The 130,013-nt window shown below is 30.6% G+C and overlaps 11 protein-coding genes and 2 non-coding genes across 27 annotated transcripts; 5 read left to right on the forward strand and 8 right to left on the reverse strand.

The window, feature by feature from the left end:
- The first annotated feature begins 8,666 nt into the window (after positions 1–8,666).
- Positions 8,667–14,956, forward strand: LOC8269667 (ankyrin repeat-containing protein At5g02620). The gene is made up of 3 exons (XM_002529055.4): positions 8,667–10,097; positions 10,943–11,352; positions 13,534–14,956. Exons 1-3 carry the CDS (start codon positions 9,482–9,484, stop codon positions 14,392–14,394), a joined length of 1,887 nt encoding a protein of 628 aa, XP_002529101.3. The 5' UTR covers positions 8,667–9,481; the 3' UTR covers positions 14,395–14,956.
- A 219-nt stretch (positions 14,957–15,175) lies between these two features.
- Positions 15,176–21,564, reverse strand: LOC8269668 (type I inositol polyphosphate 5-phosphatase 13). Of its 2 annotated transcripts, XM_025159117.2 has the most exons (11): positions 20,410–21,554; positions 19,744–19,996; positions 18,726–19,539; positions 17,919–18,043; positions 17,672–17,756; positions 17,401–17,560; positions 17,258–17,298; positions 16,877–17,144; positions 16,597–16,720; positions 16,160–16,520; positions 15,176–15,956 (listed from the first exon to the last, which is right to left on the reverse strand). In XM_025159117.2, the coding sequence occupies exons 1-11, from the start codon at positions 21,512–21,514 to the stop codon at positions 15,597–15,599; spliced, it is 3,696 nt and encodes a 1,231-aa protein (XP_025014885.2). In that variant the 5' UTR covers positions 21,515–21,554; the 3' UTR covers positions 15,176–15,596. The 2 variants fall into 2 exon arrangements, with proteins under 2 accessions (XP_025014885.2, XP_048230044.1); XM_048374087.1 differs by having other exon boundaries at positions 17,258–17,560; positions 20,410–21,564.
- Positions 21,565–22,456: 892 nt separating this feature from the next.
- LOC8269671 (probable thiol methyltransferase 2) lies at positions 22,457–28,283 on the reverse strand. Of its 3 annotated transcripts, XM_015725340.3 has the most exons (8): positions 27,952–28,283; positions 25,385–25,515; positions 24,668–24,754; positions 23,891–23,991; positions 23,719–23,818; positions 23,435–23,481; positions 23,226–23,304; positions 22,457–22,793 (listed from the first exon to the last, which is right to left on the reverse strand). In XM_015725340.3, exons 1-8 carry the CDS (start codon positions 28,133–28,135, stop codon positions 22,740–22,742), a joined length of 783 nt encoding a protein of 260 aa, XP_015580826.2. In that variant the 5' UTR covers positions 28,136–28,283; the 3' UTR covers positions 22,457–22,739. The 3 variants fall into 3 exon arrangements, with proteins under 3 accessions (XP_015580826.2, XP_015580828.2, XP_015580827.2); XM_015725342.3 differs by lacking the exon at positions 23,226–23,304; XM_015725341.3 differs by lacking the exon at positions 25,385–25,515 and having other exon boundaries at positions 27,952–28,238.
- Positions 28,284–29,381: 1,098 nt separating this feature from the next.
- LOC8269673 (general transcription factor 3C polypeptide 5) lies at positions 29,382–37,954 on the forward strand. Of its 4 annotated transcripts, none has more exons than XM_015725356.3 (15): positions 29,382–29,662; positions 29,744–29,948; positions 30,050–30,145; positions 30,358–30,448; positions 30,884–30,950; positions 31,250–31,292; positions 31,615–31,786; positions 31,912–32,010; positions 32,878–32,946; positions 33,707–33,845; positions 35,546–35,747; positions 36,156–36,271; positions 36,349–36,388; positions 37,075–37,283; positions 37,424–37,954. In XM_015725356.3, exons 1-14 carry the CDS (start codon positions 29,528–29,530, stop codon positions 37,248–37,250), a joined length of 1,650 nt encoding a protein of 549 aa, XP_015580842.2. In that variant the 5' UTR covers positions 29,382–29,527; the 3' UTR covers positions 37,251–37,283; positions 37,424–37,954. The 4 variants fall into 4 exon arrangements, with proteins under 4 accessions (XP_015580842.2, XP_015580841.2, XP_015580843.2 ...); XM_015725355.3 differs by having other exon boundaries at positions 29,385–29,662; positions 37,075–37,289; XM_015725357.3 differs by having other exon boundaries at positions 29,389–29,662; positions 29,747–29,948; positions 37,075–37,289.
- A 1,080-nt stretch (positions 37,955–39,034) lies between these two features.
- LOC8269675 (outer envelope pore protein 37, chloroplastic) lies at positions 39,035–44,928 on the reverse strand. Of its 4 annotated transcripts, none has more exons than XM_015725351.3 (7): positions 44,333–44,928; positions 42,564–42,653; positions 42,135–42,305; positions 41,787–41,881; positions 40,652–40,772; positions 39,793–39,964; positions 39,035–39,188 (listed from the first exon to the last, which is right to left on the reverse strand). In XM_015725351.3, the coding sequence occupies exons 1-6, from the start codon at positions 44,729–44,731 to the stop codon at positions 39,830–39,832; spliced, it is 1,011 nt and encodes a 336-aa protein (XP_015580837.2). In that variant the 5' UTR covers positions 44,732–44,928; the 3' UTR covers positions 39,035–39,188; positions 39,793–39,829. The 4 variants fall into 4 exon arrangements, with proteins under 4 accessions (XP_015580837.2, XP_015580839.2, XP_015580838.2 ...); XM_015725353.3 differs by having other exon boundaries at positions 39,041–39,188; positions 39,830–39,964; XM_015725352.3 differs by lacking the exon at positions 39,035–39,188 and adding an exon at positions 39,306–39,656 and having other exon boundaries at positions 39,830–39,964.
- A 1,970-nt stretch (positions 44,929–46,898) lies between these two features.
- TRNAI-AAU lies at positions 46,899–46,972 on the reverse strand. Its single transcript has one exon. It is a non-coding gene; the product is annotated as a tRNA-Ile (tRNA).
- A 7,289-nt stretch (positions 46,973–54,261) lies between these two features.
- On the reverse strand, positions 54,262–54,335 carry TRNAI-AAU. Its single transcript has one exon. It is a non-coding gene; the product is annotated as a tRNA-Ile (tRNA).
- Positions 54,336–55,203: 868 nt separating this feature from the next.
- LOC8269679 (la-related protein 6B) lies at positions 55,204–63,259 on the reverse strand. Of its 3 annotated transcripts, none has more exons than XM_048372571.1 (10): positions 62,321–63,256; positions 60,149–60,230; positions 59,333–59,427; positions 59,155–59,226; positions 58,890–58,969; positions 58,697–58,796; positions 56,648–56,737; positions 56,489–56,557; positions 56,112–56,261; positions 55,204–55,851 (listed from the first exon to the last, which is right to left on the reverse strand). In XM_048372571.1, exons 1-10 carry the CDS (start codon positions 62,945–62,947, stop codon positions 55,600–55,602), a joined length of 1,617 nt encoding a protein of 538 aa, XP_048228528.1. In that variant the 5' UTR covers positions 62,948–63,256; the 3' UTR covers positions 55,204–55,599. The 3 variants fall into 3 exon arrangements, with proteins under 3 accessions (XP_048228528.1, XP_002529112.2, XP_048228532.1); XM_002529066.4 differs by having other exon boundaries at positions 56,648–56,695; positions 62,321–63,248; XM_048372575.1 differs by lacking the exons at positions 56,489–56,557; positions 56,648–56,737 and having other exon boundaries at positions 62,321–63,259.
- Positions 63,260–78,820: 15,561 nt separating this feature from the next.
- On the reverse strand, positions 78,821–87,149 carry LOC8269681 (inositol 1,3,4-trisphosphate 5/6-kinase 4). Its single transcript, XM_002529067.4, has 12 exons — positions 86,535–87,149; positions 86,423–86,458; positions 86,115–86,307; positions 85,908–86,002; positions 85,352–85,420; positions 84,716–84,918; positions 84,178–84,331; positions 82,701–82,814; positions 81,331–81,393; positions 80,425–80,570; positions 80,197–80,326; positions 78,821–79,339 (listed from the first exon to the last, which is right to left on the reverse strand). Exons 1-12 carry the CDS (start codon positions 86,667–86,669, stop codon positions 79,202–79,204), a joined length of 1,476 nt encoding a protein of 491 aa, XP_002529113.1. The 5' UTR covers positions 86,670–87,149; the 3' UTR covers positions 78,821–79,201.
- A 596-nt stretch (positions 87,150–87,745) lies between these two features.
- On the reverse strand, positions 87,746–92,335 carry LOC8269680 (probable uridine nucleosidase 2). 4 transcript variants are annotated; one of them, XM_048375145.1, is made up of 9 exons: positions 92,153–92,335; positions 91,645–91,760; positions 91,370–91,429; positions 90,180–90,365; positions 89,995–90,099; positions 89,409–89,505; positions 88,766–88,873; positions 88,532–88,667; positions 87,746–88,057 (listed from the first exon to the last, which is right to left on the reverse strand). In XM_048375145.1, exons 1-9 carry the CDS (start codon positions 92,193–92,195, stop codon positions 87,949–87,951), a joined length of 960 nt encoding a protein of 319 aa, XP_048231102.1. In that variant the 5' UTR covers positions 92,196–92,335; the 3' UTR covers positions 87,746–87,948. The 4 variants fall into 4 exon arrangements, with proteins under 4 accessions (XP_048231102.1, XP_048231099.1, XP_048231104.1 ...); XM_048375142.1 differs by having other exon boundaries at positions 92,147–92,334; XM_048375147.1 differs by having other exon boundaries at positions 91,645–91,818; positions 92,147–92,302.
- Positions 92,336–106,229: 13,894 nt separating this feature from the next.
- Positions 106,230–109,063, forward strand: LOC8261700. The gene has a single exon (XM_002533307.4). It carries the CDS (start codon positions 106,828–106,830, stop codon positions 108,913–108,915), a length of 2,088 nt encoding a protein of 695 aa, XP_002533353.2. The 5' UTR covers positions 106,230–106,827; the 3' UTR covers positions 108,916–109,063.
- A 2,389-nt stretch (positions 109,064–111,452) lies between these two features.
- Positions 111,453–112,314, forward strand: LOC8261699. Its single transcript, XM_002533306.4, has one exon. It carries the CDS (start codon positions 111,724–111,726, stop codon positions 112,060–112,062), a length of 339 nt encoding a protein of 112 aa, XP_002533352.1. The 5' UTR covers positions 111,453–111,723; the 3' UTR covers positions 112,063–112,314.
- A 6,963-nt stretch (positions 112,315–119,277) lies between these two features.
- On the forward strand, positions 119,278–121,248 carry LOC112536906. The gene is made up of 2 exons (XM_025159815.2): positions 119,278–119,614; positions 120,763–121,248. Exons 1-2 carry the CDS (start codon positions 119,292–119,294, stop codon positions 121,103–121,105), a joined length of 666 nt encoding a protein of 221 aa, XP_025015583.2. The 5' UTR covers positions 119,278–119,291; the 3' UTR covers positions 121,106–121,248.
- The last annotated feature ends 8,765 nt before the right edge of the window (positions 121,249–130,013 follow it).

The following is a 130,013-nucleotide window of genomic DNA, read 5'->3' on the forward strand; positions in this document are numbered from 1 at the left end:
ATTATATTAACTATTCAACAGTTTTTTAATAAAATAAAATACTAATTTCATTCTAAAAAATAATATACTAATTATATTTTAATATTATATTAACTAATAAATTATTTTTTAATTAAATAATAATTCTAAATTTAAAAATAACATCTTAAATTATATTTTTAATATTATATTTAGTAATGAATTAATATTTTAATTATGTCATAAAATTTTAATTTTTAAAATTTATAATATCATTATAATATTAAATTATATAATATTAAAATTAATTAATTAATATTTATAAAATAATTTTTATATTATTATACCAATAAAATTTTAAAATTTTAAAAATTAAAAATATCTAGAAATATTATTATTTTTTATAAAATAATTTTTATATTATTATACCAATAAAATTTTAAAATTTTAAAAATTAAAAATATCTAGAAATATTATTATTTTTTATAATATTATATATTAATATTAAAAACTAAAATTTTTATTAAATTATATCTATTAATTTAATTTTATAATTAAAATAATAATAACAATTAATTAATATAAAAATAAATAACTAGTTATTAATTTAACAGGCCTCCTTCATTTCTTAATTAAATTGAATTGGTCCGTTTACATAGACCACAAGGAACATGCAATAGTTACTAGCGTGCCGTTAGAATTCCTCTCATCTCATCTCTAGAAGGTTGTGCAAAAGAAAGAATTCTCATCTGTAGGAGTAGATGCCCCAAATAATAAGCCACTTCGGAGCTATTCAAAATTACACTTAATAAAAATTCATTTAAATTTATTTATTAAATTAAATGAGTTGATTTAAATTTAATTTACAAATTCCAATTTATTAATACTTAATTTGTTTGAGTTCACGAGCTGATTATAAATTAATTTATGAAAAACATTCATTTATGTACTATATCGACTTGTTAAGAGCCTGACAAAATAAATTCGTTTATTAAATTTTAGAATTTTTTTTTTATTTTTTTTTTATTTTTATAAAAAAATGATCCGTATTGTAAACATATAATTTAAAAATAACACAATACAATAAAAATATACACATAATAATATAATGATTTCCAACGTGAATAGTTTAATTTAATTAAGTGAATATGTAATAAATAAATTAGAAATTTCTTTTTATTATAGACATGATCCTTAATATATTCTCAGAGTGAAGATGAAAAGAAAGTATGGAATTTCTTGTATTCTAATATGCAATTATTGTTATTGTTTTCTAATTTTTAATTTTTATATATTTTTAATTAATGTTTATTTTATTTAATATTATATCTCAATAAGATCATCTTATTTTAAATATAAAAATTTATAATTTATATTTAATAAATATAAATTTAAATAATTAGCACGAGCCGAACTCAAACTAAAAAAACACAAAGATATTTGAGTTGAGTTCAACTTAAACAAGCCAAACATAAACATTGAAAAGTCCGGGTCCGCTGTATATCAAATAAAAATGGAGGGACTGCGTTTGTTTATCATATTCTTTTTTTTTTCCTGACAAAGAATGATGTTTTCAGTTGGAAGCTTGACGAAGGGTAGATACAGTTAAGGCAACCCAATGAAACGTGTCTCACAATCATTTCATGAAAAATGAAAATCTAGAACAAACAATAAACAAATAAAGAACTTGCAAAAAGACAATGCTACCAAGGCCAGTGATGCCCTCTCAAATATCTTCTACTATTGGCCTATAAAATATTAATATAAGTTTGGCCTTTGCCGCCAAGTTTGACAGGGTGGGTGACATCCACAAGTTTCTTCTGACCATCTTTCCCATGTTTATCAGAAACTGGCTTCTATCACATTTTGAATGTGCTGCTCCTGCTTTTTCAGTGAATGCTTCTTCCACTTTTTATGTCAACTGCCCATGCATGGGACACTCCAAACCAGTCATATACATGATAACAATATAAGGATTAATATTGTTATTTAGTGTTAAAAAGACAGGCTTTAAATCTTTTAGTTTAGTATATTATTTTCCATTTTTATAAACTATTTTTTAAACAATTTATTTTTAATAAAATCATCAATTCATATCTTTTCTGCAGAAGTAATTTTGAAAACTCAGAAGATGAGAAAGGAATAGGAACTAAGGTTGAAATCAGTTGACCAACCATAACTAACTTAACTTACAGGTTCAGAATTGGGTAAATTTAATATTAAAAAATTAAAAACTTTTGCTTCTAGAAAACCCATCACAGCATAAACTGAAAGTGGGTCAAATTATGGATTAGTTTATATTCTGTATATTAATGATGTGGTAAAGCTTAATTAATTAACTTCTTAAGGTGCTTTTATTTGGTTAACTATTGGACCTAATTGTACACTTGACTTCAAAACATTATAATAATTTTAGCCATCAGTTTGATTAACAATGAGCTTACTTTTTTGCAAACAGGTTTGTCAATTTCTCAAGTCTCTGTCCAAAATCATCATCCCTAACAAACTTTAGGTATGTGTCAACTCACTCTGATACTCTATTGCATAAACTACAATTAACAATTGCAAGTGTTAATCCAGCTAGCTCAGTTGACTAATTGAAATTACTGTTGAGTGTTTAAAAGAATAGATTTTGAATTTATTACTTTGGCAAACTATAATTATCCTATTGATTAAAAAAAAAAAATCAGTGTGGCATCAAGTATTTGATTTTAACTTATTATAAATTAAATAAAAATTAGTAATAAATGTTGGATTTTAAAAAATTAAAGACATTCTTCTACATTTTAATAAGGCTTAATTGCTAAAAAAAAATTAAACTTTGCACTTGTTATCAAATCTAGAATGTAATAAAGTTTGAATTTCAAAACTATACTTTTACATTCATTTTAATTTTAGCATTTAATAAAATTATTTGTCAAATCTGTCAGCTTGGTGTAAACTCCGGCAATAAAAAAAAAAACTGAATTAATATTAGAGTTGTTGAACGATAATATTTTAATAGTAAGGCTGCATACTCAATTTCTCTTTTTTATTGTTGTTGTCGAAATTTATATCACGTCAATAAATTTTATTGATAATTTCGTCGGAGATTAAAACTGAAATCAATATTAAAATTTAATGCTAAAATTAAAAATTTAATCAGTAAATAAAATTCTTTTGGCAATTAAACCTTTAAGTAATATAAAGATATATCTTTTAATTTTATATAAGAATTGAAGTAAGAGTAAGGTAACCCAATTCTATTTCCGACCATTATCATAAATATGAATTGTTAGTTAGTATATGGCATTTACAATATGGTATTTTTTTTCTTTTGAAATCTAATAATAAATTTATGAATAAAAATACAAATAAATGTGCAAAAGGTGTCCGGCTTTGACTTGGCCAGCAATTAAGGACAAAGAGGTGGGGTATGGTTAGATATGTCTGCTACTGCTACTCTTGATTAAGCAGATTAGCAATCAATGGATGTCATTATCCCATTTGTACATAAATTTAACATAAGTACCCACTTTGAGGGCCACACATGTGACCCATTTTTATTCTCATTTAATTTAAATACTTAGAATTTAAAAAGAAAATAAAAATTCAAGAACCAATCAATGAGATTTAAATGAATTTGAAATAAATTATTTCAGACACGTAATTTGTATGGAATTTGTGACTCATCTATTCATGTCAGACTTCTAAATATATTATTGTTTAACATATCATTTACCGCCTTTTATAGAAATTATTGATAATATAATGTATTGCTAGTTTAACGGACCAATTGATTTGTATATTAGATTATAAATAGAAAGAAATTATATTATTATATAAAATTTCACAAATAACTTTCAAGAGAGAAGTTATATTGTCCTACAAATGTTGTATTTATATCTGTTTTAAATGTGAATCTTAGTGTTCATCAATATGTCAAATATATATTTGCACATTTGAATTTTATTTATTTAATTATTTTAATTTTTAATATTGATATTATCTAATAAATATTTTTATTTATTTTTATAATATTTTAAATTTATTTGAGATATGATTTCATTTAATACGTCTACGTATATTACTTATAAATATTTAAATATTATTAAAAAATAAAATTAAAATATCTATTAAATTGAATAAAAAATTAAAGATGTTTAAAAGGTTAAAAAAAATAAAATTCAAATAATTACTAGACTAAATTGAAAATTAATATGTTAGAAGTTGTATAAATATGGACGGTGTTAAGATATTATCAATTATATATATATATATATATATTTTATTAAACTAAATAGAAAGTTAATATGTTAGAAGGTGTATAAATATGGACGGTGCTAAGATATTATCAATTACATATTTTCTTTTTTGCCCTTATTGAGTTTTATAAAGATATCTAAAATTTATAATTATTATTTTGGATGGATTCTCTTCATGCCATGTGCGATAATGTGTTTATTATCACTAATATGTCTTCAAATAATGATGGCTTCGTCATGTGTTGGCAAAAATTATATATGCTTATGGAAAATCTTTTGAGAATAATGCTTATGGCAATTAGGGAAGCATTAGTTATCAATAATAGACAAAAATATATACATTTAACGTACTTTAAACTTTTAATTAAGTTAATTTTGAAAAATATAGTGAAATCTTTCTTTATAATAAATCAGGTATTATTTACATTGTTTTAATGTAAGTTTACTTTCGGTTTCAATAAAAGAGAATGTAGGAGTGGCCTGGAGTTCAAATTTTATTTATTTATTAATTATTAATATCAATAAAAATTTATCATTTATTTTGAAAATATATCAAAATTTAATGTTTTATAACAAAACATATGACTTAAACATTATATGATATGGTAAGAAATTCATAAGGGATTATGGAATAAAATATTCATATAGAGGAATTATCGATTAAAATACTAATGTGTCTAAGTTAATGTTTGCAAGTGTATAAACCGTTTTTATAGTAAAATGATAAGAGCACCACGAGATAAATCTCTCACTAAAAACGATAAAAACACCGTGAGGTAAATCTCTCACTGAACTGTGAAGCCGCTTTATTATAAAGACTGGTTATCACATGAGAAAATACTAAAAATAAATATAAATATTCTAAATTAATATTTTAAGAAGTTTTATGATGATCATAAAACTATAAAATAATTATGCAAATGAGACAATTTATAAAAATTATATGATAAAATTTTATTTAGCCTAACTAACTATTTATTAATTTTTTTTATTTTATTCTTAAGCATAGATCTAATGAATGAGATTGTAATATTTTTTTTTTAATTACTCGAGCTAACGATGCAACTAAAATTTCTTCTACTAATATGGATTGAAGCTAAACTAAACACTTATGGAAATTAGCATAATATATTTAACCCAATGATCATGGTATTAAATAAAAAGACATAAAGCAAGATTAAAAATTAAAGCTCTCTCTAGATCCAGAATTTCTTCAAGGTAGGAAGATGATTAGTCCTCATTCTTTACTTCTTGAAAACCTTCTTTAATATTTTCAGAGTAATAAAAACTAAATCTATGTGTTTAATAAACAATAGTAGAAAGAATTGCAAAAACAAGAATGATGGAAAAATGTAGATAAGAGATATAGTAGAGGGCAGACATGAGAGATCTCTTCTCCTTCTCCTTCTCCTTTTAGAATTAAATTTACAGAGATATATATAAAAAAGAATTATCACTAACATAAGTCTCTATAAGAATAAAAATACTAATATAAGTCTATCTAATAGATAAAACTATATAGATATCATTATCTCTACCAAATATTATATAATAAATAATTTTTTATATAAATCCTAATAATAATACAAAATGACTAGATCGCCATATATGAATAGTGATTTTTGGCTAGCCCAGCAAATAGCAATCCATGCATCTTGATCTTGCGTCTCCAACAACATCAATCCTATTTAAGGACCTTTTTTAGTATTTTTTCTATATTTTTCTTTTTAGCTAATATTATCTGAAAATAAACAATGATGAGGTATATACACTTGTTTTCACCATATTATATATAAAAAATATATCATTAAAGGTCTAAAAATATCCTAAAACTATATATAATTTGGACCTATCAAATATTAAGAGCATTTTCAACGAATTTTTAAATTATGTTCATATTTAATTATAAAAAATATATCAAAAAATTAAGGACCTATTTACTTATAGAAAACTATATCTTTTTAGAAAATATTTCAAATGAAAATAGAAAATAGAACTTTATGTTTACTTGTGGTATTTTTTTAAATGAAAATAAAAAACAGTTTTTTTTTTAATTTTTAAAATTATAACTAAAATTTGAAAAGCTTTTAAAAACAAGTTTAAGATAATTTTTATATAAAAGTCATTTATTTTCAAATAAAAATAAAGAGTTTTCACTTTATTTATACTTAAAATATTATCTAAATAGAAAATAAAAATTTTCTATAAAGTAAATATATTTTAAAATTTTTTTACAAATTTCTATGAAAATAAAAAATTATTTTCTTAAAAGTTAAAAAATAAAAATTAAAAAAATTCTCTACAAATAAATATGCCTTAAAGATTCTAAAAAATTCCTTAACTCATTTTCATGTTGCTAAAACTCTTAAAAAGTCATATTATCTTTTTTTTTAATTTAAGGAGAAAGATAATTACTTTTAAAAATATTTTATTATTTTTTTCTCCTACTTTTCTTTCTATTTTTCTTTTAAAGTACATTATTCTTTCTTACTCATTCTCTTTTATTTTTTCTAATAAAAAAATAAATAAAATAAAAATAAAAATATTATTAAACTGCACATACATTTTAAAAGATATTAAAGTAAAAAAATTAATTATTCATAATTCATTTAAAAAATATAAAATAATGTTAACTTGAAAAAAAAGTATAAAAAGTATGTATTTCACAAATGGTACAATTGACAATTAAAATCCAGTGGAGATTTCCTTCCAAGTGTGGTACAGACAAACACCAAAATAAGACACCAGGGGGACGACAGTAATTTTATTAATATTCTTATTTAATTAAAAGCTATAAATATATTAAACTGGAATCCTTTATTCATATTTTATAATAAGAAAATATACTTAAAAAATGATCAAATTAAAAGGTAACTTTTCTAGAAGAAAAGCTTTCAGAAATTAAAAAGTAAATATAAAAATAAAAAAATATTAATATATATTCTGCAGAGTCCACACATGCAATGTGGCGCCCACCATTTTGTAATATCTATCGAGAGTGCGTCTGTATGTTTCTGATATTTGACAATAATGGCGGCTAAATAATTGGACTCTCCCATTATTGTCCAAGGAAATATTTTTATATATATTTTTTAATTTCATGAAATTATTTCTGATTTATTTGGTTGGTGAGATATATAATAAATAAAATAAAAATAATTCACAGGAAAAAAATATGATTCAAGATAAACTAATGAAAAATAAATTAATCTGATATTCATAAAAATATTTATATGAAAAATTAACTAAAATAGAATATAAATCCTTAATAATTTAAGGATTAATTCTGTCAATTGTTTTTTTTTTCATTTAATTTAAATTATAAGTTTAAGGCTTAGTAATGCATTAAATAAATTGATATTTAATAGTTTGATATTTCTTTAGCATATCTAATTTAATTAATCTCCCTCCTCGTACCCTTAAAAGTATGTGGAACCAGAAAAAAATAAATTAAAATTTATTATTTTGATAAGCTTTATTGTAATTACATAAACTTGTCATGATGCAGCAAGTAATTTTATTTTTGACATAAACAATTATTATTACTATAAAACTCCTCTAATCTCATAATAAAAAAAGAAATTAAATATATAGTATGCATCATTAGACAATTTTTTTAAATATATTTTAAGTTTTATGATTTTTTATTATTTTCTAATTTTGATTTGGTATCCAATTAGTTGTTTTTTTAGATATATTAGACTTTGAACTCACATTCAAAAAAGACTTTAATTTCACTTTGCTGGGGTTAATAAATATTTTTAGTTTTCTAATAATAATTATATTCTTATAATAAATTTTATAATTTTTTTTAATTTGTGAGAGATCTAATAATTTCTGTACCACATATTTTGTATTTATCAGCAATGACTCGATTTTAATACAAAAAAAAAAAAAGGATTTGAATATAAGATAATAAAATACATAATTTGAATAATAAATTATATTTTAAATAATTTAACATTTATTTAATTCTCAGAAACTCTTTTAAAAATTATAAAATCTATGTAAGAAAATTAAAGGATAATGACTTTTTCAAAAATTGACAAGATGAGAAATTTATCTCATATCATTTTCTTTTTACTAATTTATTTATTTGTGTTTATCTCTTTTCCCATTCTCCGTTTTACCCAAACAAACAAAAAGGAATATGGAGAAATCTTATTACCTTCTTGGCTGTTTTTTCACCTCGTGTATCTTTCCAAATGGCCAAAGTAGTTGTCCCTACCATTATTGCTTTTTATCATTATTATTATTTTAATTTATTTTCCAAATATTTCAATGGATGAATGATTGTGGGTTGGGTGGTGCTTTTCATTTTTATTTATATATAATTTTGTGCCCTTTTGGATTTTAAGTTCAAAATATAAAGGAGTATTTTAAAAAAATAAATGAACAAAAAAGATTGAAAGATGCCATTTTTAAAGTAAAGCTCACCCATACAATGGCCTTATGCATCAGCATTATCACTTGACAAAAAGCAAGAAATTAGTTAACATTAACTTATTTTCCTAAAAAGAAAATTAAAAAAAAAGTTGCAATAGCTCCTTATTTGTAACTATCACAAAAGTGGATGCTGATATTTGCTAGTGTGTCAGCTTTCTTGTTACCAAATGGAAGTTAGGATTTGAGTTTCCTTGGAAAATTATTTTCTGGGTTTTCAAGTTCCTCGAAAGTGATAGTTTTGGATTAATTTTTCTCATATCAACACCCATGTTTTTGGGCTCAATATTCCCAGGTACTAGACTTTCATTTGTATCTGGTTTAAAAGTCTACTGATTTTATGTAGCTACCCAATTGGGTTTTGTCTTTGATTCATATTTAAGTTCAGTGGTAGAGAGTCTTGATATATGCAGCTGATTCTGTTCAATTTTGCTAAGAAAGAAAATTGAAAACCCAAGTTCGTTTTCTTTTTTTTTTTCTTTTCTGGTGACTGTTTCTTGTAAGTCTGAGAATTGGGTATTGAGTATAGCCATACAAGTAGTATTATTTGTTTATGATATACTTAGATGCCTTTGCTCAATTGCTCATGTCTCGATGATAGAGAAACAGAGATGATATCTTGGCTTTGAAATCCAAGAATCAAGATATTTAGTAATTTCTGGATGTTCTAGTTACTGGTGATATGCTGATTGTTGATGCTTGGTGCATTATAATGGAGAAGCAGAAATGATTTCTGGGATTTCTAGCTGAAAGATTCAGAATTTCATTGTTAGGAAGTGATCACTTTCTGATATATTTTGGTAATATTAAGTTGTTTTGAGGTATTGTGTAAGATCATGGAGAAACAGCAAAGTTTTAAGGGAAGAATAATGGAGAAACAAGTAAGTTTTAAGGGAAGAGCAATGGAGAAACAGGTGAGTTTTAAGGGAAGAACAATGGAGAAACAGGTGAGTTTTAAACAGAAAGTGATGGAAAAACTCCCAAGCTTTCATGGTATAACAGAAAATCCGCCAACTTCTCATGGACTGATGGAAAAACACCCTAGTTTTCGCGGGGCATTGGAGAAACAGAAGAGTTTTCGTGGTTTCGTGGAGAAACAAAAGAGCTTTCGTGTTATAATGGAAAGGCAGCTTAGTTTTATAGGTGGTGGTGAGAGGAAGAAGAACAAGGAATCACCTGGAAAGCGAGGTGACTCGCAAATTCATTTGGCAGCTCGAGCAGGGAATTTGAGTAGGGTTAGAGAGATTCTTCAGAATTGTGATGGTAATGAGGCAAAGGATTTGTTGGCAATTAAGAATCAAGAAGGAGAAACTCCCCTTTATGCAGCAGCAGAGAATGGGCACGTAGGAATAGTGGCAGAGATGTTGGAATACATGAACCTAGAGACTGCGTCAATTCCAGCTAGGAATGGTTATGATCCATTCCATATTGCAGCAAAGCAGGGTCATCTGGGTAAGGCTCAATCTAATTTTGCAGATTTTTACCATTTTCTCTTTTGTATTCTTTGGTGAAGCGCCAAAATTTGACTGTTCCATAGCAATTATGAAACACTTGAAAGGTGGAAATGACTTTATTGTTCGCATGGAAACTTTTCCTATGAGCTCAGATGTCTTCAATCAAGTGGTTTATAAAAACATGATACAAAGGCTATGGGAATTGCTCTTACTTCCTAGCCTGTATTTGATGATGCAAAGGCATGGAATTTTTTTGGCCCTTATGCTCATGAATTTCTCTAGATTCTGGAATCCAAAATGCCTCCTACAGTCTAATTAGGGATATGGCTAGCTTCAAGTTTCTTTCTCTCTCCAGTTATCATTGATTCTCTCAAGTTAATTCTTTTTTCCTATGTTTCTTAAACTCCATTTAGTTATATGTTGAAGATCGCTGGAGTAAATAGTAGTTTTATCTGTCATATCATATTGCTTTAGAGTTCTGTACTCTTGTTTATTGATGAAAGTCGAAGCAACTTTAGGAAAATCCAATAACAGACAGTATTCCCCATTGACACAGTCACCATCATGGTTGACCACATGAATTGTTTTCTTCCATTTCCCCTTTTAATCATCTCTGTAAAATGTCACTATAATCTTATGCCGACTGACAACCTACTGCAACCATGTTCTCTATTGGGGCATGGGTTTCATAATTATTTAATAATTAAGCAACCAATTGGCAGGTTTCATCTCCCTTCCCCTCTTTCTATCTGCAATTCAAGATTAAGTGTGCTACTTCTTGAAAATTTTTATTTGATTTTGGCCATCACTTCTGATTTCATTTTTCAACTTTAAATCTCGCAGAGGTGTTGAATGCACTTTTGCATGTGTTCCCCAACTTGGCCATGACCACGGATTTATCCTGTACAACTGCCTTGCATACAGCAGCCACACAAGGTCATATTGACGTGGTGAACCTCCTTCTGGAAACTGATTCAAATCTAGCTAAAATTGCCCGAAATAATGGTAAGACTGCTCTCCATTCAGCTGCAAGAATGGGGCATGTGGAAGTTGTGAGGTCCCTATTAAGCAAGGATCCAAGCACTGGCCTAAGGACAGATAAAAAAGGACAAACTGCACTACACATGGCTGTTAAAGGGCAAAATGAGGAAATTGTACTGGAATTGCTAAAGCCTGACCCTGCTTTTATGAGTTTGGAAGACAATAAAGGAAACACAGCATTGCATATTGCCACAAAGAAGGGTCGCACTCAGGTGCATATTCATTTCTTTAGCCTTCACTCTTATAATTTACTTAACAGCATGTCCAAGGCTTTACAACTGCTAATAATTTATTCCAGTAAAATTTGTCTGATGCATTCTGTGTAGTAGAATATCCCTTGGTAATCCATGAACTTGAATGAAGGTAAAACTTAAGAAGGATGCCAATACTTGCCATTGATTATGCCCTAAACCATATGGTTGGATTTGATGTATAGTTCAAATTTCTGCCAAAGGTTTATGCTTTTCCTTGTTGTTTTATTTAATATTTTAAAATGTCTTAATATTTCCTTCTGTGGTTAAAACTCTGTGGTCCAATCTCCTTCACTTGAAATTTTGAATTGAAATTGTAATTTGAAAGCACTCACATCTTTTTGTGACTAGGGTTCGGTTCATGTTTATTGTTTAGCTTTAAGTATTTTAAAACTTAAGATTTTATAATTCTATCAAGAAAGTTTTAATTGATGGAACCTGAAATTATCATTTAGTATAACATTGAGAACTCCCTTCTGTTATACTTTCCTTTTCTGGCATGTGGAAAATTGGGGATAAGAAATCTTTATTTGCCAGATATGCAATGAAGAGCAGTTTGGTTCTTCAACTGTTTGAAGGCTCTCTCTTAAGCGGCTAGATTCCTTATACTCAAGAAGATTTACAGTTGTCCGGCTATTGATCTTCCATTCCCTTATTGAGCTTTGCTCGGTGACAGTATCTCCGGTTCTCATAAGACACTTGTAGGACCAGCAGTACACTCCAGCTCGGCTTGTATTTTATTAGATCCAAATACAGTTTAAACGCTTGCAGTTAGAACTTCTTTTACTAATGGAACTATGGAATTAAGTTATCCATATAGCTGACCTCAACTGGACTAGGATCAGGACATATTAATTATTAATGTGTTGGAGGAAAAAACTAATTAGTTCTGATTGTTCCTCTACTACGTGCAATAGTATAGCTAGGAGGAATGTTAGTAGGCGTGCTAGATATGTGCAAACTTAGCACCAAATACATCAGATCAAGGGATTCGGCTGGTTTGAATCATCTGGGTGGTAATTTTACAATGTTGTGAGAATTAATGTCTAAGCTAAACCAAACTCGCACTTACAAAGAGAGCAATTTAGCATATACAGGAAAGCAACTCCTGCATAAGAAAGAGAAAAGTGTTACTGCATGAGCTTCTGCACTGCTTATCTGCAAGGAGGACGAAAGTATGCAACTTTTTCCTTAAATTGTAAGAAGTCAGATTTTGTCATTTGAATCAATTGCCTCCAACTGAAATAATCATACTACTCACTAATGCTCATGAGGGAGAAATAGATCAAAGAGCGATAATGTATGTACTGTAGAAAGGACAAGGAATCTAGGGCTAGAACTATAGTATGATTTTATTCTTTTCCAAAAGAAAAAGGAAAAAGAAGGCGCTAATGCATTCGAAGGTGGCTCAGGGTGATGAGGACTAGCAGCAGCCTTAATAGGGGAAAGAGAGAAAGAGAGAGAGACACAACTATGGTATCAGCTTTCATGAAAGGATTTTTCAAGTGAAAGAATAAAGAAAATGGCAAGAATATTGGTGAATGAATAGCCCACATTGTCATTATTTGGTAACCATGGTGTTTTGGGTTTTATATTTGGTGCCATATTGCTTATTATATGGCAGTATCTTCTGGCTTTGGAACTAATGGCGGTTTTATATTTTCAAACATGGATGTCCTGTAAACCTCATCTATGCACACGAATTGAAAATCTTTTTCACGATTGCAGGAGCTACTGTGTCAACATCTTGCCTTCATGCTGAAAGGTTCTTTTTATTTTGGAATAGACTATTCGATGGTATTTCTTGATGCAATCGTAAGGCTGTTCCACAGTGACCTGGAGGTCACAGCTCCAAATCACAGTGCATTCATTTGTCCCTCTTCTGAGTCTTCAATGCATCAGACCTAGTGTATGGCTACACCCTTTTACTGATCGAGAGTCATAAGGAAAAAATGCAGGAAGTAACTGTAGGATAGCTACTCTGAGACACAAATTTAACAACGGCAATTTTATTAGATGATTTTATTTTGAGAGAGCCAGTTTATATCTTTTTCCTTATCTTTTTTATAGGATATTTGCATCTCTATTTTTTCTTTCCTTTACAACTTTATTGAGATTAAACTTCATTTGATGTGATTGCAGAATGTACGTTGCTTATTATCAGTTGAAGGTATAAATGTCAATGCAATTAACAAGGCTGGAGAGACATCTCTTGACATTGCAGAAAAACTTGGTTCTCCAGAACTTGTATCCATTTTAAAGGAAGCAAGGGCTCTCAATTCTAAAGATCTTGGAAAACCACAAAATCCAGCAAAGCAACTTAAGCAGACTGTCAGTGACATAAAACATGACGTCCAGTCCCAGCTTCAACAGACCCGTCAAACTGGTTTCAAAGTGCAGAAGATTGCTAAGAGATTGCAGAAGCTTCACATTAGCGGTCTCAACAATGCTATAAACTCTGCAACTGTTGTTGCTGTGCTTATAGCGACTGTTGCTTTCGCAGCCATTTTCACCGTGCCTGGCCAATATATAGAGGATAAAGAAAAAGGAACATCCCTCGGGCAAGCCCATATAGCTGACAATCCAGCTTTCTTAATATTCTTTGTTTTTGACAGCCTAGCATTATTCATCTCTCTGGCTGTCGTAGTGGTCCAAACATCTGTTGTTGTGATTGAACAGAAGGCGAAGAAGCAGCTTGTGTTTTTTATTAACAAACTCATGTGGCTGGCTTGCCTCTTCATTTCAATTGCATTTATATCTCTGACTTATGTAGTGGTGGGTGAGAAGTACAGGTGGCTTGCTATTTATGCCACAGTCATTGGTGGCTCAATCATGCTCACTACAATTGGGTCCATGTGCTATTGTGTGATTTTGCATAGAATGGAGGAATCAAGATTGAGGAGCATAAGGAGAGAGAGTCGATCCCGTTCGTACTCTATGTCAATGGTATCAGAACAGGAGATTTTTGATAGTGAATATAACAAGAGGATGTATGCATTATAAGGGATTCAGAAATGGGTATAAATGGAAGAAGCAGGAACTGCTGGCTTATTATTCTATCTATGTCCTGGAATTGCTTTTATGATGCTCATGCTCATATACTTGCAAAATTTGCATGTAAAAAGTTGAGCCTAGGTGTTGCTTTACTGATATAATATGAAGTGATGAATGGAGTATTCTGCAGCTTTTAAAAGCGGTTGTTCATCTTCCCATCATTGGGTTTATTGGAATTCCGCCCTCTGGGCGGGGTAGTGCCAGTATCATATCGTTGGTTGATTCAGACGTCAACACTCGGATGAATTTGTCTCACTGTCTGAATCTGGTTTAGAACTAGTGCAAGTTTGAACGAGGCTCAAAAGAAGGCAAAAGGTGTCATTATTGGATGTACTTTCTAGGTTCTACTTGAGTTATAAGCTTAAGAAAATTTTAGTATTGAGAATATCCTTATAATTGATAGAGAGAAGTTCAGTTTCTCTGTCTTGTTTGTATATTTGATGCTAATCTGACCATTAAGTGAAGAATGCATGTACTTGAGTAATGCAAGTAGAAAGATTATTGTATTTAACCAGAAGGATGATTGGACATCTGCACATTTGCAGCAATTGCTGCTGCTGTTGGTGGATGCATGACAGGAGAAAAACCAATGATTTTCAGTTCGAGTGATGAGGGAAAAGCAAAGGTTCTTGATCTGCATAATGATTTCAATTCAATGGAGTGCATAATGATTTTCAATTTTCTTCAATTGAATGGTATGCCAAAGTGAAAAGATTTCAGGAAAAGAAAATTAAGAATAGTAAAATAGCTTCAACTTTACAAGAGAAAGGAACAGTTCTAATTTAGTTCTGTAGAAAGCTCAAGTGTTTGATTGAATACAAGTTAGTGAGGGGAAAAGGAAAATTGGAATTTGAAGAACTGAACTGCAATCTTTCCAAAAACCATTTGGCCAAGAATCATACAATTAACTTCAGCTACAGATCTTGAGTGGGAAAACAAAAAAAAAAATGGAAAAGAAGTCAAGTCTAAGAATTTGTGGGTGGTGATAAATACATATGAACCATGGTGAACAAGATGAACCTATCCAGAAGCAAATGGAAGGGAGATCATGCACCATGAATATTTACATCAAGACTGTAGCACCAGATTGAGTTTCCTAAGTACTGCCTCTAGTGATGATGCATCTGTATCAGCTTTCTACTTATAATCCTTCAGGATTTACGTGAATTTCGAAATTCATCAGCAGTTTCAGATGAGCTGCTTAATTGCTGCCTAAGTTCAGAACGGTTACCTGAACCTGCTTGGTTTTTCCTGGAAGTGTTCAGTTTCGACTCGATGCGCACTGCCTTAGCTGAGAAGCAATGGCGGACGCGGATTTTGTGACTTTTCATTTCTGTTGAGCTACTGCCTTGCACAATCACAACTAATATTACTTCCTTATCACGTGTGTCTTCACACCACCAGTTCTGTGGGATGCCATCAACAAAATCTTCTAAGGTGTGGAATTCTTCATGGTGTACTGATACTTCTGCAAATTGATCTGGTTTAATTATGCCAGCAGCTGGTGTCACCTATTTTGTGAAAAAGACACAATATATAGAAGAAGTCACTTTCAGAATGGATGGCACAATTCAGTCCAAAAATGGGGAACAGTTCTGTGAATTCTCCCTTGATAACACCCTGATATGAACTTCTGTAAATGTGTAGAAGTTACATTTATAGTTATGTTAGTCGTGAAAGTGGAAATACTAGTGAAAGCGAGTGTAGAAGCTACCTCAAGCCATCGTGGAAAGCCATGGCAACCTCTTGGACGATAATCAGCACTTTCTCCATCATCTTTGACAGTGGATTGACCTTCACAGATAACTTGAAATATAGCTTTCTCCTTCATGCACCTGTTGGTAATGCGCACTATGGATGTGTCCTGGTTCTGTAGGACAATGTTGTTGGTGCTTACAATGGTTTCTGGAACATAATGTGATTCTTCAAGTAAAGACTTCACTTTCTCATTGGTCCTGATAATTTCACCAAACTCTTCTCTCCTCACTGATCTGTCGACATGGGCAATCTGGATATTGAATTTACAACGAACAGGTTTGTGATCACTCTCTATAACATCCATACATGCCTCATACCTGGTACACATGGAAGCAAATGTTAGAATAACTAAGGATGAAATAAGGCTTCAGGAAATGTTACTGAGAAACATACTGTACAATTGATGAGACTATAGGGCATTCTAAGCTGCAATCGGACACTAAAGCCACCCGATTGTCACGATATATTATTCTATCGCACCAAGCAGGAATACGCTTCTTCTCCCCAGAATCATATCCTGTGAAGAATATGTATTATGGAAGTTCCAAACTGAATGATATTATATGTAAATAAGTAAAATATTGAAAACTCTTTCATAAATTTAAGAAAAAAAAAGAAGGGTCCTGTCATAGAGGCCAAGACGCATAAACCAATGGCCTAAAAACAATTTTACCTCCTAAACCTGGTTGGTTTCTTTCAAACTTGTAAGTAGGAGGGAATCTAATAAGAGCCTCACGCATTCCTTGGAAAACTTTTCCTGCTTTCATTTCTGCTCTGAGCTGATCCTTTTCTCTAAGCCAATCAAAGCTTCTTTGTGAAACAAAGTCCCTTGCTTCATCATAAGATATGCCAAAAAGCCGGTAGTTAAAATCACCAAGAAACACTACCATATCTGCCTCCGATAATTCAGGCTTCGAGTCCTCAGTGTTGGCACTCACAGCCTGCAATAATTAGCCCGAAGACCTAGCCAGTCAATTGGTCATAGCCAGTAATGGAACTATAACGAGACAGACCATTGCTAATGCTGACGGTGATGATGAGAATAAAAACATACATTTGTGCCCTTAAGCGTTTGGTTGGCTGTTGAGACTCCAGCTGCAATAGATAGGACCAATGGCAAGCCAGAAATATAAAGCAGCCAAAATAAATATGTTGAGAAGGCAAGAGAGCAACACAAAAACAAGAGTCGCACCATACCAGCTGCTGTAATATGTGATGACCGGCTGAAGACCATTGATTTGAAAATGTGATCAAAGTCAGCATTCCGGCGATTGACTGCTTCCAAATGTGCAGCCAAGTGACAGTTCACAAAGCAAATTATCCTGTCAAGTACCCTAATCCTCAAGCCTACACCTCCCTGACCAATTGTACGCAAGAGTTTACCATTAAAAACAATATTGAAAATCTTCAAAAGAACCAAGTGATTCTGGCCTCTATTCAAGAGCACTATGAAGGCAACAAAACTCACCTTATTACCAATTGCACGTCCAAAACCACATGGAACTGCTCCAGCATCAACATCCCCAACATGTGCTCTAAGATTCTTCCTTACCCTATTTAGGAACTCACAATTTAAGTTCAACAAAAAATAAATAAATAAATAAGAATGTTGGAATCATTCAGGCATTTCACCAAAGAAATGAAGATGACAAGCATCTTCATTACACTGAATAAGGGGTTAAACCTGCAACTTTTTCTTAATTGTAATTACTTACCAAAGAGATATAAGCAAGCCTGCCAGCTGCCTAGAACCCATCCGTTCAAAAGTTGTTCCTTCATCTAATGCCTTCCCTATATTGTCCAGCCACCACTGCCCAACAGAGCTTCCTTCAAGTCCTACCTACAGTTGGAACATAAACCGGAAATAAGAAGACTTATGCATGCAATATAGAACTCAGACACAAGCATGCATACACACACTGGGGATCAAAAAAGATTAAAGAGTAAAGAAAAGGGTAGAATGGGAGTGGAAGCGCAAGGTAGTTGCCAGTATTGATAACCTTTATTCTGACTTCAAATTAGTTGTGAATCCAAATCTTGCACTCCACTGATATATTCAGTTCAAATTAAAAGGTAGTGAAGAAAGACCTTCAGTAACGGGAACAATTAAGCTTTGGAAATAGATGAAACATTAGTCAATTAATCTCTCAAATTTATTGAAACATTAGGCTTCCAGTAAAATGATTAAAGATGAGAGGGACACAGAAATTGGAGAGTGTTAAATAATGCATGCAAGAGAAAGAAGCATAATATTAAAGAGATGCATGCATCAATTAGATGATTTTAAAGATGACAAGTGGGAATTTGAAAAGAAAATCTCAGAGGAAATAATCATATGCAAGCTTTTGCACAAATTATGAGGTTTTTCCTACATAATTGTGACTTTACAGAAGTTCACTTTTAAATATGCATGATATGCTAGCTTGTCAGGATATTATAATCAAGTTGAAACAGTAAGAAGTAATTTAAATAAAAGTGACAAAATCATTAATGCCAGTTTTATTAAATCAAGTTAGTCTTACAGTTTCTTTGGCAGCAGACATTGCAAGAAAACCAGCACCCATCTCTACCTCTTGCAACCCAACAACAACAATGCCAACATCTGAAGCAGTAGAGCCTAACCATGACATAAGTGCATCCTGAGATGCTCTTCCTTGACCAACATTCCATGTGCCAACTAAAATCCTGAAACAGTCTCGCCTTGTATATGCTAGTTCCTTATCTGCCAATTCTGATCGTATTATACTGTCAATAGGTCCTGGAGATGTGAGATTCCATCCACGTATACCCCCATGAGTAGCCAAGCTAAAAATATAACCATTTCCAACTGCCAATTTCAGCACAGGATTACTGTGAGAAACCCATACTGCAACAAGATTTCCTTCAAGATCCAATACCTGGACAATCCCACTCACATATCCTACATATATTCGTGTCCCAAAAGTACAGAAACATTGAACGGTAGAAGAATGGTGCGTTAAATCTTGTAAACGATTTCCATTCCCATCCCATTGTATCAGGAGGCCGTTTGAACATCCACTCCATATCATTCCATCCACAGTTAGCACCAATGCTTCCGTTCTCTTTGTCTCTTCTACAAAAGCCCCTGCACCTCTAGTGGCAACTCGACGAACAGCATCTGCAGCACCCAATATTGCATTTCGCGAACGTTGTAAAAAGCCCTGTGATTTCTCCTTCTTAGACGTTGAAACAAATTTTACCTTCATTTCATCTTCAACTGGCTGTTCTTGTGATTGTGCCGATGACAGATCAACTCGATTTTCGGTTTGACCATCAATATTGAATACTCTCAGGAGCTCCTTTGTATGAGCATCCCTGGGGAAAGCGTAGTGTTTATATAAGTGCAAGAATTCAGTTCAACTCTATTCTATATACAGTTTAATTAACTCTCATGTTTGAAAAGGTTATACACTTGCCAGAATCCAATGGACCCTTGGAGATTAATGGTGATAAATTATATCATACTGTCAACGAAATTAGTGAACAATGCTGCAAGTAATGCAGAGGGTGAAAACATACCATAGGGAGAAGAAAAAAGACTGAGCACACCAAACTTTAGCTCTGACTTTATCAGATAACAAGCACTTGATATCTGAAGAGGAAATACTACAGGCACCATTTACAGTGACTTGACTCCTGAGGTCAATGTGTGATCTCTCTACCAATAGAGCAGCCATGTGTTTTTCCTCTGGCGAAAGGGAGAGAGATTTTTCAATGGTCTCCCATGGCCAGATCTTAATGGTACCTCCCTCACCACCAGACCAGAGATCACCTGAATCATTGCACAAATAATTAGAAATAGAAACTGAGAAGAGCAAAAATGTACTAACTGGGTAAAAGATTTCATATTAGCAATGCCTTCTTCTCTAGCACCAGCTGCCGGATTGTCTGAATTTTACCATCTAAAATCTCAAGGTCTTTCCATAGACACAGAAATTAAGAAAAGGAAGAAGTATACATATTTTGTAATTAGTTCTTTTTAATTTTCATACCATTCTCCTAAGTAACAAAAGTGCTCAAACACAATGTTCTCTTTAGGCCATGCATTGGCCTGTGTTGCTACTTCATTACATAAAATGGATCTTTTCTTTGTCAAAATTGTTTCTGAAGACCAAATTATCAATTACAACCAAAGCAAAAAAAAAAAAATTTGAAAGAAAGAAAGAAAAAGAACAGAATCCTTACCATAAGAACTCATTACAATAGAAAGAACAGGACCTTTATGAGCCTGCCAAGATAAGCCTTCCTTAAAAGGAGAATTAAAATCATCCAAAGAATGATCCATTTTCCAAGACTTAATCTTTCCATCCTTATGTCCACTCCAAACCAACCTATTCCCACTATCAACCATCAAGCACATAGTAGGAGAAGTATTTACAGACTCATAAAAAGGAGCAGCATCCTCATCACCCCTCCTCACTCTTCCTCCTAAACCATACCCTGCCCCATAGGCATCATCAAACTTCCAAAACCTGATACCACATTCCTGACCAGCCCACAACTGTGTCTCAGTACAAGCAATGTTTCTCAAGAATTTACCAACCTGAGTTTCTCTAAGAGGATGTGGTCTAAGCTCCAAACAAGGCGGCCTCCCAGGATGAACAGCTGCACGGATTGGAGCTTTGAAAATTCCTGTTCCCCCACTTGCAACGAATTCTGGCAATGGTTGGATGTGCGGGACGTCCTCGCGATCAGGGGGACCCTCCACGCTGAGGCTCATGTCGAGCCTCGGCTGGAGATGCTCTTCAACATCACCACCACCACCCCCACCACCACCAGAAGAAGAAGAGTTAATGGAGGTGCATGAATATGGGAAAAAATCATCGTCGGAAGAGTCAACATAACGCTCAGAAGCAGTGGTTGCAGGAGGTGAGATATTATCAAGGCTGTGTTTTCTTATCTGATTGTGTCTTTTTTGGCCACCACCTCCAGAGCTGGAACGGAGCTGGTGGCTGTAAGATACTTTACGGTTAGGTGGTGGGACAGTAGTTAGTCCTGCCAATGCTTCTCTGTCTTCTTCTTCAATCCTGTCATCCTCCATTGATGTAGGAATCTTGAAAGTCTGTTGTTTGTAGTTCAAGAATCTTGAATGACTTTTTTTGGTTCTTGAAAGAAAGAAAGAAAGTGAGAAAGAGAAAAAGAAAAAAAGAAAAAGAAAGAAAGATAGAAATGGAAAGGAAAGGAATAAGAGAGTGTTAGTTTTTCTTTTCTTTTTTTCTTCTCTTGTGAAAAGAAAGAATGAGTCTAATGGATAGATCCGAAAGAGGAGGAAGAGAAGAAAGGAGGACATGTTGTGTTGTTGCAGAGAGGAGGAATTAGCGCCAACTAAGAGTAAGAGGCGGGTGATCTTTGAATAGTTTATGGTGAAGAATTTTCACTCTAAGAGATGGTTGGTTGGTCTTTACTATGGCTTCTAAGTCTTTTCATTTTTTCTTCACTTCGATTTGGTAGCTTCTATTGTTAATTTTATTTTTATTTTAAGTAATAATAAAATTGATGAAATTTTGAAAATATATATTTTGCACGAGAAATTTTTATCTAGGATAGACAAATATCCTACTTATACGTCAAACCGACATATATTTATTTATTAAATAATTAATTTTAAAATATAAAATTTTTTTCTATTCGTTAAGATGTATTCATATATTTATTTATTAAATAATTAATTTTAGAATATAAAACTTTTTTCTATTCGTTACGATGTATAATTACACTGTATACTTTCGGCGCAAGTAAAAACATCATACTTGTATTATTAAATATTACATATTAAAACTTACGTTACAAAAATAATATTTAAATTTCTTTTTAACCAAGTTCCACTAGAAAGGATCGAAATTATAATGAGAAAATGTAGTTTTGCGATTTAAACATACCTTACTTAATTACCCTTGTTTACTCAATAGTTCAACTAGTCACAGAACCTTTTTAGTCTTTCACATTTTTTGTAAATTCTATATTTAAAAATCAGTTATATAGTCTGGTTAAATGCCAATTTGACCATATATCTTATTTTAGATCTTTATCAGACCAAACCGGTGATTGAAACGGTTCAACTAGCCAGTCTCATCCAATTTTGGGAACACTGGAAATTACTTTTCCAAGTCAGTGGAAAAAATTATGATTTTTTATAGGGTTTTCAGATTACGTACGGCAGGTATAGTTGCAGTATACTTTGATAACTATAATACATTACATGAGAAGAGTTTTTGCGGAAACAGACAAGAAAGCAGGGAAAGACCATACTCTCAAAGAGCTGGAAGGGAAATATATACAGCCAGAGATACAAAAAGAAGTCATCCATGCATGTTCCACAGGACAGCTTGAGCACCATGAATCATGCACAGAGGTGCATCACTAATGTCCTTGGTGCTCCTTGGAAACATGAGAAATAACAAACAGAACGAAATGTGTAACCAAGAGACAAAAAGCTAATGGTAATTGTTCAAACAGGATCAGTATCTATTAGTTTTCAGATTGTTCTTCAATGAAAGATGCAGATCTTCGGGTTATTATAGCAAACATTGTGTCAAAGGTCTCTTCCATCTTCCAAGCTTCTCTCTTCCCTGTTGATATTACGCAATACCAGTTCTTAGAGATCTCAAACAAATAATCACAGCAAGGAAAATTTAATTTACAAGATTTCTTGTGCAAAGTCTTCTTTTATTTTCAAAGACATCAGGATATAAAACAGTGTAAAAGCAATATGTATTAAACAAAATTAAAAGTACATAGTTCTCTATCCCTCCATTTTATCTACCCACATTTTTCTCTTCTTCCCTTCCCCAACCCTCAATAATTGTTTTACCAAACAAAGGGTTAACGGAACAGAAAAGAATAGCATTAAAAGAGCAGTTGGGTCAATTTCAACATCTGAACGTCCTATAAGTCCAAGAAGTCTAGAATATTTAGGCCTTATACAATCCCTGGAAGGAAACATTGCTCTTACAAGCAAAAAGTAGCAAAATCAACTTAACCAGAAAACCTTCTCAACATACCAGTCGAACTTTAATAGCCAATTCATTATCAACAATGGATACTGCCTTGAAACCGATGGGACACAATACCTCTTCATAACTAAAAAGATGAAGAATGTCATTCAATTTTGTAAAAATGGTAATAAGATTAGAATTCAGATAGCATAAGATAGGCTGTGGCAAAAATATAAATTTAACAAGTAGAAGCAGAGTAGAAAAAAGGAAATTACTCGGACACTGATACTTTGTATGGAGGTCCACCAAGATGATCATCGATCTGCCAGATTTGAGATTTAAGAATGTATATTAGGCACTAGCTATACATATATTATTGCTAGAACAATGTATAAGTCGATTTACTAAGAAAATGCATGATAGATAACAATATGAAGAACATTAGTGTCCCGCTCTTACTCTAGATTACAATATCTCTGAAACTCAGATAAAGTTATAGTTTCCTCATCAAAGGGAAAAGAAATTCACAAGATATATCTAGTTATAGAGAGATAATCACAGGGAAAATCAGTGTTATGAGCTCCCCATCAGGTTTTAAGAGATCCTGAATTCGAATTGCCCATTGTGATCTCATCTCTGGTTCAATGGCACAAAAGAACCTGAAAATTTTGTAAAACCATGTTATTTAACTTTCTCACAGAGTAAACAACCATGCTGTTGAGTTCACTTACGTATAATCAAAAATGAGATCAAATAACTCAGTTGGTTGCCAAGAGAAGAAGTCGGCCTTTAGGAGTGTACAGTAATTTGCATTCGGTAACGAGGAAGATAACTGCATTAAAATTTAGAGAGACTTGAAATAAATAATTTTGGGGAAATATTTCAATCTAACTGCCAACATAGATTCCATAAGCACATATAATTAATATCTCTGCATTTCATGTGATTTTGTTCGTAATGTCACTAAATGTCTCTTGCCATTTGCTAATCAACTTCTTTGAATACTCAATTAAGCAACATGACCTTTTAGAAAAACGAAAAGGTACTATGTTAATCAGAACAATTAAAATGTATTTTAACATACCTGTCAAACTAGGAAAAGGGAAAAGATAAAGATAAGAAGAGGTTACGATTCAAGAAACAAGATCATGTGGAAATGAAGAAATTAACTTGATTTTACAAATATATTAGTTCAAATTACTTTATTAAGTCTACAGAAACTAATAAATGGATCTACCAATAGATATTTCACACTCAAATCCTTTTCAAACATAAAATCTTCATAATCAACTAATTTTATGTCATATAGGACATATAAAGACGGGCATTTGGCTGACTAACATTGGTAACCAAGCACATACTGCAAATTAAATGTCATTAATAATTTTTGCTCTCACGTATACCAGAGGGAACAGAAGGTTAAAAGGTAAAGATTCACATTTCCTTAGTACCTCTTCATTTCAAACTGCAATTTGTTCAAGTAAAATGTGCCTGTAGAATACCCTTACCTCTTCTGCTTTCTTAACGGCTTTTTCAGCTATGTCTAACCCAACAACATAGCGTTCTGGGCAGGCAATTGCTATCACATCATGGCCCTGCCACATTTGAACAAATAGTATTATACACATGGAAATTCTTACGACATAACAGCTTAAATACTCAACTAAGCCAACTACCAAGTTAATTGGAGTCATGCAGCCATGAATAAGGAACAATTTCCCAATAATAGGAAGAAAGAAAAAAGATTCACTTCTTTTAAAACAAACCTCAATCAAGTGACAAAATTACAATGTCGCATTGGGCAAAACAGGGCATGAAGCCATAGCAACTGAATCACTCACTTCTATTAAGTACAATAGGAATACAAGAAAATGTGAACTCTACGGGTGTTATTATTAGAGTTCGTACTAAATTAGTCATTCACCTTCCTGCAGAGGTGAACTAATCTTATCATAATCATGTAACTTAGTTCAATAAGCTTAAATCAATCAATACCTTTCACCTTACGTGCATAAATAATTTACACTTGTAATTTCCCTCATTGTACAATCAGTGGGTATATGCTCTATAACATATCTCACTGATATTGATAAACTCTTACACAGAAACGGAGCAGAAGAAAATTGAGAACTCAAGGGAGCATTCTGAAAGCTCAAGTAGAAGTATTCAGATCTATCAGCAATATCTTGCAACTTAGTGAAAAAATAAGAGATGAATAAATTTACACTGCCACATCCAGGGATTAAAGCCCTGCCCTTTGGAAGGGATCCTGTATGATGAAGATGCAACAGAATGGGTGTTGGTTGTCCTAAATCCCATGGGGTCACTCCTTGCTCCCAGCATTTCTCCCAACCACCTAATAAGTTAATTACACTGAACCATTCAGACACCAGAATTATACTAAAGAATCCATTTTCCACACAGAAGACATCAATATATTTCATGCATCTCAAAAGGCTAACACGAATGCCATCCCCATTTCTTGTGAATTATGACGGATCTATTATATACTGACCGACTGACTACATCTCTGCATGTATGCAGCAACAATAAGATAAGGGCCATATACATGCACACACAAGTCTGACTGAAATCAAAACATAATAAAACAGTAAACAGAGTCCAGGAGAGGCCAAACGTTGAAAAAAATAAATTCCAAACAAAGCATAGTTCATTGGGACTTATTAATGACCTGCAGATCACTTCGTACACATTGTAAGATAGATCATTTGATCCCCATCAGTGTCAACAAATTAATACAAAAACAGTTGCAAGAGAAAAGCCTCTCAGCACATTGGCCTGCTAACAGATAGCTATGGAAATTCTCTGTTTTCTTAACCATTTTCTTCCATAGAAGTTTAAGTTCTTTTACTCCGAGTAAGTCTTTCAGTATTCTCTTCAAACTCGCAGATTTCCTTTATTTTATTGATTTGATCAAACTGACTAATCTGCAATCTTCTTCTCTGCTTGCCATTAGACGCTGTACCTTTCAATTCTCCATTTTCTATCTCCAATTTTGGATAAGAAATAGCGGGTGGCGTTAAGGCCAAAATGCACAATTATCAATGAGTACTCTTAAAATGTTAGATTTTGATCCTTTAACTTTTAACTTTTTAATCATTTTTGATAAATCATAAATTAATTTTTTTTAAAAGAATTTAGTAGAAAGAAGACAAATGATCACAAATTTAAAAATAAACCATTTAATCTTTTTTTCCATGATCAGTTCCTTTTAAAAATAATATTTCACAAATTTCTAATTAACATTACCTCCATTACGACCAGATTATATAAACTTTACAGTATATATTTAAGCAATACATATATACAGACACTCTTAAAATATATAGTAAACAAAATATATTAATGCAAAATATTTCAAAGAAACAAATCATTCATAACAGTTAGTTATGTAGTTATTGTCTCAGAAATTTTTCTAGATGACTTTTTAAATTAAAAATCATGTGTATTAGAGAAATTTCAACATTCAGCAATTTTTAGGTAAGGTGATTGTTATACAATTTTTACTATAAATATCATTATTAGCATGTCTTCTACTAATCTAACACGGTGTTATTAAATTAGTAAATGAATTTTTTTTTTCTTAAAAGGGATAGATTAAGAAAAAAGAATAATTTCTTTGAAAAAATAACTCGTAATTTATCAAAAAAAAAGTAGAAGTAAATTAAAGATTAAAGGACCAAAATAATACATCTTGAAAATAAAAGTACTAAATTAATAATTATGCAATCTGGCCTAATAAAATTCTAGTGTGGCCTTAATGCCACCTAGAAATAGCAGGCTCTTCATCCTATGAAAATAAGGACTGTGGAAACATGATATAAACTGTTAAATTCTTCAGTCTTCAAATTGTTAAGTTTAAAAAATATGAGGTGGTGGAAGAGACAACCTAAGGTATAATATAGGTCTATATATCTGTTGACCTACGACATATTTAATTAAACAATTGATATCTTTGTAGATTTGATATTTCTAAAATACTTCTATTTAAAGTCAAAACTCAAAACTTTGCAGGGTGCCGATTATTTTCTCTTGGATGATGAAACGCATAGATAGTGCGGACATAAAGTGAATCATACCATTTATTAAAGATGAAAAAGTATAACAATTTACGAAACAGAAAACAATTCAGAAGAGTTGGGATGTAGACCTATAAAACAGGATGTTCATGTTCCAGAAGTGCAATGATACAGAGAAAGCATTATTTAACTAAAACAATTTTTAGATTTAAGTCTTGTGGTCCGAATATGAAACTCCTGCACAAGGAGATGAATCCAAAAAGAATGAGTATCCATATACGAATGACCACAAGTGATGATGTTTCTTGAGTAAGAATCTCACCATAAGTTGGTACCTAGTAGGGAAGCTAACAAGATTTCAGTGGGACATAATAATGATTTCTATAAAGGTTCATTAACTGACGAACTTAGACTTTGGAAAAAATGGGATTGTTGACAATAATTCAGAACTCAATCCCAAGTAATCTCCACAATTCAATCCCTTAATTGGGATTCAAGCTTTAGTGTCTGCATTTGTATTTTAATCATTACATGCAAAAAAAATTTCAAAACAAGAACAATAGTACAAAACAGAAACTAATTAAAACACAGTCATCAACCATAAACAGCAACTGAGGTGGTAAACCCATGTAAGAAATCATCTTCAGAATCCAAAAACTAAACAAATTCTAAATAATTTGATTAAGCATATCAGAAGAAACTTTATTAGAAAACAGAAGTGACCATAAGAAATCCAAACTTTTCTAACTCACCAGAGGAATCAGTCTCAATGAGTCGTTGCAATTTGTAAACTTGAGGCTTGAATTTAACTCCACTCTCCTTTTCACTTGCTTCTCTTTTCTTATCCATTCTCCGACTGGCGGCGCTAATCCAGAAACTTCTGACTGGAAAGTCTCTGTTTGTGGAGAAGACCCAACGCAAGTACAACGACCGCATGACTTCGCCTTTTTGTTTTCGGTGAACCAAACGCGCTCTTCTACGAACAAGAAATGGGGAACTCGGGGCGGGTTTTGCATTTACTGTCCTGCCCCGCAAGATAAAGACCGGGTTAACAGTACTCGGGTTGGCGAATGTATTTCCAACTTTTTACTTTTGCTATTTGCTTGAGTTTTGACCTTAATTATTTGTTCCTTTTTTAAGAATCCCTAAAATTCTATACTTTTATTTATTAATCCCAGATTTTTTATTCTTTAGAATTTGAGTTGTGGATTTTTTTTTAATTTCATATATTTTATTTATTAATTCTTATTTGATTATATTCAAAAATTATGTTATGTTAATATTTTCTTTATTTCTTTAAATGGTAATTCAAAACTCTAATGTTAGTCAATATAGTCAATTTTTTGATGATTTACTTGTATTAAAAAAGCTTAAGATAGTAGCTAAATTGAATAAACAAGGTAGATTAATACAAACTAATATAAGTGATCTCTTAACACAAGAGAAGAGTGTGTTTATTATATTAGTATATTAATAGGGTTTTATTTAAAATAATGTAGATGAGATGATAAGGTTTTCTATAGCTTAATTAAAGTTTTAAGTTTGAGTTTTGGATATGCAGTTGCATTAAAATTATTGAGATAATACTTTACCAACCATAAAAGTCCTATCTGACATACACTATAAATTAAATTTAGATATATTTATATTAAAAATGATAAATTTTTTTCTAAATTAGAATTCAGATCAATGTTTACTTTTTATAATATTCATATGTCAAATTATTATTTAATTCTTTGAGAGTTTTCAAATGACTTTTTATATATATTTATTTTAGAAAAAATTGACTATTTATTTAAGTTGAGTTATTTATTAAAAAAATAATTTAATAAAATAAAACTCTAACACATTATTTATTTTTAAATATATAATAAATGGTAAATTTGACTGTATGCTAAAAGCTATATTTTACTCTTTATTTTTATTGTAATTAATACACTATAAATTTTTATATATATCTTATCAATTGATATTTACTATTTTAGCTTTGTTTATTTAGAAAGAATTTCTTTTTGAAAAAAAAAAACTAAAATAAATATATTTATTGAATAAAGAAATAAAGAGACTATTACCCTCAAATAGATTTTCTTTATTTTTATATTTAAATATAAGTAAATGATACTTTTATTAAATTTAAAATAAAAAAATCACCTTTTAGGAATTGAAGTAGTAGGCAAAAATCCCGCTTGATGTGGCGTATGGTTTTTATAAATACTCGGAACCGACCAACCCGGACCGAGTTTCTCTTAACATCAGAACACCAGTACTAACCCACTTCACTGTTTGCTCATGATTCCCGCTTTCCGTACCTCCTAAAGATAGTAAATAATGGGAGTGATCAAAGAAGGAGAAGCATCAGGAATTATACCAAGCAATGAAGCATTCGCAGTGCACTATCCTGGATACCCTTCTTCAATCTCACGCGCCATCCAAACTCTCGGTGGCACCGACGCAATTCTTAAGGTTATTCTTATTCTTCTTGTTATAATTTCTCCTTTAATTTATTTCTTAAGTGTTGTGAAAAAAAAAAAAAAACAAATTAAGCAGGCTCGTACCTCGCAATCCAATAAATTGGAGCTGTATTTCCGGCCTGAGGATCCATATTCACATCCCGCTTTTGGAGAGCTTCGTGCCTGTAACAATCTCCTCTTGAAAATTTCTAAAAAGAAGAAGAATACTAATTCGCAATGCCAAACGGAGCTTTCTGCTGATGTTGTTGCTCGGATTCCTGAGGCTTATCATTTTGACGGTTAGATTTCCATTTAGAGAAAAAAGAATATGTTTTTGTTATTTTAGCCCGTCTTCTTTTGAAGCAGTGAATTAAAGTAAATAACATCTGAATGTAAAAAGGAATGGTGGACTATCAGCATGTGGTTGCAGTTCATGCGGATGCTGCAGCTCAAAAGAGAAAGAGGAACTGGACGCAAATGGAAGAGCCGCATTTTGGTATTACCCTTTTCTTTAGGAAAAAAAAAAAGAAGAATTCTATTAGACATTCTTTGGAATAAATCATGTTTAAGAATTGATTGAATTGAATTCCTGCAAAATCATTCAAGTTTTGAGCAATTTCATTTTCTTTCAAATTGCCTTGTTTTTCTTAAAGAAATATGAAATTGGTTTTATTGGTATTCAAGTGTTTATTTGTATTGTTTTTGTAGATAAAGCTGGACTAATGGATTTGGATCAAGAGGATGTGATGATTCTAGTGCCCCCACATTTTACATCTAAAGATATGCCAGTCAATTTAGCGTAAGAAGCTTTACATATAGCATTTTATGCTGCCTCTGTGTTTTATGTTGTCTAGTCTAATTTCTTATTTTAGTTCTGTGATTGTGTTTTTCTTGCAAGATTTTTAGTTTCAGTGCTTTCTGTTTAGCTATCAACTTTTCATGTAAATACGGTAGCACTATTGTCTAAAGAACACAAATATTTATAGTTCTATTAGGGTTCAATTTTATGAAAAATTTATTAATAATTAGTATAGCAAGAGAGCAACTGTAGCAAATGGTGATGCAGCTTAATTTGTGAGTATAGTAGATATTGAATGATTCTCCATAAACTTAGTGTACAACGAACAAGGACAAATTGTTTGGCTAAGAGCTCTCTAATGTTATATTGTTTGATAACAATGAGTTTGATCGTTTCATTTGTTTTACTGATTATAGATACTGTTATGCTTCTCAGGTTGAAAGCAACATCAATTCCAAGTTCAAAAAAGATACAAGAAGAAGCTGTAGAAAACCATATTGAGGTATTGACTACACAGATTAATGTTAATGCACTACCACCTTTTAGTATATTGTGGAAGCTAATGCTAAGGTTGCAGCGTATGAATCCAATTGAATTTTAACTGCAGAGAAGAAAGAGAACTCAGTGAACTTTTCATTGAAATTCGTTTTATATTTGAGCTGTGATTTGTACAGATCACTAGATTAATATAAAACCTTTCCTGATACTAATTTTAGTGTATTTCATTCTCTTTCTATTACATCTTTGAAGATCTTCTAGCAACACATTCTATTCAAACTAACAGCTTTTTTTCTTTTGCAGATGAATCTAGAGCCAGCCCTTGCTATTGATTTTAATATTAAGGATATCCTGATTGTTTCATTTGTTCTTTCACATTTTCTTCTTGATGTTTGAAATGGTTTTTGTTTCATAAGTAGATGTTATCTGCTTTCAGATGTTTCTGGGTTGATCCCAACGTTTAGAGTTGTTTCTCTCAATTTGCTCCATCCTCTTAATGTCTTAGGAGAGCTCTGGTATTTATTAATACCATTGACAGCAAAGAGAACTATGAAATATTGCCAAGAAGACGATTACTAATACTGCAAAAAGTGAAAATTACTTGAGAAGTACCATATGAATCTTACAAAGTTATGTCCTTCGCATCCAGTTGCACTTAACTTTCGTACAGATTCCTAAAGAAATAAATTGGAAGTTATTCATAGCACAGGGCACAGAGCTGTGGGGGTGGCAGATAGCTGTATCTGAACTTTTTGATGAGCGACCTATATGGCCCAAAGATGCATTGACTGGACGTTTACTTGTTAAAAACTTGAAATTTACCCATCAGACTCTTAGAAGGTGTTCTTGCTGTTAGTCCTCACTTATACTTTATTGGGTTTTCATATTTCCTGTGCTTTTGATAGGCTTGGGTTTTTGTGACCTTATATATTGTGTAATTGCATTATATTTGGCTGGACTTGCAGACTTCTCCTTGCAGTTGCTTACTATTTTTCAGGAGGGCCATTTCTCAGATTCTGGATCAGGAAAGGATACGATCCTCGCAAAGATCCTGATTCTCGCATGTGAGAAATCTACCCTAACATTTGTTAAAAATCTAACTCTCTTTTAATTTGTTTTTGCATGATTATCCATTGATCCTGAACTGTGAACAAACAATTCAGTGGTCCACTTATTTCTTATATACATATATTAACCTCTTGGGAGGTGGGCATCACAAAATTTGCTAGAGTAACACTGTTTAAATGCATGGATGGAGCATATGCAGGCAGCTTTGATGCATGATTTTGAGATTCCTCATTGATGTTTTACTTATCCATCACATCATTAACTCATATTTTTACGACGCCTTTCCAACTCAATGAGACGAGTTGATGAAGCCAAAAATTAACTTTTCTTAGAGCAAACAATTTTCCTCTGCTATTATTCTCTCTGAGATGTTACCACTACAAATGCTTTTAGATATTGTATGGGACATCAGAATTCGTAGTGATTAAAGGTTTTGAACTAATTCCATCTTGATGCTTTTGTTATTCACTTAAAGATGGCTTATCTAATACTTTCTTATCCCTCATCACTATTGCACAAAGTGATTCATTCAGAGATTGGCTGGGGGTGGTCAAAAGAGCTGCCTGCTGGTAGTACTTCAATAGTTCTTACCTTTGGTTTTAGAAAAAATGAAACTGTTGGACTATCAGATAATTAAGGATGAGGAGATAAATCATCCCCATAGGCCATAGAGCATGTGGTTGTTATATTATGTGGATTTAAACTGTCTATAGCATGCCATTTCTAAGATACTTCATGCTTGCTGCTATTATCTGCATATTTATTTAGTTCCTCTGTAGCCTTTTTATAATCGCTTCTCTGAAATAGAGTAACATGAATTGTATGTCGTCTTGGTGCTTAATCTATACTATTTCCTTTGGCAGATATCAGAGGATCGATTTTCGAGTACCACCTCCATTAAGAAGTTTTTCTGATGCTAATGCTGCTAAAGGGTTAGTCTTTTTGAAGCTTACTTATCATTGTGGCCAAGGTTAAGCATTTTTGTATGTAGTTATTACAACATTTCACCTTGCCTCAGATTTTCCCCAACTTTAAAATATTTTGTTTTACCATATTTCTGGGTTAGATGAATATGTGAATCTTATTTCTTTTAGAGATACCCTTTATTATTGGTTATTATTCTTTTTTTCTCAAACATTTACTAATAGTACCAAAGTTTAAATTAAACATATTACCCTTAATGATAATGTATTTATAGCAGGTAATATATATAATTATGAAAGATAAAACTATGTGCTTTCACGATTCATTTCCATTTCTGAAAATGTAGTTTCATAAGAATTGTCAATATTGGGAAGGGAGTTTGTTATCTATTTTGAGAACATCTTTAACAGCCTAACATAATCTTAGCAGTCAATAGTCTGAGTCATGCATGCAAAGCTGAACTGCATAAAGGTTGAAACATCACTTAGTTCCAGCTGTGATCAAGAATAAGTCTTCATCTAGTGATGGCGCCATTGTTTCCTCAACAATGTCACTTAGGCTGTTGTTGCACCTATACCAAGGTCATTGGGGGCTGATTCCTACTTAGGGATATGAGAACACTCATTGACTTGCTATCTTCTGAGAATGTTACTGTTCCATTAGCTTTCTGTAGCCAGATTTATAACTATTTGACACTTGTAGACTGTCTCTTGTGCAAGTTTCAACTTAGCCTGAATACTAACGTCTGAACGCATGTGAATTCTGCAGCTTGAAACATAAATGGGAGGATTTATGCAAATTTCAAGTTTTTCCTTATAAATTTCAGACATCATTGCAGCTGTGCGAACTTGATGATGATTACATACAACAAGAGATAAAAAAGCCTCCAAAGCAGACAACTTGCACTGTGAGTGTTGTGCTGGCCTTGTTGCCTTCTATATACTAATTGTTTGATATGTGCTATATGTTGGTAGACAAGCATGTGTACTTTGCACGCAGACAATCACAACCCCAAGGTAGTTTTATGCAGACTAAACCAAAAATTTATGATAATTAGTTTTCTATATGAATCTTTGATATCTAACTTGAATCTCATGATACTATGCATGTTATTCTTCTTAATACTAGGAATAATTTTCTAGATCTCATGTATCATTTTAATTTTGTTTTGGGTGTTGCACCTTTTATTTATGGGATTAAATAACAGTTAAACTTATTGGAAAAATGACTATTGCGCCTCCCAACTTAAGATCCTTAGAGCTTTTGTTCTTTTGGTTTTCTAATTCATTCCAGTTTGCCAGATTTGTACTTAGGTGTCATGATTTATCCTTAGATATTTTTAAAAGAAAAGTTACTGGATTGGCAATCCATATCAGAACAACAGTTCTTTTTTCTTCTTGTTTGAATTGAAGATATTTGAAAGGAAAGGTGGTAAAATTTGTTTTTGTAGAATACCTTCTTTACTCAAGCCACTGATTTGGTTGGTCGAGAATTGGAGAATTCTGAGCATTTGATTCTCTCAAAACCATAATTGTTAATTATTAATTCTTTGCCAAACAGCGATATATGGTTTCCAGATCTTATTAAACCATCATTTACCTCAAGAAACTTTTATTCAAACACAGTAATGATGGTTCATCCCTTATTTTGGGTAAAGGGAAAAAAGAGAATAAAAGAAATGACGGGGTTGCGCCTGGGGTAAAATTACAATTAATTACTAAACTTGGTCTTAACTTTTCCTTTTCAATTTTGATTTGCTGACTAAAACTAGAACCAATTTACTAAATCATGCTAAGACATCAAAGTTAAAGGCTTTTGATCAACTTGAAAAATTCTGCAAATGTTTGGATATTATTTTGGTCATCAAGTCTTTCTTTCTCTTATAGATTCTTCTGCTGTTAGAGAAAGAAAATGGAACCATGCATGGTGAGTAATGATGTATTGCCATAAACACTCTCTATCTCATTGTCGCATGATGTATGTTTTGGTATATTTCTAGTCGAGGCTTGTATCTTGCACCCGCGAGGAGGAAAAAGGGTGGCAAATATGCTTGGAAGTTCCTTACCGATCTTAATGATGTGGTTCAACATATTGCTTTAGTGAAATGAAATCGGTGGTCTTGTTTAAGTGGAAATCGAGTGTGGATAGCCACCACTAAATTGTGCTGATAAAATAACCATCTAAAGGTATGAGTGGGTGTAGAGATGAGCTAGTTGGATTTAGGGACAATCAAGTTATATGCCTTGAGGCATAGCAGAGCAAGATCTGCAAAGTTAACCAGAATATCAATAGATGACAAGTATCTAGACCAGCTTTTGGTTGCTTTCCTTCTCATTAATACAGCTTTATAAAAAGTAGGGAACCGACATTTTCTACTGACAGTTTTCCATTTTAGATTCCTCACGTCTACATGCTTTAAATTTCTGGCCTTTCTATAGAGCAAGAACTGCAATTGATATTATCTAATGAAACTGAATTTTGAGTATCTACATACTTGTATAATGTGTACTCATGACTGCCAATTGCAACTAGTTAGTTGAGTAGTAGTGTAGCTATGACTATATGTTTGATTTAAAAATCAAGTGTTAAACGCCATTTATTTAACAGTATGGAACAGGATGGTTCTTACAGCAAGTGCATGATAGCTTCAGACATCGTGTTATGGTGAGATTTTTATCAGTATACCCGAAATCTGGTGCAGCAAAATTACTAAAAGCTGCTTCTGAAGATTTTGAAAAGTCAAAGAGGGCATGTATTTACAAAGAAGTCTTAAAATCTGATCAGGTGGAGCGCCAGAAAATTAATAAAGGTTCTAACAGCTGCACTCATTAATTTTTCTAGTTGATATGTAATATGTCTTTGTATCAAGTGTATTTGTACTATTCATTCTTCCATTCTAACTTTTAAAGGGTAGTCTAAAATCTAGCAAGTGTCAAAATTTATGCATCTTTCAAAATATTCTTTTATGCACTTACATCACATAGGCTACTTTTCCATTTAAACTTTTCCTCCGCACCACGCTTTTCCATCTTTCAAAATATTCTTTTGGTAAAATTAGAATCTAGTTAAATTTTATATAAAAGCTGGTTCAGTCTTTTCATATTACAGGAACAGTTGCTCATGTGAAACTGCTGTTGGATTATAAACCAAACCTTACTTTTAGATTTCTTTGCTGCTTGCTTTCTCATCTTGAAACAAACAAGAAATTTTGATGCAGGGATTTTAAGTGACAAGGCAAATGAGAATCAAACCAATGTTGATGAAGGTGAGGCGGATGATATTGAAGCTGATGACCCTGAAGAGGAATTGGATGCAGATGAAGCACTGGATCTGGTACTCAAAATGATTGGTACATTAATTTCGTCTTTATTCATTTCTCTATATAGTCATTTTCTTTTTTGTGTTTGTAGGCTGGTGAGGATGATGAAACCTCTCTGCAATCACATTCATGTATCCTTGCTCCATGCCAACCCTTTATTTTGTTTGAAAACTGCATTGTACAAGTAAGGAATTAATTATTGCTGGCAGCACTTTGATAAGATACTTTGAGTTGTCAATTTGTTTTGGTGATTTCTTATTTAAAGAGCTCATGCAGCAGACTGTTCTGTTACGTCGAATCAGACACGACCAGATCAGAAGTCTGAGGAGACTGAAGCAATAAAACCAATTGACTTTAATACTTGAATCCAAGCAAAAAAGAACTAAAATAATACAATTTTTTTAAGTCATTGCTGTAAATCTAATTTTTTCGAACTTGATATTTGTTTTCCATTATTTAGTGTAAGAGGGAACTCATTTCTTCTGAAATCATAGACTTGAGAAACTTGAAAAGAGTGATAAAGAAGATCACAGATTTCTTTAATGGGAATTGACTCTCCAATTTGGCACTTTATTTTTGGGTTAGTCATGGAAGTCCATAGAAATAAAGCTGAATGTTGGAAAATAGAATTAAGTTTTTGCATAGTCCTAAGAGTATGCCAGCGCATAGTTATAAAAGTATCTCGTGTGCATGAGTCCATGATCTTGCCATTTAGTAGAAGGTTCAGGAGTTCTATCTCAGCCGGGATTATCTTTCTATTTTCTTCCCTTCAAATCTGTTCATATCTGGATGTCTTTCCTATATTAACTGAATCTAGATCTGGAAAACAACTCAAAAAACTATTTGCAAGAACTCTTTGATAGCTTTCCATCAGCTGATCCTACCATTGGTGATAGAATACAAGATGCAGATATTAGTGATGAAGAATATCAGATTTTTGAGCAAGATGATGATGAAGATTACCTTGATGATGATGATGAAGATGATGATTGACAAAAACAATTCATGATGCTGTATACAGAAGATGTGAAGGTTTCTTTCTTTCTTTCTTTTTCTTTATTTAATCCCAGATCTTCCATCCTTATGGATATCTTTTAAAAAAATTTAGAGTTCGTAATTTTAAACCCAGATGTCGAGAATGATTCAAAAGCTTTCTGCATACACAGGTGCACAAATCTATTCCCATCATCCAGCTAGCCAGGTTACTGGCATTGCAATGCTCTCACCAAAGGAATCTCTTGGATGAAAGTTCATGTGATGGATTTTATCCTTGGCATTGGAAGTGATGAGTCGGTTCATTGATGTGCGGTTATCGTTGTTGGACTATACCAGAAGATAGCATCATCCAATTCTAATCAGGTCATGCACTTTTACCTCAGGTCTTGAGGCATAAAAGATGAATATATACGTACTGGGTAATTAATCTCCTATCTAAAGAAGTAGTGTTAGGTTCCGAATGACTCTCTTGACGATTATCTATACGGCTGTTAATGTCTGAGACTCATCCAGTGAATACTAAATTCATTGATGCCTTGTAATATCTCTAATTTCCGTTCACTTAGATGAGCTAGAGCGACAAGTCCTTGTGCATTGAAGCACGGTTGTAACATTTAGTTTGGCAGCTTTTCTTTATGTATGTACAGACTAAAGCCTCGGCAAATGGAATAATGCATTTACCATAATTCATCATGATGTAATGCCAGTGAGCAATACAGGAACTCCATAGAAAGACAATATTTTTCTCTTTTATACGTTCTATCTAGTTTTGATTGACTGTTTTATTATTCTAAGTATCATGATTGGAGAACAAACTATTCACATGTGAATTTGTCATATGAGTAGTTGCAGGCGTCTTAGGATTCTTGCACATATTTCTGAATTGCTAACTCTGAATAAAAGTGATGTTTTGGTTAGTGAAACTATCTGATTGGAAAATTCAGGTGTAAATCATTCTCAACTCTTCCATGCAATTTGTCGTTTTAGCCCATATTCATCTTGGAAGATGAGAAATGTTCACATTTAATCTTTTGCTGTGCCATTTTTACCTAATTGGCACCAAAGTATGCCTTCTCATTATTAGTGGATCAGCGGCTTCCCGTAGGGGGAAGCAATTTCCCTTCTGGTGTTGGAGGCTTTTGTCTGTCAGTTACCATTTTAATGCATGATATCATTTGGAGATTTTCCTCTTAATTAACAGCATTTCTCTTCGGTACTTGAGGAACTTGCTCTTTCTGCTCACAGCAGTAACCCCTTCTCCTTTTATCCTCTTTAGCTTTATTGCCCTTTTCTTCCTCTTGTTTTGCTACCCTTTTGCAGGTCTCACTTGAGGATTTGTAGATGTGCAAATTGCACCTTTAGGGGTTTCACTTGGTTCTGAATATTTGGCGTATGACGTTAGTGGTGGCAGAGAAAAGAGTGCAATGTTCCCCTTGTATAAAACTTGTCGAACTGAATGAAAGAAATATCACTTATTATGTTAGTTTTTTGGAAAAAATTTTAAATAACTTTATCTCTTTATACTATTTTCCTAAAATGAAAATAGAAGACAGTTTTTTAATGTTTTTAAAATTATAATTAAATTTTAAACAAAGTTTAATATGTTTTTTATATTTATTTTATATAAAAAAATCACTTGTTTTCAAATAAAAATTAAGAGTTTTTACTTCAAGCCTATCTTTTATACTTAAAAAATATTATTTAAATAGAAAAATAAAAAAATATTACAAAGTAAATATATTCTAATAATTTTTTATTCTTTTAAAAAATTAAAAAATAAAAGTAGAAAAAATTCTCTCGGACGCCAACTTTTAAATGTCTGTCCACATGAATCTCACGGTTGACCTAGGTGGAATCTTGGCAACATTTGGGTGGTGAAGGTGTTGGTTGATTATGGCAGTCATGATGGCGACCAGGGCAAGCATTTGGATGATTCTGTTGAAAATTTGCATCAGAAAGATGGGAAATATCAAAAAACCAGAAGACAGTAATGTCTCACTTGCACATAAAAACTTTTCTGCCCATGCATATATTAAAATCACACATGGAAAATGTACAACCTGCTGAAAGTATCAAATTCTTTATTGTAAAAAATTCTACAAAAGTAATCGACTATTTGAGAACATTCAAAACTCATGTTAGTTGAATATAGTACTTTGAAATCAACCTAAAAACTTATTTTGATACTCCAGGCTTAATTTATGAACCAAACATCACAAGATATCAAGCACCCACAAGCTAGATGGGTCCACCAGTTACCATGCTCAAATTGATGCAGGCAACAGATTTAGTCCCAAATCTGACTGGATAGTTATATAATTGTGATCACTAAGCGCAACCTCCTGCAGTCTACCTCTCTGGGATTAGCTGATTCTGTCAAATGATTGATACTCTACCTTCTCCCTATTTGATCAGACATTAATGGTTTTCATTATTCACAAACAAGAAACTTTGTCAAAGTAATTGGATGTCATTATGTAGCAGTATGCATCGTTACATTATGACATTTCACAGAACTACTCTCAATATGGAAACTCACGTTTAATTCATGAGAAGAGCAGCTCATAGTAACAGACCTACAATATATCCCATCTCTTCTTAACACGGAACATTAACGCCGAGGATTTGATGTCATCTTGTGGCACTTGGAGCATAAATTGGACTTTCATCTTCATCGGAGCAGTCTTTGCCCCTCCACCTTCATCCCCAACCTAAAACATTGTGCATTATAAAGTCACAACTCCATTAACCAACAATTACAGTGACAGGCAAATGCTTAGTTGCAGAAAAAGTTCCAGTTTTCATCTTGATATGTCAATTTCCTTCTCCAAGTATATCATTATATCCTAGAAAGTTTACTTGACACATTGCCACAATACCCTACCTAGTGTTCGTCTTGAAATTCCATTGAAGAGGAAATGATGAAAAAAAAAACTGCACAACATTAACATGAGTATCACAGTAGCCAGTGACTTAAAAGTCTGAAAATTTGAATTTTCCAAGCCATTAATTAAAATTCTTGACTATTGATGTTGAGAAAAAAGCAAAGATGGAAAAAATTGTGGGAATTCCTGGCAATCACAATTTAGTGTTACGCTTAGCATTGAGACTGAACCAAGTTTGATCATGGGTTATATATAGTTGTTGCATTTTATCCTTGCAGTGTTTATAAAGTGGTCCTTCATCTAGAAGCAGTTGACTGCACTGTAATTTCCTCCCACTTAACTTTAACTTTCATGTTTCATGCCATCACATCTTTACAGCGAAGGTAAGAGACATGAACTTAAAGGGGTTTGTTCAAACAAATTAAACTCATTGTTTGATAAATGAAAATGACGAGCACGGACAATGGAAAAGTTCAAACCAGTAACAAGTTTTGAGGAAACAGTAACACTTACCCATAGTGATGCCCAACCAAGACGCACCTCTGAATCATAACCAGCTTTAAATTTGTAATCCTTGCCATATGTCTGCTTGTACACAGCACTCCAGTTGTTGGAATCAAAATTGTACCAGTAACTGGAGGGAAAAAAAGAAAAAGCAAAACCAAATAATGAGATGAGTACTGAATTAATGATTATATTTAATAGTTTAAACTCTAACAAATAAGTTTTGAGATCACCAATCTGGGTAGCAAGTCAGAAACTTTTAGTAAGTTACAGAGGCTAAATTTGTCTTTCTCTAGATCTGGTCTTCAAGAGATGTTTGAGATATTTGATTTTTAGCAAATATCAAATAGAGAATAGGGCTAGGATGATTGCAGTCAAAATTGAGTCTGCTTGTAAACATAGGTTTCACATGGTCCTTTATGGGGTCAGAGTCCATCTTAAATCTTGCTTGAGAAGTATACTATGCCCACCCATTGAAACTTGAAAGTGACAATGATTAAGATCCTCCTGGGTTCTCTTATCATAATTTATCTATGTCAAACACATCAAAATGCCCACAATATGGGGGTACTTAGATACTGACTACCAGATGCAAGGAGAGAAAATTGAGAATTGAGTATGCTCACATTTAATTCCAACTAACATCACTTAGCATTAAGATGAGAAATCTGGATATATAGCAATTTAGAGCAGCTCAATATAGTCAAAGTACTGTCTACTACTACATATTTATAGCCTACTATTAGCATTTGTGTCTCCAGCTATGCTAGCACCCTTATGTTTGTGAGAATATCTATAGATTTCTTCACATACTAGTCGCAACATATTGCAATTCCAGGATAGAAGAGTTAACAAGCTGCAATATTTCAATAGATATTGCTCGAAGTTATGGTCCATTGTGATTCTAAAGTCACCTTTTCCTTCTTCAGTTATCTCCCTCACCGCTGGTGATGACGCTTTCCTACTGCTTCTATCCGAAGTCAATATTATTACTAATATACTCCTTGGTCACATGCCAATGTACCTTAATTACAGTTAAAAATTATTGATTCCACCTTGCCAGCCATAAGGTATCGTGATTCAACCTGTGAATCATAAGCCTAGAAAAATTCCAGTCGTATAGAGAACATTTTAAGTTTCTAACCTCAACTTATTATTAGGACTGAACCGGCGCTTGAACGCAAAAGATAAAGCATTTGAAGGCAGAGAGATGCTAGGGATAAATGAGAGCGCTTCATCCTGCAAAATACTCAGAATTCTCATCAGCATATCTTTTACATTTACATTATCCCGTCCATTTTCTTAAAATTAAGTCTACTGTAACATAATGTATGATGGTGATCGAGATGACATTTAACAATCAAGAGGAGAATGCAAATAAAATTGAATACGATGGCAGGCCCTTGTTCGATTAAACCCCTAAACTTAATGGAAAAATTAAAAAGAAAAAGAAAGAAGATTATGATTATGTATTGTACGTAGAAGAAAGCACCTTATATAGGTATCTTAGTTTCAAATCTTCATCACTGAACTGAGCAGTGCATAGCCCATTCAGTATCTGGCCTTTGACAATTCCACTTACTGACAATGTTCTCTTCACTTCCTCTTCTTCTTTCTCCTCCAGTGAAACTTCACCGAGAGGAAATTTTAAAGTAGCTCTTGGCTGCAAATAGGATAGTCATAAAGGTGAACAAAACCAGAAGGGTGTTCTGGAAACTGAAAATAAATTATCAAGTTTCATCCTCTTCTCAATCAATGTCTCAAAAAGAAAACTAGCATTTTGCAGCAATAGAAACATAAGCAAAGGCTAGTAATGAATATCTGTATTCTGATTTGAGGTGGTAGTCTAAATGTGACCCCACATCAGGCTCACAAGTCTTAATTACTGTACTGCTGAATACCAGGCAGGAGTTATAATTACCAAACCAATTGTCGGAACAGGAGATGACAATTCAAGTGCATAGCCAGGATCAGCAAGCTTTGCAACCATTGCCACCTCTCCTTGTTTTGCCTAAAGAAAAAATACAGCACATGTCAAAGATATGAACCAATATGCACCAAAAAACTTGCCTTAGATAAAAATGTGAATCCCAACTACAACAGAAACAAAAGTTCCTCCATAATATGAAAAACTAAAAGAATGAACATTTATACAAATTGAATCATCTCCTCCACTCAAAATTAAATGTATGACATGGACATGTGCTCGTCTGATCAATCAAATATCAATGCCAATTAAATTAAGCTTGTGTAGGTTCAAACCATGTGACAGCAGCAGTTCTGAATAAATTTATGGCTCATCTGTTCTCACCATATAGGCAGCATCATGGGTGGTGATAATTAGATACAACTCATACAATGGCATGCAACCCAAGTGTAAAAACTAAGAAATTTCTCGTAAATGATTACATAATGTGGTGTTTAATGTTCATCTGCATCGAAATGGATAGAAATGCTAGAAAGCACTAATTTGATTGGCATGAGCTTTACTTGTATCAAACCAATCCCCACTTCCTCTTTTCTGTGCTGTTTCTCATCAGATGAATAAAGTTGGGGTTTTTATTAGGATATTCACTTGTCAACTACATCAACACGGAAAAGAAACAGGTGCAGTACTTCTACATAAGAAAAGGCAAACCACAAACTTAAAATAAAGAGTTTAATGTGAATTTAATTAAGGTTAAAGCCATTAAATGAAAAATAAAAAAAAAATGAATATGATAGTAAGAACATTAAATCATAAGATAGTTATTAAGTTAATTTAGCAATACTGCTGCTTTTCCTTACTGTTGACAGACCCGTATGTGGATAACAAGATCCTCTATAAACAATCCACAAAGGTGAAATGAAAACTCCAGGTGTCAATTCTATGAACAAACCCACCATAAAACATTTCCAGCTAACAAGACAGAAGAACAAGCACCTTATACATGGCCTACTAATCCAACTTGAAGAAAACAAAACCAAGGATAAACACTGTTTACTTCTAGAATATGATGAACCACAAAACTCAACTCCTGGAACTCCACCAGGACACTACAATAAGCAAAAAGCATTTCCAAATACAGAAGCCTAATCTTCTAGTTCTTAATTTTTTTTCTAACAGACAATGCACCATATGGAAGTTTAACAAATAACTAATTTATTAATTATATTTCTTTAGTTGGTGTTTCATTCACTTGTGCTTAGTATAGTGCTGTCACTGGCTGTACTTTTTCTAATTCAATTAGCTCATATTAGTTTATTAATAGATGAGAATCTTCTATTTTCCCAATTTGCTTTCTATTGTAACTTTTTCTCTTTCAGAAACAAATATTAACTACTGTATATACAGAAATATCTAGAAACACACACCACATGTGTATATACTATACATGAACATGCATAATTATTTCAAAATTAAAAAAAAAAATGAAATTCCGAAACTTTACTAAATTATTTAAAGAGCTACAGTTAAAATAATAAAACCCACATCTCAGAATTCCATCAAAACACCTTAAAAACACATATGCCCACCTAGAAAAATACACGCATTCATAATCACAAGTACAGCTATGTTTCAATTATTTCAAATGTCACCAAAAAAGAAAAATGCAACAATTAACCCTATGCTTCAATTCTTTCAAACTGCATTATGTAACTTGCATAAGTAGCAAACGGAGAGATATAAATAGAGAAAATAGAAGAGACCTTGACATCATGGGCAGCCTTGAAATGCAAAGTGGGACCAACATCAAAGTGAGCTTTGACAAGGGCATTTTGCTCTTCAAGATCATAGTGAATAGAGAGCAATTTAGAAGTGAAATAAATATTGGGTTCAGAGATTTCTCCTTTATTGTTATTCTGGAAACGAAGTTTTAGTTTTGCCAAGCTATCAAACACCTTACATGAGACCTTGTGCAAGAATATAGAGCTGTCACTGTCGAACTCTGATGTCACTCTGAGTGAGGGTTTCTTCAAAGTTACTGACGGCGGTTGAGGCGGCGGAGGAGGAGATGGAAGGAGTGGTGGAGGTGGATCTGCAGGTGGGATTGGTGGGACCATGTGATTAGGTTGGAGAGGTAGAGAAAGAGAGAGTGATTCAGACATTGGCCTTTGTGGTGCGAGTGTTCCGAAATTGAAGATGAAAGCTCTGTTCTGTGTAATTTGATTTTGTTTTTGAGTGTGTTTGAAAGAGAAAGAGACAGATGGATGATTTAATTTTGAATGGTGGCGGAAATTTAGATGAAATGGATTTTCAGTATTTGTTTATTGATATTTTCGGTTGTTGTGTTGTTTCTTTTATTCTTTCTTTGTTCACCAAATATTCAAAGTTGATGATTTTCTTTTTGGAAAAAAGAACTAAGTTAAAAAGAATTTAGAATCTGAAACTTCTGAAATTACAAGAAAACAATGTTGAAAAAGACGTACAATTATTTAAGAATATACTAAAATTAATAAAAAATACTATTTTTATTAATATAATTTTTAATTTTAAGATATTATATTTTAGATTTATGATATTGTTAATTTTCAATTACCTTTTAATTTTTTGTAACTATTTTATAAAAATAATCAACAAAAATTATAAATTTGTACAAATAAAAAATATGTTCTTAATAATTTAATACAGTAAAAATTTAAAATACAAAACTATAGATTTGATAAAAAAATTAGAAAAACATAAATACTTGTGATGTTTTTTCAAAAAGATATATATTTTTACTTTAAAGAAAAATACAATAATATATAGTTCACTTCTAAATTTACTAAATTAACTTTTGACCGCCATTCAACTATTATTTAAACTGTGACATGGGTCAATTATTATTTTTTACTATTTTAATATTTAAATAATTATAAAAATAGTGTGTAAATTTGTTAGAATTTAATAATTGTGTATTTTAAATTTTAAAAGTTATAATTTAGTATATAAAATTAAAAATTATTAATATTTAAGTATATAACTGATAATTAAGTAAACTTTTAAAAATTATAATTCGGTGTGTGAATTTAGTAAATGCTTACAATTGAGTGTATATAATAAGTTAACAACAATTACAAACTTGTAATCTTAAAACATATATTATCGATTTAGTAGATTAAAAAAAAATATATCAAATATTTTTTTAAGAAGTATACCTTTCTTGCCACCACCGTCGTTATACTGTTTTTACTATATTTTTATCAATTTTTTTAAAATAAATCATTATCCAACTTTGAGTAACAATTTATTTTTTTCAACCCATTACTATAAACAAAATCCATCATTATTGTGAATGATAATCTTAACTATGATGTTAATCACTAATACATCTTCTTATGATAATTATAATATTTATTTATATATTTTTATTTATTTTTATAATTTATATTGTTTACATGAAAGATTTATCCTCTTTCATATAAATATTATCGTTCACTGTAAAAATATAATAGAATATTATTTGTCTATATTAGATTATTGATTTTACATAAATTATAATTTTTAAAAATTTAAACACTTAATTATTAAACTTTAACAAGCTAACACACTATTTTGTAATAAGCTGATATGGATAACTGATAATATGCTATTGGTCTGCTATATACACTTAATCACAATTATTTACTAGGTTTATACATTAAATTTCTCAAAGGTGATAAATATTAAAACATAAATTAATAGATGTCATAAGTTAAAAAAAAAAAATTAAAGAATGTCACAAGTTAAATTGATAAAATTTATGAAAAAATTTACATATTAAACCTAAAAAAGTGAATTGCAATTCTTTTTGTATTTTAGATAATATAATAATTCATGTTAAAAGAATCTTAAACGTCAAATTTAAAGTCAACAATTACGATTTTATTATTCAATAAAATAAATCATGCAGTATAAATTTAATTATTTGATTAAAATTTAAAATAAAAGTATCATGGTAAGTCTATTTCAACATAAACATAAAAGAATTTCCATCCAAAAAAATATATTAGAGGAAAAATAGTTTGTTTTCTATTTTTAGTAAAATCTCAATATTTGAAATTTAAGAATAAAAATATCACAATAAAATAGGTCAGAGTTTAACAAGAGCATAAAAGAATCTTCATCCAAAGAAAATAGAGCTAAAGTTTTTAACAAGGAAATCTAAATTAAATAATTGAGATTTGAAATTTTATTAATAATCATCTACTACGTGGTATTTCAATTTTATTTGGTTACTGATAACTAACTTAAAAAATTTGAAGGTAAAAAGAAAAAAAAAATGATAATTAACTTAAAAAAATTTGAGAAAAGTGGCCCATGCAGGTCTCGAACCTGCGACCTTCGCGTTATTAGCACGACGCTCTAACCAACTGAGCTAATAGGCCAATTGCCCATATTATCATATCTTATCCTTTTCTAATGCAAATCTCGATAAATCGCGTCGAATTGAAACATATCATATTTAAGATAATCGAAAATTCAGCCAAAGTATTAGTAATAATTAAGTTCTTATTTTAAGTTGACCTATAGGAGAAGCGAGGTCGAATTTGATTTTAAATTTTCTTATCTTAATATATTAAAATAAATCTATTAGTCAAAAAAATTTTATAGTGTGATATTTTTTATTATTTTACTAAAATAATTAAAAAATTAAAAATCAACTAAAATCATAAATTTTAGAAAATAAATAAATTGAAACAATCGTGTTTTTAATATTTTAACACAATAAAAAAATTAAAAAAAAACCATAAGTTTAATATACGAAAAATGTAGGCATTTATCTTTTTTACATCACTTGTCATTTTGTCAAACACTTTATTTATTTATTTATTTATTTTTCATTAAAACAAATACTTGATATACTCTTAACATATAAAAGAAACTTGGTAGTTTGTGGCGACATGCTGAAGCTCAATACCTCGGGTGGCAGTAGGTATTGGGATGGGTAGAAGCTAGACAGTGATTGTCCGTAGATTTGAAGATTGATGTACCCAAAACCAAAGCACAAGAATTATATACCCAAAAGGATTTGTTAGTACAAAGGGAATATGAAGAAGATGGGATTGTTATATCATGTATGTATTCAGCAACATTAAAAATTATGTACCCAAAATTACATCACACTTGTATTATTAAAAGACTTAATTACCAACAAATCCTAACTTTTCGCATTTTTAACAAATTTAGTTAAGTGTTATAAAACTTCTAAAATCAGACTATTTTGTTTTTAATTTCTTAACAAATATACTATTCGGAGAGTTTTTTTTTTAAATTTCACGATGAGGCTGCTAACGTGGAATGCTGACTGTGTATATTTAAAAAAATAGATTTGAGTTAGCAAATGAAGCTACTGATTCAGCTACTTGATGAAACAATGTTATTTCTTTACAACAAAAGGAAATAAAAAAATGTTAAACTTTTCTCTCAAATCCTCAAATCCTAAACTAAGATTAAAACCCTAACTTTTATAGAGAAAAAGACAAGAAAAGCTGTTGAGTCCACTCATTTTAAAGCTAGGATTTGTGATCCCCCATGTTGTTGAACCTCGTTCGTTGGATTTAGTAAAGCTGAATTTACAATTGGTTGATCGATTTGAAGTGATTGGACCCCATTGAAGCATTAAGGATAACATTTGCACAAGTACCATTATAATGTTGTCATATGGCATATTCATTAGGTATAGTTGTTGCATTTTAGGGTTTCAACTTTATAGTTAGAATATCCCATTATAATAAGTTAAATAATTGTCAAACTTAAAAATTAGTGAACGTGCATGCAGTGTCCAATAAATATTGTCAATAACTTGCAGGATGGATGTTTTTAGCATAGAAGTGCACCATGGTAGGGTATTTATTGAAACTAATCAGTGTACAAAATATATTATGGGGGAGATTGGATTTTGTGAGAATTGTGACCCTGATAAGTTTGGATTTTTTAACATGGAGGGCATTGTAAAAGACTTAGGGTACTCTAATGTTTTGAAAATAGCTTACATGAGACTTGAAGGTGGTGGTTTCTATTTTTTTGAAGAGGATAAAAGATGCATGGAAATGTTGAACTTCATCAAGGATTGGTTAGTTTCAATGTATTGTGAAAGGGAGGCCATAGTGGAGCTGATTGATGAGAATCAAGAAGTGATGGATAAAGGTGCTGAAGTAAATGAGAATGCAGAAGAGGCTGGTAATTAAGAAGTTGGTGATATTGAAGTTTCTATAATTTTTGGTGGTCAAACAAATGATATGGCTAGACAAGAAGACATTTTAAGTGAAAACAAAGATAGTGACTACAAGCCTGTAGAAGTAAGTGAGACAGATAATGGCATGGAAGATTCTGATTTTAGCTCAAAAGATGAAGAGCACCTCGAAGCTAGGAGAAAACTTAGATGAGCTAGGATACATGAAGTTGGGTCTTTTGATGATGATAATAAAGCAACAAGTGGCTAGAGAAGGATGATTTTAGCAACGGAAAGAAAAAAAAAAGGCAGAAATAAAGGCTGCTTAGTTAATACAAAATGAAGTGGCAAAGGCTACTAAGGTTAACAATAAAAAAGATAATGTTAATACAATCGAGGTGAATATGGAAGTTCTACACTAAAATTAGAAGATGATAATGAGAAAGAGGAGAGTGGCTATAACACTAGTTATGCTTCACCAGATGACTCTATGCTGACTCCAGTGTCAAGTGATGAAGATGACTTATCCCCAATAAAAAAGAGGAGTGTAAGGCCAAAAGTGTATGATATTAATTGTGATCATAAAAGTTTGGAGCTTTGTATTGGGTTAAGGTTCAAAGATACGGCTGAATGCAAAAGTGCAGTTCAAACATGTGTAATCTTGAATGCTTATAATATTTGATAGAAGGGGAGTGGTGGGAGTAAGCTGGATGCTAGATGTGCAATTGATTATCTATGGAGGATGTATGGCAGTAAACTTTAAGATGAGGAAACTTTTATGATCAACACATATATTGGTGAGCACAACTGTTCTAGGGATCCAATTAACAGGCAAGCTAACTATGAATAACTTGCAAATGAGTTTTTAATGCTTTAAGAAGAAATTCTAACTACACAACTAAGAAAAATGGTGGAGGATATCAAGTTAACATATGACATTGATGTAACATTGATGACATGTTATAAAGAAAAATGGAAAGCATTAAATAACCTGAAAGGATCTTTTGTAGAACACTATGTCAAGTTAAGATCTTATGAAGCTGAAATGAAAAAGATGGACAAGGATGACAAATTTGAACTGAAGACAAAGATTGATGGTAATGGAAATTATGTTTTCTAAACATTCTATATAGGATTTAGTTCATTAGTTATGGATTTTCTAGGTGGATGTAGGTATGTCCTAGGCTTTGATGTATGCTTTTAAAAATAGTATTAGAGGGAACTTTAGTTGCAGCAGTAGTCAAGGATGCAAATAATAAATGTATCATATGGCATGGGCGGTGGTAGAGCGCGAAAATGAAGACACATGGATTTAGTTTCTACAAATTTTATTTGAGGAGCTTTGTGTAGTTGATGGTCTTGGCTGGTCATTCATCAATGATCAACAAAAGGTAAGTATATTTAAATTTCAATAACTTTTTGAGCTATATTAGTATTCATTATTAATTGCCTATATGTATAACCAAAAATCAAGGACTAATAAATGCAGTAAAGAGGTTGGCCCCGAATGGGGAACATAGAAATTGTGCACGACATATTTATGCCAATTGGAAGAAGGTATTCAATGGTCCAAAGTACAAAAAATTATTCTGGGATGCAGCAAATAGGACTTGTGAATCCCAATTTCATAGTAGGCTGAAGTATATGGAAGATGAATCTGTGGAGGCTTATGAAACTTTTGTAAGTAGAAATCCACATTTGTTCTCTAAGTCTTTAATCTCAAGCTTGAATAAATCTGATATAATAGACAATAACATATGTGAAACCTTTAACAGTTATATAGTTAAGTCTAGGACAAAGGTAATCATTGACATGCTTGAGGATATTATGGTACACTTGATGGTAAGGATACATGATATTGTTAAGAAGATTAGTAAATGCAAAGATGTGATATGCCCTAGGATCAGAAGAAACTAGAAAAAATCAAAAGATTAGTGAAGTATTACAATTTAAAGCCAGCTGTGGGCAATAAATATGAAGTGAGATTTTTTGAAGAAATTAATATTGAGGATTTGGTTGGGAAGAGTTGTTCATGCAGGGATTAGGAGTTAACGGGCCTCCCTTGTTATCATGCAATTTCTTATATAAATTACAAGAGAGAAGACTCTGTGAAATATGTAGATGGCTTTTATTAAAAAGATACCTATATGTTGGCATATCAGCATGTTTTAACCCTATTAAATGGGCCTAAGGATTGGCCACAAGTCAATGAAGCACCGATTCTGTCTCTAGTGTTCGTCAAACAACCTAGTAAGCCTTAAAGAAATAGAAAAAAAGGGCCTGAGGAAGAAAAGAGAAATCCACACAAATTTTCAAGGACATAAATCAAAATGAAATGCTAAAAATACTTTTAATTTGGACATAATGAAAGAAGCTATGAAGCACATATTGCTGAGTCAAGTAATGTTGCAGAAGCACCAAAGGTTAGTATGTTACAACTTCAAACTACTTCCATTTTTTTCTGTATTGAATTAAACATTAAACTATTTTAATTGTTGGCATGGATATAAGGGTAAGCGTGGGAAGCCAAGAGAGGAAGGACCAATTCAAGTACCCAAGACCAAGAGAGCAAATCCAAGGAACGCCCAACCAAGACTTAGAAAATCAGGAAGGCAAGTTGATCCTGAAGTGGCAGCAGAGTTTAGAGAAAGGAATCTGGTATTTTATTTTTAGTGGTGCTTTTGATTTAAAAGAAATGAAATATTTGTGTGACCTTGTATAATGACTTAAATGTATTTTTTCTCCATGCAGACTAGGCAAGGTTATGGTGTGAGAATTTTTTTTGACTTTGGGAATGTATTCATAAAAGTAAGTACAGGATTTGTTATTCTTATTACACTGTTACTTGACATTGTATGTGGTTGATCTAGTTATGGTTTTATTTGACTTTGTGTGTAGATGCCTAGTGAAATAAGGGTGAGTACTGTTAGTGGTGCTAAAGTAGCTGCAGCTTCCACATCAGTCCAACCACCTCTATAACAACATGTATCAGCATAGTCTATAGGTCAATCAACCCACCTAGAGACAAGACCACTAGCTAGACAATTGTTCTCAAGCAACAATAATACTGGAAAATCAAGTCAACATGTAGTAGATAACTTTATCAATAATTAACTATCAGCGGTGACTAAAGATGCAGAGCAAGGACAACAAGCAGTCAATGATCAATAGATAAATATGGTGTTCAATGCATGAACACTTAGTATTGATGTTATTTTATGGCATGTTTACCAAGTATACTGAACAATTATTACAAAGCTAATTAAGGTGGAAATGTTTTTTGTGGCATGTTTGCCAATGATATTTGCAATATAGTAGAAAGTTGAATTAGATTTTTATAGCAACTTTGCCAATTTATTTTTCTATCCAACAACAGAGATATTTATTTGCCTCCCTTTTGTGACAGTTTTTATGGTTTATTATGCAACTAAGTTAATAGTTCATATCTTTACCAGTTTTACATGGTAATGATTTTTATAGTACAACATATTGCTAACAATACAGAAATTGATTTCATTAATCAAACTTTAGTAAATTACACTTTCAAGAGTAAATTTATGGCAGTAACAATATATTAAGGTGACACTATCTTGCCTACTAATTAATACAACAAATAATATCATCATTAACCCAACTATCAATATTTTACAAACCCTAAAATCCTCTTCTGTTTATCCATCTGATACCCTAGGTTAATATTTTCCATCACCAACTGATTTCTCTTAATCTCTATCGTAGCATTCGATTCATTTGCAGCATACATATTGCACATTATTACTCGTCTCTCAACCTCAATCTTTTAAAGATTTTCTTCTAGTACTTTGTTCTTCACTTCTTCAAACTTCAATTTCTCATCTAAGACTACTTTCTTACTAACCAACTCAAGTAGAGCTTCCTCGCCCTCCCAGTTAAGTTGTTTTCGACCCATTCAAAGAAATGACAGTCTCTGAGCTAAAGATCCAAAACAACCACCTCAAATCAATTAAAAATTTTAAATAATCCAACTTAAAACTGTAACTAACAAACTCACTTGCTACCAACATGGACATCGGAAAAACATATGACCTCGGTTTTCAACTATCCACGATGTAAGGAACACGCAAGGCCCATGTTTGCATACAACCATAGAAAATGATGAAATCGAAGAGAAACTATGGCTTCTGTTGCTTCCTTTCAACATTTAGTTCCTATCAAGATTCGAACTTTGATAGCTTTACAAAATCCTAAAAACAAAGCTTACAAGATGAAGAGTTTTAATCCTTTCACAAAGGTTTTGTTTTTTCTTTTCTTTTCTTGGAAAGAAACTACACTATTTCATCAAGTGGTTGAGTCAGCTCAAGTATGTTTTTTTAATATACACAGTCAGCATTCTGCATCAGCAGCCTCGCCGTGAAATTTTTAAAAAAACTCGCCGGATAGTATATTTGTTAAGAAATTAAAAGAATTTGTGTGGTTTTGGAAATTTTGAAACAATTAGCTAAATTTGTTAAAAACACGAAAGTTCGGGATTTGTTTGGTAATTAAGCCTTGTTAAAAATAAAATTATGTATATATTTTGATAAATTATGAAGTTAGGGCTTGTTTGGTTAGACATTAATTGATATTTTATTATCATTAAATGGCTAATAGACCAAACAATAAAAATAAATGAACACTACAAATTTATATCTACTATAAAATAGATGAACCAATATATTATAAATATTTTTTTATTATGTCTTATCCCTTAATTGTATATTTGTATTATATTATTATTAAAAAAATTATTAAATTTTTTATAACTATTTTTATAATTTACTGTACGACAACACTAAATTTATCTTTTAAGAATATGTTAATATTTTTATAAAAAAATGCTATATATTAAAATAATAAAACTTTTAATCAACATAATTAAGAGTAAATATAAGAAAAAATAATTTGATGTTTCCAAAAGAATGAAAATAATTTTAACATTTTTTTTCTCCAAACATCATTATTATGATTTAAATTTATAAAATAATTTATAGGTTCATATGTTGTAAATTGTATATTCATTACACGTATATACGAGGTTTATAAGTTATAGCCTAAAAAATTATAAATTAAAAAACAGATTTATAAGTCAAGAACAAGTTCACTAATAAAAATTAATGAATAAACGTTTCATATTTAATGAATCTTATATTAATAATCTATGAATATATAATTTAAAAATAATAAATCTTATATTTGTATTTAATAGACCTAATAATATATGAATATATAATTTATAAGTAATAAATCTAAAGTTTATGTTTAACGAATTTGACACTAATAACAAATGAATATACACTTTATAAATAACAAATAACAGATTCACGTGTTATAAAAGTACAAAAAATAATTTTTTAATGTGAAACACTAGCTTTTTCTTTTCGACAAAAGCAAATTCTTGAATTTTTGTTGACAGTGTTTCTTTAGTAGTCTTTTACAAAATTTGCAACCCACAAACAAAAACAAGAAATAAAGGTTTTGAAAGAATGGCCCATGCAGGTCTCGAACCTGCGACCTTCGCGTTATTAGCACGACGCTCTAACCAACTGAGCTAATAGGCCAATTGCCCATATTATCATATCTTATCCTTTTCAATAAATTCATAATGCAAATCTCGATAAATCGCATCGAATTGAAACATATCATATTTAAGATAATCGAAAATTCAGCCAAAGTATTAGTAATAATTAAGTTCTTATTTTAAGTTGACCTATAGGAGAAGCGAGGTCGAATTTGATTTTAAATTTTCTTATCTTAATATATTAAAATAAATCTATTAGTCAAAATCGAAATTGAATAAATAAATTATATTAGATATATTTTATAAAAATACTTTATTAAATTAAATTAGTAAGTTTTATCTTGTAAAACTCAATCCTGCCAATTTGTTCAACACAAGTAAAAGTTCAATAATTAGAAAGTAAAATCTTAAAATATACACATTCCTAGTTAGACATAATTCATGTCATATAGAAAAAGAATAAAAATTTCTAGAAGATAGAAACATAAAATGTATAATGAAAAGCTTTTCACTTCATATTGTTGGTTAAGTTTGAGTTTAATATCAAGTTCAATAACTTTACTAAGTTAAACTCAAAAGATTGATAAAATTACTTGTTAACTTTGAGTTTAATTTTATTGAGTCAAACTCAAAAATGATAAATATTGACTTGTGTGGTGCTCCTCCTTATTTATTGGCTCACAATTAAACTCATGAGCTTAAACTTAACTAGTTTATGAAAATTGCGACCATCCCTAGCAAACTTATATATATATATAACAAACATTAAAACATATTTAACGAGCTTTAACTCATTTAATATAATTTATTTAAAAATCGAGTTCGACCAACTCGCAAATTCAATAATATTAAAAGAAAGCTACTCTGTTTCATCAATAAAAGCTTCACTTGAATATGAGAGAGAGAGAGAGATGCAATTGACTAAAGTTTTTATTTGTGATGTCAATAGTCTGGCTCACATTTAACTATAAGTATTGCTGACTTCCCCCTCCAAAGGGTTTTAATCCTTCTGGTTTCTACATCATACAGCTAAAACAAAGTAATTAAAAATAAGAAAACCATTTGTGCTTCATCATCCTTACAAAAATACCAAGACATAAAATACTTGACCCTCACGCCTAATTTGACCCGACCCGACCCGACCCTCATAATAACTACTTCAGATTGACAGCCCTTTGTAAAACCTGCCATCAATACCATTTGACACAAGAATTCATTCTCCCGCCCCACTTGTGAGAATAAAATCTTTTATCTTAGAAAGCATAAAATCATGCATATTAACAGCAACTGTCTGACAACATAAATCATGCAATATTAACAGCAACTGGCTTCCCCCTACCCATAGCAAATCCTTTAGTGCCATCCGGCATTCGAGGCCCTGGAGGTTGCTTTGCCATGGATGGCTGCTCGTTAATAATCAGATTATTTGAAGGGGGAGTTCCCACATGGTTCCCACGGTTATTATGGTGGTACTGACCCCGCCCACGTCCCTTGCCCCGACCTCTGTTACGCCCTTTTCTCTGTGCGCCATCCTTTTCGTTTACGTGATCCTCTCCCTGCCCAATCAAAGGCTGACAATTGAGACCAAAATATCGTTCAACGGGACAAACACAGAGGGGTTGCGTCACCTTATAAAGCACACAACACAAAACAATCTGTTCTTCTTGATTCAATGTAGTTATACTTACTTTCCCATTGGACAAAACAGTGTAAAACCAAAGAATATGTAAACTGTGATAGACTAGCAGCCTATATTGTGGAAAGAAGTCACATTTCAAGAGGATTGAACTTTTACTAGAGATCTGCCTGCACTTACAGAATGCTCATGCGAATGACCATCATATTGTTGGGAAGGATCTTCAATCTGTTTTTCATTCGGTGGTTGCTCAGAAGTAGAAACCTCTTCTTCCTCAGAATGCCCTTGGCCATCATGCCCCTTCTTTCCTCGTGCTTGAGTTGGTTTCGACTAAAAGTGGAAGAAGTGAACCCAATCAGGGAACTAATCTAACTCCAAGAATTAGATAAACTTGCAGCACAATAATTTGATTCAAATACAATTGAGAACACTGAATGCCTTTCACATCCAAATATGCATGCTGCAATTTGCAAACCATCATCCAAAAAGACACTAGGCATGTATGCATGCATTAAGCAAAGAGGAAGATGAAGAATTAATTTCGATTAGGTATATACCGCACGTTTTAGCATTAACCTAACCCTAAGACCACTCCTCCAATTCTGCTCATCATTTAGCTCGGCTACCTGCAAAGTATAATGTATATTTAACTTCTCAGATAAGCACCAAAAGTTGGGAGGGAGTTTCCACTCAATTGCAGAAAAAATAACACTTACTGCTTTCTCAGCTATTTCAACAGACTCGTATTCCACAAATGCATGCAACTGCATAGTATAAACGAAGAACTTTAGATGTGCATCACAATACTGGAAAAACAAATACACCAGTCTCAAGAGACTAACAATATATGCGAGCTTCTGGAAAAGGAAAAGAGGAGTGGACCCCATAATGAAAATATTGAACACAGCCAAAAGCATTTACAAATTAGCATTTTTCCTGGCAGCGCGAGAACAAAATCATCTATGAAAGGAGATAACTACATGTCATACCAACTCCAATGCTTTTATTTTTTCTTTCTTTTTAATAAGAAAGGAAATTTAATTTAGGAAGAATAAAATAATAAGCACAACATGGAGGACAAAAGATCCTCCTGAAGACCTCAATAGATTACTACCAAAAGCGAACATTAAAAACAAGCTAAAGTCTGCTAAACAAGTAGATTTTCCAATCAAAAAGAATATCATGAAAGAAAGACCCCTAGTTCTGGATGTACAATCCCCAAGACCTTAAAAACCACCTTGTTGCACAATAAACTAAAGGGTAAATACTTTGATGATGGCATAACACAAGTATCTTTCAAGGCATAGAAATCACTGTCTCAATGTGGTATGTTGAGACTTTGTATACTCATATTGACTAGATCACTATCTTATATTTACAAATGCCGAGCCTCCCAACCCATGACTCCAAAAGTAGAAACAAAATAAGCCTCCCTGCCCTCCCCATCCTCTTGACATGCTAATCTCTTTCCCTATGAACGAGATTCAAAATCATTTAAATTACCATCCACATCTTTTAAACACACTAACTCTTTATTTTTCTCTTTCATATTTCCTAACTTCCAACTCAAGTGAACCATTGGTATCACCCAAGAAGCAATTTGCCACCCGAACTCTGGCCCATGCTGCAATTTACTCCAAAATCAGCTCTCTAGGAAAATTAAACCAACTTCAATAAAGAAAAGGTTAATTTGCCCTAAATTTGATCTGATAAGTGTGCATCCTATATATGCAGCAGATTATCAATAGAAGAAATATTTTTTTGTTTGATAATTTATTTAAAAAATGAAAAAATTGAAACAAGAAATGTGTTGTCCTCTTTCCCCAAAAAACCTACAAAAACCTAGAGATCTCAAATTCTTTCTCACCTTTACCATTATTCCACAATTTGTAGGAACCACACTACCACCACCACCACCGGTTTTGCCTTTCCTCAATTTTCACCTCACACTATTTCCTTCTAACCATTCCATTCCTCCACCTCACGGAAACCCCATCCATTCTCCTGCCCACTATGATGTCAACAGCAACACCGATGAGAAAGACAATGACAATACACTACCTCCGATGAGCAAGACCCATTCAGCGATTTCTGTCATTGCTGTCACTTCCCCAACATGAATGGTGAGGTAGAGTGGCAGTGGTGGGGTAGAGGGAGTGCTTATGGGTCTTGAACTCGAATTTGCATAATAGAGATGGTGGGTTTGATCATTCGAGGATTTTGAATGTTTAGATCAGATATGAAAAAACTTGAGACTTGCATTTGGGGATTTGTTTTATTAGAAGGAAATGGGTACTTGTGATTTTGGTGAGATTGCCTTTAAAGCTTTCCAGGACATTGGTTTAGTGAAGTTTGTGAGGTTGATTTAACATATTAATAGAACCAATTTCTTGGTTTAACGGAATTTATGAAGGTGATGGCAATCTAAAATCTTTGCATGACCAAGTGCTTCCTTGTTGTTCAATTGCCAAGGTGATAACAAGAGAAAGAAAAGAATAAAAAGAAAAGATAGAAGAAAATGAAAACAAATAAAGATAAGATTTCACCATTTTTTAATCTTGTCTGCAAATGTGTGTAACCCATGCTCTCAAATATGGGGCAAAATAATCTTTTTCATCAAAGCTCTGGTATAATTTTCCCAGAAAGCTTATTTTGGGGTATATTGCCCCGTCAGCTAGTGTTTACGAGGCAAATTGCCCCTTTAGCCCCATTTTGCCAATGTTTAGTCATTGCCCAAGTGTGGATAAGCATCCACAGGAATGTACCTTGTTACTGAAATGCATTCCCTCGCCTTTTGCTGATCTGGATGCTGAAGAGGCTCCACCACCAGAAGTTTGAGGGGGACACGTACGAATTGTCTTCACACTGGGAAACAAGAAATCAGCAGGATAAATACATATTATATTATTCAAGAAAAAACTTAATTATTAAAAATCTGACATGGAATCGTCTTGATACCTTCCAACTGCTGAAAAAATCTTCATAAGGTTTTGATGACAATGATCTTCAGGTAAATTTTCAGCCACAACTATGCGAGACTAAGATTATAAAAAAATAACAAAATCAATATATAATGTCTCTAAACTAAGAAAAGTGGGCAAAAAATGGATAAAGAACTGTACCCCCATGTCGATAGGCAGACTTAAAGGATGTCAAGTTACAGTATTGACAAGCTACACTTAATATAAAAGGGAAATAAAACTAACTGACAGGAAAAACCTACTTGCAACTCTTCAACATCCAACTCAGTTAAGGGATTTTGCCGTCTGACCTTCTTTCCATCTTCACTAACTACCTGTATCATCAAAAGTATGATTGCCAAGTAAACATTTGGAAGTATAATAATTGATGCATTAAGGAAAGAAATTTACTTCAAGCAGCAGATTATTGCATAAACTTACAAGCTTTGCAGAGTTCCGCAGAATGGAAGCAAGATGAGAATTACTGTTTATGGCAGCTTTGACCTTCTTAAAGGAAGCAACAACAGATATTGGAACTGGAACAAAAAAAGATAATGAATTGTTTCAAAAAAATCTGATATAAGAACAATTCACAAAACAATTCGAAAATGAAAATTGTGCAGAACTCCTTTTATGTGGTTAGACAACTAATTCTTATAGAAGACCACAGTTCTTATGGCATGAAACAAAGACGTATTACAACAATATAACATAGGTCAACTTGATACAAAAGGCAAAATAATTTACCAAAACTATTCTATCTACGAAACATAGCTTCTATCAAGACTGCGCAACAAAGATTAGAGTTCTTTAGAAAAAGAAAATTCCAGAAAACAGAAATGTAGCACAGAATGTCGGGGAAGGAGGTCTTATATCACTCATGAAATGGAAGCTCAATCAATAGCGGCATGTAAATTTTATCACAGCATCTTGATAACAAAATTTATTTTTCTTCCGCAATACCGACTGTTTTAAAAGTTCAAATTTAAAGCCAAAGATTGACCAAGCCACTGTGGGAGGCACCCATGCATGAAAAAATCCAATACCTGCTAAAACAATGCATACCTCAAGATATAATATAACTAATTACAAAGCAAAGTAAAAATTAAAATTTGTATCCCACAGTCCTTTTACCAAAGACAACCAAATTACTGTAGTAGTAATAGAATAAAAAACATCTTGTAAAAAATTAAAAGACTATACAACAAACAGTGCTAAAATTAAAAGTAGAAACCCAATGAAAGCAGACAATCTTACCATATCCATCAGGATCCTTGTTAATAAACCTCATCAAATGATCAGTAGTCGCCAAATTTAAATCACTGAAATAATACTCCACCTGCAGATAGCATTTCAAATTTCCGAATAAGAAAAAAAAATCAACATCATGTAATTTGCTACAGCAAAAAGGCATTATTTGAACACTGAAACAATTATACCAGAAAAAATGCAGGGAAAATAGGCACTACTTGGTTTTCTTGCATTTAACATAAAAATAAAATATATAGCTGTATATTAGTTAATAATCTATAATATTCAACTAACCAATGATCTACAATTAAAAAAGAAAAAAAGAAACAAGGATTTACAAATAGCGAGTTACAAAAATAGGAACATAACCAAAATATTGGCTAAAGCACCACTTCCTTGTCCTTCCACCAACCAGAATCTATCTAGCCACGTCACAAACCTTTCGCAAAAATACATTACATGGAAGTACACAAGCATCCACAATCCCCCACCCACCTTCCCGATCGGAAAAATTTTATTATATTTTTTAAAACAAAAAGGAAACCAGAAAGAAAATCTAGAAGATATTTTTTCCTTCAATGCAACAAAGCCACCTCCCTCCAATTTGTAAAATGTGTAGTTCCCAAAAAATTTAAAGGAAGTGCATTCACTAGGGCACAAAAAGTTTGCATGCAATAGATTACACTATGAAACCAAAGTATCCTAATATTCAATATAATATCAAACCAAAAGAACGAAAACGCATTGCACCCTTTATTTTCAAAAAGATATCTGATCATACTGAGCTTCAGAAACAGCAATGCTTTTACTTAACTATCCGTTATTTTCAAAATTGACGGGGTGGGCAAAACACAGAGCCCATTTTATATTATTCTCTCTAAAGCGAACTACAAAAGGTCTAGGCCAGGCAAAATCACTGTTCCAATGAAGTGAGTTAACTCTTACTTTTTCTATGAAATTGCAAGTTATAAGCACTGAAGCAGGTTAACTCGTATGTAAAATCTAATTTTGATATCAAGTGAAATCTTGATTAAAATCGAGAGATCGGTAAAAAAGCAATTGTATCACCGAGTTTACGAGTTTACATTTTCTCTTGTTTGCTGTGCCTTAACCTAAAATTTGGCCTCATATAAGTTTGGAAAACCCAAAAGAAGAAATTTGAAAAATTAACCCCTTTTCTTTAGTAAAATAATGAGTTTTGACCTTTCGTATATGGTATATTAAAATTCTAGCAGTAATCTAAAAAGACACTTTTTTTTTTTTTTTTCAAATGTATAGTCTTTTAAATGTAATAGCATCCAAATTGAAATGTTTGGTGCATGTGAAGGTTTAGAATTATTTTTTTTCAAATCAATGCACGTCTTTTCCCTTCTTTATTTAATTTTAGAACATTTATTTTTAACATCATCAAATGTTATAACAAAAATTTTACATAAGAATATATATTATAAGTTGAATGTTCGAGTAATTCATTTTCCCTCTGCTCATCTCTATGTTTTATAGGCTTAGCCAAATTTAAGGAATAAAAATAGTTATTAGGTAATACATCACATTATTCTTAAGGATATTTCCAAACATATTTTGCATAGTTACATAAACTCTTACAATTTTAGGCTTCGATCTTATGATACAAGTTTATATACCATTTGTTGATCTTTAATATAGAAAAGTGAGTTTAACTGCCCTTTCCTCGACCAAACCCCCAAACACACACAAACATAAAATGCCCAAAGAGAAAAATTGAGAAACCAATGATTTTAATCAGTTATCAATTGAAAAAGGGTGATTAATTGTACCACATTCTACTTCATCCCCGCTCTACCACATTACTAGTTTATGCACAATCATACAATGTCAATATTGAAAACGAAAACTGAATTTCTAAACATAAAAAGCTTGAATACTCTCACTCTCATGCTTGCAAGTCAATATAGTCATTAACCAGTCCAATCTACCTTATCCAAAACCATACTAATATGCACAAAATTTTCAATATTTCGTATTCTTGGATGCCTACTCTGCTAAAGATGCAATAAAGAAAAAAATAGAGAAAAATCATCATAACAGCTATCAGATAACTCCCTACTCCAGTAGTAAAAAATAATTTTATGAATCAATCAATCAGACTCTTTATATTAAATAGAATTTACTTCAATAGTAAATTTGGAAATCACTCACTTGATTCAAAAGCTTCTGCATAGGCTCATCGTTTCCGTTTCTATCATTTTTAGACATATGATCTGACGATGCTACTTCCTTCTTCTCTACCTCTTCCTCTAATTGCCCTTTCTTCACATAATGATGGTTCTGATTCCCATGATACTGAAGCGGCACATATTGACTACTATTCTGATTATGATTCCGAACAGGAACGTACTGCTGATTATGATGCTGGTGGTGGTGGTGGTTGTGGTTAGGATTATTGCTATGCTGATGGGGATGATGTGGATGGTGATTGTGGACCGGGATCACGTGAGATACGGGTACAGGACTATGAATCGGAACATGGAAAGGCGACGGAGGAGGATAGATATGCATCATCGCCGGAGGAGGAGGCGGAGGAGGGATCACGGTGAGGCGATTAAGACTAGCAGTAGGAGGAGGAGGTTGTTGCTGTTGCTGTTGCTGTTGATGACTAGAGGGGCGCGTGGGGACAAACTCAGGCGCCTGCGCGTTGAGTTTACTAAAAGACACATTTCGAGAAAGCGATGGATCTGACGAAGAAGAAGTAGAAGAAGACGAAGATTGAGATTGATCTAGGGTTTCCGATGATGGAGATTCCACTTCTTGTTCTTGAGCTGCCATAATTTTTTTTTTTTTTTAACTTTACTATAATTATAACCACTTTGATAACAATCAAATATTTTTGGATAAATTTATTTCTGTTGTTTTCTTTACAGATTATATGATATTTGGGATCTAGGGTTTTGCAAGTAGCAGGGTAAAGATTGAGGCTTGAGCAAGTGAGGGCCCTGGAGAGGGCGAAGAGACAAATGGAGAGGATTTCTCGGTTTCAGAAGAGGATCACACCCTCCTATTTATACTTATTACCTTTCTCAATTACTGTATTTACTCCTTACACTGGGCTCAGCTCATTTGTTTGTGGCGGTGCTGGTCTGGTCTGGTCTGGTCTGGTCTGCTACTGCTGCTCCAGATACTCAAAGTGAAAGTGGGTTGCTCTTTTCTTTTACGTTTTGTTTGTTTGTTACTAATTATTATCCTTAAATTAATGGATTAACAAGGATTACCATTTGATGGCGGCCTATGTTTTGTGCCTAATTTATGTGTCTACTGCACTCCACATCATCTTAATTATTATAATTATTATGTATTTAGCATTATAAATTTTATAATTATATTTACTTGTGGGGTGGAGTCTGTCTATGTGGATAATGATTTGAGTGGCCTGTTGCAGTGTTTTTATAATTATTTATAAAATTGAGCAAATCACATCCATTGCTCTCCTAATATAATTTTATAATAGTTTATATTTTCATTTTTTATTTTCTTTATTCTTTTATTCTCTTAAAATTAAATATTTATTTTTTAAATTTAGAATTCGGCCGCATACAATTTAAATTGGAGAGTGAATTTTGCATACATTATATAATAAAGGAATTTTGAAAAATATACAAAAATATAAAAAGTAAAATATTTTATTTAAGTCCAATAGATTTTTTTATATTTTATTCTTTAACATATTTTTATTTTTATAAGTATTAATAATTTTAGTTTTTTTTCTAGTCCTTTTAATTTTCTCTCATTGAAAAAATAAATATCAAATGCATAGAAATTTGTGGTGTATTTATTAAATATAAAATAAATAGTGCAGTTTAGTTCTCTGTATTTAAAGAGTCAAATTGACTCTTTACTTTATATTTAAATAATAAATTTGAGTGATATTTTATGATATAATTTTTTAAAATAAAGAATTTGACACATCTGTAATACACTTTTTTATATGTTAAATTTTTTATTTTAAAGAGTCCTACTATAAAATAACACGTTAATGTAGTTTTTATTTTTGAAATATAAAACAGAGTCAATTTAATTCTTTATATAGAATGAGTAAAATATACTACAAATTCATATACATCTGATTTAATTAATATTTATAATTTTTATTTTCCTATTAAACTCAAGGCAAGATAAATCCTCGAGCTAAGACCGAATAGAGGCAGCTTTGCCATGAGAAGTCTTTGTGCTATTTTGGATTCTTATAGCCGAGTTAGTCCTTTTGAATCATAGAAGAACAGATCGTGCAAGCTAATAGCTCATAGCCAAAGGATCGAGAGGAAGAGATGAAGAGTTTAGAAAGTCATAAAGAGAATTTTATTTCTTGATAGATAAAAGAAAACTGCTTAAACTGCTTGTCTTTACAATATCCAAGAACTCTCTTTATATAGAGGAGCCTTACTATAATAAGACAGTAAAGATAAGATGGGAATTTTATCTTTTTACACGTGTACACCTAAGAAGAAAAGATAAGATTACATGCTTTACATAAAGATAGATAAGATAGGGAATCTTATCACATGCACAAAAGGATAGAAAAAAATATACACATATTAAGAGTCCTATTCTTTCCTTAATTATTTCATGAATTATGGAGGAAAGAGATTAGGTGTTGTCTTTATTACCAGCAAAAAAGGTTGGATACCATGGACTACTATCATCGTCTAGGGGTTGAGAATCCTGCATAATAGCATCTTGTTGTTTTGTGGTCAGACTTGGATCATCTAGTGGTGATGGCAGCATTAGTGAAGTAGAGTGTTCAATCCATTGATTATCAGGTCCATTGTAAGTGCAGACAAGTGGTGTAGAGACATTGGTCCTTCCCAAATCATTTCTTAATTGTAGAGTGAGCTTTAATTCTCTAGTTATTGGCGGAGGAGCAAGATGTAAGGGCATTTCAATTGTTTTCCAATATTGACAGATGTTTTGGGTGGCATAGATATCTTCTGAGAGCTTAAAGTAAGGCCTGTGAAGAATATAGATGGCATGATATCCTGAAGCCTTGCATGTGAACAGTTTATTTTCATGAATGATTTTGAGGAGATCCTTTTTTCCATTGATATGGGGTTTTGAACCAAGTGAGATATTTCCATGGATATGTCCCTGCATTTGTATCAATATTGAAGAAGTATAGGAGGTCCATGACTGGCACTTCTATAGCATGATAACAAACTGTGGAAAGACACCATAGAAACCATAATTCACTTTCAATTTGTGAATGGGTAGGAGAAAGGTAATAGATTAAGCACCAAGGGTAATCTAAATAAAAAAATTTGAGCTGGATAGATAGTAAGAAAGTCTGCTGGATGATTGTCAAATAATGGAACATCATATTTTTGACAAAATTGTTGACCTGTTTGGTTATGAGACTTGTAGGAAGGTATGGTGGTGAGGGAGGTTGCAGAGGTTTTTCTGAAGACGAAGAGGCCATGAAGATTATCGGAAGATTAATTGTTGAGGTGAGGAGGACAATAGGTTGGGGTTTTGGTTGTGGCTTTGATAATCTGGATAAGAAATCTGGGATGAGGTTTCTTGTTCCTTTTATATGCTGGACTTCAAAATTATACCTGCTAAACCATGATTTTAATCTCAATAATTGCGGTTCTAGTAAGGTCTTTTGATTGGACTCAAAGATCTTTGGAAATGAAGAGTTATCCATTCAGACCAAGAAGTGTTGACCGATCAGGAAAAACTCAAATTTTTTTATCCCATATTTGACTGCCAGAATCTCTTTATATGTTGAATGGTAATGCCTTTCTGATGGAGAAAATTGTCATGATGCATATCCACACAAGTTGTTCCTTGTTATTGAGATTTTCAAGAAGAATTGCCCCCATGCATGATCTGATACGTCAGTCTGTAGGATAAGATGTCCTGTAGACGGAATGGTAAGGGGTGGAGGATTGTGAGCCAATTTCTTTCAGTCTCTTGACAACTGTTGTCTATTCTGTTCCCCAAGGGGAATGGTTCTTTTTGAGCATTTTGGAAAGATGACATGTGTAACTGGATAGATGTGGTATGGCTTCCCTGACATAGTTGAGTATCCCAAGAAATTGTTGGATCTGCTTTATAGAGAGATTCTCATCTGGAAAGTAATCAAGCTCTTTTGTCAAGTGTGGACCATACGTATATTGGCCAATAATACTATTTTTCTCTAAAAGTATTATTCCGCACTTTTGGATGATAGCAAGGAATTGTTTCAGGAGTTGATAATGTTCCTCAGCCGTTTCTGAGAATAAGAGAATGTCATCAATGTAGATTAGGGAAGAATAGAGGATAGGCCCAAAGATTTTTATCATTATTTTTTGAAACTGAGAAGGGACTATTTTGAGCCCAAAAGGCATGATTGTCCATTGATATTGGGCGTTTGGGATACAAAAGGTTGTTTTGTATCTTTCTGAGAGATGGATACCCAATTGCCAAAATCCAGCTTTGAGATTAAATTTTGAATAGAATTGGGCCTTCTGAATGTGGACTTTTAGGTTCGAAATGCGAGGAAGAGGAAACTTGTTGTCTTGCAAAAAATGATTCAAAGGCTTGTAATCAATAACAAGTCTCTTTTTCCTTCTTAGTTTTTCAGATCTTTTTTCCACGTAAAAGGCTTGACAGGCCCATTGTGAGATTGTGGGCTCGATGAGGCCTTGTTGTAGAAGAGTCAGGCATTCTGATCTGGCAAGAGCTAGATCTATAGGAGACATTCCTAAATGGGTGGCTTTAGTAGGATTGATATCTTCGTTAAGCTTGAAAGGAAGGTTGATATAGAACTAGAGATTTTTCCACAAGGGTAGTGGATGTTGAAAATGTGAATGGGATTTTGGACAAAAAGGAAGGAATTTTTCCTTGTATTGGAGGAATGGTGGTTCTTTGTCTGCTATGGTGAACAGATTAGAAGTATCTGTGTATGGACAGAATTGCCTCTTGAACTTTATTCCATTGGAAAGAATTTGAAGCCTTTGAGCTTGATGATAAACATCAAAACCTATTAAGAGATCTTTATTTGGGAAATCTGAGCCAATGATATGCATCCATACCACACAATCAGGAAAGAACTGTATCCCGATTTTTTGTTTTGTGATCAATGTAGTCTTGAAAGTTTGGCCATTTGCCGCTCTGAAAAACTGAATATGAGATTTCCAGTGTTCAGATAGGAGAACTTCAGGATTTATCATGCTTCTCTGAGCTCCAGTGTCAAAGAAAGCTATGTCTGGGACATGTTTTGAGTATTTTGAAGGTAAGACTTGTGTAGGAACATAAGGTACTAGAGGAATCTTAATAGCAAGTTGAGATAACTCGGGAACTGGAAATGGAGAAAAAGGGTACTGCATCACATTTGCTAGTATGTCATTTTCTTCTTTTGAGGAAAGACTGATCATCAAGATTGAAATTTCATTATCATCATAATCTGAGGAGGACTCTTCTGAGGAATCAGTAGAGTCTAAATGTTCTTCTTCTATTCCAAAGATACTTTCTGGAGTGAGATCGTCTTGTTCTGATAAGAGAGACTCTATATCTTCTTCAAATAAATCTGGTAGAGACATGGACATGCTAACTTGCTGGATCATTCTTGCTGCCTTTTCCGGACTTTGAAGGCAATTCTTAACATAATGTCCCTTCTTTCGGCAGATGTAGCATCTATCTGATTTGTTGCCTTGATTCCTCTTTTTCCAGAAGTACCTGAATTTCTTTCTATGTAGCCTTTTTCCTCTGAATTCTTTGCTTCTGTTACGAGGGTATTTTTAGAAATGGTGTCTGATTTTTTTCTTGTGACTGGAACAGACACAATTGGAGGATCTGCATTTAATCTGGAGGTGGCTTTTGTTACAGGCCTTTTGAACAATCAAATCTCTTTGAGACAATCTCTTGAATAATTCTTGTTGGTCACATAATCTCTTGATAGAGGAGAGAGTAAACTGATAGATTTCTCCAAGAGTAATGGAGGTAAATGGTTTTTTGTTGCGGCGATCATGTTATTGACTTCTGGTTGTATCTCATCTGGTAATAAGGTGATAAAAGTATACTTTAACGTATCATCGCCGTTGTGCCCTCCAATGACATAATACAATTTGGACATTGCAGAATAATGTATTTTCAAGTCCTTGATCTTCAACGAACAACATTTTCGATCAAAGTATTCTTATTTCTATTGTCGAATAATGAGATCATAGCTTCCAAGGAACTGATTATGGAGAACTGTGACCGCAACTGATGGAGTTGGCAAAGTCACAAATTGGAGCCTGGTGTATTCAGGCTGTGACTGGAACCAATCCCTTAAACTGCCTGTGAATCTTGTTACAAACTCAGCAAGAACCTTTTTGAGTGTGGCACCATCAAAAGTCATTTGAAGATCAATCCATGCCAAAAATTCAGAAAGTTTATTTCCCCATTTTGATGGAGGCAAATCATCAAAAGTGAACCAAGGTCCCGTTCTAGTTGTGGATTTTAACCTTGGATGTGAAGCTCCAGTAGGAACAAAATATGACTGTGCATCCTCTGTGCCACCTTCAGGCTCTACTACTTCCGAGTTGGGTTCAGTAGTGGAGGTGTTCATGAGTATTTCTGTTATATCGGCCATTTCAGAGGTATTTGAAGAACAATCAGAATCATGAGGGCTGATTAGTGATTGATCTGGAAATTTATTTTCCTTTGAGACTGGAGGATATGAAGTTTTCTTTTGTTGGGTTGTGGAGCCTTTTGGATAGAGGTGTGAGAAAGTAATAAAGGGTTGGTAAGGAGTTTCTTCTTGTTCTAGCTGTGGAAGGAAAGGAAATGCAGAGTGGTATGAGGGAGTAATCGCAGAAGATGTAGAGGCTGCTGATGTAAATGAAGAAACTATAGAAGACTGATCTTTTCTAAGGTCATGTTCAATTTGATCAATCTGCCTTTTGAGCCTTGTAATTTCTTTTTCCTTCAGGATAAAAGCTGGTGTAATCGGTTGGGGAACTCGAAGCTCTCTATCCAAGACTTGATATTTGGCGGTTAAAGAGGAATATAGTTGAAGTACTTCTTGAGAGAAGGTATCCAACTTCTGGTCCAACTTGTGAGCCAAATGGAGAGCCTGATCTAATTTTCCATCAATCTTTTTTAAATAAGAGTTCTGGACTACGGAATTAGAAGTCTGCCAATTCAGTATTTCTTCTGGTGGAGTGAGAGGCTCTATGGATCCTGATGGAGTAACCCTTTAGGGGAGGATCTCTGATCTCTTATTTTCTGACTTCTCTAGAGGAGAGAAATCTTCAGGCTGAAACATGAAATAGTTTTGGATTGTCTGGGGTGTTTGGACTGCTGGCAAACCAGAGTAAATCTCATGTCTGCAAGTAATAGAAGGCTTCTGTCGAAAAATAATTCCCTTTTGAGCCAAAAGTATTTTCATCTCATCAAAGGTAATGTTAAGGATAGTCTTTCCTTCTTTTGCAAGAAGCTCCAAAGTTTCCTTATACATAGGAAGAGGAGATTTATCCTGCTTTTCTTTTTATTTTTTGTGGATGGCAATCCAAGGACCATCTGGATCTCGGTCATCTTGCCTTAGTTCCGTGACTGAACATGGAGTTTCTGGAGACATGACTCTTTGAGTTTTCTTAGGGTGTTGAAAACATGGTTCAGCAAAATCAAGGTCATCTCTGCAGGTGCATCCCTATTTACACATTTCTAGGTCAATATCCCAGATGAAGTGTCCCTTAATCTTGGCAGTGTAGATATGATGTCCACGGGATTGAAAAGAATAAATGGGGATCTTCTTTCTAGATCTGGACACAGGTTGAATCATCGAAACCTGGAAATAGAGGGAGCAGAAGAAGATTCTTCCATTTTTGTGAAAATTGTTTTCACAGTACCATCCTTTTGTGTGACAAAAAGAGGATCAGTAGCCTGAACAGGCTTGGCTTGAGATGCTTGGAGTTTCTCATAATTTGTCACCCATTCAGTTGGAATTAACTTCTGCAGATCTTCTCTTTCCAGCTGCCTTGGGGCTTAGACTATTGTAGGGACTTGGCCAGAGTGTGCCATGATAAACAAAACATTAGAGGTGGCTTGGAAGCCTGGGATTTGTAAATTGAAGGCATGGTCTTGGAGTCTGTAAATAATTTGGTGGTGCAGAGAGCATCAATCACTTGGTTTGCTCCAGTGATATGAACTTGGACTTTGAGTGCAGTGGACAAATAAGGATCATTAAGAGATAAATTAAAATTTGGGAAGAAAGTCAGAATAACACTTCCAATGTTAAGTGTTGTGACAATAGTCACGATCACTGCATTTTCGTATCTGAGATACCTGGTGTCCAAGAGAAACATTCGAAACCATAACAGGTAAACTCATCCTGCCATGATAAGAGAGTACGAGCCTGACAGCTCCAAGATGGAGATGAGTGTATCCCTGTTTCTTCCATTGTTCTATAAAGGAAGTGGGAATCTCCAAAGTAACATACTGCTCCTGAGTGGTAGAAGTAAGGGAACATTGTGAAAGAGAGGAAGATTGAACATACTCCTTAACAGATAATGGTTGTTTGTGAATGATCTAGTTGAAAGTTTTTCAAACAAAGTTTTGCTTCTTGAAAATGTTATATGGATTGATAATGGGTACAAGGGTATTTTTTATTTGGATATTTTCAGGAATATAAAAAATTTCCATAAGATGGTCTATCTTGTTGGATACAGTTTTTCTGCAGGAAGGAGAGAGTTGTAAAGTGGAGGTATGAGTAGTGATTTCTGAAGTCATAATAGCAAGATTCTTTTCTCTGTCACCTAGGCTCTGATACCAATTGAAGCCGAGAGCTGTTCATTCTAATGATTCTCATACTGTAAACTCAAGGTAAGATAAATCCTTAAGCTAAGATCGAGTAGAGGCAGCTTTGCCATGAGAGGTTTTTGTGCTCTTTTGGATTCTTATAGCCGAGTTAGTCCTTTTGAATCATAGAAGAACAGATCGTGCAAGCTAATAGCTCATAGCCGAAGGATCGAGAGGAAGAGATGAAGAGTTTAGAAAGCCATAAAATAAAAAATAAAATATAAAGAGTCTATTGAACTTAAATAAAATAAATATTTTTTATATATAAATATTTCTTAAAATACTTTTTTATTATAAAAATTATAATTTTTAAAATAAAAAAAAATACTATTAGAATACTCTAATCTCAATTTTATTTTAAAATAAAAATTATAAATAATAAAACTTAAAAAATTATAATTTACTAAAAAATAAAATAATACGCATCAATCTGGATATGAAAATAAACTTTTTTCTTCCTCCTCATCACTCTCTTTTTCCTCATCAGCATTTCTCCGACTGTCATCAATGCTAAAGCTTTATCCCCTACCTTTCCATCATCACTCTTCTATTTTGAGGAGCTAACCATTGCAATAATGGCCTAAAACACTTTCTTAGCTAACCTGTGGAGTTAATTCCTAAGAGTACAAAGAAAATAGCCACTTCGGTGATAACTAACACATGCCATTTTTCATTATTTTCTATTTTTACGGTGAGTCTAAAAAAATGGCCATTCTCCGTCGCCGTCCATTAAATTTTTTATATTTTCTATTAATTTGCTGACTTTTTTATTTAAATTAAAAAAATTTCAATCAATTAATTAAAATTAACTTTGATTGATGGGCTTAGCCCATAAAAGAAAAAGGCTTGCACAAAAATCTGAATGGGTTGGGCCAAAATAATTATAGTGCAAATAGGTTGCTCATACTTTGATTGATAAATGGGTTTAGACAGAATAAAGAAGAAATTTGACGGCTTTTGTTTCTCTTTTATGTTTATACAGTTAATTTCGGTAGTTTATATTTATTTATATTTTACGGTTTCTTAACTTAATTTTTTTTTTTTACTGATTTTTTTGTCTTAAGATTCTCATTTTCTGTTTTGCTTATTTACTCCCGTGATTTTAGGATTTTAGTTTTTCTTGGATGATTCTTTCTTCAAACTGTGGCTCTATGACTATAACATGTCAGGTCTTTCATCAATGAACCTCGTGAGATTTAAAGTAGTATCTATTTTGAAACAACTGCAATTAAAGAAAATGTTTCTTCATACTTATTGGATTTTCTCTCAATTACAGTTTCTATTCACTTATTTTCTATAATTTTATCATCATCATGAATTTTTATTCTACAGTTCCACTTTCCACTTTTTTATTTATTTATAATTTCAGCAAGAAAGTAGAGCAAAATTGAAGATTTGGTACAGGAGAAGTGGATAGCACTTGCAGGTAATATGTTAAAGATTAATATAGATGTATCCTTTGTTTTGCAATCTAAGCTAACCAGACTTGGCTTAGTGATTCAAAATGGACAATTAAGTTATGACTACGGCTGGTAAACACTTATATAAGTGTGTGGATGTTAAATTGTTTGAGTTTTGACAATTTTATATCGTATTTATGTGTTGCTTGATGATCTTATGACTATAATCATTACCATTAATCTTAGAAATTTATCTGGATTTTGTAATTAGTTGAGAGTTCTTTTATTAAGAAAGAAGATAATGCAGTTCAAGTGTTTGATAAAATATCAACAGTTATTGGTTTTGCTAAATAGAGAGCTGTAAAATGTTGAAGTTTTAGTGGTGGAAAAGACATTTTAGCACATTTGTACCCAACAGTCAAATACATGCATGTTTAATTTAAGTCACAATTACAATATATATTTAAAGATAACAAAAATATGCCCTTAATATATCAGAAAATTAAAATACTTAAAGATAATAAAAGAATGCTCTTAATATACCAGAAAATTACAGTATATATTTAAAAAATAACAAAAGTATACTCTTAATCTACCAGAAAATTAAATACTTCTAATCCTACTTTGTCTGATTACATATCTAACAGTAATCTTAAATTTATTGATGATGAAAAATAAATAAGGGTAATTAAATAAAGAATGAGTCAATTGAGCCATGGAGGTTTTTTTGTTATTATACCAAATTAAGTTAATTGAATGAAGAACAAGGAAAAGGAATAAGTTCTCAACTTTTTCATTATTCGTATCATTTATGTATAATGAATAAGGAATTCCACCAGTTCTCTTTTATTATAGTTATATCGATTATATGATACTCTTAAAATATCAATACGATACTTTTAGTATATATTTTTATTCTGTTTATTAATATTTTGTTATATTAAAGTAAATTTATTTTTTTAATTTTTTATAATAAAATATCCAAAAGATACTTTTGATATACATATGAAGAATATCACATAATATAACAGTGTATGTGTGATTTAAAAAAATCAACAACAATATACAAATAAGATATTGTTAATAAATTTTTAGTTGTATTTTTATGAATATTTTAATTAAAATTGTAATATTTAAGTCATTACTCAGTTGTATAAAATAATACTAAAAATATATTAAGTATTTACTAAATTACAATATATACTTAAAGATAACAAAAGTATGCTCTTAATATACTAGAAAGTTAAAGTACTTCCGATCCGATTTTGTCTAGTTACATATCAAACACTAATCTTAAATTTACTGATGATAAAAATTAGAAAATGAATGAAAGTGATTAAGTGAAGAATGCACTAATTGAGCCAAAGAGTTTTATTTGTTATTATATACCAAGTTAAGTTAATAGAATAAAGAAAGAAAAAAAAAGAAATTCTTAGCTTTTTCATTAATATAATCATTTATGTACAATGAATAAGGAATTCTATCAGTTCTTTTTTATTATAGTTAAATCTATTATAAGATACTCTTAATATATCAAAATATTTTTAATATACCTTTTTTCTTTGTTATTAATATTGTATCATATATTAAAATTAATTTATTTTTTAATATTCTGTAACAATATATCTAAAAAATATTTTTGATATACATGAAATATATCATATAATATAACAACATATATGCGATTTAAGAAAAATTAGAAAAATCTAACAGTATACAAATAAGATATTATTAATATACTTTAAATTTTATATTTATGAATGTTTAATTAAAGTTGTAATATATAAATCATTACTTAGTTGTATAAAATGATATTATAATTTTAAAATATATTTCTCACTGCATCTTTCAAATATTTTATATTATAATTTAATAATTGAGAATCATTTGTTAATACATATTCTGATGTGAAAAGGTTATTCTTAATATACTTTATGCTTTTTATTAGAAATATGCTTCTTATTTTATTTTTAAAATTTTGAATTATTTTAATTATATATAAATATACTAAAAATACTATATTGTTGTAGTAATATTTTTTATTATTTTAAAAGAATATATTTTAGATTATATTTTTACTAAAGTTACTAATAGGAAAGTTAAAATATACTTTTTGCTATATATTTTATCTTTTAATTAAAATTATTTTATTTAAGGTTAATCATTAGATTGACTAAACGATATTAAAAAGATATTCGAAAGATATTGTTGATATCCCTTATAATGTTAGAAAATTTTAAAAATATAAATTGATTCATAATTTTTTTTAAATTAAATAAAAGATCAAGCTAAAATAGTACGACATGGAATTTCTTCAATATTTTATTATAATATTACGCTTAGCTTTTTGTGATTTTTTGGTAAAAATATAAAGCATATATTTATTTTTTTCAAATATAATAGACTGTAATTATAGTGTCTTTTGTGTTTACTTTGAATTTTTGATATATTCTGCTAAAAATTCTTTTGATCTACTATCTATGCATTATTACTGAATTATGAATATTAATTTAATTTGAATATTTGGAACTAAATTTCAGCTTCGATATTATTTGAAATTGAATTAAATGAAAGTTAAAAATTAATTATTTTAATTCTTCTTTGATTTTTTGTTTTCGTTTTAATTTTACAATACCAATGAAGTTTTGTTGGATCTGAATACATCTTTTTTTCTTTTTTATGGCAGATTTAATGTTTTTATTTCTTGTTTTGTAAGAATAAAGTTTTTGGAAAAAATAGAGCTATTTTTGGTAGGAAGAATGTGAAAATTTGAAAATTGTAGAAACTTCATCATCGTATAAATAAACATGAAGATTTTAAACCGTAATAACATAATCTCATAGCCTAAATCTCGTATATATGTAATTTTCCTTAAAATAAATTTTTAAAAATTAGCTCAAAGAAAGAAAATGCTCAATCGACCTACATACATCATAACAATCAAGTAATTTAGTGATGTAAGATAAATACAACTTCTAACATCTTTTCTAAAATAACTTTCAAAGAAGAGAGTGTTCAATCCAATATATACATGACTCAATAACTTAATGATGTGGAATAAATACAACTTTTAACATAATTTCTTATGCTTAGCATGACATATAAATAAGCCAATGTTCAAATTTATCACCAAAGGTAAAAGTCTAACTTTAATACCATGATAAATGAGCTTGGATAGAACTAGTATATAAAGTTAGACCTTAATACCACGATAAAATGAGCTTAAATAAAACTCATTTTCAAAAACTAATTAAAAAAATATATATCCAATTCATATATATATACATTATAACAGTCTAGTAGAGTAAAATGAAGATGCATGATAAGTACAATTACTAATAGTAATTTGCTGGATAGAAAAGCTGGGTGAAAATGAGGAAGCAACAATATTGAAGGATTATCATTAATTGATTAAAAAAATAAAATTTTGTTGTTGCTAATAATATACAAGATTAGTAATATTGTAAGAGAAGTTATTAAATAGTCTCGATTTATCATGTGATTATATCATGTCATTAAAGAATTATCCAATGAAATGATAATATTTAATTTAATTTTTATATGTCAATTTTTTCTCTAAGATTAATGAGACAGTTGAAAAGTTAACAAAATAGATAATTTTTTGAGATCGAGATAATATGAAAAAAAGAAATAAAATATCATTCTTTCACTAGATAAATCTTTTAACGACATGATTCACTAGATGAATTTTTTGATGATATAGTGGATAAATCCATATCGTATTTTAGGAACATAAAGAATTTTTTTGGCTAAAATGTTAATTTGTCCCTTGAACTTATGGGCAATTAGCTCAAATTTTATTTTTCTAGTCAATTTACCTAGAAATTTGGCAAAAATGATCAATTCAATCAAAATCAAAAGATTTATCAACATGAAAAGTTCAATTTGGTTAATTTACTTCATACTAAATGCCGAATTTTATAATAATTAATTTTATTGAGTTAATATAAAATTATTTAATTTTAACGAGATTTATTCATATTATTTTATAAAAATAATTAATTAGTATGTGACTCGGTCTCGGATCTTCACTCGATGATAATTAAATAATTTAAAAAATAAAAAATATTTCGAATAAATTTTGGTAATATTAAATTAAATAATTTTATAAATATTTGATATTTCTTCGAATTAAGATCCAAGTCGATTTTGAGATTGAAAAATGATTAAGTTATTATTTTTTATTAGAAATTAGGATTAAATGTTGCTAAAATATAAGATTTTGTTCTAAATTTATAATATGAGTTTGGTAATATTATTTAATTTAAGTTTTTAATTAAAAATATTATTTAATTATTTTTATTAGATAATTAGAGTAAATTACGTTAAAAATAAATAATTTTATTTTAACTCAACTAAAATTTATAAAATTACATTTAATAGTAAATTCAAGTATTGAATTGAATTTTTTGTATTGACTAATTTGATTGGAGTGAATTGACCACTTTTGTCAAGTTGCTGAATAAATTGGTCAAATAATTAAAATATGAGTTAATTGTCCAAATTCATGGGATAAATTGTCACTTTAACCAATTTTTTTTAGTACATAGAGAGACACAATAGTCTTAGGGAACTAGACAACCGCCAACTGTGGGTAACAAACCCTAATTATATCCCGACGAAGAACATCAAGCAGGTCATCCAGGGCAATTTCCAGCTCATGAAATCCAATTGAAAATTTACGAGCCATAGAAGCTAGTTTATCTGCTGCAAAATTTGACTCCCTATAATCATGAGTAATTGACACCTCCCTCTCCCGATGAAGCCTACGGATATTGGGAATTAAAGGGCTATACACAATCTTGTCAGGGTGAAGCAACTAAACGACACATAAAGCTATCTATCTTCATCTTCAACTTGTGAACCTTGTCAGGGTGGAGCATATTGTTCATACTGTTTTTGTTCATATTATTTTGTATTTATTTCAGACACAATTTATTTGTACAAGTTTCCAGCAAGTTAAATACAAATACTCCAACTTATTTACTTACAATTACCTATTGTTCTTTTGCAATTAATTCTTGTGGTGTTACTGAGAATCTAAACAACTTGTCAATAGAGCTTAGAAATTTACAGAATCTGATTAGAAAATACTTTAAGACGTAATAATTACAACGGTTCGTGTGTACACACATGGCACGCTCAACATATTATTTTTCTCCGCACAATCTTTTAAGGTTTTATATTCTAAATCTTTCAAAATCAGGTACAATCTATAAATTTCATTTAAAATAATTTCTTAAAAAAACATAATGTATTATATGCTCTCAGTTTTAAGTTAATTACAAAAGCACTCTTCCCAAATTAATGAATATTATGTCTACAAATGATGAATATTTATATCAATTATAAAAATATTTCAATATGCATCACAAAAACAATAAATATGAATTTTTTAAATAATTTACATAATTTTCATCTCAAAATGAATATTTTATAGTGATTTGAGAAATATATATAAAATTAGAATTACTAAATTGACAAGAACAAATTATTAAATATTTAAATCATAAATGATAAATATTCTTCACCAAAATAATGAGCATTTAAAAATTGCTGAAATAGAAAATGAATATCATTACAGTAAATAATGAACATTATCCTATAAATGATGAATATCGATATTCATTATAAAAATGTCACTTTTAGTTATGAAATTATCAATTATATATTGATAAAATTCTTAAATTGTCAGTGTATAAAAAATTAATTTCATTCACTAATAATATAATTTTTAGTATATGAAAATTTTCTTAAGATTATATTATATTAGTTTGAATAAATAATTTATTTTATCATTTAGTGAAAGTATATTGAGTTTTAATTCGCCGGAGTATGAGTAGTTGAAAAAAAAAAAGTGTTATTAATTATGTTAATTTTTAAATTTTATTCATCTATAACATATATATATATATATATATATATATATATATATATATATTAAATTTTAAAATATAAAATTCTTGTGATATGTGATACTATATTTTAATATATTTTGACATGTCTACTTATTTTTAACTCATAAAATTTAAATTTATATATAAAAAATTAAAAGATATTAAAAATATTTAATTTATTATTATTATAAAAAATATAAATATTTATAAAATATTAAAAACTTAATTTATTTTTATCTATATATTCAGTTTACATTAATTTTAATCAAAATTTACACATATTCTGTACATTGTATTTCTAGAAAATAGGGACTGCTTCGAATAAATAAAATTAAATAATTGCTTTGACATATCATAAATATATAATAAACATTATAAATGGATATCATTTTTTAAGCATTTGAAAGAAAAAACAAATTTGTTATCTGATTTAATTTATAGAAATTATTTCAATGTAGATGACACCTGAAAAACATAAATTAAATATATATCAAAATCAAGAGGATACAAGTTCAATTTGCTACAGAAAAATTCATACCACAAAAGTTTTAAAACAGATACCAAAATTAATAATAACAGATACTATTTTTTGGGTTTCTGTAAAATAAAAATAAAAATCAACAGAAAGATTGAAACTTTGATAACTGTTAATATTCATAATATGAGCGTCATGTGAATTGCTGCTTTATGTTTAAACATAGAGCTTGTTGAAAATTTTCGGACAGGGGAAATAGAGGAAACCCAGAAAAAGAAAGAAAGAATTCTCTCCTTGAAACTGCCCGAGTATGCATTCCTTGGATATAAAATTCAAGTTTTGCAAATGCTCCTCCCAGGAAATGGATTAGTTAGAAACATAAGATCATTTATCTTTAATAGTTTTCCAATTCTTGTCTTGGTCGATGACCAATGCAATCAAAGAAAAATCTACTTGACAGATTCATACCATTTTATATCTTCTCTCTTGATTCCAATTTCTTTTTAATAGCATCCCAGAAGGCAGGGATGCACACGTCGTTCGGCACTTCCTTGAATGATGGGAGATAATTTACATCCACAATCACATGGTCATGAGTGTCTTCTTGGATCTGAGATTTTGACAGGAATCACATTAGTGTCTAATCATCTAATACCATGAATTTATGGTTAATTTCTTACCACACAAGCAAATGAAAACATGATAGAAAAGATTAATCAGCAAAATTGGTGGCCATGAAAATGTCTATGCTAGCAGGTTGATGGCAAATACGGATTAAATAGGAACAGATGAGCAATTCACAATGATAATCTCTAGTCTTCAGAAGAATATATATCATGATTCCATGTTTCCAATTTGTAAGACTAAAAAGAGTATCCCGTAATTTGCATCACTTCAATACCCTCGAATTGTTCGTATTTCATTTCAGTATCACTTAACCCTATGCCAGGAATTCTTGCTTCAAGACACTTACATGCCCCCACAGATCTTATAAAATAATAAAGAGTTCAAAATTAAGTATCACCCATATGACACCTGAATGGCCATGTGGGAATCTGTCATCTTCATTTTCATTTAATGTTTTTTTATTCCTTTACTTGTTTTTTAGAGTTTGAACTTCTTTCTTCAGTGTCCTTTTATTTGTATCTCTTGTTCAGATTCTCTAGTCTCATATTTGTCAAGCAGACAAGAACTTCCAGAACAAAGGATCTCCATGAATCATTATAATCATCAGAAAAACAGAGTACAAAGGCTGCAATGAATTAATTACCGCACTTATGTGTACCATGCATGATTTAACAGCATAAGGCAACTGATAAATGATGGAAAAGAATCTAAGATATGAAAGTGGCCAAACCACAAATTTGTGAATCACTTCTCAATAATAAACAAGGAGACTAATTCAAAATTAGTCAAGACACTGAATGCAGAATGCCCTAAAGATGAAGTCAAGAAAGAACAACTTACAACAACATCGAAACCAAAGATTGTAAGATCAAGTTTTCTTGCAAGCCAATTTGCAGCATCAGTGACTAGACCAATATCAAAATGACTCTCTGTACAAGAATCCTCGCTGCCAGTAGGAAGAGATTTTAAGCTGTAGGCATTGACATAATGTTATGGAAATGTACATGTAAGAAATCTAATTTAAATCAAACAAAGAGAAAAATTAGAAACAAGGGAAACACATGCTACCTGTCAAAGATTAAAGGTCCAAGTCCATTTTTTTCAGATAATTTCATTAAGATATCAACATTTGGTGTAGATTTCTTAACAGCATAGAAAACTTTCTCACCCAGGACATAGATCTTGAACAAAGTGGAAGAATGGTCTACATATTCCTGCAATGCCATATTATATCCAATCCTGAGTTGTAAGAAGACAGGTATTGAGAAAAATTATCATATTCAAGGCATAGATCAATCATATCGACTCATTTGACCAACTTGGATTTTAAAATTTTTTTGAGAGCTCAAGTCATAATATTTTCAGATTCTTGAATTCACCACATTCTATTGTTTCTGTACTGTGGCCAGACTAGTATTTTCCGGACACTGTTAAGTAGGTTGAACTCCCAGTCAAACATATACAGGTTAGTATGCTGTATATTGAATGTATTTTCATTATCTTGGTCATTAAGAAAATTATTAAAAAAAAATGCATAAGACTTTTCCAGCATACAATCACATTCCTTAGCATGGGAAGCAAGTCTGAATTTTCGCTTACATCAAGCTGTATCTTTACCAAACCTTAAAAAGAAAATTTATTGAAATTTAACCAAGACATTTTAATTGCAATAAGAAGGGTATTATGCTGCACAAAAAATGTAGCCCTTTAAACATCAAGCAACCTCTCAAAAGCAATAAAAAAACAACTGGATACAAGAATCCACACCAAAAACAACACAAGACAGAAATACCTAAGATTCAGATGCAACAGCTCAAATTAATTCAAAGACATTTTCCCTTTGAGAATCAGTTTTAAACTAAGATCAAATGTAAGCCAAGTAAATTTAAAGAAGGATGAATTATTCTGTATATATTAATAAAGCCAGAATAGTATCAAACCAAAGGCATCAAAGATTAAAGTTTTTGTGCTTACCTGAACAACTGCCGGAAGAGGAACACTTAAATCCTTAAAATCTTCAACTTTAAAGACAATTGCCTGCATTACGCAGATTATCTCTTCAAAACAAAAGATAGAAGTACGTTAAGGTACTACAATTATTATTAGCTATCTCATATTAAACTGACTGTATCCAACAAGTCAGCATTGTAATTTGGTGCTTGGGATAAATGGGCTTGGGTAGAACTCATTCCCAAAAGCTAGCTCAAAGGAAGAGGATGCCCAATCCACTTATATACACTATAACAACCCAGTAACCAAGCAATGTGGGATAAATACAACTTCTAACACCCTCCATCATCGCAGACAAGAGGCCGGCACTGATATATGATAAATGGGCTTGGGTAGAACTCATTCCCAAAAGCTAGCTCAAAAGAAGAGGGTGCCCAATCCACTTATATACACTATAACAACTCAGTAACCAAGCGATGTGGGATGAATACAACTTCTAACAGGTAGATCCAAAAGATGGAGTATTCAATGGATAAGCTTCTTACCCAGAAAACAAGGTGATATATGCTATCTGATTTACACCGAAAAGTGGCAGCATTTATAAACTAATTGCTTTTTTCTGAAAGACATCAAGCATATTAAGCATCTTCTTTGGCATTATCGAAGAACAACAATGACATACCAACATTCAATAATTACCATCCAAGCAAATAGAGGACAATCATCTCTTATTAGAAAACAACTGGCTATCAGGCTCATTAATGTAACACCCAAAGAATGAGCTATAAAATTATCACTTTTAAGATGATCAACCATGCAAACTTTAGCTTAGGGACAAAGAGAACAAGGCAATGGTATTTCCTATTTTACTACATTTCTTAACTAGCACAACATTATGCCATGTATTATGCATATTGAACATCTGGACTAGGAACTATGAAAGCACCTTAAAAGTTAAAAAGGGTACAAACATCTTTCTTATCAAAGTCTCAAGTCTCCAAGAATTCTTTTTCTTTCTTCTTTTCAAAAAAGAAAAAGTTAGGAAGCTATTGATACTCCATAACACTAACTCCAACAAATGAATGGTTTTAAAAAAGGCATGATAACAGGTTTCCAAAGCAAAATCATATTTTGGATCATAACAAAAGGCCATCAGAAAAAATAACCCGATATGAACATGCTCTAGATGTTGGTAAAGAAATCATTTCCAGCACCATTAAGAATCAGTGAATTACATGCAACACTAAAGTTTATCAAAAAGAAATTAGTATTAGTTAAGTGCAAAGTAATATTGAAAGTAGAAGAGTAGTTTCTTAGGGGAAAGTATAGCATTTATGTAAAGAAAGATCCAGCCACTATTTGTAGTTTCCTTGGCAAGCCAAACAATTTCTTACCATGCTGTGAGCATCAGCTACCCCACAGGCAATCTGAGGCTTGACTATACTTGGAAGAGATAGTTTAGCTTCTGACAACCTCTGTGCTAAATCAGGCTCATTAAAATCATTAACCTGCATTTTAGAACTCCAGATGTAACTAAATTTGATGAAAGAGTACAATGCTAGGAAACAACATTTTGCTTGAACTTAATCTTCATTGTCAAAATGCATAGAAAAGGTTGGTTTCCTGTACCATTAGTTAATTCAGTGATGTGCCATGATAAATATCTCATAAAGGCATCAATAAGATATTACAAAAAACAAGCCTATATAGAATTATATTGGTTCTTTCAGCCTCTTAGGTACCCTAACAATTGAAAGACCAAATATAATAATATTCCTGAAACCCATTTTCTTTGATTAGAGGATCATCCAGCACTCTTTGGTTTGTTCTACTTTGATGCTTATCGCAAATGGTTATCTTTTGATGAAATTTGGTCCCTATGCTAAGTTTCATAAACATCTCCATGCATATTGATGAGCCTCTTGATGGTGATATGGACAAGAAAACTCCAAACCTTATTGGAACTATTAGAAGAAGCCAAAAGAAGACAAGGCAGCATATTTTACTTCCCAAAAACTCTCAGTTGAAATTAAAGATGCACGTATCCCTGTATATCTCATCCAAAGTCCCAATATCACAATGCTCCTTCCCTCCATTACAAGTCTACTACAAAACTTTACTTGTTAAGACAAAAACCCCATCATAATTTCTCTTCCAATACCAGAGCAAAAAGCTCGACAAACATATCTTCCAGAACTTACTACCAAGTTGGTCAACTGGCAATATTATCTCACTGAAAATCCACCAAAATCAAATACACATCTACTCAGTTCATGATAAACCATTCCAGTCCATAATACAATTTTTCTCCGTTCAACATCCTGTCTTGTACAAGTTTATGTTCTTCTAATTTGTAAGCAAATATATAATTCTGGGAGCAACATGCTCAAATAAGTATAGAACTACAAAGCTTCCTTGTCTGCAATGATACTGTTATACCAATATTTGCGAAACAAGATCATGTCAATATTAGCAGCCTTGAAAATTTTATGGTTTCAGTAATATGCAACTATAAAATCTAGCTTCTATGAGAACATCAGTTGCACATCAGTAGAGACATATCAATAAAAAGTAATTACATTTGGACATTTTCACTTAACAACATGTTCACAAATATCATGTCATCAAATAGATCAGAGTTCCAAGGGGTTGACTGAATTGTAAACCCTCTCATATATGATCTCTTGAGACCTCTGACCTAGGCTCAAACTCTAGCAGATAGTCATCCCCATGGGTTTTTTCTCAGCATTTCCTAGAGTCTAGAGGATGCCTGGAAAAGGGAAGAAGTGGTAAAAAAAAAAAAAGCAAAACATTTCAGGCTATGTGCATTGCATTCTACTTAATAAATAGATACTATTTTGACCAAAAGACCTTTAGGAAATGGGGTCCTCTGATTGTGTGACGGCCTTCTGTATTGAGATTCTCCAGCCCAAGAAGAATTTGTTGGATTTTTAACCGATCCAAGACAGGATATATTTTATCAAGCGGGTCAATCACAAAGCAACCAGAGTGATGTTCCATATATCTGTTTAAGAATCAATATTCATGAGAGAAGACCCTAGATGATGTAAACTGATCTAAAAATTTGTTTTATGACATTATTGCACAGTGATCCAACCTAGGTGATGCTCATTTTTGTGAATGAAATATAAATCTATTATACGAATAATGCTCATTTTCGTGAATGGATTATAAATCTATTGTACGAACAATGCTCTTTTTTCTGAATGAATTATAAATCCATTATATGGACAAAAAGGTAATGGTTTCATTTCATAAGATCATGAGGTAATATATTCTAGTGAGGTAAACAGCATCAAAATGTCGAAAAATATGACAAGGACAATAAATAGCAGCATGTTGATTTATCACACAATATGACAATGTTTAAAGATTATTTGAAATTTACCTTTGTAATTCCTGCATGCCTGTGGTGTAAGTAATGCTGTTTGAAGATTCTGTAGAGCTGGTTAATTCAACAGAGATGATTTCATCTGTTGCTTTATGTAGAACTATGTCCACATGTTGTAGTTGAGAAAGTAAGGGGAGTTCAAATGTTAGAGGCATAAACATCAATCCATTTGGAGTAGGAGACATGGGAAATGCACCCCTCTACAACAAGAAGGACAAATAATAAGCTCGAACTTTAAGATATAACGCAGACTGAAACTTAAATATTCATGGGTAGACTAATAAATTTTAAACTGGAAGCAATGAAGAACAGAGCTGCATTTGTTTTGTCCCGAATCTTAGAATGTCTTAAGACTTCTTTATAATCAGCAACTGTCTATACTACAACTTTTTCATGAGTAACATCATACTTTAAAACCAACAACTTTACTACATTAGAAAGTGTACAATTAAAGCACCTGTTATATATAAATCTTGGTCATCAGAATAGAACCAGTAAGATTTTATAGCAAGGCTAGTTAATTCAGGCATTTTGTAAATTTATTTTTTCTTCACAAAATCAGAGACCTTGAAGCCGAGACCATTTTCTTTCCTTTCATTGTTATAACATCAACAACATTTGTCAAAATCTCACCTTTGCAAAATCTTCTTCTCGGGAAGGTTTCATAATATAACCAACAGTCACAATATTATTGCCGATTACCTGTTTGAATATGGAAAAAGCAAAAAGCGAGAGAATGTTAAATTTATATAAAGTGTGTTTCCAAGTTCTGATGCATTAAAAGTTAGAGATGAAAATAAGTTTTGTAATTAAACGTTATCATCTCGAATAAGCTCAAAGTTTCATTTCCATATAGCTAAAATTTTCATAAAGAACAACCAGAAGCATTTTGACCGAACATGGATCCATGATCTTATAAGTGGGTTCTCTTTTAAAAAAGAGTTATATTTCGATATCCAATACCAAAGTCTATTTTGCACGTTATATATCCAGAAAAAAAAAAAATTTAGAAGCAAATTTTGTTTAGTTTTCATTTTCAGCAGAAAAAAACTATTCATTTTAATATCTTTTTTCCAACAGCAAACCTCTGCATGGAACTTTACATTCATTAATAGAATATGTTGATAAGATAGCATTATCATCAAAAACAATTTGCTGCAGTAGATAAACACGAATTATGTGTACCAACCTTTCTATTTAAGAGGGAAATGGTCAAAAACAATTCTTCCACTCGACTTATACATAGTTTTTTCGAATTACCGCATAAAGGAACACCTTCAGGATCTGAAAAGTAATAACAAGAAGTCAAATTTTAGCCCCCAAAGCAACAGATCTTCTAAATCAAGAAATAAAGAATGAGAGGTTCATGAGTTAATTAAAAGAGCACACTACTCACCAACAACAATGATCATCCAATTCAAATTGCTGACTTGACTAAATGTGTGATTCTTGGTCTTAGAAACAACATACAAAACGCTTCCTCCAATGTTATCACCCCAAGCTAACGTTATTGCATCATTATAATTAGAGCCATCCAAAACAAAACAATCAAAGGAGTATTGAATTGCTGTGTTTTTAAGCAAGTTCACCTATTATACATAAATATTAATAGAAATAGAATTAACTAAACAGTAAAATAAAAATTACAAAAAAAAAATCTAAAATTCTAAAATTTAAATATAGCATTTAAATTAATCGAAGAACCTTGTCGTGAGAAAGAGATGATGAGTAGGAAATTCCCTGCGGTTAAAATGGAAATGTGAATAAATAACTGTATTGATTGTGTAATAGAAAAAGGAAATGAGAAGAGAAGTACCAGATGGAGCTTAGAATGGCGGAGTTTGCGGAGGAGGGAAGAGACAGCTGATGATCGGAGTGCGGCGGTTTCAGAATTGTCGTCCAGTAGCACCGACTCGTCCAGAATGATTCCGCCTACAAATAATGCATCCATTTTTCTCTCTGCGTTTTGAGTTTGTGTTTTTTTTTTTCTTTTCTTCCGTTAGTAATTTGCTTCTGCTAATCGCTGGTAAGGAAAGAGAAAGAAAAAGAAAGAAGCAAAAGAAAGATGCCTTCTTTTCTTCGAATAAAACAAGTGGCGCATTGAGTTGTGTGCTTTTTCTTTTTCTCTCTGCTATCAAAAGATAGAACCAAAATTGTTCCCTTTCCTCTTCTTTTCGTTTCCTATTCTGTTAAAAAGTTAAAATTTTTATAGCGGAATTCTGTAACTTTTTTTTTTTTTACCGTGCGCATGGTTAAGTTACCTTTTCAAACACCGCCGCTAGTAGCCGCCGTTAATGGCACGGCACGTTTTGGACGGAAATTTTTAAGGTTTTCTTTAGAGTTTTTATAAAGTTTTAAAATTTCCACTCATAAAATATTCATCACTCTTCATTTTTCCTGAATAAAGTGAAATTAAAAGATTTAGTTTAATTTTTTAAAATTTTTATCAATATTTACTTATAAAGTTTTTTCTTACTTTACATTTATTTTACCAAACAAAATATTATTGGAGAAAAAGACTTGCCATGGTGGGAGCTTATACAAAAAATTTATCAATATTTACTTTTCAAATTTTTCCTTTTTTTTTTCTTCTTTTTTTTAAATTATCTCTTTATCTACTTATTTTTCAAAGCAATTTTCAGAGCTAAAAGTACTTTTATTTTTGTATAAACATTTGTGAAAAAGAAAATCATTTTACTTGCGGATACAATTTTAACTTAGTATTAAATAAGTATCTTTTATAGTGTTCATTTAACCTATGATCTAGAATTTAGCAATTTAATTACTAAATTTTAATCTCGTGGTCTGCTGGAGGTTGAAGTCTCGAGTTCAAGACCTTATTTCTTCAAATTGTTGTGGTTTATTCCCAACTTTATGAAAGAATCTTCCCTTATTCTAACCCAACATAGAACATTCTGACATGCTAACTATTTCCATTGCTTATATGCTAACTTCATTGCATCAAAATTACTTGGGGAAATTGCATTATTACTATTACATATTATAAGTAAACATCAAATAAGGAAAGAAATAAAAACGGCAGAGAATGCTTTATTGTGATTGTTACTTCTAGAGAAATTACTTGCTCAATGTGATTGGAAAGTATATACATAATGCACATTAGTTCAACAATGGCATTGTGAATGCATCAGAAACAACAATTTGACCACCGAGAAAGACGCTCTCGGTCGCCTCAATCACCAGGTAATTCTAGCTGACCTGAAATGTTTTTATGGTTCTGTAAGCCGTTCCATCACCATTTTCAGAGCTGTGGGAGCATCAACCGTGACGGCCACCTTTACTGAGGGTTTATCAGACCACTCGGTGACTTCAGCAAACCTGGTTTGTAATTTTCAAAATTGAGAAACTCATGACAGACTCTGATAATTAAAGACTTCTCTACTATATGCATAAGCTGCATTTCCTACTATGAGAATATCTGATTCGAGGACCTTCTTTCATTCTTCTCTTTTGTAAAATGCACTGTATTATACTTTAATGACAAAGAACAACACTTTCGCTGAATGAAAATGGATTGTAACTTAGTTGCAGTTATACTATCTACTTCGTAGTAAAATGTTCAGTTAATCCTTATCTATGCTTCAAACTATAGTACACTCCTAAACTTTCTATCTATCATTCTCCATTAGGTTTAATAGTAACATACTAAATGCCTACACAATTCATCTTGCACATCAAATGGTAAGCCACATCTATTTTAGTAGTCCTGAATTTAATGGAGAGGCATCTTAATCATTTTTCAGTTGATATCATCTCTCACATCATGATCTCAGGATTTCAGGAAAACTATACCTCTTCTTTTGGTTAAAGAATATTGTCAGGCCCCTTGTGATGCCAGTGGTTTGGACTCTAACAACACCCTCTGTGTAGGTCATAAGTGCAGGATCAACAGCAGCAAGAACAGTTGTTGGATCGTGAAGATAGACTCCTGCGTGAAGGGCAAAAGTAATCATCAATAACTTTGAAGATCAAATGATTGTGTTACTGCTTGCATGTGCTCAAATCAAACAGCAAAAGTTATCAAACCTCCTGTGTTGTATGCGTAACGATGATAATCGAAGTAGACATCTAAAATCTTGTGCAAGTACTGACCAAATTTTGAATTTGATTGTGCCAGTTTATTTCGATCAGCATCTACAAAAAGTCAAAATAGAGAAATAAACAATCAAAAATTAGTGTCCATAAGAAACAAAATCCTAAAGAAAAAATTTGCAGGTTTATGTCACAACAAAGCATTATAAACAGAAAGCAAATTCCTTTTTACTTTTATAAAAGACAAAAATAGAATGTGCGGCAGAGAAGCATGTGGACAAAAACTGACAGATACTACAGCCTCGCCAATTAGTAACATGATCTTTTCCATAAGCAACATATGTTGGCGTGATTTGTAAGGTTTTGTACATTTTGTGTCAATCTTTTGCAAACAACATAACCTATAAAGATTCCAAAAAGAAGTCACAAAGTAGCTAGGATCAAAGACTTGGAAAGTTTGGGAATGCGGAAGTGGCTAGATATGTTTGTAGATCTTGAACCAAAGGATAACTGCAGGTAAAGATTAATAGAGATATCATCCTTGTAAAATGTTGGAAAATGGCACATGGTTACATAAGACCATTTACAACAAATGTACAGTCATATGTGTGAACAACATAGATTGTCAAAATGGTACCTGTCAAAACAACTTGATGGGTAACATTAATCCCGATAGCCAAAATATCTGCACCACTGGTGAAAACAATATCAGCAGCATCTGGATCGCCCAAAATCTGATAATACAGTTTAGAATTTTAGATAAAAAAATGAGAGAGAGAGGGAGAGAAAGGAGACTAGTACATTGATACAACAAAATTATTCACATGGGAGCATTATTGATTTTCAAAGAAACTTATTTCCACATGTTCTTCACAATCTTAATCAAAAAGAAGTGAGACATTCCTTTTAAACAGGACAGATGCAAATTCCGATGAAACAAATGGAAAAACAACCAACTTAAAGCCAGACAAGAATTTAAGATGATGCAAAAGGGACTCGTTAGATAGTTATATAGTTCATGTATAAAAAGGTATTTAAAATATCCAATGAGGCATAGCACATTTACAAGATATGTATAGAAGTCCCCAAAGAAAATGTCCTAAATTTTAAAAACATTTGAGAAAATTTAGAAGTAGAAAAAGCCAGATGACAAGGCGACCAAAAAATCAGAAATCCTAAAAGCAAAAATCATAAACCTTATTGTGTGGGTTTATACAACTTACATTTGCCTCTGTTGCGGGATTCACATTCCCATTTACTGCAAAAGCACCACCAAGTAAAACAATCTGCCCAATTTTTTTAGCAAATGCAGGATCTAACTGGATGGCCTGTATTATACATATATATTAGAAAATATACTAAAAGAAGCTTGCTATAGAAAACCATTCTAAATGACCAAGAATCTGACCAATGCAATATTTGTAAGTGGACCCAATGCCACCACCGTGACTTTTCCAGGGTAAAGATTTACTTGCTCAACCAGAAAAGCAGGTGCTGACTGTTCAATTGGCTTTCCTTTTGGCGGGGGGAAATTTTGGTTGCCAAGTCCTTCAGCACCGTGGACAAAATCGGCAATGTGAAGTTTTGCACCTTTCTTTACAATAAACAGAGATGAAATGAATTGTTAAACAACAAAATACAATCACAAATTGGTTTAAATCTTTCATTATCATTGGGTGGACAGAAAATGCAACACTAAAGCTATAAGAGTAGAACTACAATGATAAAGACCAGGCATATTAGACTAATTGCAACATGCAAAGACTAGCCACGGATATAAAGTAGATTAATTCACTTAATCCTGTCTTTAAAATTTAGAGAATCTATCCTTCCCTTGCCAACTACAGAGTATGAACCTAGGAGGTGGAGAAAACCCAAACTACTTGAACCAGCAGAAAAGAAATCCAGACCTAACTTATGGCATAAAGCAAGTATAAGAAGGAAATATTTGAACTTATCATTCCCCTATAAATTATTTATTAAACAAAATGATTAAAAGTAATTGGCAAATTGCTAAATTGATGGCTTCTACCAACCCTAGAAGACACTGGCTGATTCTCAGGTGATTTGATTCATGTTCTAGAAATAAATACCAAACAGACAACACCATTTTAGAATAAACACTTCGAGCTTCTATAAAAGATCCATGCACACATCTAGAAGTACAATTAAGTAAACCTATTAAAGACTGTACTGAACTATTTGTTGTTCTCATCAGGAAACGCAAAAGCAAAATTATTACAGACTTAACAGTGAAAATCGGACATTTTGATATACAATAAGTGGTAAACCCTCAACCATCGCAAACCTTTGTTGTTGCTAATGTTTTTAAATACATTCTTTATTCCTCATTCAAGTATCACAGATGACATTCCAACTTAAACAGTGAAACATATTGCACATCCATTCTCTTCAGAGGCTATAGTAGTTCATCATAAAAGCAGCAAGAATTGCTTAGAACAAACACAAAATGACCGATAGAAGACACAAATGCAAATAACCATTACAACCTAGGATCTATTCTTTTCTTTCTTCTTTTTTTTCTTTTGAACTGCCATTACAATGTAGGATCAATTCAAGCAAGGAGGGACTACATACAGTTATCGAGACATGAGATCCCTCAGCCACCGGAATATCGGTCCTTCCTGCGACCTCCAACTAATCCATGAGAACCATACAGACGAAAAAATAGTGTAATTAGAAAAGGTAAACCAAAATTAGCAGTTTGAGGTAATTTCAGATTGATTAATCAAATCTTAAATCTTGAAACTCAAATACAAGTCATCTTTATTCTTTTTAAAGAAAAAGTAGCAACTCATACTAGTCATTAGTTTGGACCTCATTGAGCTCAATGTTAGACGAAAATAATTTACCAAATGCAAGGCGTTCCTGGTAGCCAGAGTAGTATAAACATTCCCATATATAGTAGTCAGTCCAATCACTTCCACTTCAGGTGACTTCAATGCCAGAAATATTGCCATGGCATCATCTGTAGCATTGCAATCATAACACAAATCACAGAGATGTCAAACAGATTCGACCCATCACTGAAATGAACAAGAACATAAAATCTGAGTCAAACCCACCTTCCCAACAGCTAAATTTAGTATCAGATGCCAAAGTTTTACAATTCCAGATTAGGGAAAACTCCAAAAATTTCAAAACTTTTTACCTTTCTTTTCTTGTGGATTATAACAGTACCATACCCAAATTGATCAAACCAAATTAAAAATCCATTTATTTATAAGATCAATATTTAGAGCTCCAAATATAGGAAATTCAAGACACATGCTACCCACATGCCTACTCGTAGAAAACATACGAGCTTTTTTTCTTGAAAGGAAATATACGAGCTTTTTAAAAGGAAAAGCATACCAATACCAGGGTCAGTGTCTATGATGATCTTCTTTGGATCAGATGCCATAATCTTGATGTGTGAATCTGATTTTTAGTACAGATGTGATGGTGATTGTTAATTGTAATATGAGAAATTGAGAAGAAAGTGAATACACAGAGTCTGATAGGTGAGATCAAAGTGTTGCCTTTTCCACATGCTCCAGTAGTTTAATAATAATAATTGCATTCCAATTTTAATTAAACACATTTTTTAAGTGTAATTCTGAGATTTGGTTACATAAAGAATCAATTATTTTATAATTATATCAGATCAATCTCCTGTCAAATATTCCTAATCCCGTTACCAAATCAAGTCCAATCATTTCGTCTGATTTGTTTTGTAATTATTATTTTTTAGCCCATGTGGCTACAAAAGTGTATTTATTTTTTTCCTTATGAAAATAATAAAATTTAAATAATTATAATTACAATATTACGATTTTTAATGCTTATTTTAATTAAAAAATATAATAAATTTAGTTTTAAAAATAACTAGTTTAAATTAAATTATTTTATATTATAAAATTTATTTTATTTATATTAATATGAAGATAAAATAAAAAATTATCGCTTATAGAAATTATAATTAATTAAGACAATTTTATTGAGATTGCTTCTTTTAAAATGATTAAGTAGAATAATTAGTGTATTAATTATATCTTCATTTTTTGATTTTAGTAATTGTGTAAAGAATAATGTTTTAAAATCTAATACTTAAGTGTGCATAATTTATTTATAACAATGAAATAAAATGTGTAAATTATAACTTATATGCATCTTAATACTTTAGTGTTTATAATAAACTAGCCATTTACTTATATATTGCACGACTATTATTATTATTTTAATTATAAATTATATTAATAGATATAATTTAATAAATTTTTAGTATTTATTTATTTATAATATATTTAGAAATAATAGTAAATTAATTATTTTTAAATATTTTTTATTTTTAAAATTTTTAAATTTTATTAATATAATACTATAAGAATTATTTTTAAAACATTTATTAATTAATTTTAATATTATATAACTTAATACTATAATTGATATTACTATCTTTTAGGGCTAAACTTATTATATAATTAAGAAATTAATTTATTATTGAATATAATATCAAAAATATAATTTAAGATGTTATTTTCTAAAATTTTAATTATTGTATAATTAAATAAACTAATTTATTAATTAATATAATATTAGAATATAATTAATATGCTATTTTTAGAATATAATTAGTATTATTTTATAACAAATTATTTATTAGTTAATATAATATTAAAATATAATTAATATGATAATTCTTAGAGTTAGAGTCGATGTTTAATTAGAAATGTAATTAAACAATAAATTAACATAAAAAATTTAAAATTACATATAAACTTGACTTATATATATCAAAAAATAATATACATATCAAAAAAAAAAATTTACGTGTCAAAGATTAAGTATATATATAAAAAAATTAGATTTCAAAATTTATATATATATTACTTTAAAAGCAGTTTTGACACATTATTGAGTTCAAAGTAGATATTATTTATATTATGTATGAATGTAATGTAACCCAAGAAAAAGAAGGAAATAGAATAAAAATAGCTAGATATAATTATGTTTAATTATCAAGATATTTCTAGGAAGAAATCGATTCTCCTTTTTCTCCATTCCTAAAAGACGAAATTGAGTATATGCTAACCTTTGAAAATTTTCAACTTATAAAAGAATTAAAATTAATTATTCATTTTATCTTTTATGATTTTAATAAAATTTTATAAATAGCCTTTTATATTATTTAGGTATTTTACTCATTGGATTTTTACATCAATAACAATTTTTCATATTAAATTTTCTTATTTGTCATGACTTTATATCAAAATTATATAACTATTTTTAATAAAGCAGAATTTGAGTTCTTCCAAAATTCAAAATTTTAAATTTTATCAGCACAAAATTATATTTATTTTTCCAATAATTTTCACGTACAAAAATTTTTAAGTTAAAGGCAAAAGGAAAAAAGATGTGTACCGGTACTATTCATACTATAACTACATAAAATCTTTTTCTCATTCATTTTATGCTAAGTTAAATTTAAGACTCGTTCTAATATATTATAGGTGTATGGTATCATATAAGCCTATAAATATTTGATATTATTTTAATTTTAATAATTTATTAATATAATTAAATACTAAATTAATTAAGGGGTAATTACCTATTTATCTCTTGTATTTATCCATATTAGACTAGTTACCCCTTGATATTTAAAAAATATATTTTTCATCTTTCTATTTTATAATTTTTTCGTTCAAATTTTCGTTAAATAACCATTAACTAAATTTGATTTTAAACTACTTGCCCTTTGATCTTTGGTGTAAAATACAAATTATAGTTTTATTTATTATACTAAAAACTCCCTTATCTAATTTTCATACAAAATCAATTTTAGTATTTCTATAAAAATAATTAATTAAAGTTCTTTAATTACTCTGATTTTTAGCATGATCAAATTCTAGTAAATTTAAATATCTTAAAAGTACTTATATTAATCTAATTATTGAAAATTCATATAATTTAACTTTTAATTGTTAAAATAAAATAGATAGTATTATTATTATTATTAATTTTGTTACAATAGAATTGTAACTTTGATAAGAAGTTTAACAATCAAATTATATTTTTTTATCAATTTAGATCCTTAATTATATTGACTTTCAAAACGCAAAGGAACTTTAGTACAATAAATAAAATATAAGAGGAAATTTGTATATTACATAAAATATTAAAGGGTAAATAATATAAAACCAAACTTAATTAATTATCTCTAACGAAAATTCTAATGGAAGGAGTTTTTAGTATAAAATCGCCAAATAGAAGGATGAAAAATATATTTTTTAAATGTCAGGAGGTAATTAGTATAATATAAAAAAATACAAGAGACAAATAGTAATTATCCAATTAATTAATTATATATATTACTTAATTATTATTAATTAAATAAATTATTTTTAATTATTTATTAATTTTTTTTATTTATGTTTAAAATTTAATTACTGTTGACAACTATAAGAATCAATCATAAGATTTTAACTCATATAAAATAATTAAAAATTATTTATAATTCATTAACAATCTATATTAGTAGAATAATAAAAATAAATAAATTATTTAAACTAATATTAATTAATAGTCTATAACTAAAAAGAATAGACTTATAATGGTAGAGGGCAACAATAGTACTTTACCAAAACCTCAAATTTAATATTTGTTTGTTATATAATATTTATTTGTTATATAAGTGCAATGAGATTTGCTAGAGTACCGCTATGGCACCCTAATATTAGAATTCTATATTTTAATTATAGACTAATCAATATTATCTTAAATAATTTATGTATCTTATATATTATTCTAATATCAATGAATTTACATATAATTTTTAATTATTTATATGAGTCAAAATTTTATAGTTAAATGTTATAGTTGTCAAATACCACTAATTAAATTCTAGAAATAGCTCAAAAAGTTGATAAATAAAATTAATATATTTAATTGATTAATAATTAAATAATATATATAATTGACTAATATAGTATTTAATTATATTAATAAATTATTAAAATTAAAATAATATTAATATTTATAGATTTGTATAGTACCATTAGAATGACTCTTAATGTAATATATTCTCTTTTTCTTTTTTTTTCTTAACTTCATTCTCTTTCGTTAGATATATTATTGTGAAAATTTTTCAGATAGACTCGGTCTACCACATCATTCATAAACACAATTAATTACATATTGACATGTGATATTATTTATTAGTTATTATATTTATATAGATTTATTTTTAATCATAATAATTACTAGTAATAAATAAACCAATCAATACAAATAAAATACTTAATAAATAATATTATATAATATTTTATTTATAAATAATATAATAAACCAAATTTATCTAAAAATTTCTATTTCCTTTCTTGTTATTGCCATGGAGAGGGTCGTGATTAAGCATATGAGTTGCATATAAAATTTTAATGTTTTAAATAATAAAATTATCCATAATAAAAGAATTAAAAAATATAAACAAAACAAATAAGAGAAAGCTTAAATTAAGAACATATTGAATTACTAATAACATGTTTTCTAGATATTAGAAAATTAAATCTTCTTATCACTATTTTACCTCTCTCCTCAATCTCATATTCTCATTTCTACCCCAAACATTACTAATAATCATATTCTTATTTCTACTCCAAACCTTACTAATAATCCTCTTATTCAACAGTTTCCTTTAGGAATAATTATATTTTTGGTGTCTAAATTTGTAAAAGATTAATAATAGAATAGTTGAACTTTTTAAATTAACAATTAAGTGTGATACCTTAAAAAAATAACAATATAATTTTTTTTAGCAGGTCATATATCATAAATACCGATATATATATATTTTTTGTTAAATGAGACGAAAAATAAGAGAAATGTGGTACATATGTGTTGTAATAATGATAAAATAATAATTTTATCTATCATATACAAATGTATTTTTATTAAGTTATTAGAGTTTTATAGCGCAATAAATATTAGAATTCATGAATTAAAAATTAATGATTAGAACTGCTAAATTGAGGATTAATAAAAGTTAGAGAAAGAGAATTATATAAGATAAAATTTATCTAAGGCTAAATCACTAATAAATACATTTTAGTTTTTGACGTGTTCAACAATTTTTACTCTTTTATTTATATCTATACTGGATCTGTACGAATTTCCTGATAATATCCATAAATGACTTGTTTTTGGTAAGAGATGGACATTACTATATGTAAATTCGGGTGCATGGTATACATCAGTACTCCAGTGCATTTCCCCTTCTGAATCGGAATAAATATGTTTTCGAACCTTCTCTTTAAAATTCAAAGTGTATGTTCCCGCCCGAATTTCAGAAATCACTTGTTCTGATTCTACATATTGATTGTTTTGAACTTGTAAAATTTTATGAAAAATCTGAAAAGTCACCTACTAAAAACATCACTTTATTATTTATTTTATAAGTTGTTGTACTCAATTATTAATTTTAAAAATTTAGCCACTTAATTGTTATTCATTGACAAATTCAGACACTAAAAATATGATTATTTCCTTCCTTCACTGGCATTCTCGATTGATTGCTTTTCATTTTAAAACCCTAATTCATTGTAGTTATTAACATTGCTTAGACTTAAACCATGAGTATTGATTCCACGGCATCGTTTTGGTGTTGATAAGTTTTGAGTTTCATATTCGGATGGTAAAGAAGGATTGAGGATGCAGGGGAAATGCAACATCACATGCTGGAAATGGGAAGGAAAAAGCCTACATTTTTCTCTTTTTGTTTTTTATTTCATGATCACCGTTAAGGGATCGCTTGGGTTAAAGAATTTCATATAAGAAATTTTATAAATTTTTATTAAATTTGTATATTTCAAAATTCCTTAATCTAAACGGTGCCTAAACTTATTGCTTGACAAGTAAAATAGAGTGATCTGAATTTTAAGAAATTTCTTATTTTTTTAAAAATTTTATTTTTTTAAGATTTTAATTTCCTATATAAGATATTTTAACATTTACTGTTTTAAAAAAATAATAACTCATTATAATAATTTTTTATTTCAAGAAAGTCGCTAATAAATTTATATTATTTTAAAATTATTCTTAATTTTTTTTAAAAAGTTTTATTGTTTGTATGTTTAGTCTCCAAGATAAGATTTTAAAATTCATAAATTTTAAATTAATGAGTTTTGACTAGTTTTCTCATACTTTAAAATTAACCCATTTAAGGGGTTGTTTTCTCATACTCACAAATATACCAAAATTACAGAGTTATTTTCTCTGATTGATAAATATACCCGTATTACAGGGTTGTTTTCTCTGATTGATAAATATCCCCGTTTTATAGGGTTGTTTTCTTATATTAAAAATATTTACCCCTTCTACAAGGTTGTTTTCTCATACTCGCAATTACACTATGTTTACGGGGTTGTTCTCTCAGATTCATAAATATACATGTTGTACAGGGTTATTTTCTTTTTACGGGGTTGTTCTCTCATACTCTAAAATTAACTCATTTAAGGGGTTGTTTTCCCATACTTACAAATATACCAAAATTATGGAGTTATTTTCTCCGATTGATAATTTTTTTTGTATTACGAGGTTGTTTTCTAATATTTTTAAATATACACCTCTTATGGGGTTGTTTTCTAATATTAAAAAATTTATCACTTCTACGAGGCTGTTTTTTTAGACTCGGAATTACACTACTTTTACGTGGTTGTTTTCTCATATTCATAAATATACACGTTTTATAGGGTTATTTTCTAATATTGATAAATATACCACTTTTACGCGGTCGTTTTCTCATATTAAATTATTAGCACTACTAAAGGATTGTTTTGTCAAATTCATAAATACACACGTTTTACGGAGTTATTTTCTTATATCGACAAATGTACGCCTTTTACGGGTTTGTTTTCTCATATTATAAAATTAACCCATTTAAGGGGTTGTTTTCTCGTACTCACAAATATACCAAAATTACAGGGGTATTTTCTCCGATTGATAAATATTTCGGTATTACGGGGTTGTTTTCTCATCTTAGCCCTTCTACGAGGTTGTTTTCTCATACTCGCAGTTACACTACTCTTACGAGGTTGTTTACTCACATTCATAAATATACACGTTTTATTTGGTTATTTTATAGTACTGATAAATATAACACTTTACCGGATTATTTTCTCCGGTTGATAAATATCGTCGTATTATGGGGTTGTTTCTCATATTAAAAAATTTATACAACTTTTACGAGGTTATTTTCTTTTATTAATAAATATACCACTTTTACGCGGTCGTTTTCTCATATTAAAGGACTCTTATTATTAGCGAAGTCAGCACTTAGGTATCATTACTTAGATTGAGAGATTTTTGAAATGTATGAGAGTATATTTGTGGATATAAGAAAATAACTCAGTAAAACATGTAAATTTATGAATTTGAGTAAATAACCCATAATAGTGGTAATAATATAATATAATAAAATGACCCCGTTAAAGTGGTATAATTATCAATATAAGAAAAAAACCTCATAAAACATGTAAATTTACGAATATGAGAAAACAACCCCGTAAAAGCAGTGTAGTTCCGAGTATGAGAAAACAGCCTCGTAGAAGGGGTAAATTTTTTAATATGAGAAAACAACCCTGTAATACGAGGATATATATCAATCGAAGAAAATAAACCCATAATACAGGGATATGTATCAATCGGAGAAAATAACTCCGTAATTTTGGTATATTTGTCAGTATGGTAGAATAACCCCTTAAATAGTTTAATTTTAGAGTTTGACAAAACAACCCCATAAAATACTCATACGACTTACTTTAACAATATATCACTTAAATAGGGTCTCAAATTCGAATTTCTCTTCATTTATGACTAAAAAAGTCTTTATAGGAATAAACAGATTTTCTTGGTTTTAGTTATGGAAATATAATGAATTCAGTTACCAAAAAGAAATTGGTAAAAGTATTTAAGAAAACCCATCAATTATTTAGAAAAACTAATTACACTCTTACTATTTATTTTATCTTAATTTCAATCTTAATATTTTAAAAGTAATTAAAAACTCAATCTGTTAAGGGAGTTAACGTTTTTATTAAGGGTTTGTTCTCCATGTGAAAATTTGATTTTTGAGAATTTAAAGTCTTGAAACTCAGAATTCTCAAATTTTATAATTTCTAAAAATTAAAAATTAATTGTTCTTGACAGCTAAATTTTTAAAATTTTACTTTTCATATTTAAAATTTTAATTATTTTTTATATTAAATATTGCAAAAAGATTCATATAAAAATAAAATAATTTACATATTTTAATATTATAAAACATGGTAATATGATCATAGCATTTAATTATTAAATTTTATCTTTTAAAAATATAAAATAATTTTTAAATAATTTACCATAAGACTGCAAATAATTTAAAGGTTTTTGTACGATTTGCGAGGAAAACAAAGAAGAGAAGAAGAAGAAGAAGATACAGTGCTTATATGAATGTCAGCTAAACTTATCAAATTTTTCATAAAATTAAGACTCACATTTCCATAAATTAACAGTAGTAAATGAAAATTGAAAACCTCGATTTATCTATGTTCGTCTTCGCTGCTCTTTACATAGTCTTTAGTTTTGAGGTTTCGAATTGGGGGAAGAAGCCTCTACTATTTATTAATTAATAAATTATGTTTTTAATTAAATATTATTTTTAATTTTAAAAATAAAAAATTAATTATATTTTAATATTATATTAATTAATAAATAGTTTTCTAATAAGATAATTATACTAATTTTATTTTAAGAAATAATATATTAATTATATTTTAGTATTATAATTAACTAATAAATTAGTTTTATAATTGATAATAATTCTAATTCTAAAGAATAATATCTAAACTAATATTTAATAATAAATTAGTTTTTATTATATAATAGATTTTTAATCTAAAACAATAATATTAATAGTATTAATTCATATAATACTGGAATTAATCTAAAATATTTTTATATTATTGTACTAATAAAATTTTAAAATTTTTAAAAATTAAAAAAAAATATTTAAAAGTAGTTAGTTTGTAATTGATATATTAAATTTTTTTATTAAATTGTATCTATCTACTTAGTCTTATAATAAAAATAATAATAACAACCGTGCAACATACAGATAAATGACTAGTTTTCTTAACCCGAGAGATATGACTTTAAAATATCTTGTACGTGACATGGGACAATTTATTTAGCCAAAAGAAATAGTTTATTTTTCAATTTCTATTTTGTTCAAAACTTGATATAGTATGACATTTTTTTATCCTAATTATAATTCGCTTTTATTATTTAAGTGGTGAGTTTTAATAATTTCATATGCCATGATATTTTATTTTTCTAATACTGGAAAAAGTTCTCAACTAATTATTTAGTTTCTAAATTTTTTAATTAAATAATTTTAATTTTACTTTGTAGTAAAATAATTAAATAAATTTATTGACGTTTCAATTTTTTAATCTTAGTTTTCTTAAAATTTTATGTACTTTAAATAAAAAATACTTAATAATACCAATAATTATAATATTAACTCAATTATTTTACCGTTGGTTCACACAATACAAATTTAATAAAAAAAATAAAATCAAAATAATTATTAAAATATAATACTAAAAAAAATTTAAAATCTAAAAGTTACCGACTAAATTGAATAAGAAATCCTTAGAATCTACAAACAATTAAGCTTTTTTACTTTTTTACTTTTTTACTTTTTTACGCAGAGGTCAAACTTGTCTTTCCTTTTTTAGAAAGAACATCGCGGGTCAATAGCTATAATTAAGAAAACTGATGCACAAAAATAGAGCGTCCTTTTCTAAAACAACATATCATAAACAAATACTGACACTAATAAATATAATATTATTTTGCTTTTTTTCTCTTTTTTTTTTTTCTTTCTAAATTTTAATTTATTTTCTTTTGCATTGGAGAGATAATAATGATTTAAACTCCTGACAGAAAATAATAATGATAACAATAATAATTGTCTTTTTTTGATAAGGATGCATTTGTTCACAGTATGTTGACTGAACCGTTAGCACTGTTGAAAGGACTGACTGGATTATATTAAAATCTTGAGTTTTTTTTTTTTTTATAAAATACTTAATAAAATCATAAAATTTTAATTAATATTATATGGATAAAACAAACTGAATTCAAAATTTCTCTGCTTTTTATACTTTAAAATGTGTTAAAATACCATTGCCATCATTAACATTATTTAACCACTTATTTCTTTTTAATCACCTTATCAATTTTAATTGATTTATTTAATTGGTCACTTTTGTTACTAATTAATGACATAACTTACTTTACTAATAATACTGTAAATAATAATAATAAATTTAGAATTTATTTTATATACTGTTAATATTATATACATTTTATGTAATTTTAACTCCTAATTATACGAGAAATTTTATTTTGAGTGTGTTTAGTTTAGAGATTTAGTACGGTTGGTAATTGTCTCTCATTTACAACTATATCAAACATGTTTTATAAAATTTAAAAATAAGCAATTGATAGCTGATTTAATCCCAATTATTTACTGATTCTATCAACTTTATTTTAAAATTTTTATCAATTAATAACTAATTTGATATTTTTATTTATTTAAATAATTACTCTTATTAAAAATTATCAATAATAATTTATCTAAATTTATTTTATATAAATAATATTTTATAATTCGTAATAAATATTATTATTTGTAAAATTATATTTAAAAATTAAATACTTATAATATTTATAGTTATGACGTTTAAATCAAAATTTTCCTAGTGGTATTTAAATTATAACCCTTATCTTTAGATTAAATTTCATAAATATTCTTAATAACAAACATAATTGAGTTTAAAAATTATAATATTTTAATTATTATAAGTTATTTTACTAATTTATATCATTAATATATTATTGTTGAAATAATATATCTATTATATATATAAATAAATTATATCTTCAACGGTCATATAATCCATTAATGCTAACAATTAATAAAATTTTATCAAACTATTAGCTATAAGCTATAAATTATCAGACACCAACTACTAATTATATTGATCAGCTGAATTAAACAAAACTCTTCTACATATAAGTGCCAACAGATATTAAAAAAAATAGCTATTACATAGATTAATCTTGTATACAAATTATTGTCATATTATTATATATTTTATTTTTATAATAATCAATTTTAAATCAAATAATTATTTTGATTTTTTTTTAAAAAAAAAATAGATCATACTATTTTGTTATTTAAGAGGATTACTATATTACTAGTATTAAAGCGGAATAAATACTCATGTTCTTTCGCTGCTGTCGGTGGTTTTCTTTTGCTATATACGGTAGTTAATTTCAGTTTTTTATTTTTATTTTTTTAGTATTTTTTATTATAATAAAATAATAAATTATATTTTATTTTATTTATATGAATTGATAAGAGTTTGTTGATTTTAATTTTAGCAATGAATTTTAAAGAATATATGATAAATAAAAAATATAAAGAAGATAATTTTATGACTGTTAAAGTTTTGATATTCATAAAATAAATTAAGACCTTTTAACAATGAAAAGTAATTTATTTGGTTGAAAATTCATAATTAAATATGATGAGTATTTTATTTTATTTTTTTAAATTTTTTTTGTCATGTGTTATGGGAGTTAGAATGAATTTGATTATGGTATTTAAAAGTTTGGACTCATTCAAAAACGAATCAAATAACAATAAATTCGATTGAATCAATATAGGCACCGAATGTAATGTGTTTTTTGCGGATGTTTCAAATGCAGCTAAGATGTTGTGTATAATTATTCCGTCAACACAATCAATAAAGTTTAAAGAATAAATTAATCTTTATAACAAAATTAATATATGTCTTTCATAACTTTATCTATTATAAGTTATATTTATTAACCATTCTTAATGAAAGATTTCTTTTATTTAACAGAAATAAAACAAAACAATGAACAACTGTTTTATGTAACCATTGATGTTCAGAACACATATTTATGATTTTATGTATAATTTATTTTTATTTATTAAAAAATATAATATTTTTTATGACACTGAAAATATATATTAGTATCAGCTTAATTTATCTATGTGAATATTTGATTATACTGAATATTATTTATTGCTAACTAAAGAAAGTATGTATAATATACATACTTTTTCACCAAAAAAAATAATAAATTCAAAGTTTCAAAGTTGAAAATAGAGAGAATTATTTTCTGGACATTTAAAAAATACAATATAAATATCCTACTATTCACTATGAAATGCTATCTTTGGTAATGATTAAGTCTTTTAGTGTAAAAAAAAAGTATTTTTAATAATTAAAGAAAAAAGGTTAGACCCCTTTGGAGCCTCTCTTTTTTCCATTAAAAGCCTTAAATACTCTTTTATTAGTTAAAAAGAATTTAGACCCCCTTTTGGGGCCCTTCTTTTATGTCTAAAATTTATTTCCTTAATTAATTGAAAAAAAAATAAAATAGATTGGCATTTCCTTAAGGGCTCAATAGTTATTATTTTTTATTTTAATTGAGAAATTTAGAGATTAAAAAGATCACTTTTCTTTTTTCTTTAGTAAATATAAATTTAGAATTCTAAATTTATTTTCTTTAATTAAATATAAGACTTAGTAGCGTATGCTTTGAATGGATAGTGTTTCTCTCTAAAATAAATAGTGCTTCTGATTTTATTGTTTTGTAAGCAATAATATATTCGAAAACTTATATAAAGAAGGATTTGTTGCAGAATAATTATAATAAGTTTCAAATTAGAAGAATTTTCTCTTTTCTGTTTTCTTGTGGTAGTGATTATCAATTTGTTATTTTTTATTTGTATAAAAAAATTGTAAAATCTGTAAAATATATTTACTTGCTATTATATAAAAAAAATTATTTTATATTTAGGTAATATTTTAAATATAAAAAGTAAACGTAGAATAAATGAAATAAAAATTTATTATTTTTATTTAAAAATAAATAATTTCTTATATAAAGAAAAAATAGAAACATATCAAGGGGATCCCTAACAATAGTTTCTATTTGTCTTTTTATTAAATTATAAATAATTAACTCTCTATTTTAACCTGTATTGAAATGTGTATGTATTCCAATAATATTTTTTATTTTTTTCCATAGTTAATTTTATAATTGATAAAATAAAAAGAAAAAAATGTATTTTATTATTTACCTCTTTAATTATGTTTCATCTTTTTTCTTTAAAAATTACATTATATTTTCTTATTATTTTGTTCTCACTCTATTCTATTAATAAAAAATTAATTAATAAACAAAATATAAAGTGTTATTGAAATAAAAATACATTTCAAGACAAGCTAAAATAAATAAATAAATATTTATAATTTAATATAGAAAGATACAGAGAGTACTCTCATAGATACTCTACGTTTGTTTCTCCTCCTTTATTAACTATTAATTCGATTTTATTATTCATTGCAAAAATCTGTGTTTTATATAATATCTTCTGTTAATTTTTTATGAATCAATAAATTCGACATGAAAATTATAACTTAGCAAATCCTACTTTGTTAATAAGTAACCCTATATGATATAAGGTCATCTCATTTGTGGTAAAAAAAAGAGTAAAATGAAAACAAAATAACAAAGAAATAAACCAACCGTGGAATGCATTTCTACATTTTAAGTAAATATTATATTCATTAAAAAAATATTAAAGAATTTTTATATAAGCTAAATTATTTATTATAAAGAGTCATTTAATAAAATGAGGTTTCAACATACTTTTTATTTTATGTAAAATAAAAATAAAAAGTGAATTTGACTCTTTATATTTAGAGAACTAAATTTTATTTTTTATCGTTCTTGTAATTAATATACTACAAATTACTATACATTTTATTAATTGATATCTATTACTTTCTTCTTTATTTTTTTAAAAATAAATTTTTTTCCCTCTCTAAAGGAAAAACTAAAATATTAATACTCGTTGGATAAAATAATAAAAAAAGAAAGACCATTAAACTCTTACTCTTTATTTTATTTATATTTAAATACTTTTTATTAAAATAATACTTTTTAAAATATAAAATTACGTAATAAAGTATTCACTTGTATTATTGTAAAAAATAAATTATGTAATATTTAAAAATAAGTAAAAACGACCTTTTCAATCTATAATCTTTTTCCACATGAAATAAAGTTTAGATTTAAGTCAATAATAGATAATTGGTTGTTTTTTCTATGAAAATCTTAAACAATTTCGAATTTAAGGCTTCTCGTCTATATTTAACCGTATTAAACAAAACTTATCACATTCATAATAAAAAAAAAATATAAAAAAAAAATATATTCTAAATCTTTGTTATGTAAGATACCCTATTCAACTTCTAATTTTTCTTTTCAAAAAGTAAACTCTTTTAGAAATAAAAAAATACAAGGTTTTTAAATTTTTAATTCATCCATGAATCACATTCAAGAATTTAATATGCATCTCCATTTAGTGGATCAAATGAGGCGCACAATCAAAAGAAAGAAACTTTATGAGCTAGCACATAAATTATGGACTTTATTTGATTCTTTTCTTGTTAACCATTGAGTGAAAATAATTACTATTAATATTATCAAAAAGGATAATCATACTATTTGGATTTAGTCTTTGAACCATGATGCACATGTATTTATTAAATAAAAAAAGGAAAAAAGAAAAGAAAAAAGCTTTGGGTATGATGAAGAAGAAAATAAAATATTGAAGAAAAGAATCAAAAAGGTATGAAGAGAAGTGGGCAAGATTTGAAAATTCATGGGCCAGCCTGAACACATAAAACAAGAGTTAACGTCTATAATGGCATCAATGGCAATTTGAGAAATAAAATAACAAGAAAGAGGGGAAACTTACAAAAAGGTGGAATAGAATAGAATTAAAAAAAGCAAGAGGAACTCTTCTCTCTCAGACCCACCACTTCAATTTTCAAATCAAAGAAAAAAGATAAAAATCATTTCTTTCAAAAAAAAAAAATTAATTCAAATAATTCTCTTCCACCCACATGAATCAATCATCATCCTCATCAAAAACCCATTACCAGAAATCCTTAACTGCTGCATGGCAAGATTCCATAATGCAAGACAAGAAAAAGAAGCAGGAACGGAGGAGGAGGTCAAGAAACCCGTTTCAAGATCTCAATAACCGTGGCTTTCTTAACACCTGCAACAACAACAATAGCAGTGATAGTATTAGTAATGCTTCTTCCGTGTCCTCCATTGAAGCTCCTAAGGGTTGCCTCAGGTTCTTTCTTTCTCACACTTCTTCTGCAAAACCTCCTTTTAGTAGTAGCAGCAGCAGCAGTAATAATAATAATAAAATACCCACTAGAGAAAAACTCATTTCCACTCCTAAGTCAGCACCTAACATGAGACCTGCAAAGGAGAACTCTTTAAAAAGATCCATTTTTCATAAACCCATTTCACAAAAGTCTGAGAACGTTAAGAGAAATCCTCCTAAATCTGGGAGAAAGAATGATTCCAGTTTGAGTAATGTTCCAAGTTTGAAACTTTCTTCAGTTTTGAACAGTAGTGGCAGTTCTGAAAATAAAGTGAACTCTGGTTGTAGAGAAGTGAAAGTAAAACAGTTGGTAGTTGATAAAGTTAGTGACTCTGATGCATTAAATTTTACTCCTTTGAGTAAGGTGGTAACTGGGTCTGGTTTGAATCTTGCTGTTGATAGTAAGGTTATGATTGATGATGATGACGAGAAATTAAAAAGTATTAGTAATACTAACACAAATTCAACAAGCAGCAATACTAAGACTCCTCCAGTTCAGGCCTCAGTATCTCCAGAAATACAGTGTGGGTCATCCATGGTGTCATCAACAACAGCAAAAACAATAACACCTGTGTGTTATGGTGCTGGTTATGTTGTTTCAGGGGTTATTGACAAGAGGAAGTGTAGGCCTAGAGGGATACTCACTGTAGGAGAAGCTAAGCCTCTTGATTGTTTTGATAGTGATGATGAGTCTGAAAAGGAGAATACTCCAGATCCTGTCAACAATTCTAGAGTTCCCATGTTGCCTTTGCCTACTGAGGCTTCAATGCGCTGGCTTTTATCACCCTGCAACGAAGAGGATGAGGATCACAAAGAAAATTCTGAAGAAGTTACATGTCGTTTCCAGACATTGGAGGAGAGTGCCATCCACAATTTTCCTGCTTCTCCTTTGTCCGGCAATGATGCTTTTTCACCAGATGTATTCAATAACAGCACTGACAGAAGTACTTCTACTGCTAATGCTAGGAGGAAGACAAGGATTTCTCCTTTGCTTTCTCCAATTGGAGGATTTATGGGGCCTCCATTGTACGATAATACAGCTAGAGCTGTTTTATGTTCAGGAAAAGAGAGGAAGAACTGCTTTGATCTTTATCAGGAGAAATCCCCAGTCTCCATAGATTCTTTGGGTAGTGGAAATATAATTCAAACCCCCCAATCTGACACTAGCATGGACAAACGAGTTGGTATATCCTGGTTAAATGCAGATGATGGTAGAGAGAATGATAACATTGATTGCGAGCTCAATTCTATGTCTGAGCATCTTCAGATGGCTTGTTTATCTCCCAGGAGCCATGTGTCAATGTGGGATCCAACCAGTTCAAGTTTTCAGTTCGATTGTTTGACAACCCCTTCCAATTCTACTGATCTTTCCCATTTTCAGAAAATTTTAGATGATCGAGCGTCTTGGTATTCTAATTCCACAATGGGAAATATGTCAGAGTCTCAAATGAGAATATCATGGAGGGAAGGATTGGTTAGTCGGATCTTTGAGATGGATGAATTTGATTCTTGCAGATGCTTATCAGATGAAGAAGATGATGCCAATGCTGATGGCTGCAAAGATGACTGCTTAAAATTTCAGTGTTGTCCCGATCTCGATGTTCATGCGGTGAATGAGCAACTTTCAACTAATGGGTCTGGATGTACCATATTTGTAGACAGTGGACATGGAGTTGATGGAAAAGCCAAGGAGGAAATTCCACCCCAGGTACCAAGTTGTGCAGAGTCTATAAGCACTGATGGGGGTAGTTTGGTTCGATCGGAGGATTCAGATTGGACAATATGCTACAAAAATCAATTGTTTCAATTATAATGATTAACGTCTTCTTTATTCCTTTTAGCTCAAGTAGAATAAGGCTAGTTAACATCAGGTAGAAAACGGTTCTTAAGGACCACCATTGTACTGTATTTGTTCCTAATCTGTATCTGAGTTGTGTTCTGATTTTCTTATTTTAGGATGATGCCCTTTGTTGTGTTATCTTGAATACATTTAAAATAATTTCCCTCTGCTTCTTTACTGAGGAAACCATAAAAGCTTGTGGCGTTTATTCATGTATATGATTACAGAAGATGAAAAACAGAGAGGGAGGCCATCTTAGATAGAATGTTCGTAAACCCCTTGTCTGACATGGATTTTAAAGATGACTTTTGGGGGTTGAAAGTGCCAATGATAACAGAGGGAGAACAGGGGTGGTGAAATAAGATAAACAGCTGTTTGTTCAACAAGAAAAGATTGCCATCAGTAGTTAGTCATACAGACCAGTAAGTAAACCTTGCATTAATAAATCATTAATTAAAACATGAGAAAATAAATACAAGATCTGAATATATTACATGTAGATGTGCTGGTTAGACAGATCATAAATGGTGGAGAGTTTGTTAAGGTCAAGAACTATGCTAAATATAGAAAGAACTACAGCTAAATATAGGATTAAAGTAAATTAACTTCCGGTTCAAGTTCGAAAAAGTCATATGCTTTGAATTAATGCATCACGTACTTCAGAATTGTTGTTGATTTCAGAGCATAGATCAGGGAGGAGTTGCAGCTTTGTTTCTGTAAGAACACAAAGGTTTTGCTGATCAAAGAAGACATAAGTATAGAAGAGAGAAGAAAGAAGGCTCTTTCTTGGAAAAACAACAGTATTATAAAGAGAAAGAGCCTTTTGCAGCATTTACAGAGGAAGGGCAACAAGAGGAGCACCTTTTTGCAATTTCATCATAAGAGCTTGAACAGGTATGAGACTGGAAACTAATTAATCAGACTTCTTTCATTCTGATCTTTGTTTGCCATAGCTAACATACAATAAACTTATCCTTATGTTATTTACTTGAGAACCTCATTTTCTTTAAAGATAATGTTCTTGAATGTGCTTTTCTTTCTTTCCTTTTCTATTTCTTGAACACATTTTTGACAGTTACATATAGTTTCTAAAACTTATCTGATTTTTCTGTGTTTCTAAAATTAAATTAAAACATATCTATATTGCATATTACAGAGGGTAAAAGGGTAGAGGTGGCCTAAATATATACTTGAGGTTTAAAACACCATGGTAAACAAAAACAAAAAGCAAGAACTTAGATGCTAGCTATGATGACTTTCCCACTATATATTATATATATATAAAATCTTATAGAGGTGATCTTACAGGAAAAATACCCACATCAGAATTCAGAAATATGTATTGTTACTTGTCAACTCAACCCAACTTCACAAAGCTTATCTAAATTAGTTGCCGTGTTATGATGCACTTAGAAATCTCAAGAAAATTGTATCCAATTTGGTTTCTGGGTTCTGTCAATGTTCAATAATATGAAGAAATCTTCTAACTGAGAGGATTAGGTGAGCAAGAAAGCATAGAATATTGTATGTATGCCGGCTATCGTCAGCTATAAACTACAAGAATAAGGAATTAATGCATTATTTAAGAATCTAAGATGGCTATGTTTTATTAAGATAATGGACATGGCTATGTTTTATTAAGATAATGGACAGAAACAGTTATGCTTTTACTGTATCGTTGATGGTCAAGAAAGGAACAACATTGTCAGGATTAAACTACCATAACTAGACCTACCATGGTTCTGGTTTCTCAAACATAGTTGGCTCCAATATTTTACAGTTCTGAATCTAGTTTCGTTTGGTTTTCGTTCCAGTTTGGAGAAACATAAAAAAGACAATTAATGGCTCTAAACTATACTTAAATCGACTACTTTCGATTCAGATTTTGGGCGAAACCGAAACTTTAACAGGTTCATGGAGTTCAAGTGAATAATAAGTTGAGAATTAAATAGCAAAAGGGTGGAGGGGGTAAGTATGTGTTTGTAGACATGGCATATACATGTAAGCAAGAGAAGGATATGCTTTGACTGAGTAAGCAATGGAAGGATATGCTTCTCTATTCCTTAACAAAATAAAAAGAAAAGAACGTTCAAGAAGAAACCTCAGTTTAATATAAAATACTTAATTTATTCCATAACTTTCTTATCTTTTGTGTGTTCATAAATTGTAATAAAATCTTCCCACAGTATTCTTTCTGGTTCTGATAATGCAGCCATCACTTGTTTATTCATATATTATATCGTATTTGTTCTAAGATAGTTTTTTTTAAAAAAAAATTTAAATCCGACGTCTATTTGTAAAGCGGTTTCATCTTATCATTAGATTAAAATAACATTAAATTTTTTAAGTTCGCTAAAAATTAAATCCGGACGACCATTTTTTAAAATCTTAACTTGAAGTGTAATAATTCATTTCATATACTAAATAAAACTGATTTAATACATAATTGGCTTATGCAATTCTTCTTTTCTCAATCATAAAAACAATTTCCTCATTGAATGATAAGAGTAATTGATTAAATGATCTCTGTTAAAGTCAAAAAATAATCAAAATTGACGTGTATGACTTTTACTAACCCAAATACAAGAAAGTGGTTTGTGGACAGTATATATCACTATCACATTTCACAAACCACACCAAACCCAATACACTTGCCAAAGAAAAAACATAAAGAAATCTCTCAAACACTACAAAACTAATTCACATATTCAATTCCTTCATTTCTTTTTCTTTGCACCAGAAGACCAACTCGAAAGATCAAGAAGCTAGAAGGGTTCATCAATGGAGGGTCTCCTTCCTCTTGTCTATAAAGCAATAAAGAGGAACAGAACTCGGCGGCAATACGAGTGTCTTTCTTCAGGGGCTGCTTTTGCTTATAACCCTGCGGACTTTTACATCAGTGATGCAGAAACAACATATACGAAACCATCTTCAATTATTATGGAGAAGAATAATGCAGGGACAGGGAGATCAAAACTCCACAGGAGATCATATAGTTCTGTTGAGGATTTATCGGTTACCGGAAGTAGTCGGAGAAGAACAGCCGGTGCTTCTCCTCCACGAAAACAGCTTGTAAGATTCAGGAGTCAAAGAATGTTTTCTTGTGTTACAGGCTGCTAAAAAAATTAATGTTTGTAAAACCCTTTTTCTTTCTTTCGTTCTTTTTGGGCTCTCTTAATTATGTTGTTCTTGTTTCTTGATTTTCATCTCTGTTAAGTTGTGTATAATTTGAGGTCAAATTGGTAGCTGGGTTTTTAGGCTCTTTAAGGATTTACCAAAAATAATAATAATTATGAACTCAAGCACAAGTTTAACATACCTTGCTTTCTTGATGTTCAATCTCAAACATGCAAATCAAAAGAATGTTCCATAGGTGTAAATCTCACTAAATCATAATTAATTGTTTTCTCTTCATTCTTTGTCTTTTTCTTATTGCTTGTCAATTATTAAATTAATTATGATTATGATGATTATTTTATTAGAGCTTTTTTTTTTTTTTAAAATTTGGAGAGATTTAAATTCGGACATCATATTATTATTATTATTATTATTATTTTGAGGTTGAGGAAATTTGAATTCAGACATTAAATGATTATTATTATTACAGGTGTTTATATGCAATTAAGTACCCTAGCTAACGAACTCTTCTTTTGTTCTTCAAAAGAAGACAAGAAAATAATTCTGTTATATTTTTTGTGTGGTTGGTAGCCTAATAAGTACCAATCTCCAGCAATGGATGAGATGGTATAATTGAGAAACTGAGGTTCTTTCAATAGGTCAAAAGTCTTTAAAGTGGATGACTAATAATGTTTGGAATTTTGATTTTTTTTTTTTATTTAAATAGATATAGTTAGATAGATATAATTACCATATTAGTCGCGAAATTAGATGAAATGAAGAGTTTTTTTTTTTTTTTTTTTAAGTGAAGTAAGAAATAAATTACTACATTTTGGAGAAATAAGGTTCGAATTTAAAACCTCAATCTCCGATACTAAATACCTAATCGCGAGATTAAAGTCTAGTGATCGGAATTTTGATTGTTTAACTTGCATTGTTGGGATTGGACAAGCACATCAAAACTGGCTAGTGAATTAGCTTTTTTTTATTTTATTTTTTTTAGAAAAAGAAGACTTAAAGATAGAGACTAACTTAAATAGGACAGAAATGCAAAGAGAACCAAGTAAAGATTGTTGTAATGGTAGGGTATCATGAAATGATATAAAATATGAAGTAGGTCTATGCAAATACATGGATTCACACACTCTTTTTGAAACTTGGGCAGCTCAATGCCAACCCATTTATAAAACGAAGTCTTTTCCGCGTAGAAATTTGCATTACAATAATGTTAATGTCCACTTGTTTCTAAAACTAAATTAGTCTTTTTAATCCAAACGTGTTTCCAATATTAGCTTCCTCGTCTAATTTTTAAGCAATCATATTCATTTAAAAATATTTATAAAATTAATTTATAATTTAACATAATCATTTGTGCATGCGATTTCTACTGAGTTGTGATTTAGATTAGTGGAAATTACTTTTTTATAAACGAAAAATCTATTATATATATATATATATATATATATATATATATATATATATATATTAGTGATTAATATGTAGTTATATATATGTTATGTATTCTTCTTTATAAATTAAATATTCAATTTTTCTCTCGAAAAGCCTCGTAAATTTTAAGAATGTAGTTCCAACTTAATTTTACATTTTCTATAATTAGTCCAAAACCATGATTAGAGTTGTTAGCTAAATCTCTCTCTTAGTCTTGATTTTTGAAGGAGTTATGTATAGCATGTCTCATTTGACCTAATTTGATTTAAGATTAATAAGGCTGCTAATTTTTGACATGATGTAATTAGAAATTCAAAGCATCTTTTTTTAGAAAAAATATAGATATTTCATTAATGAGAATTAATAAGTACATTTTGATATAAAAGATAAAAATAAACGTCAAACATCATGAGATACAAGTAAAAAAATCTATTCATAACAATCATCAATCGTGTTGTCGGAGCAATAAATTACAATTCTGCGGGAAGAACGCTCTACTTGGTGGCACTAAGTCACAAATCGACTTTATAGATGTCTTTTGACGAGTGCGATAGTTTAAAGGTCGATTTTAATTTTTTTTCTTTTCACTATTCCCATAGAGGGAGAATTCAACACCCCTCTAATGGATACCATAAAACTCCTGTAGAAAGAAAATTCAAAACCCTCATAATAGAGGACCATAAAATTTCCTAAAAAGTACTAATATTTATTTATTAAAATTAATTAATAACAAAAAAAGGGACCACCGCCGATCTAAAAATGACCGGCGGTGGGCCAAAAAATGAAATTTTGATAAAAAAAAGGCTAGAATTTTAAAATTAAAAGAAAATTTAGAGCATGTTAATATAACACATAAATTAATCTTTTTTCTTAAAAAGAATATTAATAATGTGACATGCTATGACTATTCTAAGGGAATTGGTTCTGTAAATTAATGTCAGTTTTAGTTTATCATTTTTTAACGAAAGTTTTTGTAATTAATTAAATACTTTTAAAGAATTCTTGTAATTCTCTTCTCTAAAATTGGAGTCTCTTTTTCTTGGTTAAATCCAGCAAATGGTTAAGAGTTGTTGGGCTTTGACTCAGAAAGAGAAAAGATTTGGTTGTTTGATGAAGGATGACACTTTAAAGAGAAGGTCGAAGAAGCTAAACAACTTTCTCCAAGTGTCCGGTCCACTTGATATACCAACTAATGTGTTGTCGAATCTATATATATGCTTCAATTTATTTTAATATATATGTTTAATTTTTAATTTATAAGTTTTTTATTTGGACATGTGTATTATTTTTGACACATAATTCAAATTTATAAATAATTTTATAAATTTTCTATTAATTTATTAATTAGTAAATTATATTTCTAATTAAATCCTTAATTCGGATTCTGAGTCTTGAGGTGGCATCCAGTGATTCTAGCCACCGTAAACTCATCCCATGAGACTTTTATATATATTAAGTTTTAACTATATATTTGAGTATGTTAATTATATAATTAGTTGAATTCTTTTAAAGACATTTTTTTGTAAGTGAATTATTTCTAAAGAACTTATAAAGTTTTAATTGCAAAATTTACGAATTTTTATGAATTATTTTCGCAGAATTTACTTAAAAAATATTTTTAATAATATTTATAAATTTATTAATTTCTACATACCATTAGTTCTCTACCATTCGATGATTAAAAATGAAACTAATCATTATGTTTTGACTAGTTTTTTCTTTTTTCTACATATGCAAGCATTGTTTTACACAATATTGTTTATAACTCCATACATAAATAATAGATTTTATTTCATTATTATGTTAAATTCAAATATACTTAAATTTCTATTGCAACATAAACACTATTTATTTTATCAAGAACAATAAAGCTTTTTAAAAAAGAAATGATCATAGTATGATTTATCTCTAAACAAATCACTAATTCATGTCATACTTGTTATATTTTTATGCATAAATATCTAAACCTATTCCTTACTAATAAAAACAATTACCAAATAATCTTCTTAATAAAACCTAGAAGTTTTATGATGGAGTTGTTTGCTAAACAACATCCTTAAAAAAACACTAAACTTTTTACTTGAAATTCATATTTTTATTAAAACCCTCTTGAAAGTAAATTAGTTAATGGGAGTTCAAAAGAATATGAATGAATTATTATTAGCTTTTGAATTTCAATCAATCATTTTTTTAAGATGAAGAACAGAGTAAAAAAGTGGTAACAATAATGTACGAGAATTTGAGAAGAAAAAAGATAAATTTATAAAAAATATCTAGTGAAATCTTAAAGGAAAATGAAAGAAAATTCTTGAAATTTTATATTTGTACTAATAATAAAAATTTATGTCTATAAAATTCAATGCTTTTTTGAGTACTGATTTATTATTATACTCTTTATAAAAATTATAAACTTTTTTTTTAAATTTTTTTAAAAATTAGTATTAAATATTCCATAACTTTTACAAGATCTTTTATAATTATTTTTAATTACACCATAACTTTTCAATTCTATTAAAGTTTTTATTTCGCTTAATTCAATACATCCTCCATACTTTGTTACTTATCTTTGTGTATTATTTCTTGAAGTTAGTTGTTTTCGGTGTGTTTGTGTTGCCTGTACAAGCAACAATGGTTTTGTGCGGCTAAGGCCGACTCCTTTATCAACAACAATCCTATGGGTAGCCGTCTTTTGACGGTCACTGGTGAGGAAGAGAAGAGGACGTTCGCTATGATAATGGAAATCCAATGGCAAGCTCAGCTGAATTTTGTAACCAATCTTCTATTATTCTCCATTATTCTTTCCTACAGGTCCATAAATCTCTGGAGGTGGACAACTTTTGATGATTGGCTCAAGAGGATGAGGATCTATCAACTGAGCTTCTCTAGAAATGTTTCTTTACTTTGGTGGGTCAATGCTTGGGTCTAACAGTACATGAGTAATATATATATAACAAAGTAGAAGAATATCTTGATTAGACCCTCAAAGGAGAAGTGAAAATAAAAGAGAATAGAAATTAAAAGTAATATATAACAAAAGCAATTACTTTGGGGTCACTTACCAACATCAGTTGCATACTAACTTTGAGGAAATGCAACATCATGAATGTGTTTGTTGATGGTCATCTAACCATAATGTATAACAACAAAATAACTAGGTGACTATCAACAAATATATCCAGGGACATGCAAGGATAAACAGCTTCCTTCTTCTTCTTCTTCTTCTTCTTCTAGCCAAGTATTTAGGCCATGGCAAAAGGATGATATTTCTTTAATTTAATGTTAGAAATGTCTTGAGGTTTTGATGATAGATGTCACATTTTCAGCAATATATACAAAGAGTATATTCCTTGAGAATTATTCTTCAAGAAAAGCATATGCCTTAGGAATAATCCATTCTGTGGCTAATCTTTATAAATTGGTTGGTAGGAATGGCTGTTAGTTGAAACTTGAAACTTCATTCAAGACTACAACAGGGAAGGTCTCAATTTTTCAATTGCTCGTCTTTGCTAATGACTGGTCCTCCAATGGAGGCTTTTCTTGTGGAAAATTTTTATTTGTTTCTTTTAGATATCTGACGTACATTCTTTTTCTTAAATCATTTTATTTCTTGACTCGTATTTCATTTTGTTTCTTGCCTCGTATAAAAAATTTACATCCGGTTTTAAAGATGCAAAAGTTATTATATTTTTCAACCTTTTCGATCTCTTAGTTTTGTAAGAATAAATTAGACGCTATTCTACTTCCATTGAATCTATTTTTGGGAGTATTTTAAAAACGAACATTTTTCCTTTTTACGCTACATATGATTAGAATTTAAAACTGTTTGGTTCCATATCGAAAATAGAGATGAAATTAAGAATGAAAATGAGAATGATTATATTTTAAATGTTATTTAAGTGAGTAAATAATGAGAACTGTTTATTATTAATATCGACAATAATTAATTACAGTTAAAAAGATTTTAAATTTTATAATTTCTTTTAAATAAACTCCAAGACTTTGTGGCTCCTTCCTATGGTCTCAGAGGCGACTGAAGTACCGCCTTCTTTTCTCAGTCATGATGCTAGTGAAAGCCCGTATGGCCTCATATTCTTTTTCTTTTTTTAAATTAGAAAGAACAGGCCTTACAGCCTTAGATTTGTGCTGCCTTTCGGCCTTCGCTTGCATCTAATAGCTTATAGGCTTCTTTCCTTGCTGCACTCGTTATAGCAATAAAAAACTCATTTAATATTTAATTTATAACTACTAAATGTAACATATATATAAAAATAATATTTAAACGAATGACAATTTATTATTTTAATATTTTGACCATTTATAATTGATTTGGCTTGATTTCTATAGAAGTAAACTTTTATTTCTTAAAAAAAAAGGAAAAATGGATGATTCTTATTATTAGGGTGATCCCATTCTGATTCCGAAATAATTTTTTATGAACTAAACATCAATCACGGAAATCACTCATTCCCATTTCTACTCTTACCTTATTTTTAAAAAAATAAAATATCGGAGGCATATAAGAAAATTTACATAATAAAGACTACATATGCACACAAAAATAAGATTGTTATTATCTAAGGTCTAAGGGTACATATTAAAAAATATCCATTAACAACAAAGTCCAACTCTTTTTTTTTTTTTTTGTGTGGATTATAATGGTTTCCGATCAGATTTTTCAAATAATATATTTAATTCTTAATCTTAGTCTTATTGATCTTGTTATTAATTTTCTTCTCCAACAACAACCGTAAGATTTAGAGTTGGGTTCAAATCTCACTGATTAATTTAAGGTTAGGAAATATATATTTTAAAATATTTAACCATTATAATTCTAAATCTTTGAAAAACCGGTGTAGGGTCTTAGAAAAAGGGAAGAAGTAAGAAAATTGCATAAAAAATAATCTTTTTTTTTAATTAAAAAAACTAGAATTTTATTAATATAATGAAAAATTAGTCTTATTACAGCGTGTAACCATCTTGGGCATGAATAAAAAAAAAAGGCTTTTTAATTGGATAATTGACAGAAATTATTATTTAAAATTAATAAATATGTTTCAATCATTTATCGAAATTTTTTACAATTAGACACCCTACAAACATAATAATAATCTTATCAACTAGACTCCAACAGTTATTAACTGAACTGAAATACCTAAAAGAGACAAAGTTTTGTCACAAAGGTAAAAATTAAAATTGCCAAGCACGGAGACAATGTGTTTATTTGATATGAATGTACTGGATAAATTTGTAGAGCAATTCCCTGGAATTATCAAGAATTTTAATTAGATTTATAACATGCATGGCTCCTTTTTAAACCTTTTAAAGTTGACTGTGTGATAAAAATAAAATTGATGTGTTCAAACTTTCAAACTGTCGGAGAAATTAACACTTCAGATCTAACTCAACCAGTAAAAACCGTTGTAATTAAGATGAGAGATCTTGAGTCTGAGTTTTTTCTTCTATATTAAATAAGTTATTACTTTTATAACGAGTATAAGAAAATGGCTGCTTCGCCTCCATAAATTAAAAGGAAAAATTGTCTAAAAAATGAAGAAGCAACAGTTGTACGAAACAAAAAATTTCCTAAGAAGAGAACCCACAATTGGACAGACAACAAGATTGTTATACCCAAGGATACAATAAAATATTACTCACTAAGAACAAACAACAACCATTTCTTATGTAACTTAGTTGATAAAATCAAGAACCATAGTGAATATAAAAAACCATGCAAATCTTGATCTAATTGAAAAGAAAAAAACAAGACAATGAAGATTGTAACTATGGAGAGGTATAGCCGAACTCTGTTGATCCTTCTGCTGGTTATGATTTTCCATTCCTCAGTTGCTGTAGATGGGTTGAAAAGTGACAAGCTTTGCGGGCAGTGCCGGAAGTGTGACACAAAGCAGTGCCCTGCAAGTGATGCCTACCCACATATGACTGCACATGATGACACCCTCATTGCTGGTGCCTTGCAGTCTGATTTTGTGGATGTAAATGATAGAGGGGTTTACTCGGTACCAGATATAAAGGGTGGCACATCGGCTAAATATAATGCTTACTTCGGCTGGGAGTCTACTTCTGGTTCTGCTTCTGGCTACCACAGGTAACCCTTTTAACATTTACAGTTTTGTTAAACACTGCTAGGCTTTAGTATTATGTTACAAAATCTTACACTAGTAAAGAATTTGGTGGGTCTTGTGTTTATAACTAAACAAATGATGGTTTAGAATGAACCTGGGATCATTGGCTTTCGCTAGCTACTTACATTTTACGTTTTGGATATTGAAACTCTTTCTAGAAATTTTTATACATATTTTAAAAAATTGAGAAAGTGTTTTCTATTATTTTTTTATATTTTTTTATTTATTTTTGAAAACTTTGAGACACTTTTTGAAAAATCTTTACATTTAATTGAATTTCCTACTTTGAAAAGAATTTTCAATTTTTTCTGTTATATAATTTTCTTATTATTGATATTCTTAATTCTATCAGTTGTTTTACATTAATAAAATATAGTAAATATTAGCTAGTTTTAGTGGAAAAATCATGCAATACAATGCTTATTATATGTGAACAAACAAATTAAATTAATTATATCAATTGTATTTAATTTATATCTTTGATTGATAATAAAAAGGATGACAAGTAGAAATCTAGGATAATCATTTATTATTGTTGTACCTTAGTTTTTTTATAAATAATTATTATTTAGTTTTTTAATTTAAAAATATTAGTGTGATTTATAAGTATTTGATATATTTTAAATATATATTAATATTTTTCTAATATTTCATTTTTTAATTTTTAAGAAAATTTCATATTCATGTATTCTGCGATATCTCTCGTTTTTATTTACGTGCAATCTAATTTCTATATTATTATAATTAGATGACCGCATAGATTAGTTATAACATACAATCTAACTTGTATATTATTATAATTAAAAGATTCCTGAGATTAGTTACAACACAGGAAGAGTTCAAAGATTTTTTACACCTTTTGTAAAATTGAATAGTTTTTTATTCATTTGGCAAAGTAAGGAGTCTCATGCAGATTGAGATAATAAAATATTTTTGATCCTTTTGTGCATTAAGATATCCTTATTTCTTCAGCTACCAAGTTTTAATTGAACATGCTCAACGGGAAGCTAGGCAAAGCCAAGCCTGATGCATTATTTACTATCTAGACAATATTATATATACACCTTTAGCTTACTAATACAGACTGATGAATATTAATTGTAAATAACAGGTTTAGGAACTATATGGACAAATGCTCAAAAGGAGGAAGCTACCTAACAGTAGACAAGCATGGCAAGGTGAGTCTTCGCTCACTGGGGTCACTAGAAAGCTTAGCAGAAGCTGACTGGAAATCCGTAAACCCACCAAAGAAGCTAAACCACAGAGAGTTTCGATTCTGGGTATCTCATAGCACAGGAAAGTGCCTCACGGTCTTCGGAGGAAAGACAAAGAAAGACAAGAGAAGTGTTGGTGTAGCTGAATGCAAGTTTGATGGCTCAAACCCTTTTCAGCTATTCGCATTTCGCTTTCATTACCATAAAGCATTCTGCTGCTGTGGCCTTAGTAATGAGTGAATTCTTGAAGAATGTCACTGATTACTGATAGAACATATATATATGCGCCATGTCTCAGGAATTTGATGTTTCATGATTGTGAAGCATAAGTGCTTTTTTCATTCCTATGTATTAGGAATTCAAGGCACAAAGAAAGATGACAGTGGAGGAGGTGGCTAATAACATTAATTTGCTGTTACATTGATTGATTTAACATAGGTTATACTCAGCATATATTTACTTAAAGGAAAATTCTTGCTTATGCCTAGCTACCAAGAAAATAACGCCCTAGTTGTAGGCTTAACGTAACGATAGGTGCATTTTCTAATAAGATTTTAATTTTAATTTCGTTTGCTTTAGCCGTATTAGAAAAAAAAAAGTTTTACATTTTAAATTTAATACATTTCATCTTGGTGTGTTCACTAATTTATTTTGTCTAGATACATAGTTTCCGAATAACAACTTTTCAAGTAAATAGGTAATTGATGGGAAAAGACTCAAATTTGCTCCTAATGTATGACCTTAGGCACAAATTGGCCATCCATAATTTTTTTTAGCTAGTTGCACAGAATATCTCGCCAAACGGAGTTCTTAAGCCCCTTTTTAGAATGGAACTGAAGAATATGAAGTTTAAAATATATAACGGTTAATAGGACCCACATATAAGGAAGCAACTTAATAAATAAACGTGACCCGTTTGCTAGCCATCTTTTCCTTCTAATATAAAAAAATATTTATTAAAAATGATAGGAGTTACTGTCCTATACTAACTAGGGATTGTAACTTGCTGTAAAGAATCCCAACCACCAACTTGGTATAAACTGTAAGGGCTAAATCGATCGTGTAACACCCGGAATTTTTATATATTTAATAATGAGTTTTTATTTAAGTTAATTTTAGCTTCATTATTATTGGGTTTAATTTGAAATGATTTAATGAAAAATTTAATATTAATCAAATAAATGAGTTATTTTCTATACGCAATTAATTTGAAATTTTAAGAAATTATACAAGTAAATTATTTGAGAAATGATTATATTTTGGTTATTCAAATTTTCCCAAATGCATATTTATATAAGTAAAATTATATATTGAAAAATTTTGGAAGAAATTATAAAGGATGTTTTTATAAAAGAATTTTGAGAAAATTGGTATTATAATTGATTAGTAGTATTAAATTTTAAGTTGAAAATTGATTATTTAATTTAATTGTGTGTAGGATTTAATTGGAGGATTATTTTGGAATAAGGATTAAAAGTATAATTTTATTTTTATGGGGTTTTAATGGAAATTTGTGAGTTTGGTATTTTCGTAACTAAATATGTCGGTCAGGGGTATTTTTGTAATTGTGTATTTTCAATAATTCGGATTTGGCCCAAATTAAATAGTTAGGGGCTTAATTGAAAGGCTAAAAGAAGTTTGGGGGTTAAATTGGAATTCTGCAGGATGAAATTGTAAGTAATTAAGAAAGTTGAGGGACTAAATTGCAATAAGGAAAAGTTTGGGGGCCTAATGTCGATATTGAAAGGAAAGAAATCGGGGAAGAAGAAAGGAGGAGAGAGAGAGAGCGTACGGAAGAGAGAGAAGGGACGCAGTCGGGGCAACTGCGGGCGCGAGCCGACGGAGGCAAGCAATGGCGGCGCGGCGCCGCTTCCGCTTGGCCGAGTTGGTGGCGATCGGCTCTCTTCGCGAGGCACGGGGTGGCCGGAGTTGCAAGATCCGGCAAAGTGAAACTTAGAGTGGCAGCCCGCGTTTTTAGGCTTTTCCGGCGAGCTCCGGCCGGAGGATGGACGATCGGAGGACGTATCCCGACTCTCCTCACCAAGCTTCGCGATGGCACCGGCCAGGGCGATCGGGCTCCGTTTGCAAATCGACGGTCGAGATCGTCCGCAAATCTCTCCGGATGATCGGGTGTCGGATCGAAAAATCGGAAGTGGGGATCGCCATCGGCCGGCCGTTGTGAGTCCGATGGTGTGTTCGGATCGTCGATCGGACTCCCGTGAGGCGAGTCGACCGAGCGACCGAGCGTCTCAGTAAGTTTCTTTGGCCCGTTAATTTTAGAAATTCTTGGTTTAATTGTGTCTATTGGGTTATATTGAGTATTTGATGTTATTTGTGAGTCAAAATAATTGTCATCGGTTGCCTCGTATTTTGTCTTTGTGTGGCGAGTCGGAAATAGTGAAGTTCGGGGACCCGACTCCTATTGTTTGAATCGTTAAGTATTTGAAGTGTTCTTCCGGCAGTCATGGACCCGTTTTTACGGGGGGTAATGTTCGTGTTGTAGGGGAGGTTCTCACGGATTTTCGGTGAGAATTCTCCCGAGTCGATTCTAGGAGTCTAGACCTAGGATTAATGATCGATTGTCTCGGTATTGATAAATTGTTTTCCGTGATTAGATGATCTGTCTGTTCGGCTCGCCCAACCGAGGCACCGGAGCGAGCTAGGAGGTCGCCCAATCCCTGTGAGTTAAAGTCATTTAATCTTTCGCGCTATTGCTAGTCTGATTTTAATATGCTATTTAGAATTTGTGCTTAATATGATTATTAGTATCGCAAGATAAATGATTTCACTTGATTATTAATATTTGAAATAATATAAATATTATTATTAGTATGTTATAATAAGATAAACGTTATTATTTTTCCCTCACAAATTGCACGTTGTTTTACCTTAAATCTTTAATCTTTATTTCGATATGTGTTGGTTGAGTTCATCAGATAATGATATTTATTATATGTGATGATTGTGTTTTGGGAAATGTGGCTTGTAGAACATGCCACTTTGATGGGTTACATCGTGTAATAATCATGGACATGTAATAAGATATTTATGGGTTTGCCCTGGTCGAGCATGGCTCTCTGGGCTGATTTGAGTAAATTGCCGGAGGTAAGGTTCCTGGTCGAGCATTGCTCTCTGGGCGCCGGCTTATTTGGAATTCAAGTGTTCAGACTGGAAGTAAGGTCCCTGGTCGAGCATTGCTCTCTGGGCGCCAGTCTTATTGGATTAAGAGAGCCAAAATGGCTATTAGAATTTGGGGTTAGGGTTCTACTGAGCCACTCATCCCGTAAAAGTAAAAATATATTTTTATTTATTCATTTATTTATTTATTATGGTATGATTATAATATGGATTGTATTTACGTGCATGGTTGATATATTGATTCGAATGATTAATATGTTCTGTGAAGAAAGTAATAGGGTATGATTATAGTATGATTTGTATTTACGAGCATGGTTTGATATACTAATTTGAATAATCTATGTTTTCTGAGAAGAAGCAATAGTCCCTAGATTATTTGATTTTAACTCACTCTAGACCCATACCTCCATTTATATTTTTTTCGGATTCGTGATCGTTAGTTCTCCCGCTGACTCTTATTCAAGAATCTGACCTTCATCATCGGGTGATGTATTTGATTTGGTATGTAAATTGGTAAATCTTAGATTCTCCGCAGTAGTAATAGTAGATGTATCAGTTGTAAATTTTCTGAGTTTCAGGTCTCGCCTAGTTTTTCTGGCAGACCGAAGTATTTATGTAGAATGTAGCTATTAAGATAATTTGTGGTTTTAATGATATTAATTTGAGATGAGATTTGTTTAAATCAGTGAGTGTCAGGCTTACTACGGGTTTCGGTGGCCTTAAGCCTATCCATTCCCTAGTGCCGGTCACGGGCCCACGGGTGGGGTCGTGACAGATCGATTGAAGCTCATTTACTCTAACCCTAAAACATACTAAAATTACCACTCAACCATATAGCAAGGAAGCGAGTTACGGTTGTGTTTAGGTGTATACTGTGTTTGCAAGTTGGAGTTACTAGGTATGTTAAAGCGAAACATGTGGGTCTCATTGTTTTATTTTGTTTTGGAATGTAATTACTTTTTAAATATTATATGTTGAGTTGTCTCCTTTGAAATGGTGATCCTCATGTGATGTAAAGTGAGTTAAATATTGCGATTGCTTTAGCATTTGCTTTATTACTTGAGCTATATGTGGTTGTATACACTACGTCTCTTTGTTGTCTGCTTGCTATTATAAGAAAATAATTTTAATATTATATTTTTATTTTATTTTATGCAGAATGTCTGGTATTGTGAATCTGAGATTTAATTATGATGGTAGATGGCAATTATATCCAAAAATTAATTATCTAGATGGTAATATTGATATACTATATGATTTTAATTCTGACTTCCTTTGTTATGGACATATTAAAGATAGATATAGGAATTTGCTTGGGTATACACATATTGAACGTATTTTTGTACTTAAACTTGGAAAAAAAAGAAGGAAGATGGATCGTATTTAGTTGAAGATGATGAGGGAATCAGGAAAGTTTTGAATTATATTAGCAAATACAATTGGGTGAGAGAAATAGATTTCTATGCTGATAGCTCCAAAGATTTTCAACCAAATATTCTAGGAATTGAATGGAACGTTGATATGGATGCATCTGTTGCAGACATTAACAATGAAATGCCTACATAGAGTAGCTATTTCAATCAAATAATAGAGTTGATGCTAGTCAACCCGAGTGTATTGTTACTGAAGAACATGTTAATAGTTATGGACCTACATACTATATTAGCAATGAGAAAGAGGATGGTGAAGATGATAGTGCAAACAAAAATGAAAATGATGGAAGTCAAGAATCTAGTGATGAGGAAAGTGAGTTTGAACAGTCTGCACCTAGAGAGAGGGTCAAATATGATGAAGGTGATGCGCAAAGCCATTTCATGCTTGGAATGACCTTTGCTAATGCTAATGAGGCTAGACAAGCAATAGCAAAGTATGGAGTAGCTCTAGGTGTTAAGCTAAAAATCAATCCAAATGAACCATTTAGACTTAGGACTAAATGTACAAATGAGGAAAACTGCCCTTTTGTGCTTTTCATTTCAAAAGATGGCAAAAATCTTGAATTAGCACTAAAGACTCTAATACCTAAGCATAGGTGCTTTATGGATTTCTCACTCGCTAGTGCTACTCCTAGGTTTTTAGCCAATCATTTCAAGGGTAGGATTTACAAAAATCCTTCAATAAAGATAAACCAAATGAAAGATGATGCCGAGAGCTTGTTAAAAGTTAATATTAGTTTGGCTAAGTATAAAAAGGCTAAGAGGATGATAATTCAAGAAATGGATGAGAGTTTCAAAGTGGAGTTTGGTTATTTGGAAGTATATGCAGCTGCACTTAAAAGAAGTAATCTTGGTACAAAAGTAGAGATTGAGTTATGTAAGGAAGCATTGAAAGAAGGAAGAAGGGCGTTTAGGAGGATGTTCTTGTTTTTTGATGCTCTTAAGAGGAACTGTAAGAGTGGATGCAGACCTATCATAGGTCTGGATGGATATTTCTTAAAGGGGGTTACTAAGGGCCAGATTCTTACTACAGTAGCCAAAGATAGTGATGATCAGATGGTGCCTAATCGCATGGGCAGTGATAGACAAAGAGAATAAGAATAATTGAAGATGGTTTTTGCATTTGCTAAAGTAAGAACTTGAACTTGGAAATGGAGTAGCCTATACTGTAATCTCTGACATGCAAAAGGTGAGCAATTTTCATTTTCTTTGCATGTATTTTTATTTTTATAGTATACAGCCTTTTACAGTTGTAGTATTGATTACTCTTTTATGCTTTAGGGTCTCATTAATGCTGTAAGAATGTCTTACCCCTTGCTGAGCACAGATGTGTACGAGGCACATTTACTCCAACTGGTTTAAGCAATGGAGAAGGGGGAATTAAAGAAAAAGTTGTGAATTTTTTCTTGGAGCACATTTGAGGAGGAGTTTAAAGATAATTTAGAGTTTCTTGGTGAAGTGTCAAAGAAGGCAGCATAACCCTTCTGAAATATCCACCCCATTGTTAGTGCATGGCCTATTTCTCTAGCAGATCCAAGTCATATATGGTGGATAATAATATCTCTGAATGTTTTAACTTCTGAATACTAGAGGCAAGACATAAGCCTATAGTTAGCATGTTAGAGGAAATAAGACTACAAGCAATAAATCAAATTAAAGAAAAGAAAAAAAATGGTTGATAGGTGGATTAATGATTGGAGCCCAGCTTGTATGGCTTTGTTCCAAGATAATAAAGAAAATGCTTCAGGTTGCACAATAGTGTTTAATGGTCAAGTTTGTTATGAGATTGGGGAAGGTAACAATAACATGCCATTTGTGCTCTATATCATTCCAGGCTTGATCCTTTTTCATATACCAGTCATTTTTATCATAAGTCAACCTATCTAGCCTCATATCAGTTTTCATTATTGCTAGTCCCTGGTAAAAGGTTCATGAGATGTGAGGAATAACAGGGAATAGAACCTCCTCCATTGACTAAGATGTCAGGCAGGCCTAAAAAGAAGAGAATTCGAGGATCAAATGAGCCTAATACAACCAGCAAAATTGGAAAGCTTAGGAAAAAAGGCGAGAAGCAGAGTTGTGTACAGAAGGACATAATAGAACTAAGTGTCTAAATAAGAAAAAGAAGGTAAAATACATAGTCTTGCATCATATTGAGTATTTATATTATCTAGTTTTTGAAATTCTAATGAGTGCAATTGTTTGCCTTCAATTTTATAGGGAACAACAACAAGCACACCAGGAAGTGCTGCAACAAGTGCTCCAGGAAGCACACTAGCAAGTGGTCCAACAAGCACAACAGCAAGTGGTCCAGCAATTGCTCCAGCAAGCACACTAGCAAGTGAAACTGCAAGAAGCTTAGGAGGACAATGTGTAAGAAATTCAAGGAGGACAATTGGTTTTGGATGTCATGTGGATTTGAATACATGAAGAACAACTTACAATTTCAGGAAACTTTTTATACTTATATTTTTCTTATAAATATTAATTTGTGACATGTTTCATCTGACATTTTGACATTCACAGCCTAGACAAACTAGTGAAAGAGTAATTAGTGAAGGTCTACAAGCAGAGGAAATGGAAACTGATCATCAGACTAGGTTCCCAATACCATGTGAAGGAGACTTCAAAAGAAGCAAAGAGAAAAGGGATGCATAATCCATTACAAGGACAATTAAATTCATTAGAGTTGGCTTAGAAGTTACATTTGCTACTAACTTGCCATTTGAACCTTCAAGACTGCAATGTAGAGGAGGAGTTGCAATTACTTCTTCAGCGTTACAAGCTCAAAAAGAGCAACTAATAAGCAGATAGAAAAAGAAAGGCAAGATAGTTAGTGATACTACTACAACAGACCAATAGTTTAGCACAAAATATTAGTTTGACTGGAGCACATTTTCTGTATTTTTTTGCTACTTTGGTATTTTGTGCCTTAGAGCAAACATATATATTTTTTAAATTTTGTTGCTACTTTGGTGTTTGTGCCTTAGAGCAAGCATTATTTTTTTGGTCAACATTTAACTGTAGTAACAGGTGATGCCAGTAATTAGCTTTTGTATATTGTTGCTACTTTGGTGTTATTTGCCTGTGAGCAAGTGGTGTTGATACTTTAGCTCAATATTGACTGCAGTATGCTAATGTCATTGCTTTTTGCTCATTAGTTATGATTATGAATATCGTTTAGCAAAGCTTTTCCACTTACATCAATTCATTTCAGTGTATAGCCAATGTTTAAATCAAGTGTCATAATTTCATTTTATCAAACCTTTAACAAAATTACACAAATAATAGTTGTGCTCCAAGCAATTTACCACAACTAATTTCATTTCACCAAATCCCTATAAGCAATCCAAACCAATAATGCAATTAATAAGACAACAAAATTATTTTTCATCTTCGTGTTTTCATGTTGAAACTGTTCAATTTCTATTTCTTTGCTAGCTTTCAAATTCCTCAGCTCAGTCCACATCTTTTCCATTTCAGTTTGCAAATCAATTCTGCAAATCTCTTTCATTTCTTCCCTTTCATCTTTTTCTCTATCTTCATATTTCAACCATCTTTTTTTCTATCGATCTTTTTCTTTCAGTTCATTAATCACTTCGAATCCTCTCACAGTTGATGGCTCATCATGCCATTCGAAGTACCCACATCCCTAAACCTAGAAATCATATATATTTTACATTATAAACAAAACTTTGGACTTTTATAGCACTTTCAAAATTTTCGACATTCATAGAACCTTCGACGTCCAAAACTTTCAACCTTCAGAGAACCTTCGACATTCATCGAACCTTCGACCTCCAGAACTTTCGGCATTTCGTAGAACCTTCGATATTCACAGAACCTTAGTGTTATTGCTTCTTGTGGTTGTTGATGATGGTGATGTTACCGTTAATTGGAATCATCAATGTTAATTGAAATCAATTGGTTAATTTAGGGTTCCTTATTTTGTATGAAAAGGAAAGTGATGAAAGAGAAGGGGAGATGGTGGTGAAAAATAGTTATTCTGTTATTACCGTTGAGTTGTAGGTCTTAATTCATTTGCCACCTCAGTTACGTTTAACGGGAGTATCTTTCGTTCTTCAGCTTTGTCATCAACAAATCTAAAAAGGGGCTTAAGAACTCCGTTTGGCGAGATATTATATACAACCGGCTAAAAAGAACATGCAGGGCCAATCTGTACCTGAGGTTATAATTTATGGGCAACTTTGAGCCTTTTTCTGATAATTGATTGATAATAATAAGGGTTGAATATTTTTATTTATTTTTAAATATGTTATTTATTAAGTGAAAATAAAATATTAATATCAAATAACTTAATTATTAATATTCTTATGCATTATATACAAATTATGCTAAAAATAGTATATAAGAATAACCAAACTAGTATTAATTATCTATTTAACCAAATACTAAGGTTAAAATATTACTAAGAATTAAAAAAAATAACCCAAGACAAGTTTGATAGTAATTAATTTTTCTAACTAAAACTATTATTTAATTATATATTAAAAACTAAATTATGTAAAATCTAAATAATTTTTTTCTAATTAAATGAGAATATCCATTATTGAATT

Source organism: Ricinus communis, chromosome 1 (assembly GCF_019578655.1).
Source record: "Ricinus communis isolate WT05 ecotype wild-type chromosome 1, ASM1957865v1, whole genome shotgun sequence".
In the NCBI taxonomy this organism is placed as follows: domain Eukaryota; kingdom Viridiplantae; phylum Streptophyta; class Magnoliopsida; order Malpighiales; family Euphorbiaceae; genus Ricinus; species Ricinus communis.

Coding starts and splice junctions, on each gene's coding strand:
- LOC8269679 (XM_048372571.1), bottom strand. CDS start 62,947: ATGGCAGCTCAAGAACAAGAAGTGGAATCTCCATCATCGGAAACCCTA. Junction 58,970..59,154: donor TGGATGTTGAAGAGTTGCAA/GTAGGTTTTTCC, acceptor TTATAATCTTAG/TCTCGCATAGTTGTGGCTGA. Junction 55,852..56,111: donor GTCATTCGCATGAGCATTCT/GTAAGTGCAGGC, acceptor TTGATTGGGCAG/GGAGAGGATCACGTAAACGA.
- LOC8261700 (XM_002533307.4), top strand. CDS start 106,828: ATGAATCAATCATCATCCTCATCAAAAACCCATTACCAGAAATCCTTA.
- LOC8261699 (XM_002533306.4), top strand. CDS start 111,724: ATGGAGGGTCTCCTTCCTCTTGTCTATAAAGCAATAAAGAGGAACAGA.
- LOC8269675 (XM_015725351.3), bottom strand. CDS start 44,731: ATGTCTGAATCACTCTCTCTTTCTCTACCTCTCCAACCTAATCACATG. Junction 42,306..42,563: donor CTGTTCCGACAATTGGTTTG/GTAATTATAACT, acceptor TCCTATTTGCAG/CCAAGAGCTACTTTAAAATT. Junction 40,773..41,786: donor AGTCCTAATAATAAGTTGAG/GTTAGAAACTTA, acceptor TTTTCCCTCCAG/TTACTGGTACAATTTTGATT.
- LOC112536906 (XM_025159815.2), top strand. CDS start 119,292: ATGGAGAGGTATAGCCGAACTCTGTTGATCCTTCTGCTGGTTATGATT. Junction 119,615..120,762: donor TCTGCTTCTGGCTACCACAG/GTAACCCTTTTA, acceptor TGTAAATAACAG/GTTTAGGAACTATATGGACA.
- LOC8269673 (XM_015725356.3), top strand. CDS start 29,528: ATGGGAGTGATCAAAGAAGGAGAAGCATCAGGAATTATACCAAGCAAT. Junction 29,663..29,743: donor GCACCGACGCAATTCTTAAG/GTTATTCTTATT, acceptor AAACAAATTAAG/CAGGCTCGTACCTCGCAATC. Junction 31,293..31,614: donor TATTGATTTTAATATTAAGG/ATATCCTGATTG, acceptor TAACTTTCGTAC/AGATTCCTAAAGAAATAAAT.
- LOC8269667 (XM_002529055.4), top strand. CDS start 9,482: ATGGAGAAACAGCAAAGTTTTAAGGGAAGAATAATGGAGAAACAAGTA. Junction 10,098..10,942: donor AGCAAAGCAGGGTCATCTGG/GTAAGGCTCAAT, acceptor TAAATCTCGCAG/AGGTGTTGAATGCACTTTTG. Junction 11,353..13,533: donor CAAAGAAGGGTCGCACTCAG/GTGCATATTCAT, acceptor ATGTGATTGCAG/AATGTACGTTGCTTATTATC.
- LOC8269681 (XM_002529067.4), bottom strand. CDS start 86,669: ATGGATGCATTATTTGTAGGCGGAATCATTCTGGACGAGTCGGTGCTA. Junction 86,003..86,114: donor TTGGATGATCATTGTTGTTG/GTGAGTAGTGTG, acceptor ATTACTTTTCAG/ATCCTGAAGGTGTTCCTTTA. Junction 85,421..85,907: donor TTTCCCTCTTAAATAGAAAG/GTTGGTACACAT, acceptor ATATTCAAACAG/GTAATCGGCAATAATATTGT.
- LOC8269671 (XM_015725340.3), bottom strand. CDS start 28,135: ATGCGGTCGTTGTACTTGCGTTGGGTCTTCTCCACAAACAGAGACTTT. Junction 23,482..23,718: donor TCATAACACTGATTTTCCCT/GTGATTATCTCT, acceptor CAAATCTGGCAG/ATCGATGATCATCTTGGTGG. Junction 22,794..23,225: donor TGGCTATTAAAGTTCGACTG/GTATGTTGAGAA, acceptor TAATATCAACAG/GGAAGAGAGAAGCTTGGAAG.
- LOC8269668 (XM_048374087.1), bottom strand. CDS start 21,514: ATGTCCTCCTTTCTTCTCTTCCTCCTCTTTCGGATCTATCCATTAGAC. Junction 16,721..16,876: donor AAACCAACCAGGTTTAGGAG/GTAAAATTGTTT, acceptor TATTCTTCACAG/GATATGATTCTGGGGAGAAG. Junction 15,957..16,159: donor GCTTTCCACGATGGCTTGAG/GTAGCTTCTACA, acceptor TTCACAAAATAG/GTGACACCAGCTGCTGGCAT.
- LOC8269680 (XM_048375142.1), bottom strand. CDS start 92,195: ATGGCATCTGATCCAAAGAAGATCATCATAGACACTGACCCTGGTATT. Junction 91,761..92,146: donor AGACACTGACCCTGGTATTG/GTATGCTTTTCC, acceptor GCAATGCTACAG/ATGATGCCATGGCAATATTT. Junction 88,668..88,765: donor TTACGCATACAACACAGGAG/GTTTGATAACTT, acceptor CCCTTCACGCAG/GAGTCTATCTTCACGATCCA.